At 42.7% G+C, this 121,896-nt stretch overlaps 1 protein-coding gene and 1 pseudogene across 1 annotated transcript; one reads left to right on the plus strand and one right to left on the minus strand.

Annotated features, from left to right (window-relative positions):
* Positions 1 to 54,749: 54,749 nt before the first annotated feature.
* Positions 54,750 to 102,188, plus strand: LOC124595981 (brachyurin-like). Its single transcript, XM_047134925.1, has 7 exons — positions 54,750 to 54,893; positions 58,982 to 59,078; positions 66,465 to 66,654; positions 73,859 to 74,028; positions 81,761 to 81,859; positions 96,017 to 96,156; positions 101,524 to 102,188. Exons 1-7 carry the CDS (start codon positions 54,837 to 54,839, stop codon positions 101,695 to 101,697), a joined length of 927 nt encoding a protein of 308 aa, XP_046990881.1. The 5' UTR covers positions 54,750 to 54,836; the 3' UTR covers positions 101,698 to 102,188.
* An 8,907-nt stretch (positions 102,189 to 111,095) lies between these two features.
* On the minus strand, positions 111,096 to 111,213 carry LOC124597568 (annotated as a pseudogene).
* Between the last annotated feature and the right edge of the window lie 10,683 nt (positions 111,214 to 121,896).

Raw genomic sequence — 121,896 nt, forward strand, 5'->3', positions numbered from 1 at the left:
TACGGACGTGGCGTTCTTTACTCAGCTCGCCTGAGAAAGAGTGAGCATCTCTGCAGTTTAAGACTTAGCAAACAGAACGATTGAACTTGGAGATAGGAAGTTTTGGTTCAGCTATGTACTGAGCAAGATAGCTAGGAGTGAATAGACGAGCACAGCCTTGCAGCACCACGAGGTCCGCACAACGACACCGCTCCGCCACGCTGTATTCAGTGATATTGCGCCTGCTCCGGCCAGTGATTAATTTGCTGGATCACGTCGGCAAAGTTTTCACGAGGGTTTCATGGGCTGAGTATTGTAGAATTCTTCTCGCACTTCGCATTACGCCTGGGTCAGTCGATAGGAATTACTTTTGATTTATCGCGCTTTACTCCACACAAACAAAATTTATTACCACTGCCTGTTAGGAGAGTAATGTAATGTGATGATTGAAGGTCATGAGTTAAAATAAATCTGTGCTAATCGACTGCATCTGTTTTCAATCAAGTAGTTGAAATCCCAAGCCACTTTCTCAATTAATTTTATGTTCAACATTTGCATCTAGTGTTCAATACCTGAATATAACATCAATGTGCACCCCTTTTTAATTAAAAGTGATCAATTCTGAATAAATTAATGTCAACACCGCCACCGCAGTTCAATCAGGAGTCACAAGGCCATATTACTTTTTTGCGTTATCCGATATTGCGGCAGTTTTGCACTCTCTGTTGATCTGTTAGTCAATTAGTTGGGGTGAATACACGCCAAATCTAGCTAATTGACGGGTAGGGTGCTACACAATATAAGGGTTAAGCCATTCGAGGAAGCGCGTGTCGAAGTTCTGAGGATCCCCTCGCACTTATCGCATCCGTTCACGGATATGGCATCGTGCACACAGACATACAACATGACAGCACACGTGCAACATGTAGAACCAAGTCTAGAAATAGCAACACAAATAATACAATCGGTAACCCATACACAAGCACTTAAAACATGAAATAAATAGTATTTGTTCCTAGGCAGTAGAAACATCTAATATCTTGTACCATTCTGCATTGACGAATGTTTTCTTCCGATTCGACGAATACTATGAATGTGTCTTGACTTTTATTAAATCGTGCTTCTGTTGGCATTGCGTGGATTAGAGTTTTCCGAAAGTTTTGATGTCTCTGGACTTAAGGCTTCTAGAAACCAACTTATTTACCACTTCTTGAAATGATTTTAGAAATTCCGAAGGAATGGTCCATCTGTCTTATGACTTATTTGACTTAAATTTTTCCAAAACTCTGTTAAGCTCAGACTAATAGTGGATCCCATATGTCTTCCATTTGCCCACGGATTATATGACGTAAAAACTTTTACAACGAGCTGCCATTTCCAGTGGAAACACTGGCCCCAAATGGCCTGAGCAGTGAGTCGAACTGAGCATTGACATTGCATGCTGCCTCGTGTCTATGCCAGAGTTTATTAGTCACAGTGGTTGGAGAGCCATAGCGTGCAAGTCTCTCTGAAACTCATAACCAGACCTTTTCAGAAGTTAGTGGTCTGATGAGCTTCCTGGCCTATCCCAACACCCTTGTTATCAGGCAGTATGCTGTCTTCCACTATCTTACGAAATAATTCGAAAGTAAAGTAGGATACAGCCATAGTCCTTAACACATCGGAAACGCGACAGCAGCTGCTCAGCCCAATGCCATCTCATAGCTTCACACCAAGAGTTAAGACCATTATACGATGTTGTTTTGACTCTGGGAACTTTATTGCTCCACAGAATCTCCGTAGATGGGTATGTCAATTGTGGTACTGTATGCTGAACGGGGTCTTGTCTGAGAAGACGACGGCTAGTGTAATTCCTGCGTCCGGTGTTGTGTGCACCACGGTCGGGGAACCTCTTCTATACTGTGTCAGGGGAAGCTGTATGATTAATCGCTGTGTTCACAATCAGTGGTATTCTAGGTGTCGTTGAACTGTCATTATGAACATATATCTTGATTCAAACAACCCCATTTCCTGACTCTGTATACATGGGGTGGCTGTGCGTTCATGTATGGCTGAGTGAAAAATGTTCCTATCCTCTCGGGCGCTAATCGTATGGGATCGTTGAGATCGTGCATGGCGTTGGGTATGTCCCTCCTGAAACCATTGATTCGGTAAGCCCATGACAGTCGTGGGATACCGACCAACGCCAGCAGTAACTTCATGGAACGATGAACCACGGTCTCGATAACACAAGATTCTTCCGCTGTCGATTCCTGAAATGTGCTGGTAGCTGTTTCTCCCTCTTACACGTGGCATAAGACGAAGTTATCATCTACAACCAACTCTCAGATATGATTCCGGAAAAGAAGCCTGCTGTGTAACCACTCTTCATACAGGCTGAGGTAGCTAAGATAGGTTACCTAGTAGAGAAAAATATATCGAGATATGGTTTTCTCCAAGCTATTGCGGACAATATGATGAATTTAATGAGGCTCGTAATTAATTTTTACCGTTTTTAGTCACCGAATTACAACATCGATTTTGTTTTTTTCTAATGTTACTGTATACTTGTTTCTGTGACATTTGAAAGAAACTTCTAAGAGAACTTCAACAACGTTATATATATGACACTTGATCAAATAGTACCAGGCTACCAGTACGGCGAACCACTGTCCCGTCGTTAGGACAAGAAATTCCACAAACGTTTCCCCTGTTATAGCAATTGTACAAAAACTCGTAACACACGTATGTTTCTTGCGTTTACCTTTGCACCTGAAGCCAGTCAGTATGTGCTCTGTGCTCGTAGAGCTGTTGAGAAATTCACAGTGAGTGCGACAGTCGAAAAAGTGGACATCTTTTATGGCGAATATCTCCAGTCTATTATGGCAGATGTGCGGTTGTATGCTGAAGAGTACCCAGATAGTTCGAAGCAAAGATGGAATTCAGGCATGGTTCTTGTGTTACCTGTGCACTTAAAGCCCATCAGTCTGTGCTCTATTTTTGTATTAATCGGGTAACATGCTCTTAAGGTTATTGAGACATTCACAATATAACCGACAGTAGAAAATGTTAATCTCGTTGAATCTAAATGTCACCAAACTATTAGAGCAAAGGTGCGAATGTATGCTAAAGTTTATCCAGCTCTACATCTACATCTACATGGATACTCTGCAAATCACATTTAAATGTATAGCAGAGAGTTCATCTAACCACTTCACAATTCTCTATTATTCCAATCTCGTATAGCGCGTGGAAAGAACGAACACCTATACCTTTCCGCATGACCTCTGATTTTCTTATTTTATCATGGTGATCGTTTCTCCCTTTGTAGGTCGGTGTCAACAAAATATTTTCGCATTCGGAAGAGAAAGTTGTTGATTGGAATTTCCTGAGAAGGTTCCCCCACAGCGAAAAACGCCTTTGTTTTAATGATGTCCACCCCAAATCCTGTATCATTTCAGTGACACGCTCACCCCTGTTTCGCAATAATACAAAACGTGCTGCCCTTCTCTGAACTTTTTCGATATACTCCGTCAATCATATATGGTAGAGATCTCACACCGCGCAGCAGTATTCTAAAAGAGGACGCACAAACCTAGTGTAGGCAGTCTCCTTAGTAGTACCAAGCACTCACGATCTGTCTTTGTAAACATCATATAAGAAGTTGTAGAAACAAGATGTCCGGAGAATAGAAAACGCCAGGGAAAAAGAAGAATAAGTGAAGAAAGAAATTAAACTAACATTTTAGCAACAGTAGCATATAGTGTGAATGTCACTAAGGGGCATGTCGAAAGTACGAACGAGATCAATCAAATAAGTGTTCTGCGGGCATTACGTTCCATCGCATTTCATTCCCTTTACATTTCGCTGCATCTAGAGCGTCACGACAGTGACTTCCAAATGTGGTTACAGCTCTCCGAATGTTACCGACGAAAAGTACAAAACGATGTGGCGAATCTATGCAGAATTTTGTTTAAGGAAGAAAAATCGTTTACAAACTATGGGCAAGCCAGTCTTCATAATTTGCACTAACCACCAGTTGAAAACTCACACTGACTAAAAGAAGTAGGTTAAAACAACGGTCTATCAACGTTTAGTGCATGTTTTCGAAGACTCCCATAATCGGTTCCTGCTTTATTGATGTGAATCTAAATACTTTCAATTACCTCGAGTTCCTAAGATATGCTGCTGCTGCAGAAATTGGAGAACATCCCACTGGACATAAGGCCTCAGTGTGGTACCAACAAGACGGATGTCCCTCCCTTTCCGCACATCTAAGGACAGACCCTCTCAAGACAATATTTGGAGAGCATCGTAATGTAGTTCAGAAAACGTAAAATGGTCTGCACATTCACCAAACTTGAGAGTTCTATACTTTTATCTGTGGCGAAAATTCAAACATGTGGTCTATTAGGAAAGACCGTCGACTGCCGAAGTCAAATAAATCTTATAACACGGGCCTCTGCTGCCGTTAACTTTAGATGAAACGCAAAGTGTAGTATTTTTCTTCCAGAATCATTTAATACTACGTAGAAATACTCAGGATTAACATTTTAAGTACTTGGTATGATAGCCCCGATAAGAAACACTTGAACCTACCCTGAGTTGTGTGCTTGCTTCCCTTTGGTGTAAAAGGGCGTGTGTTTGTGGAATTTATTCTCTGGTAAGTGGGACAGTGGTTTGCAGCGCTGTTATTTTGATATTATTTCATCAAGTCCCATACATGTTATGTCGTTGAACTACTCTCACAATCTTTTTTCAAATAAAACGGAAAAAATATGTAGACCCATTACAAAAAAAACGTCGGTGTCGTAATTTGGCAACTTTAAACGATAAAAATTACTTGCGAATGTCAGAAAATCCTCCATACTGTGCGCTATGTCTTGGCGAAAACGGCAACTCGATATATTTATTCATTGTGGATATATTTGGGATGGCCTGACCTAACTGCCTAGCCTTGTATAAAGCATGTTGATGACTTCGTTTCCACATATTTTTGTGTGGTAGCATTCAAATGCAAATCGTTTGTATATAAAAGCATGCTTTACACTTTACGCTAATTTGACTTTTGCTGTATGTCGCCTTCATGTCGTTTAAATCTATTAAACCGACAAGCTGAAAGTAAGAGTTTTTAGATACGTAGGTACTGATGACATTCAGGAAACGAAACCTTTATGTGAACTGATCGCTAAATGTTACTTATTACACCAGAACGAGGGAGGTAAATTACACAGGAAACATGTCAATGGTGTACAGGAAATTTCAATAAGCAGTCATCTCACCACGAACATAGTAAGAACAAATTAAGATGTAGGAAGCCATAGCCCATCGCAACACATAGGTTTTTTTGACTACTTGGTCCCATAAAATTAACAGCAGAGGGAATGAATAGTGGAGCAAGTAACAAGTTCTATAAGGCCTCACCCGTCTTCCTTCCTCTACTTCTCCACTCCTCCTTGAAACACATGCACACACACAGACACACACACACACACGCCAGCGTGAAGACAGACAGAGAGAGATTTTATCACTAATGATTAATACTCTTATGACCAGTAAGGTATGACGACGTCTTCCAGAACATGAACTGTCTCCTCAGCGTTTCGGTGTTTTTTTTTTTTTTTTTTCAATGCTGAATGACGTAAGAAACGCCATTCACTATTGTCAAAAAAATTTTTGTTAGTGGTCAATGACGTAAGAAATGGTATTCACCACTGACAAAAAAAAAAAAAAAAAAATCACCGACGGACTGATCGTGTATGTATCGCAGAAGATGAGTGTCATATTCCAGTATGAAGGCGTACAAAAAGAAACGGAAAAAAACAAACGTCGAAGTACCGTGCAGCCTCATATCGTTGTAACTTGAGGAATCATGTTCAAAATAGTAAAATCATAATTTTCTTCTTCATTTAAGCTGTGGCGTACACAACGCTGACGGTCTTGTGTACTGCTCAGGGGGATTTACAAGCTCAGGTCTTACATTCGTAAATCAAATTTTAAAATTCCTGGGATGTTCCGCATTTATTTGACAGTCAAATGTATGCGCTGTCCCTGAAATTTAACATTTTATCTTCACCTGAAGTGTCTCAAGAACTGTAGCTCATATACGCGGACAGGTCTGAAGGCAGAAACGTTCATTGTCTAAAGGATACGGACAATCAGATTCATCGCCGTTTCACTAGACACACCACAACTCACAGTAATCCTAGCCATATAACCAATTATCGTCGTACTAGGACATGATGTACATCACTAACTTCTGATTGACACTGAAGTACTTGGCAGAGGCGTCATAGACCACTTTCAGACTATATCTGTACCGCTCCGCTCCCAAATAACACTTTCAACTAAATTGTTTCCATGCCAGGTCAGATTTCTCTTATTTTATTATGATGGTCATTTCTCCGTATGCGTATGGGTACCAACAAAATATTTTCGCATTCCAAGGACAAAGTTTGTGATGAATTTTCGGGAAAAGATCTTGGCGCAACGAGAAACCCCTTTGTTTTAATGACTGCCATCGCAACTTGCATATCATATCCGTGATATTATCTTCCCTCTTTCGCAATAGTACAAAATGATCTATCCTTCTCTGACTTTCCCAGTTTAACGGATTTCTTAGATTACTCATGAGGAGGACCTCCCTCCTTAATTGTTTGGTGTCAAATGTCACTTTTCGCATCCTACAGATACCTTGTTAGAATCATTTTGCATTTCTTACTTTAATAGACATAAAAAATCTAAGAGGACTGCTCAGATTGTCTCCTTAGTCGATTATGTAGATTAGGTACAGTATATGACTTGGAACATTTGCTTGGGGGACACCCGATAACACTTCTGTTTTGTTCGATGACTTTACGTAAGTTACTACAAACTATGACATTTCTAACGGAAAATCACAAATCCAGTCACGCAGTTGCAATGTCACTCCATAGGAACTCAGTTTGATAATAACGCCCTTGTGAGGAACGGTGACAAACATCTTCGGGAAATCTAGACGTATGGAATCAATTTGAGGTCCTCTTGTCAATAGCACTCATGGTTTATCAAATGGCTCTGAGCACTACGGGACTTAACATCTAAGGTCATCAGTCCCCTAGAACTTAGAACTACTTAACCCTAACTAACCTAAGGACATCACACACATCCATGCCCGAGGCAGGATTCGAACCTGCAGCCGTAGCGGTGGCTCGGTTCCAGACTGAAGCGCCTAGAACCGCTCGGTCACACCGGCCGACATGGTTTATCCATAAAGAAATTGTAGTTCTTGATTGCTAATGTAAAGAAATCTTACTTCGCCATGTCCTTCACATCAGTTTAAACAGGTGATCCATATAAATGTTTTTCGTTTCCAATTTTATGTGATTGCCCGCTTTTATCGACGGAGTGTGCGACAGAATACAGCAGTCGTCTTATGTAACTGCATTATGTTGACTCAAAGTTATTGTGGAAAACAAAATACTGCGATATAAATTAAAGTCATATGTGGTTTCAACGCTTCCATCGAACCACCGGCTTTATAGTGTTTTGTGTAGTTTTTTGGGTCACCGTTTACTTATACATTGGGGGATAGGTATGCGACATCTTCCCCTTATTTCTGTTTCTAAGTTTAATATTGAATGTTAGTTTACACATCCTCTAATATATTAAACGATATTTTCACTCTGGTATGAAAATTATAGGATAGCCAGCAGATTTCATATTGGAATCGAAAAACTATTGCGTAACATGTTAGAAGGAAATATGGTTCTGTTTGAGCAACTAAACGTTTGTGGTTTTGCTACTCACATATAGTTCGAGAAGTTTCTTCATCTTCAGTGGCTTTTATTTATTATCTGTTGGAATTTATGCATCATAATATATAAAAAATGGTTCAAATGGCTCTAGCAGTATGGGACTTAACATCTGAGGTCATCAGTCCCCTAGAGGTTGTTGTTGTTGTTGTGGTCTTCAGTCTTGAGACTGGTTTGATGCAGCTCTCCATGCTACTCTATCCTGTGCAAGCTTTTTCATCTCCCAGTACCTGCTGCAACTTACATCCTTCTGAATCTGCTTAGTGTATTCATCTCTTGGTCTCCCTCTACGATTTTTACCCTCCACGCTGCCCTCCAATACCAAATTGGTAATCCCTTGATGCCTGAGAACATGTCCTACCAACCGATCCCTTCTTCTGGTCAAGTTGTGCCACAAACTCCTCTTCTCCCCAATCCTATTCAATACTTCCTCATTAGTTATGTGATCTACCCATCTAATCTTCAGCATTCTTCTGTAGCACCACATGTCGAATGCTTCTATTCTCTTCTTGTCCAAACTATTTATCGTCCATGTTTCACTTCCATACATGGCTACACTCCATACAAATACTTTCAGAAATGACTTCCTGACACTTAAATCTATGCTCATGTTAACAAATTTCTCTTCTTCAGAAACGCTTTCCTTGCCATTGCCAGTCTACATTTTATATCCTCTCTACTTCGACCATCATCAGTTATTTTGCTCCCCAAATAGCGAAACTCCTTTACTACTTTAAGTGTCTCATTTCCTAATCTAATTCCCTCAGCATCACTCGACTTAATTAGATTACATTCCATTATCCTTGTTTTGCTTTTGTTGATGTTCATCTTATATCCTCCTTTCAAGACACTGTCCATTCCATTCAACTGCTCTTCCAAGTCCTTTGCTGTCTCTGACAGAATTACAATGTCATCGGCGTACCTCAAATTTTTTATTTCTTCTCCATGAATTTTTATACCTACTCCAAATTTTTCTTTTGTTTCCTTTACTGCTTGCTCAATATACAGATTGAACAACATCGGGGAGAGGCTACAACCCTGTCTTACTCCCTTCCCAACCACTGCTTCCCTTTCATGTCCCTCGACTCTTATAACTGCCATCTGATTTCTGTACAAATTGTAAATAGCCTTTCGCTCCCTGTATTTTACCCCTGCCACCTTTAGAATTTGAAACAGAGTATTCCAGTCAACATTGTTAAAAGCTTTCTCTAAGTCTACAAATGCTAGAATCGTAGGTTTGCCTTTCCTTAATCTTTCTTCTAAGATTAGTCGTAAGGTGAGTATTGCCTCACGTGTTCCAGTGTTTCTACGGAATCCAAACTGATCTTCCCCGAGGTCGGCTTCTACTAGTTTTTCCAATCGTCTGTAAAGAATTCGTGTTAGTATTTTACAGCTGTGACTTATTAAACTGATAGTTCGGTAATTTTCACATCTGTCAACACCTGCTTTCTTTGGGATTGGAATTATTATATTCTTCTTGAAGTCTGAGGGTATTTCGCCTGTTTCATACATCTTGCTCACCAGATGGTAGAGTTTTGTCAGGACTGGCTCTCCCAAGACCGTCAGCAGTCCCAATGGAATGTTGTCTACTACGGGGGCCTTCTTTCGACTCAGGTCTTTCAGTGCTCTGTCAAACTCTTCACGCAGTATCATATCTCCCATTTCATCTTCATCTACATCCTCTTCCATTTCCATAATATTGTCCTCAAGTACATCGCCCTTGTATAGACCCTCTATATACTCCTTCCACCTTTCTGCTTTCCCTTCTTTGCTTAGAACTGGGTTTCCATCTGAGCTCTTGATATTCATACAAGTCGTTCTCTTATCTCCAAAGGTCTCTCTAATTTTCCTGTAGGCAGTATCTATCTTACCCCTAGTGAGATAGGCCTCTACATCCTTACATTTGTCCTCTAGCCATCCCTGTTTAGCCATTTTGCACTTCCTGTCGATCTCATTTTTGAGACGTTTGTATTCCTTTTTGCCTGCTTCATTTACTGCATTTTTATATTTTCTCCTTTCATCAATTAAATTCAATATTTCTTCTGTTACCCAAGGATTTCTTCTAGCCCTCGTCTTTTTACCTACTTGATCCTCTGCTGCCTTCACTACTTCATCCCTCAAAGCTACCCATTCTTCTTCTACTGTATTTCTTTCCTCCATTCCTGTCAGGTGTTCCCTTATGCTCTCCCTGAAACTCTGTACAACCTCTGGTTCTTTCAGTTTATCCAGGTCCCATCTCCTTAAATTCCCACCTTTTTGCAGTTTCTTCAGTTTTAATCTACAGGTCATAAGCAATAGATTGTGGTCAGAGTCCACATCTGCCCCTGGACATGTCTTACAATTTAAAACCTGGTTCCTAAATCTCTGTCTTACCATTATATAATCTATCTGATACCTTTTAGTATCTCCAGGGTTCTTCCATGTATACAACCTTCTTTCATGATTCTTAAACCAAGTGTTAGCTATGATTATGTTGTGCTCTGTGCAAAATTCTACCAGGCGGCTTCCTCTTTCATTTCTTAGCCCCAATCCATATTCACCTACTATGTTTCCTTCTCTCCCTTTTCCTAAACTCGAATTCCAGTCACCTATGACTATTAAATTTTCGTCTCCCTTCACAATCTGAATAATTTCTTTTATTTCATCATACATATCTTCAATTTCTTCGTCATCTGCAGAGCTAGTTGGCATATAAACTTGTACTACTGTATTAGGTGTGGGCTTCGTATCTATCTTGGCCACAATAATGTGTTCACTATGCTGTTTGTAGTAGCTTACCCGCATTCCTATTTTCCTATTCATTATTAAACCTACTCCTGCATTACACCTACTTGATTTAGTGTTTATAACCCTGTAGTCACCTGACCAGAAGTCTTGTTCCTCCTGCCACCGAACTTCACTAATTCCCACTATATCTAACTTCAACCTATCCATTTCCCTTTTTAAATTTTCTAACCTACCTGCCCGATTAAGGGATCTGACATTCCACGCTCCGATCCGTAGAACGCCAGTTTTCTTTCTCCTGATAACGACTTAGAACTACTTAAACCTAACTAACCTAAGGACATCACACACATCCATGCCCGAGGCAAGATTCGAACCTTAGACCGTAGCAGCAGCGCGGTTCCGGACTGAAGCGCCGAGAATCGCTCGGCCACAGCGGCCGGCTATAATATTTAACAGTTTTTGAGACTATAGTACTTACGAGGCGTGTTTTCTAAGTAAGTACCGTTTTGAAATTTAAAAAAAAGACGTGCTAAGATATCTCAAAAATTTTATTTTACAAAACAGCCACAAGTCGCACTTTGTATTTTTTATGTATCGGTTTCGCTCTTCCAAGGATCAAGAGCATCATAAGAATATACAGTTTAAAGCTGGCTAACAGCATTAAAGATGGTGTTTACATTTGGCTGACAGGTCTAAAGAGGAAACTGGTTACACTATACTGCTTAAACATACGTTGAACGTACAGTAGTAAATGGTGACTTTGACAAAGCCGATCTGTATGTACCTTTGGCGCAATCAACCACCCTCATTTCGCCAGAGATAATGTCTCCTACTACTTCATTTAATTTCAAATATGGGTTTTCTAGCCCTTTGGTGAGATGTGATATCTGTTTTTGTGAAGTACTTGCTTCAGCTTACATATGAAGATTAGCAAAATAATTTTTTCTTGGAAAATTGTGTGTGGTGTCATTTTTCTTGTGATACTTCGCTACCGGAGGCTTGACAGGGTTCCTGATTGTCTCCTGAGGTGATATTAGGTTTTTTATTTATTTATTTGTTTTTCTGAACTGAGAAAGCATCTTCTGAATGAGTAGTGTTATGTGTATTTACACCATCATTCTTTATATTTCTGTTAATTGTCACAGTTTCGGATTGTAAAATTTAATATTTTTTCGGCGAATTAAATATGCGAAGAGATTCTGGGATTACAGCCATTCGTTGTAAGTGAAGTTTACGACGACCGGTTGCAATCCCGAAATCACTTCGAATACTTTCGGATTGAGCGTTGTTTGACTTCGGTTTGATCTCTCAGGTTTTTTCGAGATGGTTAATCACTGGTATTCTTCCGGATGTTAAGCCGAGTTTGTATTTCCATTTTCGCAAAAGTCAAAAGTAATTTTTTTTGTTCGTGTCCACTAATTTCGTATTCAGAAAATACCACACGGGTAGAGTCAGTTTCTGATTCTTCGATACTCTTGTCCTGTGAGGAGTAGTTACCTCAGTGCCATTTCAACTTGTTCTAAAGTCTCTGTCCACTTTTTAGTACCTCTCCTCTCTAAGTAGAGTTGTTTTGCCATTTCTTCGTCAGATATATCAAATGAGTTGTTATTAGTTGGTCTTTTTTTCCTGGACGGGAATCGTATGAATTAACAATTTGAGAGGGGTGGATGGAGATGAGGAACTTTTGTTTCCTGCCCTGTTTGTGTATTTTGACCCCATTCTAATACTTCTTTTCGTTTGCCAACAAGATATGGGCTTGTCCGGTGCAGTAGAGCCCTTGCGTTGAACAACACCCGCTAGAAAAACCCAGAGTCTATATCTGAAAACCTCGTCTCTCTATACAGCGGCCTAGTTGTTAAAAACACAACACTTTTGGGAAAAAAACACAATTTTGCTTCGATGTCGTTCCAAGCACCGTAGAACTTGTTCTCTTGAAAAGTTACACTGCGAACTTCCTATTTTCTATACTAACGTTTGTGACAGTTGAAGGAGTCTTTGGAAGATCGCTAACCAACGAGTGCATAGTTTTGAGCTATTGCTGCTTATGTGCTTGATTAAATTCGTGAATCATAAGTCACAATTGACTTATTCCTAACTTTTTCTATGATAAGTTATGCTACTACTTTGTTAGCTACATAACCTGTCATAAGGGTTAAAATTGTTATTAAGTACTAGAAAACTGTTTACTTGCATCATTATTGCTATTATTCAGGGTGGGAGCTGCCTTCATTAGACAATGGTGTACTAGAGACGCTGTACATTAGAAAAAATTAGCTATTCCACTAATGTTCACAAAGAAACAATGTCCAAATCATATGCAAATAAAATGCACACCCACAGGAAAATTTTGATATCGGTAGCGTTTGACGCAGGTCGACTGAATTTACATGCATGTTTTTGGGGTTTTCTTTAGTTTTTCAGCAGCTAATTCTTGAAATTTTGTCCTCGGAGCTTCAGCTCTTCTCAATTGCCACCGTTTTCCTTAAAGGCCCTCTTTCTTCTCATTGATGAGATTTGACCATACTTCCTTTTCCTTTTAACAAATACAATGTCAAAACCTTTTGCGGTTAGACAGGAGGCAAGATAGTGCTAAGCCACGCTTGCGGTATTGTCAGCATGCACAAAATAATGGCCTGCTGGGGTGTTAATTTATCGGAGGAGGAGGAAAAGGAGATTGTGTTTAACGTACCGTCAACAACGAGGTCATTAGAGACGGAGCACAAGCTTGTATTAGGGAAGAAGGGAACCATCCCGGCATTTGTTCGAAGTGATTTAGGGAAAGCACGGAAAACCTCAATCAGGATGGCTGGACGGGGGTCTGAGCCATCGTTCTCCCGAATGCGAGTCCAGTTTGCCAACCACTACACCACTTCGTTCGGTTCGATTTATTCAATCATTTGAGGGGATTTTAGTTATTCTGTTTTGCAGTGGCAAATAAAATTTAATCAGTAGCAAAAAAGACGATTCTATAAGAGGCTTCCTCTACTGGATGTTAGGCTAGCGTGCACGGCTTGGAGTGCGTTTGCAATGTCGCTGCAACAGGCGACCTTGGACTCTACGAATAGCGCGGATAATTTAAAGTGATAGTTTTAGGCAGAGGTTGTACTGAACGATGGTTGGTTAGCATAACGGCAGACGTCGGGCCTGGCTACCTCTTTTACAATAATGACAACCTCACCAGGCAATTGTGCTGTAGCCGTTACCATATTTTTTTTGTACCCAGTTTTGCATTACGTGTAGTATCTTATTGGATAATATAACTAGTTTGTTTGTTAGTTAGTGCCTTTTGGAAGGAGAAATTATTATCGGTATTGACACAAAATGTTTTTGCAAGTGATGCATGTTATAAATGTTTAAATGTTGTACACTCTTTAAGATCTGAAAGTTTAATTCTTCGTCGATAACCGTGAAGGTAATTGCATGGGTTCTTGTTAGCACAATTTTGCATTAAAAGTAGGCCACAGAAATAATATCTATCTACTTCTGTGCTCAGTACTTTACATGTAGAAAGTAACTGGAGTTTAAGTCTTTAAAAGTATCCCGGTACAAATGAAAATAATTTTGTCTATCTACGCAAGAGAAACAATTCCGCGACGTTAAGCGTCTGTACCTGTGTACGCGTTAAGTATGAATTAGACACGACAAAAACAAAGTTTCAATACTGTAAAATATCCCCCATAAATCAGTAATGTCCTTAAGGTTCAAGATCCTTCACTTTTACACCAGCATAAACTTAGAATTAATTATTTTACCTTAAGCCTTGAGTCAAGCCGTTATCGATTCTGCAGCTTTTACTCACATCGGTTCTATAGCTTTTTTAGAAAAACGTTTGTGATAGACAGATCTAAGAACTCCTGTTGAATGATAATATAATTGTCTGTGCGCTTTGGGATACGCTGTTTCACAAACAATTACTGAAAATTAAAATTTCCTCGTAAAGGCGGACAACAAGAACAACAGAGACGTTACTTTCGTCTCTGCAGCAACGTGTGCTGAAAGTGCTGAAAACAAAAGACTGTGGCACATGGGACATTTCTATAAATGAAACATGTAACGACATTTACGGCTTTCTCTCTAGTCCAGAATAAAACAAATTTAACAGAATGACAGACCTGTCTACAGCAGTTCGCTGTTAGTCACATCAAATACCTCAGATAAATATCAAGAAAAAAAAACGACAAGGCAGTAGCAAGAGAGAGCAATACAAACAGAACCCCCAGCGATAATCTTATCACACGATTATAGATATTACACGATAGCAGCAGAGATTACATGTTGGCTTCTTCTATATACACATCCCTGTCGAAGTCTTTAGCAATCATAAACTAAGTGTTTACTAAATGTACATTAATTACAGATTTCATCACTGGTTCTAGTTTCAGAACAATATTTCACTTTTAGCAAAAATCCATATAGTCTGTAAATTTTATATTTAGTTGTCAAATGTACCCAAGGGGAGGCTACATACGTTGGGCTTGTTTTCTTATTTTGAAACGAGTGAGGAGACTAATCTCCTTGCATCGTGTGGTTTGAGTACGACTCCCACGACACAAGAAAGGATGGACGGCCCCAATCACTATGCGTCAGTTCTGCTTTCGTGAAATCAGATCAGAGATCCAGTCTGCCAACACTGCGAGACGTAGGAGGGGGTTGCACCCCCACAACTGTCCACACGCCCTGGTGGTCTAAGCTCTAGCTCGTTTACACACGTGGGTGACCGCTATGTTAAAGTGTTCACTGTGGTGTCACCGCCAGACACCACACTTGCTAGGTGGTAGCTTAAATCGGCAGCGGTCCATTTAGTACATGTCGGACCCGCGTGTCGCCACTGTGTGATCGCAGACCGAGCGCCACCACAAGGCAGGTCTCGAGATACGATATAGCACTCGCCCCAGTTGTACGGACGACATTGCTAGCGACCATACGGACGAAGCCTTCCTCTCATTTGCCGAGAGACAGTTAGAATAGCCTTCTGCTAAGTCCATGGCTACGACCTAGCAAGGCGCCATTAGCCTTACCTAGTTTGAGAGTTATCGTATAAGTGTCTCAAGAAGAATGTTGTAAACCAACAAAGAATAAAGTTAAGTATATTCCAAAGCTACGTATTTTCTTTATAGCAGTCATAACATACCCTGTTCCAGAATTGACGCCAGTCGGCGTGTGTGTACGCATGCCTTTCTTTCGGCTCCCTTCTCAATGTGGCGTAGCTAGCTTGTTACGCCACAACAGATTGGCGACGAGAGAAGTGTTCTTTCTGATTGCTTACATTTACTTGTGTCATGGCGTCGCCACAATCTCCAGATGTACTGTCCGAATTTTATCGCTTGCAGAATCAGCAGACGCAGGCGTTATTGGATGCCCTTGGACAGCTCGTCCAGGGTCAACGTGCACTGCAGCACGATGCGGCAGCCGCCGCTTCACCGCTACCGCAGCCACAACATGCAGTTGCACCGCAGTTTCGCCAGTTTGACCAAACCCACGAGACTTGGACGGAATGGTCCCGCCAGTTTGCATTTCATCTAGCCGCCTACAGAATTCAAGGTAATGAGCGGCAGCCATTTTTGCTTTCTTGTGTCGGTGTGTCCACCTACCGTGTGATAGTGAAATTGTTTCCCCGACGCGACGTAGCAACTCTGTCCTACGAAGAAATTTTGTCTGCTTTAGATGCCTATTTCAAAGAAACAGTTAATGTGGTTGCCAAACGGTATACGTTTTTTCGTACAAAACGTACGGCCGGTCAAACTAATAGGGAGTGGGTAGCAACATTGCAAGGACTTACTAGGGACTGTGCCTTTGACTGTGACTGTGGCATTTCTTACTCAAATACAATGGTGCGTGATGCAATTGCACAGAACATTTCTGATGTTTGCATACGGGAGCAAATTTTGAAACTAGTTAATCCCTCCCTTCAACAAGTGATAGACCTATTAGATAGACAAGACACACTTGACTGTGCTCAGGAATCTTTTGAAACTTCGCCAGCCGTGTGTCACATTAACCGGCCCGCTGGACGCGCTGCGCGGCCCGGTAACCTGCCCTCGCGCACTTCAACGCAGCTGCCGCCGCATTCTAAACCAGGTGTGCCGCGCCAGCACACAAATGCAGTGAAATCATGCCCGCTGTGTGCTACTAGACATTCGCGTGAACATTGCCCGTCACGCCAAGCTATTTGCTTTTTCTGTAATAAGAAAGGACATGTTCAAAGTGTTTGCCGGAAAAAGCTCAGATCAGACAATTACAATCATTCCAGGCCCTTTGCTTCGTGCCGGAATCGAACCAAGGACACTCAGGATCGTGGACCATCACCCATGGACATTCATGTAGTTAATTCCGCTTCGTCCAGTGCCACTTTCTCTAACAGTGACTGTGTTCGTCCCACAAAAACTGTGCGTCGACGTCGCCGGAAATCACGTCAATTGGCAAATGATTCTGTACCAGTGTCTGTTCAAATTGCCCAAAACAGTCGCTCTTGTCGTCAGCAGGACAATAAACTTTTTGTAGATTTGGACTTTAATGGCAAGGCCATACCATTCCAGCTCGATACCGGAGCTGCAGTTTCACTGCTCAATCACGACACGTACAAACAACTGGGCAAACCTCCGTTGCGTGCCGCAAATGTTCAGTTAAAAAGTTATTCAGGACAGCTCATCCCTGTGTTAGGACAGTGCACTCTTCTTGCAACATACAAGGGACAAACAAAACTTGTGTCATTTTACGTTCTTCGTTCTTGTACCGCAGTGAACTTGTTTGGTTGAGATTTATTTCAATTGTTTAACATGTCTATTGTAAATCAGGTCCTATCAGTGAATCAGACTGTGCCTGCAGACAGTGTTTCTCGCTTATGTGACGAATTTGCAGACATTTTTGCACTGGGCTTAGGTTGCGCTAAAAACTGTGAAGCACATTTGGAACTGAAAGTAAACGCGCAACCGAAATTTTTCAGAGCACGCAATGTTCCCCACGCATTGCGTGCTGAGGTCGCAAGAACATTAAACGATCTAGCATCACAAGGTGTGAGTGAATGTGCGCAATGCCTCTTTCATTTCAGCTCCGCTTCATCGCTTACGCCGTACAGGTGTTCCGTTTCTCTGGACGACGGAATGCGAACGCGCCTTTCGCCAGTTGAAATCGGCGTTGCTTTCTAATACTTGCCTCACGCCTTTCGATCCCCAGAAACCCCTTTTGTTGATGGTAGATGCATCGGATTTCGGGATCGGTGCTGTGCTTGCGCACAAAGTTGGCTCGCATGATCGCCCTATTGCCTTTGCGTCCAAATTGCTCTCGTCTGCGCAAAGAAATTATTCCCAGATAGAGAAAGAAGCTTTGGCTCTCGTGTTTGGTGTTACTAAGTTCCATGATTTCTTGTATGGTCGTCACTTTACCATCATCACAGACCACAAACCTTTGACATCGCTTTTTCATCCGACCAAGCCTGTACCTCCACGTACAGCGCAGAAATTCATTCGCTGGTCTATTTTCCTCTCACAGTACCGCTACGATATCTTGTATCAGTCCACTGCTAAGCACGGAAACGCCGATGCGTTGTCCCGTTTGCCTGTTGCTGAGGATCAAGCATTCGATTCTTCCGAACTTGCTTGCCTGTACATTGATTCGGAAACCGATGAAGTGGTCGAATCGTTTCCGATTGATTTTCGTCGTGTAGCTACAGCCACAGCTGCTGACCCTGTCCTTGCTACCGTTTTGCGTTTTGTTGCCACGCAATGGCCTTTGTCAAAGTCTCGGATCGAGGATCCGTTGGTTCGCCGATTTTTTGCTCACAAGGAGAGACTTTTTGTACGACGTGGTGTTTTGTTGTTGCGTTCTGATAATGATCAGTCCAGAGTCGTGGTCCCACGTTCGTTACAGTCCTCTGTTTTACGGCTTCTTCACCAAGGACATTGGGGTATAGTGCGAACGAAACAACTTGCTCGTCAGCACTGTACTTGGCTCGGAATCGATGCTGCGATTACGGATATGTGTTCTTCTAGCATGGCGTGTGCCGAACAACAATCCGCACCGCCGCGGAAAGTCTTTGCATGGCCAAAAGCCACTTCCCCTTGGCAACGCTTGCACATCGATTTTGCTGGTCCATTCTGGAATGCTCGATGGTTGGTTCTCGTAGATGCCTTCAGTAATTTTCCTTTCGTTGTCCGGATGTCTTCCACGACGTCCTCTGCCACGATCCAAGCGTTGTCTGCTATCTTTTGCATTGAAGGTCTTCCGCAGACTATTGTTTCCGACAATGGCCCACAATTCATGTCCGCAGAATTTCAGTCATTCTGCAAGGCCAATGGTATTCAACATCTGACATCCGCGCCGTTTTCGCCTCAGTCAAACGGTGCCGCTGAACGATTGGTCCGGACTTTTAAGTCCCAGATGTTGAAGTTGAAAGAGTCGCATTCTCGGGAGGACGCGTTGTTGCTCTTTTTGTCTTCGTATCGCTCTCAGCCCCGAGATAGTCGCTCGCCGGCTGAGTTGCTCCACGGTCGTCCTCATCGAACCTTGATGTCTTTGCTGCATCCGCCGCATCAGGTTCCTGTGCAGCGGCAGACTCCTGCTTCTGCTCCAGGCGATGTTGTATTCTATCGCAACTATCACGGTTCACGGCGCATTCTTCGCTGCCTCGGCCGCGCGATTTATTTGGTTTTGGGGGCCTCTGGTGAGGTGCGTCGGCATCTCAATCAGCTGCGCCTCTGTCGTCGCACGGGTTCTGCCGCTCCCCGTCTGCTTTCATCGACGGTGCCGTCCGGTCAGCGCCCTGGGGACCCATCTACTGGCTCCCCTCATCCCCAGGTGTTACCGACGATGCCTTCCATTTTGCCCCATGGCGACGCGCCGCCGCAGCCGCTGCAGCCGCCGCCGGTACTCCCGCCGGCGCCGCCCGCATTCGACGCTTCGCTGCAGCCGCCAAACGCCTCCCTGGGTCACCCGCCGCCGATCGCTTCCCGTGACCAGCTGTCCTCCGCCAAGGAACTCTTGCCCGCTCCGGACCACATGACGTCATCGCGCGTCGGGTACCCCGACGCAATGGAGGTCGACCCTTCGGCCCCTCCTGTCTCTTTACGGGCGCATACACCGCATGTTGACGTGCACCCTGGACTAGGTTTTCAGGCGTTTCCTAGCTCCCCTCGGACCGAATGGCCGGGTGCGGGTGGCACAGCCTCGCCTGTTGTTAGGCTCCCCACCTCGTCGCATACGTCAACATGGGGTCCTCCCCACGGCGGGTGGAAGCCTTATAACACGACCGTTCGCCGATTTGCGGGGGAGGAATGTGGTGTCACCGCCAGACACCACACTTGCTAGGTGGTAGCTTAAATCGGCCGCGGTCCATTTAGTACATGTCGGACCCGCGTGTCGCCACTGTGTGATCGCAGACCGAGCGCCACCACAAGGCAGGTCTCGAGATACGATATAGCACTCGCCCCAGTTGTACGGACGACATTGCTAGCGACAATACGGACGAAGCCTTCCTCTCATTTGCCGAGAGACAGTTAGAATAGCCTTCTGCTAAGTCAATGGCTACGACCTAGCAAGGCGCCATTAGCCTTACCTAGTTTGAGAGTTATCGTATAAATGTCTCAAGAAGAACGTTGTAAACCAACAAAGAATAAAGTTAAGGATATTCCAAAGCTACGTATTTTCTTTATAGCAGTCATAACGTATCCTGTTCCAGAATTGACGCCAGTCGGCGTGTGTGTACGCGTGCCTTTCTTTCGGCTCCCTTCCCAGTGTGGCGTAGCAAGCTTGTTACGCCACAACATTCACACTGAACTCGACTTACAGACCCATTTCTTGCTCGGCATCCTCCAGTAGATGGGCCGCAGATCTCTTGCGTGCAGCATTCAGTCTTGTTGGAAGATGGGAGTTAGCGTCATGCCACTTCCGATTCCAACAAGAAAGTCTCGTCTAATGTGCCTCCAAACTGAATGTCGCTCTTCCGCATCCACAAACTAAAATTCCAGTGTTTTGCTGTGTTGTATAGCAGTGGAGGACAGCTGCAGTGATATCTGGTGGCAGTCATCTTAATAAGGCATGGACAAGGCGGTGATGGCATCCGATGTTATCACTTGTACGAGGTTCATTCGACGTAGCTGATCTTCCTGGTCCCCTGGTCCCGTGCTCAGTATGTGAACATTACACAGTTAAGGAAACAACCAAAAATACGGAATAAAACAATCAAAGACGTCGTTCATCTAGTATGACTAAAAGGGGCGGTCGTGATTTTGTGGTTTTATATGTTGTGGAGTCAGACTGGCATCATTTCGAGTTTAGAAGCCTTCTAAGTTCTACAGTGGATCAAAATAAACAATGCATGTACAATATACAGCATTATGGTGAATACTATACGCCAAGGTAATTTCAGTAGCAAAGGTAGTTTGTGGTGGCACTCGTTTCTAAAGCCCGAATACCACACAAGTACGAGAAAAATATGGAAGCGTTACGAAAGATAGGCACGGAGATCAAACCTTCTAAGTAACAAATTGCTATTTGGAGATGCCTTTCAGTCTAGGAATGAATCTGCACGCCTTTACCGTCTAGACCCGGGAAACGAACTTCCTTCAGCAACTAGCTTCAGCAGTTATACGCAGCAGATAAAAAACGTTTTACTGTCAAAAACATTCTACAGAGTGATCAGAAACGATATCAGAAGCTTGTGAGAGTGTAGCAGGGTAGGCATTTAAGTCAGTCAGGACGTTGCAAGCGCAAATTCAAGCGGCCCGCCGGAGACGTTCTTGCCTTACGTGTACTTCGTTTGGTTTTCTAAAACCGAATAAGACAGCGATACACAAATTGGACATGTGACGGCAGTATGGATCGAACCGGAGCCAAAGGCTGAGCTTTATTTTGAACAATTATTTCTCAGCACAACCTATCCTGCAACACCATTACAAGCTTTTCAGACTGTTTCGGACCACCATGTTTATTAAAATGAAACGGAGAGACAATATCTTGGAAACTCATTATCCTGCTTACCTGGGCCCATAAAAATATTGGTTATTATACAACTCCATCTTGGCATGTCTACAATGTTTACTAAGTTTGTTAATCAAGTATAATACATGAAATAATAAGTTGCTGTTTCAGAACGTTGTTAAACAATCGGCGCTTAGAATCATTACCTTCGCTTCAGTGCCTCATCGTTAGGTCTTTAGAGGAGTTAATTTTAAGCTAGCGTATTCACTTTTCTCAGACTTGCTACTGTCCGCGGGGCAAATGAGAGATGGCCACACATTCTAAAAACGTCCTACATACTTTTCTTTGACAGAAACTCCCGTACACACTTTATGTGGACTAGTAACATTGAAAACCGAATTAAGAAATTTGAGATACGGTAGAGCTAAACAGGTGAAACTTTTAATATTATTCGGTAAGGACTACTAGTTATGTGGTTGTAGTGGGAACTAACAGCATGAGCACGGACATTGATCGCGAAAACTAATGTGGGTATCTTTGCGGGAGACCGTAACGACTAGCTGTTCGCACCATTAATTTTTGTGACGATGAGAATGAGAAACAGTGTGACAGTGCCAACAGAGAAGCCAATGGATGTGCGAGGAAATGTTGAGAAGTAGAAGTTAAGTAAGTCGACAGTGTAGAAATTACGGAAAGAGAGACACAAAACCGGGTGGAGCAGGATTAGAGTGTCTGTCCCAAAGCAGAATAAGTAAAAGACGCACAAAGGACATTTCATTGATGGTATAGATAAATGTCTGCAATGATTTCTGCGATATTTTTTTTATCTAGTGACCCTGTCACCCTCCCAAATAGTACGCATTGGCATATCACTCACAGAATTCAGGAGGTAAGTCGGCCATGCAGATTATCAACGAGGACTGGTGTATCGGCTAGCCTGGACGTGATTTTAATGATTTCCCCATCTGACTAGGTGAATACCGGGTTCGTACTCAAGTCTCGCCTCAGCTACGTTATTTGCAAACATTCTACAACGTTCTCACACTTTCACGTAGATGATACTAGATACAAACAAATGGGGTACAGAACTACCATCCTGGGGGCAGGGGGTGACGACAGAATTGGCATCCGACTACCTTCTATGAATAAAATTCCCAAATCCATATTAACTAGCCGACCCTGTGAAGATACGGGATATGGCTAGGCAAAAGAGGAAAAGATCCAGCGAGCCAGTCATTTTCTGACAAACTCTTACTTTCAGAGCATGAGAGAATGCTGTTCTGGAATGTTATACAAGCTGCGGTATCGTCTAGAGATCGCGATACTACACCAAAGTCGGCAACGTGAATCCATATGATAGACATAAGAGAGGTCTCGCTGCAATCCGCAACAAGCAATGTGCGGCACTCGAGAAGATACGCCCTCCTTCTCAGTACAGCAGCGTCCTCACGCAGAGATCAATATAGTGTCGAGCATGCGAGAGCTCTGCCCCAGTTCGAGACCACAGCTGTAGCAGTCAGCATGACAGTAGGACCAACGAGTTGTTAAAATATCACACTGTCGTAATGTGAACATTGTGCCTCAAGAGAACAGGTTGGTTATCTGTGCATCAAGTAAGACTTTCATAGTCAATGACAGATGTAAATCACCTGTCCCTCTGTGACAAGGAACTGGTTAAAGTTATCCTTTTTTTCATTTATGTAATAAAGTGGACTCATATTTCATGTATTCTAGTTTGATGTGGCACCTTACCAGAGCAATCCAAGAATCCCACAACACAAGGACATGCTGTAGGATCGACCCACGGTGGTTACCTAGGAAAAGGTGCACGATGAAACAGAGGGCTAAAGTAATGAGAAGGACCCGAATTATGTGCCTAGCTCCAGTTTACTTGAGTTCAGCAAGTCCAATCACAGTCCAACAGTTTCGTGAGACAGGCAGATTCGTCGTATACAAAAACAACAGAGGCTAATTAATAAGGCCTCGAATCCACCGAGAGAACTCCAGGAACAGATTAGACCTGGCGTCGGTAAGGCGTCTTCCTAAGCCGGCTCTGTTGCGACGCTAGCTGCGCATGCTTCAAACGGCGTGTGTTGGAGCCAACCGCCGACTGGCAGTCACATGAATTACTGCCAACTTCTCTGACGTTGTACTCATGGCATATAGCACCACAAATACTGTCTTTGTAAAAACTTCACAGCGTTTCTCGGTACGATGGGATCTTTTCACGAAATTTCGGTCACCCGCTTTCTCCTCCGATTGTGAAAATATTTTTTTCACTCCGACTTACAAAGGGAGAAACCTTCATCATAAAAACGTAAGGGGAACCAGAGCTGGTATGGAAAGATATAGGTGTTCGATTTTCCCGCGCTCTGTTCGAGAGCGGAGTAATAGAGAATTATTATGAAGGTGATTCAAAAAAATGGTTCAAATGGCTCTGAGCACTATGGAACTTAACATCTGAGGTCATCAGTCCCCTAGAACTTAGAACTACTTAAACCTAACTAATCTAAGGACATCACACACAGCCATGCCCGCGGCAGGACTCGAACCTGCGACCGTGGCAGTCGCACGATTCCAGACTGCAGCGCCTAGAACCGCTCGGCCACCGCGAAGGTGATTCAATGAAGCCTCTGCCAAGCACTTAAGTGTGATCTTCAGAGTATCCATGTAAAAGTAGGTGTCAGTTATTACCCGGAAACTTTATTCATAGTGACAGTCGCGTCATCTGGATGTTACCATAGGATCGAAGTAACAGATGGTTCATCCACACGCGACTGTGACTGTAAATAAAATTCCTATGAGGCCAAAATGATATCCTTCTTAGCTTTGACATTTTTTTTAGAAATGCGGATGATTAATAGCTACTCACATTTCTGTCTAGAAAAACTGTTCTCTTCATTCTCAAATGTTTGAAATTAATCGATGGATGATTGGCCCTCATCGATTAGAGCAGTGACCACATGACTCTCCCAGGTAAACAGGTATATAACTAACTGATCTTCACACCTGACATAAAGGAATGATATGTTAAATGAAAAATGCGCTGAAATTTTGACTAAATTTATTGGAAACAAGTATTCATTCGTCAAAAATAAACCCTGAAAACTCCCAGCACCCATCAAGTTACAAATGTTCAGTTTTCCATTCCAAGATAGATTTTTTTGATATTTAATGCTCTATAATTATTGTACTAATTAGTTCATCAGCACACCATTTTCACAATAATTTGTCGATACTAATCCATTCATTAAGTGGTAAGAGATCTATAACGACAGCAATGTATGATGAATCTCAAGCAGTATCTAAATATTTATCGAAAAATCCTCACAGAAATAATTATTTTTTGAACATAGTATGCTAAATGATATCATAAAAATTAACGTTTCCTCTTTTCCCTTAACTTTACACATAACGTTTGTGAAATATTAAAAACATACGAGAGTTAAGAAATACTACTTTCCTAAAACGTGGTTCTAGTCTTGTACTATTTTTATATTTGTTAAGAGTAATTAGGAAAAATGTTATTGTGTAGTTCTTCCAGTTTCTAAATCAAATATATTTACCTCTGAGTAAATGAATTACATATCTTGTTTATATCCTGCGTATCTGACATAAGCTTCTTCCATAACTATCTTCATCTAGTTCACTTCGTATCATCATAAAGTACGCTAAATCTCTCCTTTAGACAAATATTAATTCACACATGCACTCATTTGACAATAACAATGCTTGGGACCTCATAGCACCCACCACGTTACAACACGCTATATCGCATTTCGAGCAACGTCGCTCCATATCACTTCCATTATCTGAATCAGACATTCATATAGAATTGCAGGTGATTAAACACATCGCTATCAGTAGTATTTACTTCATTATAATGACTCATAATATCGTACATAAAAGGTAAAAACATAAAATGATGCTTGAGTTTGCTGGGCGAACAGAAAGCAGTCACTAGCGAGAAAAAGTGGTACACCATGCATTATGTGAAAAAAATGATAGTAATTCTATATTGATGAGTTGGACATTAAATAGTGGCCACATATGAAATAACTTTTCTACTATCAGACAGGAGTTTCTTTTTAATTATATTTTGCACAACGCGGTTCGGAAATGATTCAAATTTTCAAGTGTGATTTCTGGATTCTATGTCTATCCCATTTATTCATGATGTTTTCCATGTGTGAGGTGTTGGATCGTTCTGATGGTTTTAGTTCAATGTATAAAAACACTCGCAATTTTTAATTAATGGTAGATCTTTATACAAAGTTAATCGCGAAATTTGGAAATAACTACATTTCTTGTGGTCCACTTGTGCGGAAACTCAAACTAATGAAACATCATGCACTACACAAACATATAGTTACAAAGATATTATTGCATGTATTCGACAGGGAAAAGACTGTAGGACACCTGCAGAGTATGTACGGAGTGTAATAGCAAAACATAGTGTATAATAGACACTCACGACACTCGAATTCATTTTTGTTACACACAGCGATAATAGCTCTTTAATTGGACAGTAAGTATCGTTTACATAGATTTGTAATATACTTCTTAAAATTTCAAGTGTATGTAGAGTCATAAAAAGTGACAATAACTAAAAAATGACACTATGTTTGTCTTTCTTTAGGTTCCTAAGGACCGTGAAAGATATGAAACGGTAAATTACGGAAAATTCTATTTAAAATTCTCTTATAACCTACAGATATTTACTGAATAATATCGTTTTCTTTTAGGAACGAAAGAATGGCTAGTAAACAGAAAAAGATCTTATCTTGTTCAGAAAGACGTCGTACATCTACTCAACAACGTTTTGTTCACTACACTTTCAGTCAAGTCACTATATGTGGAACAAAGGAAACTTGTAAGGAATGCAGTACATTCATTATTTAACGTACCAAACAAGCCAACACACTAAAATTTTTTGTATTGTATTGTATGTGTTGTGTGTATGTGTGTGTGTGAAATGTAATGTTATATTCTGATCACACATACCGTCGTGCCAATCTTATGTAAAATCTTAAACTTTCTCATAGGTACTCGTAATGAACAGAAACAATGACATTTAGTTGAGCCTCATCTAATAAATATCCTTATATATTTTTCTTTGATGAGAGTAGTACTTTCGTACTAATGCAGTGATGATGAACATCATTTACTTAATTTAGTTCATAGTCCATCTATTCATTTGTTTTCTCTCATGCCCAATCCCCGAATAGAAGAAGCCCTAATAATCATAGTCTTAATTACTGTGAATGCCGTCACTGAGTAATGTATTTGGTTCCCACTCTCGCTATACAGTATTTGCACGCAAACACAAGGTGTAGAAATGATATATTACAACATCTGTGGCTGAAGGGAAAACCGCACAGTCGTGACAATAAAAGCAACAAAGCTCATTCACAGCACAGGAGAAACGAACTCCACAATTGTTGCTACGCCTGAGCCACAAACACCAAGAGTCTTCAAAACATTCGCTTTTGGGGTAAAACCAATTTACATTTACAAAAGCGAATGTATTAGAAGTCGAGTGAAGAATGAGAGAATCGTTACAGACGTCATAAAAATTGTCACTCAACGAAAGTGCCTATTATGATAAGAGCAGACAACAACAAGCACATGTTTCTCATGCATGAAGCCTGCCTTTATATTCACTGGTGTAAGCTGCAGTTAAACACATATTCGAAAGCATTTCTTCATGCATAAGTTGTAGCTTATGTCATTAAATCAGTGAGACTTTGAATGTTTTTTACGTTCATTTTACATTAATTTATGCATCTTGACAGTTAACAAATGCTTGAAACGTAAAAAAATAACTATTTTGTTACTTAAGTAGAATATAACTGTAAACAAATATTAATCTTACAGCTGCCTTTTTTGACGTCGGGGCGCTAATTTTGTTCCAAATGCCAGACGGTAACATCTTTCACGGCAGCGTCACAATATATATATATACTTTTTTGCAGACGGTATTTACCTTAATTATCTGGATAGTAATACTTTATATATATTTACAATTGTGCTAATTTCTATATGTCACAGTTTTGTGTAAGTACACTGTCAAAGTGTGTGAAGAAATTCACTGAGTCATGTTCCAGGTTTTAATTTATATTTAATATTTTATTTACTTATTTCCTGTAATGTGAATACGAGTATATCTCCAGTTCTTCCAGCAGATATACTTTATGACCCTTATTTAGTTAGTGGAGTACTATGACATTTTGCTCTACTTTGCTAGATGGGTGCCTTGGATTATGTACGTTTGTGTCTATTTCTGATGTGTGTCTTTTGTGTGTGTATGCTTCAATGTGTTTTGTATGCCTGGTGTTGAAATTTCGGCCTGTTTGTCCTAGTTAGAATATGGATCATTCCTGGCGTGTTATTTTGTGTTTTCCAGAGTCTGAGTCATGATTACACTTCATATTACATGTTGAGAACCTAATAATTATTTTGTGGGGTTTGAAGATTTTTACAGTTTTCGTGGTATAGTGCCAATATATGGGATGTTACAAATACAGTTGTTTTCATCATAGCCTCCTGTGGTGTGGTTTGCGTCTAGGTCTTTCTTTACTTGGCCTAGTACTGAGACAACCATGGAAGCCGTATAGCCACTGGAAACTGCAACCTTTTTCACTATGTTTATTTCCTGCTGCATGCTTTCTTGGTTCAAAGATATTTTAATTGCCTTGTGCAGCGTGACCTATACGCTGCTTGTTTATGGATGTTTGGGTGACATGAAGCTATAGGGATTGAGGTGTTCGTCATTTTAATTTTCATATAAATTTTGAATTTCTTTAAATGCTTCAACAGCATACTTAAATAAAAAAAGTGACATGTAGAAATAAGTACCATCATAAATTAGTGTAAGCAATAACGAACTATAGTATCGAGATAAATAACCTCCGTAGTTAGAACGAAAGTGTATGTACTCTGTAGATGACGTACAGCGTTATCTCAGTTTACTAGATGTAATAACATCTTTGTTCGACCATTAGTTAAATATAGCGTGTGATTTTTATATTTTGCAATGAAAACAAGAAAACAATGCAGCACCTCATACGTGCAAAACATCAGTAATAAATGGCAGAGCACACAGAAAACACACTTGAAACTGGTATTCATTTCCCAGAAAACGTCGTGAAAAATATAAAGAGGAAGAAAATAGTGCCTGCTATCAGAAAAGTTATTTAAGAAACAAACCTATTGTTTTTACTGTCACAGGCTTTCACCAATCATTTATAACGGTCAGATTAAAGTGGATATATAAATCCAAGGTTCATCACGAAATGATCTTTACAGAACGTTGAAGCACTGAGAAAAACTGTATATACTTCGAGCAGGCAGAGCTCTAGTAATTCGGCATCTGAACAACAGAAAAACGATGGAGTTTGCAAAAGACTGGTTCCATCACTTCTGAATATTTTGTAATGAAAAACTGCACAGATGAGGCAAAAAGTGACGTCCTCTGTACAGCGAAGAAAAGGAAGTTTACACTGCCGAAAATCCTAGGAAGGAGCACGTAGCACCGAAGTCTAGATGAGTTTTAAACAAACGAAGACAGTTTGTTTTTCAGCTCTGCTGCTCTTCATCAGTTACTACAAACGAGACAACTAAAGATTACTAATGGAATTTTTAAGTAACTTTTTATTTTCTTGACTAATCCGATTTTAAAATCAACTTTGTACTCATAAATTCTGTAACATATATGATACCTAAAACATCTGCCTATTCTCGATTATTCCACTAGCGATTTTGATAGTGGTCTGCTGAAAATGGGCTAGAGACCGGAACATCATATTGTGAAGAAAAAAAGGAAGTGTTAAAAGGAGAGCAAGAAATTTGTATCTGTAAAAAGTACGTGTATTCGATATTGAACTGAAATTACCAACACCATTCAGCTGCTGGAGACCAAGATCTTGCTATATCTTTGTTGAATCCTACCTTGACGACAAGTATGTGGGGCCTAGGAAATATGCCTTCTTGAATAGCTTGACATTATTGAGTTTTATTACGAAAAATAAATGACAGTACTTTTAGAAATACAGATGTGTCGCAAGCAAAGGGCGACAGACAAAACATGCAATGTCTTCAGTATAACAATTCCAAGATTGAGCTACATAGAATGTTCGAGGAAAGTAATGAGCTTTGACCCTTCTGTCCTCGTTGCTAGTCTTGACGCTGCTGTAGAAATGGGCCGCGGTCAATCGGAGGCGGCGCTTATGTTCTCTTCGCGTAGAGGCCGCTGTTGTCGTCTTGTTGTCCTGGAGAAGTGTCGATCAGCGTGCAATTGGCTCACGACTTCTTTACAGCCCTCTCTGCTCTCTTGTTCCCGACTGGCGTGCCTGTGCTTGACTATACGCCTGAACATTCCTCCTCCCCCCCCCCCCCCCCCCAAAGCGACGGACCGTGCCAACCGACTTTCGCTCTGGAGGAAACGTCCCCCGGAATACGACCAGCAGAAGCGTACGCGCCCATCTCCGGAGGCCCATAAGAGGTACTGTAGAAGGCGTCGGCTGCTGCGGCGTGGGTGGGTCCATCTCCACTGGCAGGACGAGAGGCTCCACCTCCATGGCGTCGTCGCTCTGGCGGCTGCTGTGGTCGCGCTATCCTCAGGTTCCGTGAATCTGGGGGAAGACAAACAGATGGATCACCGTGAGAGTGGCGAGTTTGATTGTGATGTCGGCGCTGCAACCCGTCTGGGCCTCAAATGAGATACACGAGTGCGCCAAATCGACGAAGGATCTCGCCTCGCTTCCACCGTTTGCTGCCGCTAAAAACCCTGAAAAACTCCGTATCATGTGGCGCGAAGCGATATTTGCGGTCCACCTTCGGCGCCTATGCTGACGGGGATGGAACAGTGTCCGATGGCGGCAGCCGTGAGGCAATTCTGCCGACGATGGTCGAATGATAGGGGCGAGCAATAGTTGCAATGCTTGATCGTTGGTGTGTATGAGGCGAAGTTTGCTCATCTGTTACTTGTAGACTCTGACAAAACATTCCGCTTCGCCGTCTGACCGTGGATGGAGCGGTGCACTAGTTAGATGCTGTATGCCACAGCGTTCACAAAATGTTTCAGATTCATTTAACGCGAAGTGAGGGCCGTTGTCCGACACTGTGAATTCTGGCAAACCTTCGAGACAAAAAATAGGTGACACCATCTGAATCGTGCTACGTGACGTTGTCGAGTTCATTGGTACAGCGAAAGGAAACTTGCTATAAGAGTCTACCACAATCAACCAACGAGTGTTCCAAAAAGGTCACACAAAGTCTTATGTGCACATGTTGCCATGGTGATTGCAGACTGATTTTTCGCACATGTGTGACATTGCGACGTCATCTGTTCTATTTGGGTGGCCATACCCTGCCAAGTACAGCGTCGCCCCGCTAACTGTCTCGGACGAACAATCCCCCAGTGTCCTTGGTGTAGTGAGGCTATGCAGACGTGCAAAGTATCGGCGCACTAAAGAGTTCTTTATACTATGCAATGAGCGAGGCCAAGATGTGCGAGTATATTTTAGCAAGACGTATAAATCTGATGCAGCTTCCGTGGTCTTTGCAATTTTCCTATAGTTCAGAGGAAAGGATTTAAACACTTCGGAATTGTAAGCATCGATGTGACAAGATGCAGCAGAAGCGTCAAAGTATGGCTAAATGGCTCTGAGCACTATGGGACTTAACTTCTGAGGTCATCAGTCCCCTAGAACTTAGAAGTACTTAAACCTAACTTACCTAGGGACATCACACACATCTATGCATCCACACTGTAGCGCCTAGAACCGCTCGGCCACCTCGGCCGGCGTCAAAGTATGTATCAGGACTAATTGGAAGACGTGAAAATGCGTCCGCATTACCAAGTTGAACTGTCGGACGATACTCAGTCTCGTACTGGTATTGAGACAACAACAAAGTCATCTTTGCAATTGTGGGGCTGTTCCTACAGGAACCGGCTTCATCGGATGAAACAAGGACTACAATGGATTGTGGTCCGTTACTAAGTAGAATTTTCTGCCACACAAATAGTTGTGGAGTTTAGTGACACCATACACAATAGCCAATGCCTCTTTCTCTATTTGTGAATAGTTGCATTGAGCTTTGGACAACGCTTTTGATGCGAAAACAATAGGCCGGTCTTCATCACCCACTCTGTGCGAAAGCACTGCACCGATTCCGTAAGATGAAGCGTCATCTTGCAACACAACTGGTTTGTCAGGATCAAAGTGAACCGAGCATCGATCACTGGGCAATGCGTCTATAAGTTTTTGAAAAGCTTCTTGGCTCTCATCGGTCAAAACAAAGGGAACGTTCTTGAAACTTAGGCGATGCAACGGAGCTGTGATTTGTACAGCAATCGGTATGAACCGAATATAATAGTTTTTCCCCAAAATTCTGTGACACTTCGAGGAACTGGCAGGTCACTTATGGCTAACAAATGTGACTGATGAGGATGTACACGTCGACTGTTTATGACATGATCAAGATACTGCAACTCAGGTTTAAAAAATTCACACTTTTCCGTCCTATACTTGAGCCCTGCATCAGATAACACACGAAACAAAGCACGCAAATTTGCAATGTGTTCTTCAGGTGTACGACCTTCTACGACAATACTGTCCAAATAGTTTAAACAGTTTGGCACTTCTGCAGTCAGCTGTTCCAAATATCACTGGAAAATGGCGGGTGCGGAAGCACTGCCAAAAGGCCAACGCAAATATTTAAACAAGCCCAAATGAGTGTTCACAACACACACTTTTTGAGATACTTTATGTAGTGCTATTTGAAGATATGAGTCGCGCAAATCAATTTTTGAAAAGTAGCGACCAGTGCCTAATCTTTGCACGAGATCCTCTGGGCGTAGCAATGCAAAGTATCAATCACAGTTTGAGATAGACATAAAGTCAACACAGAGGCAAACGCGACCTGAAGGTTTGAGGAGGAAAACCAGTGGACTTCCCCACTGACTAGCTTGTATGGGTGCAATAGCTCCACTACCTTGCAATTCTTTAAGTTCAGCAGCGACTTTGTCCCATAATACCATGGGAACAGTTCTGGTCCAGCAAATGTTTGTTTGAGCATTCTTTCATAGTAATATGTGCAAAAAATTGTTAGTGTTGCCTAAACGTTCGGAAAAGAGTTTAGGGAATTCTTTCGCAAGCTAGCTACACTATCATTGAATGTAGTCACTGACAACACATTGTCCTGAATTTGAAAGCCGAACAAATCAAATGAATAAAGGTAAAATATGTTTTCACAATCGCGTGATTGTAACACAGTGAAACATACTTGTGACTGTATTTCTGTGAGTGGGCATAAATCTTTGTCCCATTGCAAACACACGGACTGTATGTGACCTTTCTTGCCACAAGCATAACACTGTGCTTGTCGGGACAGGCAGTCTTGGCGTTTGTGCCGTGAATAGCACCGAGGGCAGGATTTCATTCCGTTCGCCTGTTTAGAGAGCTGCTTGCGTGACGTGGAGAACTGTTGATGCAGCGAGGCATGCGCCAGCTTTTGCTGATTACTGGGCCCTTTATAAGCAAGGGATGACTCGACCCGACAAATTGGTTGCTGCTCAAATTTATTGGCTGACATGGCATCTGAATCATACTGATCTCGGATTTGCACTACATGCTGGAATGATGGATCGGACTGTCTCAAAATCGGCTCTGTAAGTTTAACATCATTGACACTGACACGATCGCATCACACAATGTAACATCAGCATATAAAACACCACAAGCACATTTGAATTTGCATTTCCTCGTCATACCCTGCAAATTCGTTACCCACTCGCGATAAGTTTGTTCTGACTGTTTCTTGCAATTAAAGAACTGATATCTTGCTGCTACCACATTCACTTGTTGGTCATAATAGTGAGTTAGCGAATCTATGATCTAGTCGTAGGAAAGTACACTCGAAGTGGCTTCAAAGCCTTTGCATTACAAATAAGTGAACACGCTCTTAAGCTGCAGTCTCCTTAGCGGCTCAAGAACGTGCGGAATGGACCTGGATGCATCCACATACGTTTCTTAATAAAATCCAGCATGTAAACTAGTAAGAAACTAGCAACAGGCTGAGAGGCTGATACCGATTCCTGTATTCATCACAATGGCTGTTGTTATTTTGTGACATCCTCAGTTTCCATTACATTTCAGGTGGTTTTCTTCTCGGTTCAGTGTTCAGATCCTTGAGCATTCGACTGTATTTCCGCTATGCTGTCTCAAAGTCCAAACATGGCCTGGCCGCCGCCTCAGATGCCTAATGACTGCAGGCATAAGATGCTGTTCGAACATCAGGAGGCTTCGAATTATTATGACCGCACTATATGGCAACAGTGCTCGGTGGCTACCCACTAAATAGAATGCAGCGAGGAGAGTGCAGGTTAAGCATCTCTGTGTGACGTCCGTAAAACCACAGGTACACAGAGGTGTGTGCACAAAAGCTACCGCCTATCAATCAACAGCCATATGGCCATCATTAGCCTCGGCGTCAACACCACCACGTATCACCGACATTATTCCAGCCACCTACATCTTCACACACCGCGAATTCCATCCTTCAACTTGTGTGAGAACAAATGATTAATGCCTGCCCCTGCCCCCCCCCCTCCCCTCCAACATGTCCATTGGTCCAATGTCGCTTCCGTGTCCAGTCAAACTGCACTGAGAACTTTGCGTCCATAATTTAAATGTCATTATGCAAATTATTTTCCAAAATTATTGTTGCTTTCCACTCTTTTTTTAATTTCATTTAATTTGGAAAGTACTTTTACTACATTTTTACATTCCATTTCTACATTAATGGAGCCCAGCATGGCATGATTACATTTTTATTTGAAATCCTTCACGGTAGTGAATCATAAATTTCGTTCAACATTCTGTATTTCCTCGTAAGAATTTCACACGATATGGGTGATGTTTTAATAGAGGATCTGATTTTTCGGTAGGGTTCAAGCTGAAAACGAAATAATGCATCACAGAGAAAATGGCAATGGTTATTTTAAACTGATACGCAGTGAACTTGTGACTGTGAATTTCACATACATGATAAAGCTGCTGTAAGAGTTGAGCACGGCTTTTTGCTGTGTATCACCTGATTCCGTGTAAGTTAATGTCCATAAATAAAACACATATCCAGGCGATAAACCGCAGTGGTAATACCTTGTGAATTATGACTTTAGATAGTACTGCTTTCCACGTACTTGTACGTAGACAAGTCATAAAATTTTCCCAGCTGTCATATGGGAATTCCAAGTTAAGGCATTTGCATTTTAAAAGGGCGTATTTTATATGAAAGTGATGTAGGTCTTATTGTTCTTTCATAAAAACGATTAGTATCCTAAAAATAACTTCGACTTGCAAGGAAAAACTGCGCAGCGTCTGCATTTGTTGCCACTTGATCGCAGTACCTTTCCCATCTACGATATCGAAGGAAACTATGGGAAAAAATAACTAAAGCAAAAAAATAGTTATAGCGAATGAAATAAAGCGTCATTGACGTTTTCAGATATGAAAACTTCCAAATTTTCAGCTGTAAAGACAAAGCTCGTCGTGTTTTACATCATCTGCTGCTTGGCAGAGACCCGTGCCGGCCAGAGTGGCCGAGCGGTTAAAGGCGCTACAGTCTGGAACCGCACGACCGCTACGGTCGCAGGTTCGAATCCTGCCTCGGGCATGGATGTGTGTGATGTCCTTAGGTTAGTTAGGTTTAAGTAGTTCTAAGTTCTAGGGGTCTTATGACCACAGCAGTTGAGTCCCATAGTGCTCAGAGCCATTTGAACCATTTAGAGACCCGTGAAAAAAGCTATTGATGCTTCCTTACGACGTTCTTCTCTTCTAAACTTTTTCTGAAAGGTACGAAAACGAAGAAGCATTGAGGAAACGAGGCGAGTTAGTGTAAATAGCATACAGTTATTCGACTTCAGCCCATAACGGTAAGTGGAAAGTTTGGTTCACAAACACACTAAATGTAATTTATGTGTCTTTCAACGTATTTATGCCGTCTGGATCAAAAGAGAAGGACAGGCGGAATTAAATTTATTTGAAATGTCTTACAGCATTAAGTTAAGCAGTTTCTGCTCTGTATCTAAGATGAATCCTCCGAGGAAAACTAGTCAATAATTTATCAGATTTTGGGTATTGCTTATGAAGTAACGTATTACGAAGAATCACCCTCGAGTATAATGTTCCATTACAAAAAGGAATTTTATAAGAATGATACGTGTTGCTGCTCATTCATCATTGTTCTGTAGACTCCTGCTTAAAGAGTCAAGCTTTCTACATGATTCATAGGACATACATATCAAATATTCCATCACTTGTAAAAGGAAATAATAATCCCCATAACACCAGAACTAAACCAAAAATGAGATTCATTTGTCTTCACTAAAACACACTTCAGGTCGCAAAAGTACGTGTTATACTGAGAAACTGGTAGAGACTGTAAATAAAAATGGCGAAATTCAATCTTCTCGTCAAGTACTTCTGATTTATTATCTGATATTTGTTGATAGACTTATACTTCGTAGAATGTTAGAATTATTTTCTTATTCTAGTTAGAATAAGTTTATTTTTCGCTATTGCGCAAGATTGTAACTCTGCATAAAAAGACTAACCTCGCACAATTTTCAAACCGGCTACTTCTGTAGTGTTTCAGCACATTACGATATTTATTCATCAAAAATGCAGCTAACAGCCTAAGTAACTAGTGGTGCTGCCCTCACCTCTGTTTCATCCATTTCATTACAAGAAATCTCCACTAACTTTTATTTGCCTAATCCTAGCTTGTCGAGCAATACTTTCTTCTACCTTCCCCATATTTTATAAAAATGAAGTAAAATTTTGTAACTATCCGTGTGGGTGCGGAATTACTTAGTGTTCCTTGTCATTCGACATGTTCACATTTTTTCTGTATATCATGTAAAGCCAGCGACAGGGCGATTCTTTACAGCCAAAGCAACATTTTATTCATCAAAATGGTCATATTGTAATAAGCAGATACATACGGAACAATTTTGGGACACAGGACCGCCTCGTTCTTCGAATGAGGTGTTCTGGCAGAGAAACTGCGGGGTACTTTTCTCTGTAGATTTTAGTCCTACAGCTGGGAGTTGCAGTAAAAGACTTCAGGACGCTACATTCAACGTGTTGTCTGCCCGGTCTGTCCCATCATCTCGGATGATGAAAACTGGTCAAAAAGTAGTCACAATAAAACTTCAATTTTGCACACTAAAATGTTTCTCCTCATGACAGTATCAGTTTAAAATTAGAGTAGGCTTCATACATTAATTAATCTACTTGGAAGTTAAACATATTAAAAGCTTGATACAAAAAGTAATGGATTATAGAGTGCTGGAGACTGGGATAGATTGGCCCACTGATCTTTCTTGATTTTTCCAGTTTTATTTTAAATGTTGCCACTGATATTTTTATATGGAAACATTGCTACATTGTTTCAGCACCTTTACAACTAAGTAATTAAGGCTTATTGCTTTATGCCTGCTCATAACGTTATATTTAGTAGAGTAACGATAACCAACCTACCCCACCGACGGTGCAAAGTGGCTCAGCAGTGGGGCGAAATAGTCCATATGATTTTATCACATAATTTAGTTACAAATTTGGTTTCATAATTGAAAATGTATCGAATTTATTACGTAAAATGTATTGTAGTACAAATTCCTATAGCTTTATTACAAAATTACAATCATTAATTATGTTATCATTGTTATAATAATGGTTTGTCAGAAAGTTATGTCCAAACTTTTTATCAGTCTTCGTATGAATGACCGCTAGGATCCTAACAGTTCAATCATTCATAAAACACTTCCTGCAGCTCATTTTAAATAATGAGATGTGCCCATTGCTTCCACCTTGTGCATTGAATCCAGTCATCCAGTTATCACCTGCATGGCTGTGAGAAATCGGTTTAAGACGCCTAAAACATGGAACATCCTTATCCACATCTTTATCTTGAAGAACTTTCTTAGAAATGTGTGCTTCCTTTCTGTGCTTTGTTTGAGAAGTTTTATCATATGATTTAGATACTTTTTTTAAAAAAAGTATGTTTCTACACAGAACATGCATTTCGCTCTTTAAGATATTTACTTTTCTGTCTGTGGAGGTTTGTTGTTCGCGTTTTCGCGTTGTAAAACATCTATCACTGAAGTTTCATGGTTCTCCATGTGTTGTTAGTGACAGCAGCTGTCCCACCATTGTGGTCTTGGGCAATCGAAGGGCCACCAATTAAATCACTATATATTTCTGGGCTTAACTGTCTTTGGCACTGCAGTTTTCACAATGCACAAGAGGTCGTATATTGCCACTGATCGTTTGTTTGCTATCGGCCATGCATCGCACACCGAGTTTACGAACGTCTTAAAGGGCCAAAAACATTTCTTTCTACGGGCCGTAGTCTGTGGCGAAGTGAGCTTGAAAAACTCGACGCGTTCTGTGAATAAATAGGAAGTATGATTGTCAGTTGCTACCAAACAAGGGTGGTCTTCGGAACATCGGTCATGTGATACAAAATGTTTCGTGTATTTCCCCCATCTATCCCCAGGGATGCGCACCACCTTCACTCCCAACATGACTTTCTCTGCTGAAATGGGGCAAGAAGTTAATCCTAGGCAGTACGAAACATGGAGGACTAACAGCTATAGCAACAGATGTTATCTGTCTTGTGTGTCGTACTCTTCGAGCAACTATTCTATCATCCTTCACAATAAAGGATGGCAGCCAAAAACAGTTGCAGGATAGAATTTTTTTATTAAAATTCTTGACCAAGGTTTCGGTACATATAAATATACCTTCATCAGAAGTACATTTCCTGAATAGAAAGACACATTCATTAGAAAAGCCATATCAACGAAAGTTTTTTTTTTTTTTTTTTTTTTTTTTCTTTATTGTATTTCAATTCCCCTATCGGGGCGGGCTGGCAGCAGCATATGCGCTGCTCTTCAGCCGAAAGACATAGAACAAAACAATAGAAGACATTTAAAAACAGCAAAGGAGAGAAGAAGGCGAACATAGATATAAAAAAAGGGAGAACATCATGGAAGGCAATATACAAAAAACGGGGTGACTGTAAAATGGAGAGAAAAAACTGTTTAAAAGTAGCACACACAAAAAGCCACACACTGCGACGATTAAAAGAAACACAAGGCACAGTATGACTGGAGCATAAAGGTGTTGACGGCTGGCATAGCACACAGCGTAGCACTGACGGCGAACCTCAAGGCAGCACACAATTAAAATCACACCTCTTGACGCACACGAGAAAAGCACGAAACACAACACTGACGTGGCACACTGATGTTGATCAATACAGAGGATCTGCCAGGTTCAAGGAGATGAGGGAGACCTGAAGAAGGGAGGGAGGGGAAGAGATGGGGGAGGGGAAATGGGGGGCGCTCGGAAGAGGGCCAGGTAGGGAGGGATGTGGGAAGGAGAGAGGCAAGTATGGGGTGCAGGGTCTCAGGGGAGGGGGGGATGGAGGAAAATCCGCTCTGGGAGAAGGAGGAAAGAGGAGAAGGGGGCCCTGGGGAGGGGGGGGGGAACAAGGCCGGGTTATAGTTGGAAGGAAGGGTATATGTCACGGCGAAGTTCGTCATCCGGGAGGGGGAGGCGTTGGAAATTGCCCTGATGAAGGAGATGGAGGGTGTGGAGGTGGAGAGAGGGAGGGATACAGCGATAGAGGCGCGGCAACGGGCGGGGGGTGGAGAGGAAGGAGGAAACCAGAGGGTGGGGGGGATCAACCCTGCGAACAATGTAAAGGATGCGGAGATGTTGGAGGAACAAGAGGAGGTGGGGGAAGGGGATCAGTTCATACAGGAGCCGTGTGGGGGAAGGAAGGCGGATACGGAAGGCAAGGCGGAGCGCATGGCGTTCAAGGATTTGGAGAGCCTTGTAAAAGCGGGTGGGGGCGGAGATCCAGGCGACGCTGGCATAACAGAGGATAGGACGGATGAGGGATTTGTAGGTGTGGAGGATGGTAGAAGGATGCAATCCCCATGTCCGGCCGGACAGGAGTTTCAGCAGGCGGAGGCGGGAATGGGCTTTCTGCTGGATGGTCAGGAGATGAGGGGTCCAGGTGAGGTGTCGGTCAAGGGTGAGGCCAAGGTATTTCAGGGTGGGGGTGAGTTGGATAGGACGACCATAAAGGGTGAGGTAGAAATCTTGGAGGCGAAAGGAGCGAGTGGTACGGCCTATGATGATTGCCTGGGTTTTGGAGGGGTTGAGACGGAGGAGCCACTGGTTACACCAAGTGGTGAACTGGTTAAGGTGGGTTTGGAGGGTACGTTGAGACCTTTGAAGGGTAGGATAGAGAGCCAGGAAGGCGGTGTCATCAGCATATTGGAGAAGGTGAACTGGTGGGGGTGGCTTGGGCATATCAGCTGTATACAAGAGATAAAGGAGAGGGGAGAGGACAGAACCCTGGGGGACGCCAGCCGTGGGATAAAAGATACGGGAGTTGGTGTTGTGGAGGGCGACATAGGAAGGACGGTGCGAGAGGAAGGAAGCGACCAGACGGACAAAATTGTTAGGCAGGGCGTAGGTTTGGAGTTTAAAGAGGAGACCGGGATGCCATACACGGTCATAGGCATTTTGGAGGTCAAGGGAAACAAAAATGGCGGAGCGACGGGAGTTGAGCTGGAGGGACAGAAGGTGAACAAGGTTGAGGAGTTGGTCATCAGCAGAGAAGGAGGGTCGGAAGCCACACTGGGTAAGGGGGAGGAGGTGGTGTTGAGCAAGGTGCCGATGGATACGGTGGGAGAGGATGGATTCAAGGACCTTACTGAAGACGGAGGTGAGGCAGATGGGACGATAGGAAGAGGCGGCAGAAGGGGGTTTGTTGGGTTTGAGGAAGAGGAGGACGCGGGAGGTCTTCCACAGGTCAGGGTAGAAGCCAGTAGAGAGGATGACATTATAGAGATGGGCGAGGACAGTTAGGAAGGAATAGGGGCTTTCTCGAAGGTGACGGTAGGTGACACAGTCGTGACCAGGGGCCGTGTTGCGTTTGGACTGGAGGAGAAGTTTAATGTCTTGTGCTGTGATGGGAGTGTTGACGTCCGAGGGGGGCAACTGCCCCAAGTACTGGAGACTAGGAGCAAGTGGAGCGACTGAGGTATCAGCACGTTCCATGACGGTGGGGAAAAGAGAATAATCAAAGTGGGGATCATCGGGGATGGAGAAGACCTCGGAAAGGTGGGAAGCGAAGTGGTTGGCCTTACTGAGGTTGTCTGGAAGGGGGCGATCGTTATGGAGAAGGGGGTAGTGGGGAGCGGAAAGGGAACCAGTAAGACGATGGAAGGCAGACCAGTACTTGGAGGAGTTGATAGGGAGGGTGGCATTGAGTCGTGTGCAGGTCTGGCGCCAGTCCCGGCGTTTCGTTGCTGTAATAAGGTTCCGTACGTGTCGCTGTATTTGCCGGTGGCGTTGGAGTGTATCCCTGTCACGAGTGCGGAGGAAGGAGCGATAGAGGCGGCGGGATTCACGGAGGAGGAGGACAGCCCGCGGAGGGAGAGTGGGACGGTGTGGGTGGATGGTTTTAGTAGGAACATGGGCCTCCACGGCGTCAGTAATTACCGTCTGAAGGAAGGACGAGGCGCGGATGATGTCGTCAGGATGGCGATAGGTAAGAGGGTGGCTTTCGACCTGGGTGGAGATGGAGTCCCGGTAGGCAGCCCAGTTGGCACGGCGATAGTCATGGACGACCTTGGGAGGGGGTGCAGGTTGCGGAGCTGGAGGGGGGCGGTTTGCAGACGTTATGGTGAGAAGGACAGGGAGGTGATCGCTACCTGTGGGGTCAAGGACGGCGACAGTGATACGCCCAAGGAGGTTGGCGGAGGCAATGACAACATCGGGGGTGGTGTTACTTTCGGGTCGGGTGTGCTGGGGAATGGGAACAAGGTCACCCTGGATTGTGGAGAGGAACTGATGCCACCGCCGAAGGGCAGCAGGAGTGCGGCTATGGACGTTGAGGTCTGCGGCAATCACATAGGTGGAGAAGGTGTGATCAATGTGTGAGATGAAGTCATAAGGAAGAGGAGCAGTGGAGCGGACATAGATGGTGGCACAGGTAATGGTGAGGGAGGGGAAGAAGACGCTAAGGATAAGGTGTTCAGTGGGGTCATTGAGGAGAGGTTGTGGCCGGACGGGGATATGCTTAAGGTGGCCAATCGCGACTCCACCCTGCGCACGAGGACCAGGAGCATCAGTGCGGTGGAGGATATAGGGGGAGGAGCGGACAGAATGGTGGGGCTGGAGAAAGGTTTCATTCAGGAGGAAGGCGTCGACCTGGTGGTGGGAGAGGGTGTGCATGAGGAGGTATTTGTTGGAGCGGAAGGAGCGAATGTTCTGGAAGAGGATGCGAGAATCGTGCCGCGCCATGACGGGAAGGAGGGGGGGAAGAGAGGGAAGGGAAGAGACTTGAACTAGGGTGTCGAGGCGGGTGAAGGTGAAGTGGGCTTGGTTGTGGGAGTAAGTGGCGAAGGTGTTCAGGTGGAACACAGAGCGAGCAGCAAGGGACATTTGTTGGAAGGTGTGCGGGCGCTGAAAAGGGTGAATGTTTTGGAGTACAACGGTAATGAACCGGATGATGTCCTCGGCCGTGGGGGGTGGACGGAGGGAATTGTTAGGATGGACAGGAGGATCGACGGGACGAACTGGGACTGTAAGTTCAGGGGTGGCTGGAGGGGGTTTAGCTTTACACTTGTAGGAGTATGTGGGATGGGGGCCATTGCAGGTATTACAGGAAGGAGGAGCAGCGAGGTTGGGGCAGTTCTTGAGAAAGTGGGAGGCCTTGCAATGGGGACAGGTGGGGGGGTTTTGGCAGTTGGGAGTCAGGTGGTCATTGTACATCAGGCACCGTTGGCAACGGTAGGATTGGGGAGGGGATTTGGAGGATTCAACAGGGTGGCGACGGTGGTATATCAGGGCACCCTGGGTGAGGAGATGGTCTATGGACGGGGCGGACTCTGAGAATACCCGCATGAGGTAGGTGGGACCAGAGGCATTGTGGATACGGCGAGCAGAGCGGATGTCCAAGTCCGGGTGGGAGTTCAATTCTACCAACACTTCATCCTCTGTGATCACCGGGCTGAGCTTGGTGATCACAGCGGTGTAGGTGGGGGGGCGACGGGGAGGCTGGGGCTGACGAGGAGTGGAAGCGGAAAGGAAGGGTGTCAGAGAGGCGTGGGGGCCAAACATAACTCGTGGGAGTTTTCGCAGGAGGTCTGTGTGAAATGATGGGGATGGGGACTTGATAAGGACTGAGTCCCTGCGGGGAATGAGTTGGGAGATGGGAGCACCAGGTAAGTACTTTCGTATTTCCTTGGTGAGGGTACGAGCGTCGAGGAACTTAGGATCGGGAGTGGACAGGACAAAGGTGTGGAGGGTGGGGGCCAAGGTAGGGGTGGCAGGAGGAGGGGTGGTGTCCATGGTGACGGCAGGGGGAGGGGGAGGGGGAGGTGGCGTTGATTTTTTGTGGGAAGTGGCGGGAGCAGAGTCGGTAAGGACGCGCTTTTGGGGTTTTTTGGAGACTGGAGGCTGGGAGGAGGGGAGAGGGACGGGGAGGAGAGGGAGGTGGCGGGTGGCAGATCCCTGTGGCGTAGTGGAGGCACCGGGAGAAGCAGCTGGTTCAGTGGTGGCGATGGTGGCTCGGCGCAACGTGATGCGTGCGGGAGATGCAGAAGACGAAGCGACGGGGTCGGTGAGAGAGGGGAAGCCAACCACCTGAGGGGCGGCAGCAGAGGCGGCAACAGAGGCGTACGTGAGGGCGGGGGTAGTAGTGGGAGCTGTTGAGGGTGTGGAGGCTGGAGGAAGGGTGTAGAGGTGTGGGTATACAGCAGGGGAGGAGATAGGGGGGTGGGTGAGTGGAGGAAGGGAAGGGGAGGTGGAAGGAGGGAGGCCAGAGGCGGCACTCCAGGAAGTGACTGTGGGAGAGGGGGAGGGGGAGGTGTAGATGACGGTGGAGGTGGGAGTACTCATTGCAGACGAACGGCGACGGACAGACGGACGTGCAGCAGGCGGCGTCGGCGATGGGCAGCGGCGAACAGCAGGCGGCGTCGGCGTCGGCGTCGGCGTCGGCGTCGGCGTCGGCGTCGGCGTCGGCGTCGGCGGCGAACAGGCGGACGAACAGCAGGCGGCGGCGGCGGCGGCGGCGGCAGCAGCGGCAGCGGTTACGACGACGGCGATGGACAGCCACCAGGCGGACGGACGGACGGACGGACGAACGAACGAACGAACAGCGACAGCAGCGGGCAGACAGACAGACACACACAATCTTCGAAGACGGAGATTCCACCCTGAGAGTAGCCCAGGCTTTGCAATCTGACGCTTTCGAAGGAGGGGATCCAACCCTCTAGATATCCAACGAAAGTGAGAAACAGAAGTTTAAATAACGGTGAAATTGCTAAAGTAATACAGGCACACAATCTTTAGTACTTACTAAAATTACATCATGCACTGGAGAATAATGAAACAATTATGCCAAAAGGCGTCGTCAGTAATTAAAATATCATCTCCATTTGTACGACATATGTAATGGGTACAGGATCAAAGCGAACAATTTAACAATGTTACTTCGCCTATGAACTGTTGAGACACGAGTGTGAAGGCACTAAGGTAGATTGTTTCGCCGAGAGAGGGCACTTGCATGTGCCAGACTCGCGCATATTACAATCCATAAATACATACATAAGCGCATCAAAATTATTAAAGGTTGTGTTAATTCAAACTTTGTCTTAATAAATAAAGCGTATCACGCCAATTAAAGACATTTATGTAAACTATAAATATAGAACCAAATTTATCTGTGTCCTAGTGTCAAACGGATAAAGCTTGCGCTTGGAACATCTAACGAGAGAGGGCACTACTGTAATGCGCGAGAGTCTCGCGTAATGTAGGCAGTGAAATACATACTAGCGAAACAACCAAAATGTTATAATAAAACGAAACCATCTGTCTGTATGAATAAAACATAGTAGTCATTTAACCACACATACACATTGAAATTCATAATTAACAAACATCACAATATGTAGATCCCAACAAGATAGGAAAAGCGCATTTCACCGGCATCAACAAGCAAGAAAATAACTCCTAGTCAGCCAGACTATATTACATTAAGGCAATGAGGGGTTTGAAACTGTCTAAAAAATTTTTGTTTCGAAGCTGCACCTGTTCATTAAGAACAAAACCATCTTTTAGAGACAAATGCTTGAAAATCTCTAATTCTTCGAGCAAGTCTAGTTTGTCACCTTTATCGGCTTCATGAAGCAGCTCTACGTCGTCCAGTTCTCTTGGCGTGTCCTGTAAGAGCCATAGATGTTCAGCAAAAGTGGAATTATATACGTTTTCCCCATTTTTACCTAACTTGTGTTCTTTATACCTAACTTTAATGGGTCTACCTGTCTGCCCTATGTAATAGTTTGGGCAGTCGTTACAAGTAATTTTGTATACACCAGACTTAGTGCTGAGTTCTTCTCGTGCTCCAATATTATGAATTACTCTACGTTTGAGGCTATTATTTACGGAAAAAGCAACTCTATAACCGTATTGTTTCTGTAAAAGTCTTTTAATCTTATATGAAACGTTCCCTAAAAATGGAATAGAAATAAAGTTATTACTCTCATAGTTCTTTGCCCTGTTATCTCCTAAAGTAGAAAATTTTACAGCTGTTTTTTTCTTAGCAATTTGGTCAATTAATTTAGGGTCGTATCCATTGTTAGTGGCTATTGATTTTAATAAAAATATTTCATTTTCAAAACAATTCTGTGCTAAAGGTGTGCTCACAGCGCGATGAACTGCAGAATGAAAAAAGGCGATCTTGTGAGTTTGAGGATGACAGGAATCTGCTGGAATAATATTATCAGAAAAAGTTTCTTTACGGAAAATGTCGAAGCTAATGGTGTTACCCGATAACTTAAGTTTCAAATCAAGAAAATTGAGTTCTCTCTCGTTATTTTGTATCTCTTTTGTAAATTTCATTTTCTCGTGGAAACTGTTGAAAACATGAAACAGTTGTTGTAGATCTTGGTCACAACCTTGAAATAGTATGAGTATATCATCAACATAACGAGCATAAAAAGAAATCTTATTGCCTAACGTAGGGTTGTTTTTGAAGAAATTTTCTTCTAGTGCATTCATAAAGATGTCAGCAAAGATGCCAGCTAACGGGCAACCCATGGCTAAGCCGAATGGTTGCTCATACATTTTACCATTAAACTGAAAGTAATTGTAATCTAGTACAACCTGCAGTAGTGACATAAGTTCCGACAACTGTAGCTCACTTAAAGTTTTATGTTGTCGAATGTTACCTTCAATAATCTTAAGAGTGATATCCACTGGAACATTGGTGTATAAACTTACGACGTCAAAAGAAACCAAACGAGAGGAAGAAGTGATCTCTATTGATTTTAGCTTGTTTATTACCTCAGCACTATTTTTAACAGAGTAATTGTTTTCAAAAACAAAGGCTTCTTTAATTTTAGTGTGTAAAAATCTCGCTAATTTGTGATGTGGGCTCTTTATTCCATTAACAATGGGACGAACTGGGTGTTGACTTTTGTGTACCTTAAACTGACTTCTAAGCGTAGGTGCTCTAGGGTTCATGTTAATTAAGGTTTTCTTTTGAAACTCTTTCATAAGATGTTTACTTCTCCTTAACGTATCTCTAATTTGCTTTTGTAACGTAGGGGTATGATCTTGCTCAATTTCAAATATACCATTTTCTTCGAAAAAAGCCAAAGTTTTAGCAATGTATTCACTTTTATAGGCTACAACAAGCGAATTTCCTTTGTCTGATTTAGTGATGAGAGCCTCATTATTTTTTAATTTACGGTTAATACTAGTAATAATGTTACCACCTCTCTGTTTTAAATCACTGTTTTTTACCGACTTGACCTCTCTTTCTATAATTGCGCTACATTCATGAGCTATCCTATTTTGTTGGGATTTTTCAGTTTTTACGGAGTCAAGACCAACTTTAAGGTCAACAATAAAATTATCTATCACTTTAGGATCGTTAATATCAGGCATGAAATTGTATTTAAAACCTCTCGCTAGCATGGCGCTTTCTTGAGGGGTAAAGCTTATAGAAGTTTTGTTTAGTACTCTGTCGAAAAATTGGTGTTCGCAATTGACAGTTCTTTTTGCATGAACAACATATTGTGATGTTTGTTAATTATGAATTTCAATGTGTATGTGTGGTTAAATGACTACTATGTTTTATTCATACAGACAGATGGTTTCGTTTTATTACAACATTTTGGTTGTTTCGCTAGTATGTATTTCACTGCCTACATTACGCGAGGCTCTCGCGCATTACAGTAGTGCCCTCTCTCGTTAGATGTTCCAAGCGCAAGCTTTATCCGTTTGACACTAGGACACAGATAAATTTGGTTCTATATTTATAGTTTACATAAATGTCTTTAATTGGCGTGATACGCTTTATTTATTAAGACAAAGTTTGAATTAACACAACCTTTAATAATTTTGATGCGCTTATGTATGTATTTATGGATTGTAATATGCGCGAGTCTGGCACATGCAAGTGCCCTCTCTCGGCGAAACAATCTACCTTAGTGCCTTCACACTCGTGTCTCAACAGTTCATAGGCGAAGTAACATTGTTAAATTGTTCGCTTTGATCCTGTACCCATTACATATGTCGTACAAATGGAGATGATATTTTAATTACTGACGACGCCTTTTGGCATAATTGTTTCATTATTCTCCAGTGCATGATGTAATTTTAGTAAGTACTAAAGATTGTGTGCCTGTATTACTTTAGCAATTTCACCGTTATTTAAACTTCTGTTTCTCACTTTCGTTGATATGGCTTTTCTAATGAATGTGTCTTTCTATTCAGGAAATGTACTTCTGATGAAGGTATATTTATATGTACCGAAACCTTGGTCAAGAATTTTAATAAAAAAATTCTATCCTGCAACTGTTTTTGGCTGCCATCCTTTATTGTGAAGAATTTTAACAGTTGCTGCTGCAGCCATGTTTAAAATCTTGAAATTCTATCATCCCTTTGAACTTTAGTGATTCCAGGTTCATCTATATCGCCAGGGGTCAGTTTCAGTCTTATTTTTCAGGTTGTCAGAAAACAAGACTGTGTTGTGTTTGTTGAAGGTACTACATCGAACTAAACTAATTGTCTAAAAGCTCAAATGGAGAGTTCCGCGTGTCATTACAGAAATCCTGAAGACCAATCAGATTGCACCGTTGAAAGTCGGTCCAAGACTGGGGTATTAAACATTGACAAGCAACTGCATAGATGTAGGCAAATCGACTAACTTCTCTGGTGAAAGGTCAAAGTATATGTCACTACCATCAGTAAAATACGCTCAAAGCACATTTTCCTGGTCAGCTTCAAACATGAATCTGTCTTAGTTATGTATATTTATATTATGTTTGTGTGTTATTTATCGTGTTTGGATATTATGTCTGTACATTTTGTTCAAGGATTTCTTGAACCAATAGGGTTTCAGAAAATTATTAGCGAATTTAGACCTATATATTCCTTCCATTATATTTAGTGTTATTACTGAAAAGACGAAAGTATTAAATATAACACTTACAAAACAAACAAATATGTTATCTGAAATATACTTGCGAAGCCAAACCTATCCCAGAATTTTGTTGCGTTTCGAAAGGTTCTAAATCTTTGAATTTGTTGCTAAAACTCTCTAAAGCTTTCCTAGAAATGTTAAAATTTTTGCTCACTTCCCTAAATGATCTTTTGTGACGTTTTACATCTATTAATGCTAATCTCATAGATACTTCAGAAAAACTGGCTCTTTCAGTCTTCTTTTTATAATTTCGAACCATTCTAAGAACAAAACGGCTGATCAAGGATGAGTAAAAACGTGACTCTAGTAGAAGATCCACACAGATTTGATACTTGTCAATATATGTCCTACAATGTCCCAAAAGGAAAAATTTTAAATTTATATTACAATTGTATTAGCTGAAGTTATGGGTTTCGAAAAAAATCAGATATCACATAGATGTTACCGGTTTAAAATCAGTGAAGGACGCAATTTTCTCACGTAAAAATTGCATTGGATATGGTCTATACTTTGACTCCGTTGCACCTACTGAAGTTAATAAGAGAACTTACAAAAAGGCAGCGGGGTAAATTGGCTATGCAGAACGAAGCGCCCCTATTTAAATGGACCATTGAGCCCTATGACCACAATGGAAATATTTATTTCTTTTATGAAAACGTTTAATCATTTACGCTGCATACAATGCCAAAAATATCCGTAATATATAGACTTTAATGGTGATACTTACTTGTTTACTATCAAAGTTGTCTTAGAGTACACAACAAAATATCTTGAGCAAGCAAAAATTACTTTTAGTAACATGAAAACATAAAATACCTGCCCTTCCTCGCTTGACAATTGCTGCCATCAATCCCCTTGGTCACTGGCGTATCCTAGCGAAAGTTAAACAAAATAATACCAGTTGACCATAGTGACCCTATGGCCGCTGTGCCCTTGTCTCCCCTAATGAAATTTTGGGACACGGTGGTGAATAATTCACGTAATGCGCCACTGTCGAGTACCATTTCTCATATTGTAGTGCTCCCTCACTTTTTTAAGAAATTTTTATTGTTATCTTGAAACTAACACAATTAATTCAACATTATAAATTGGAAAAGATGTGTGACATGACAAAGCAATCATAAAAGACTTACAAGAAGTTTTTTGGTTGTCATATGCAGTCGTGATCTTGGGATTGACGGCAGGGTAGCTCAGCGTGTTCGGTCAGAGGGCCGATTGTCCTCTGTAATAAAAAAACTGAGTGAAGGAATCAACGATCAACTTGAACAGATGTCATGTGACGCCCGCCCAGCTATTCCTTATTGCTGTATGTATAGCCTTAGAGAACTTCAAGCGTATATCGTCATTCCTTAGTACTTCCGTATCCCACTTCTTTGCATGTCGATTCTTCCAGACTAATGTCTTAAACTTCAGTATACTCTTCATCACTACTATACTGTGATCTGAGTCTATATCTGCTTCTGGGTACGCCTTACAATCCAATATCTGATTTCGGAATGTCTGCCTGACCTTGATGTAACCTAACTGAAATCTTCCCGTATCACCTGGCCTTTTCCAATTATACCTACTCCTCTTGTGATTCTTGAACAGGGTATTCGGTGTTACTAGCTGAAAATTGTTACAGAATTCAATCAGCCTTTCTCTCTCATTCCTTGTCCCAAGCCCATAATCCCCTGTACCCTTTTCTTATACGCCCTCCCCTACAACTGCCTTCCAGTCCCCCATGACTGTTGGATTTTCATCCACCTTTACATACTGTATTACCCTTTCAATATCTTCATACACTATCTCTCTCTCTTCATCTTCAGCTTGCGACGTATGCATGTATACCTGAACTATCGTTGTCGGTGTTGGTTTACTGTCGATTCTGATAACAACCACCTTGTCACTGAACTGTTTACAGTAACACACTCTCTGCCCTACCTTCCTATTCATAACGAATCCTACTCCTGTTATACCATTTTCTGCTGCTGTTGATATTACCCTATACTCATCTGACCAGAAATCGTTGTCTTCTTTCCACCTCACTTCATTGACTCCTACTGTACCTAGAATGAGCCTTTGAACTTCCCTTCTCAGATTTTCTAGTTTCCCTACCACGTTCAAGTTTCTGACAGTCCACGCATCGACCTGAATAACACCCTTCCGTTGATTATTCAATCTTTTTCTCGTGGTAACCTCGTCCTTGGTAGTCCCCTCCCGGAGATCCGAATGAGAGACTATTCTGTAATCTTTTTCCAATGGAGAGATCATCATGATACTTCTTCAATTACAGACCACATGTCCAGTGGGTATACGTTACGTGTCTTTAAAGCAGTGGTTTCCATTGCCTTCTGCATTCTCATGCCGTTGATCATTGTTGATTCTTCCGCATTTAGGGGCAGTTTCCCACCCCTAGGACAGGAAAGTGCCCTGAAACTCTGTCCACTCCTCCGCCCTCTTTGACAAGGCAGTTGGCAGAATGAGGGTGACTTCTTATGCCGGAAGGCTTCGGCCGCCAGCGATGATTACACTGTTCGACATGGGTTGTATTTCTGATATTAAAGTATGTGCTTCTAGACCATTTTACCGTGGGAAATTCAAATATGTTATCAACATATCGTTGTCAGGGATACTTTTTACGTAATATGTATATATATATATATATATATATATATATATATATATATATATATATATATGTATATTCACAATTCATGGCAAACACAGAGACGTTACAGAGAAATACGGGTATGTTGCCGCATCCAGTAGTGACAGAACGTGATAACTTCTTGTGCAATAGCAGGTGGGAAGAATCAGACATCATTAGGTTATCCTCCGCCACACCTATTTCATTAAGACCACCTGAAACATGTCATTAACTCGAACGGCGACAGCCGGTCGCTGCCTCGGCAGTAAAGCTTCACGGCTCCTAGGGGCAGGTGCATCGAGTTTACAACAGTGGTGTTAGCCGCAATTTGTGTCAGTCTTAACGAGTGGGTGTTTTGGCTGACAAGTAACTGTCTGTCATATTTCCGAGCACGGGTGAATTTTTTAGTTCCTGTGTGTAAACTGATTGAGCCTGGTGCTGAAGGTAAAACGACTGCTTGTTTTTACACAGCAGCGTTCCTCTGGTTCCCTACTATCAATTTAATACAGGTGTATTACTAAAGTGGTATTTTTAAATTTGCAGAAATGCCACGTCGTCGTGGAAGTCGATATAAGCCGGACAACTTCTGCTACATCTGTGGGAAGTTCACTTTTGCCATAAATAGGAAGAAAATTTCTTCAGTCATAAAGAAAGCATACAAACATAACTTTGGAGTTGAGGTAGGAGACCAAGAGGTAGGAGACCAAGATAAAGAATGGGCACCACATTTCTGTTGTGCTACATGTTACTGCAAACTAATTCAGTGGTGGAAAGGTAAAGAGAATGTGGTCTTGTTTGCTGTTCCCATGGTGTGGAGGGAGCCTAAGGACCATGTTACTGATTGTTATTTCTGTCTAACAAAAATTCAGGGTTTTACAAACAAAAAGTCGAAGAGGCACATTGTTTACCCAGATCTGCCTTCAGCGAGAATGCCAGTGCAGCATTCCGACAACCTTCCTGTACCTTCAAGAGCTCGAGGTCAAATTCCGAGTGACAGTGAAATAAGTAGTACTGAAGAAATCACAGATGATGATTCTTTATATCACTGCACAAGTGAGTCATCGCCACATTTGTTAACACACGCAGATTTAAATGATTTAGTACGTGATGTAGGACTAAGTAAAAAAAGGCGCAGCTGCTTGGTTCAAGATTACAAGAGTATAATCTACTGCACCAAAGTACTAAAATCAGTGTGTTCAGGCACAGGGAACATGCCTTTATTTCTTATTTTTCAACTGACGAAGCACTGACATTTTGCAATGATGTCGCTGGCCTGATGAAAGTGCTGAACTGCACTTATATTTCACAGGAGTGGAGACTTTTCATAGATGCATCGAAAACAAGTCTGAAGGGTCTTTTGCTCCATAACGGAAATAAAATACCCTCTGTTGCAGTAGCTTACGCTAGTTTGACAAAAGACAATTACGAATTCGTACAAAGGATGCTAAATTCATTAAAATACAATGAACACAAATGGAAAATATGTACAGATTTCCAAGTAATTGCTATGGTACTGGGAACGCAACAAGGCTACACAAAGTATGCCTGTTTTCTTTGCGAGTGGGATAGTCGAGACCGAAATTCTCACTACGTGAAAAAGAAATGGCCTAGGCGAAGATGGAAAGTTGGCGAAAAGAATGTACAATGTGAAAGTCTGGTAGCTCCTGAATATATACTACTTCCACCGCTTCACATCAAACTTGGCCTGATGAAACAATTCGTGAAGGCCATGGATCCAACAGGCTGTGGGTTTGCATATCTAGCTACCAAATTCCCCGGTCTTTCAGCTGCAAAAATAAAGGAAGGTGTATTTGTGGACCCACAAATCAGGGAGCTGCAGAAAGATCCAAATTTTGAAGCATGTTTAACTTATAAAGAAAAAACCGCATGGGACTGTTTCAAGATGGTGATGGAAAACTTCCTCGGAAGATGAAGAGCTACTAACTACAAAGCAATGGTGAAGGATATGATCAAAGCGTATCAGGATTTGGGGTGCAATATGTCTTTGAAGATACATCTGGACTACTTCACAGAGAGTTGTAGTGACGTATCGGATGAACATGGGGAACGATTCCATAAAGACAGCTCTACCATAGAAAGGCGCTATGAAGGGAAGTGGGTACCTTCTATGTTAGCAGATTATTGCTGGAATATCATTCGAGAGAAGAAAGATTCACAATATAAGAGAAAAAAGTGATGTGCATTACAAGGCAGTGGCTCATTGTCAATTTTGTGTAACTTCTCATGTAAAATAAATGCTTCAAATTGTATACACAAAGGTTACTGTGTTAGATCCCACCCTCCATTAATGTGATGAACTTATAACATCATAAAGATGTGCATTTGTTTGTCGAATTTCACCTTACGTTTGCTGCACTGTATCAGAAACTGAAAAGAGAAATAAAATTGTGATTACTCATAAACTATCCCTGACAGAAAAAAACCAGAAACACTTTTCAATTCAGCACTCAAAACACAACTAGGATCACAACATTTTTTATCAGAAATAGAAAAAAAGTTTTTTTTTGTAGAACAGTGTTATTAATCAAAATGTCTGGTTGACCTCTGCTTAAGACAGTATCACTTCTCAAAATGGCTGAAATGGCTCTGAGCACTATGGGACTTAACTTCTGAATTTATCGGTCTCCTAGAACTTAGAACTACTTAAACCTAACTAACCTAAGGACATCACACACATCCATGCCCGAGGCAGGATTCGAACCTGCGACCGTAGCGGTCGCGCGGTTCCAGATTGTAGCGCCTAGTATATCACGACTCAGGGCACATATTGGTTGAAAGCACCGATGATGGCTGTTAATCAGTTGAAATCGATTTACAAAAGTGAATAAATAAAACATGATTTTGCGACTGGTTGCTGTATATTTGGTTATTTTATGGTTTACGGTCGCTGCACTACTTGGAAACCACATGGAGCCCGCCATTCACGCACAGTTTTACCAGGGCTTCTCGTGAGTGCGCCCTTTCCCCTCCCCGGTATACATTAATTAATTACAGGAACACTTGCTGTTGGTGGAACAGGAGCACGAGACCGAGCGTGTCGCGGTTGGCTATGTATGTGGACACTACAGGCACCAGTCAACAGCAGTTATCATAGTGATTGTACTCTTACAGCGTTTTCGTCTTATTTCTGCCACGCCATTTGCGGAGCATAGCTGTTAGAGCAAGTATACAGAACACCCCCGTTTACAGTCGTGTCGTTCGACCTGGAATCTAGTTTACTGGAGTAGAATTGTTAGTGTTGAGTCCGGCTTCGAACTGAGCCCCTACAGTTAGTGAAGACGTGTCTGGAGACGTCTCGAACAGACGTGGGATACCAGCCTGACTTTCGCTGTCATACGGCCCAACATCCAAGAGTGATCGCTTGGAGTGCCATTTCTTTTTGTAATAGGACCCCTGTGATTTCCATGTGCATCATCCTTACAGCACAGCGGAACATCGACAATATTCTAAGCCCCGTTTTGTTGCCCTTCATGGCAAGCCACCTTGGGCTTACATTTTAGTAAGATAATGCCAGACGGAGAGAGTTTCTACTGCTTGTCTTCATAGTTGCCAGCTGCTTCCCTAGCCAGTAGGGTCACGGGATCACTCCCCAGCTGAGAAAGTATGGAACATTATGGGCAGGACCTTCCAACTACACGGCAATCCAACGCGTCAATTGGACATAATATCTCTCAGGAGAGCACCAACAACTTTGCCAATCAATTCCAAGTCAAAAAACTAAGTGCTAGAGGTGGAACAACGTGTTACTGAATTGCTCAATTTGTGAAGCTCTTTCTGTAGAATAAATTACCCAGTTTTCCTGAAATTTTTTTTCTTCTTCTTAGGCTGTATTTCCATTACAGCTTGACAACTATATGCCACGTCAATCCAGTCGCATATTTAGTGTGCTTTGTCAGAGATTGAGAGACAGACTAGATTCCGTATGCGTACTGTGCACTCTGAGTTACATCTACAGCTACATCTACGTCCATTGTTCCGATGCGACGTCCATTGAAGTGGCGCAATCGTATTTTCATTCAGCAAGCGGTGATAACGCTTTTCACGCATTCCACTGGGAGATTGCGAAAGCCTTTATAAGGCCTCGTTGATATCAGCTGCCGACGACTAGCGACTGGCGCCATCAGCGGGCAGTTATCTGTCTGATCTAGATCGTCGCCAGAGTTCCCCAGCGACTGTTGTGGCGGACGCAGCTGTCAGATACCGGCACAATGAGGTTCCACTTCCTGCTGTCGGCGCTGCTCGCTTTGACTGTGACTACAAGCGCGGTGAGTCTGGAAACCATTGGTGTCGAAACAGCTATGTCACATACATCAAGCCTGTTAACAGCTTATGGGGGACACTAGTTTACAGTCAAGCAGACATCAAAATTCAGAGACACATATTTATAATGTTTCCTTTAGACATAATGTTACTGGTCCAACAAAATTAGTTGCAATACAGTGGCTTCTGAAATTTGCTGTGCACGAGGCTATGATCGACGAATTTGGAATACGTTGGAATTGGAATTTCAAATAAAATTGGCTGAAAAATAGTTGGCAGAACTCTTTATTTCACAGATACGCGATTGTGTTCTTGATTAGTCCTATTGTTGCGTAACAGTTGTTTGGTTCAATTGACGAAAGCTACTGAATGCGTTGTGTAGTGTTTAGATCTCCGTAGGAAGAGAGGACCTTGGTACAGTATGAACTCCTTCCAGACACAGACGAGGTTTACTTTACGAATATTTATTCAAAAGAGCCACTTTCGTATGTCTACATTGAACAATCTCTCAGAACGCACTGTGTCTCCTGTCTTACAGTTCAAAGATTCTCCACTCTCCCATGTAGAAATTGTATCCCCACATGTTCAATCTGCTTTTGAATAACGGTGCTTTCAACTGAGGGACGCATTTTTCTTGTTGAACATGTGTTTCGACAACGCGATAACTACTCAGATTTAGTGCAGGAGCCAAATGCTGAAAAATTCCAGGACACAGCTGTACATCATCGTAAGGCGGTTCGTTGACTTGCTGAGAAATTTCTAGAGGCTCAATGTTAGAAGCCAAACGACCTGGAAGACTCGAAGTTGTTGCCTTGGTACAAGAAAGCCTTGGCACAAGAAAGATACCTGGCTTGCAACGGCGCATAAGGTGATGAGGCAAACATCGAAGTTGATCCCGTGTAAGATGACGGCAGTGCAAGAATTGGAAGAAGCGATTCACGAAAAGGGAATACGTCTTTTATTGAGATAAATACCATCAATATTCTTGCAGTCACCTTCTATACAGACGAGGCGTGGTTCTACCACTCTGGTCATTTCGGCACACAAAACACACGATTATGGTCAAAGGACAATCCTCGTCCTGTGATGGAAATGCCACTGCATGATCAGAAAATTCGAGTGTGGGCAGCAATACGCAGATGGTGCGTAACAGGGCTTTTATATTTTGAATGCACCTTGATCAGTGAAAGATATTAATGATCCTCGAGTTCATTAAGCCAGATAAAGGAAGACAAAACCAACTGTGAGAGGTGTCAACTAGATGACACTACTGCACACATAGCTAATACTACCAAGCGTCTTCTGAAGAAGTTTCTTCGGGGTACGTTTCATCTCAAAAAAACTTGTGTCCCCTCGGTCGACGGACCGTACTCCATCAGCCGTTTTTCTTCAGGGAGCAGTAAAATCTGGTGTAAATCGCAACTGCCCAAGCACGCTTTGTAACTTAAAAGCTGAAGTGTTGCGTACGAGAGAAGCCTACAACAATCAGATTTGCATAGCCGCCCGTAGACTTCATTTCTATCATACGTTGTAACTCCACAGCAACTTTCCGAAGACGGTGTATAAAATATTCTGGAATCAACGTAATTTACGCCAGCCATCTGAATATTTGTATTCCTTCCGCGACGCAGACCTTCACATAGATGTGCACAAATACTCAGTACGCAAATATATATCTTCATTTTATTTTTTACCATGTGCACTCGGTATCGGTTCTTTTTTTAGCGCTTTACTGATGTTTTTCAAAGGAGTCGTTCTTTTTAAGGCTGTCGGTAAAAGCAGCTTTAATGGTTGTTTATTGGATCTACCACTGGCTGCTACATCGTTCGCCCTAGTCCACATCAACACAGAATATCCAAATAAGCTCATCGGACAAAAAATTACTCACCCGAAGAGAAATCATAACAATCATCATTTAATGCCGTGTAATTCCGCCCCTGGACTTGAAAGCCACTTGGATTCACCAGTTTGTGAGTCCAAAGGGTTGTGCAGGTAAGCTGCATCCAGATTCAGCCACTCGCTGAGGATTTTATCGCGCAGTTGCACCAAACTGTACGGATCCTGATGTTGGGAGTGTTAAGAAAACGAGTAACATAGTCTTGTAGCCCGATGAACTATGCAATTGTCTTCTTGTGCCTGTGTGGACAATTGCCTCATGCAAAGTGCCCGACTTCAGATGTTTGTTGGATGCAATTTCCGTCGCAATGTTCTCTTCCCAACAGGTTGGGGTGGATCATCATTCACCAGTTGCAGAAAGTGCTGTCGGGTTTGGGCAGGATCTTTTACCGATCACAGTTGTGACTTCGTGTATAGTGCCCACGTGTGTTACGCCTCTGTTTGTAGATACACTGAACACACGTCCGTGAAACACCAACAAATCGAGCAACTTCACATTCCTTGTGGCTATGGGTGCGGCCAAACACGACGGTCATGTCCATGCGTTTACCCATGTTAACGTACAGTGTCCGTTTGGAACATAAATGTCTCACTGATCGCTACTGCCTTATGCACACGTAGAGGCAGTGCAAAACCTCGAAGTTTTTATTTCGTCTCCACCACATTGAGTATCAAATGAAGTTTGTCGCTGGACTGAGAGTTTCTGGATAGGGTCGATGCAGTATCGATGCAGTATTTTATCTGAGTTGGAGAAGCATCGGCAGATGTAGAACTACGTTCATGTGCTCCCAGGGAAGTGCCCAGAGATGTGACCTTGCTTTTCATATAGAATATTAGTGACTTGGTGGATAATGTTAATGTCCACAGACTTTTATGCAGATCTGTAACAGTTGTCTATAATGAAGTAGGTCTGGAACAGTTCCGCAGATATTCAGTAAGAGATTAATATGCTTACGAAGTGTTGCAACTTGGTTTAAATGTTTAGAAATACAAAATCCCACACTGACAAATTCAAACCGTACTGTCCTATGTCTATATTCTCACTAAGTCACAACAGGAATCAGTGAACCTATATACTCGTATAAATATCTGACTGCAGAAAGTTCAATCGATATGAAATGAAATGTTAACATAGGTTCAGTCAGAGGTAGAACACACCCACATACGCCCAGTCGGAAGTAAAGGAGGTGGCAGGCTGTTTCATTGGTTGAATACTTGGAAAATGCATTTTGCATACAAAGGAGATTGCTTACAAAGCGCCCCTGTGACTCATCCTGGAAGTCCTGTGGGATGCATACTAAAGGGGATTCTGGGTGTATACAAAGAAGGACAGGCTTTCCTGTGCTGTTTACAGTGCCTGCTCTGTTTCTTCTAAATTCTAGAATATGAAGCTACCTTATATACGAATTTTCGCCGTAATGCATTGGGCTCCAGTCTTCTTAACCATGCTCCAGGACTAATGAAGTATCATATGAAGTTACTCTTAGTGGCAGTGTATGCACTACATGAAAGTAAAACTTATATGCACGATGGCTAGACTGTAGACGATCAACGAAAGAGAAACTGGACTCAAGTAAAAAGTAGGAGAAACATGGGGTCCATAGGAATTATAAGAATCATTTCTGTTGTGTACCACCAAAGGTGCCTACGAAAATTATGTGAAACATGATTGTTTAGGAAAAAATTAGTTGCAGAAGACATCAGTTTTCTGACCTTTGCAAATGAAAGACTGAACCAGCAGCTAAAGAAAGGTAACTCCAAATATTAACAACATAGCTACTTATACTGACTTCTAAAATTGTAGAGCTAAAGCTGAAATTGTAGCAATGATCACGTATCTTAACTGTCAAAGATTTCAACCTCATTGAATAGTTGCGGCATCCCACGAAACGACGCATCAGGCCTCTGGGATAGCAACCATATCATGTGATAACTATTTTCATAAGTTGTACGACCTTACAATTGGCTGGACACAATGATGTCTCCTACAACTATCACATTACTGACTGTCGCAATGATCACTATCATTTTACAGTCGCTTAGTGGGGACAACTACTGCAAGGATGAAATTTGTTCTCGTCAGTAGCTCCTGTGGTAACTGAGAGAGTAATAAGAAGGGACAAGGAAGATATTTTCTGAACGATGAACTGTGTTGAAGTTTAACTTCCATTACTTTGTTTCCCCTTTCCTGTTTCAGGATGACGAGCTACAAGTTAGGCGACTGCGGGCTGCTGTGACTAATCACCACGAGGGCGATGTGGCTGGACGCAGCAGCAACTCCCGTCTCATGCCAGGTAGTATAGCCCTTGGGATAGGGGCCATTTGTATACCAACAGGAGGATCCCACAGTACAAGGTCAAAGTAATAATATACACACTTCTTCTTGCTTAAGCAAATGGAGCAAATCGTTTCGTTCTTTTTGCATTTGAAGTGGTCTACGGTGGGCCTTAAGTGGTTTATGGAGGCACCATTAGTTTAGGGGCGTTTCCTTAGAAAACTGCAAAAAATAGTTTTTGTATCATTTTTTCTGCCAGAAACGGGCCGCGGATTCCGAAGCAGCCATGCACGGAAAATGGCTGAAATTTTTAAGATATATTCCTAAGAACCACATCTCGAACAGCTTCGAAAATTTTCTTGATATCTTCATCCATTTACGAACACAAAGATTCAAAGTTATCCTACTTCTAAACGTAAAATACGCACATAAAATCCGGTATGAGATGAAATCTGAATAATAAATAACTGCAGAAAATTGCTTAAATTTTAACGGTATGTTCTCTAGACATTTATCTAGGGGCTCCATCTTCCCGTTCTTTATTGTTAGATCATGGTCGGTTTCTTAGAAAATCGTACAAAAAGCGTTTTTTCGGTCTTTTTCGTACCAAAACAGAGCCGCGGATTCCGACACGACTATCAATAACAAACAGCTGAAATTTTTACGACATATTCCTAAGACCCTGATCTCAAACAACCTTGAATTTCTTTTACATTTTTATCTGTTTATGCAGTGGTTCAAAGTTATTAGCACGTGGACTGTTCCTTAGAGAACCCTAAAAACAGCGTTAACTTATCATTTTTGGAACCAAATCCATGCCGCTGATTCCAAAACGGCTATGTATAGCAACTTGCTGTAATTTTTAATGTGTATTCGTAAGATTCCGATGCAGAACAACCTTGAAAAATTTCTTGATATCTTTATCCGTTTCCGAGGTACAGAAGTTTAAAGTTACCTTACATGTAATAGCAAAATATGCGGTTGAATTCAGGTGAGACGAAATTTAAACAATAAAATACAGCTCTAAATAGCTCAAATTTTAAAGTTATATTTTCTATTAACTTCTCTAGACGTTCCATCTTCCAGTTTTAAAAAATCATTATAGGTTATCGATGAACACCCAAGTGCTTCCTTCACTTCTACATCTTCATGATGAGTACTCTGTGGACACTCCCGTCTTCCAAGATGACAACGGCCACATTGACAGGGATATGCCCACACGTTCCTGGTCTGAGTAATACTCAGATACCCTATCGCATCTCGCCCGGTCCACTCACCGTAACAAATTTCTGGGACTATTTGGAACAGTGGGTGAAACGCAGCAGTCAACAAACTGTGGCAACCGTTTGCTACCTCCGTGGAATCTTGTCATCAAGTAGTGGCTTCAGCTGGATATGGAATATCTTAATAAACTTGTGGGCTCTCTCCGTCGCCTATTTTAGCCCACCGTCAAGGTTAGAGGCGGCTTTACTCCGTATGACGTCATGTCTTTATTGTCCAGTGTGTTTACCTCCGCTGTCTTCTTCTTATTTCGAATGGGCCTACTTTGGATCACGATTGTTCAAATGCTGGGCTGTGATCTTTGCCCTGTATTGTCGCATCCTCTGCCGATGTAACTCCTTTCTTTCTTCTGTCCTGGAGGTACGTTTACTTCGGGGCTTCTCCTGAAATCCTCGGATTTCCTTGATGGTGCGTCTCTCAGACTGTTTGTTCTGTAGATCAGTTATTCCCAGTTCTTTAAAGTACTTTTCAGTTTCTGTCAGCCAAGAGGTGCGAACCTCCTTGCTTTGCCAGAAAGTCAACAGACGGTTGGTCAATCTGTTTGGAGGCAATCTTGCAACATTGCTATAGAAAGCTACCCTTCTTTTTATTGCACAGTCAGAGAGCCCCTCAATATGTTCGTAGAACTCCGAGGTATGTCGCCTTCTAAATTCCCCATCTTCTTCTACCGGGTCTAGGCTCTTGGTGAAGGTTCTCCTCTCTCTGACTTCCAATTTCTCCATCGGACCTCTCCGGTTCATGAAAAGACATTCCGTGGCATACAGGGCTTCTAGTCATATGACTGATGAGTAGTGCTTAAGTTTTAGGTTGCGTGTCAGACATTCTTTGTTGTAGGTGTTCATAGTCAGTCGATAGGCTAGTTCCAACTTGTTGACTCTAATGGATAATGACGTTTTTTTCTGATAAGTTAGGTTCAATCCATTTGCCGAGATCCTTTAACTTCTCAGTCCTTTTGATGTTTCCCTGGTCTAATAACATCTCTCTGTTAGCTTCTTTGACGTTGGTGTAGAACTCTGTTTCGTCCAGCGACACTTTACCACTTTCAACACTCAAACTGGTCAGTTCATTGCGTCATTCTCTCACAAACTTTTCAAGAACACAGTTGAAGAGAAACGGGGAGAGTCCATCCCCTTGTCTCACTCCAGTTTTTATCTCGAAGCTTTTTGAGATATCACCTCTAAATTGGACCTTGAAATTGATGCTGGTCAAGGTTTCTAGAATGAGTATGCAGGTTTTGTTGTCTAGTCTTAGTCCCTGGAGTACTGGCCATTAAAATTGCTACACCACGTCGATAAAGAGCTACAGACGCGAAACTTAACCGACAGGAAGAAGATGCTGTGATATGCAAATGATTAGCTTTTCAGGGCATTCACACAAGGTTGGCGCCGGTGCCGACACCTAAAACGTGCTGATACGAGGAAAGTTTCCAACCTATTTCTCATACACAAACAGCAGTTGACCGGAGTTGCCTGGTGAAACGTTGTTGTGATGCCTCGTGTGAGGAGGAGGAATGCGTAGCTTCACGTTTCCGACTTTGATAAAAGTCGGGTTGTAGCCTATCGCGCTTAGGGTTTATCGTATCACGACATTGCTGCTCGCGTTGGTCGAGATCCAATGATTGTTAGCAGAATATGGAATCGGTGGGTTCCGGAGGGTAATACGGAACGCCGTGCTGGATCCCAACGGCCTCGTATCACTAGCAGTCGAGATGGCAGGCATCTTATCCGCATGGTTGTAATAGATCGTGCAGCCACGTCTCGATCCCTGAGTCAACAGATGGGGACGTTCGCAAGACAACAACCATCTGCACGAACAGTTCGACGACGTTTGGAGCAGCATGGACTATCAGCTCGGAGACCATGGTTGCGGTTGCCCTTGACGCTGCTTCACAGACAGGTTCAGTTTACAGCATCATGATGGTCGCGTCCGTGTTTTGGTTACATTGCGTTGAACGCACATTATATTTGTCATTGCCATACTGGCGTATCACCCGGCGTGATGGTATGGTGTGCCATTGGTTACACGCGTCGGTCACCTCTTGTTCGCATTGACGGCACTTTGAACAGTGGAAGTTACATTTCAGATGTGTTACGACCCGTGGCTCTACCCTTCATTCGATCCCTGCGAAACCCTACATTTCAGCAGGATTATGCTCGACCGCATGTTGCAGGTCCTGTAGGGGCCTTTCTGGATACAGAAAATGTTCGACTGCTGCCCTGGCCAGCACATTCTCCAGATCTCTCACCAATTGAAAACGTCTGGTCAATAGTGGCTGAGCAACTGGCTCGTTACAGTACACCAGTCACTACTCTTGATGAACTGTGGTATCGTGTTGAAGCTGCATGGGCAGCTGGATCTGTACACGCCATCCAAGCTCAATGCCCAGGCGTATCAAGGCCGTTATTACGGCCAGAGGTGGTTGTTCTGGGTACTGATTTCTCAGGATCTATGGACCCAAATTGCGTGAAAATAATTTACATGTCAGTTCTAGTATAATATATTTGTCCAATGAATACTCGTTTATTATCTGCATTTCTTCTTTGTGTAATAATTTTAATGGCCAGTAGTGTATTTTGTTAAGTGTTTCTCTATTAAGGGGGTCGTAGACCTTCCTGTGATCAACAAAGGTGACAACCAGATTGCAGTTTCTCATCATGGAATATCCCAGTACAGTTTTAAGATGGAGTACCTGTTCAGCACAGGACCGAGTCTTCCTGAAGCCTTCCTGATATTCTCTCAGTTGTGTTACCTCCGCTGTGTTATATGTCTTGTTATTTTTTTATCGTGTCAGAAGCAAACTAAAAACAATATTAGATACATTACTACATACATACATACATTATGGTTTATAAATTAAACTAGTCAAGAATGAAATAAATGATTAGACACAGATTGTGTTGTCAAACATAAGATAATTTTGATCTATACAGTGGATGCCCAAAAATTTGCAACGTCCAGTGCACTTTGTGTAGCGTTTACGAGGTCCTCCATGGTGCACACAGTTGGAGGTAATGTGCATTGTAGTAGATGTGTTGATGTCTGCACGGCAGCTCCGCAGTCACACTGGAGAGAGTCCACCTGGAAGCCCCACCTCTCCAGAATACTCTTGGATCTTGTGACAGAAGAACGCAGGTGGCTGAGTGATTTCCATGTGGACCATTTCTCTGTGTGGCCTGGGGGAAGAACTTCTTGCGGGATCAGCCACTCCTCCAGATGCTGGCAACTGACCTGCCATCTCTTCTCCCGGTGTTGATGTGGAGTGTCAGCGAGTGGTTCTGTACTGTGAAGGAAGCTCTTTCTAGACACAAGTCTTTGCTGTGCCGGTTGGTGGCCATGTAGTGGGTGGGCTTCGGATGTTAATGCCTTCTTCATTTCACTCCATGCTGCTGTATCTCTTCGGATGTCCGGGGGGGGGGGGGGCTATGCCGGACAAGCAGTACAGTTTTTCCACAGGTGTGGCTCTTAGACAACCCGTAGTGATACGACATGTCTCATTCAGAGCAACATCAACTTTCTTTGTATGTGTAGATCTGCACCACACTGGGCAAGCGTACTCAGCTGCAGAGTAGCAGAGGGCTAATGCGGATGTGCGCACTGTGTCTGGCTGTGCTCCCCATGTTGTTCCAGTCAGCTTCCTAACCACATTGTTCCTGGCAGCCACTTTTTGCTTTGTTTTTAAGCAGTGTTCCTTATATGTAAGAGCACGGTCCAGAGTGACTCCGAGGTATTTTGGAGTCTTTCAGTGTTCTAAAGAGGTTCCTTCCCAATCTATCTGCAAGGTTCTACTAGCCTGTTTCGGAGGTGGAAATCACAGGTCTGGGTCTTAGAAGGATTTGGTTTCAATTGATTGTCCCTGTAATAGGCAGTTAATTCTTTCAGAGCATCAGTTAGCTTCCGCTCCACCCTCTCAAAGCTGTGATCTTGTGCTGTGATTGCTCGGTCATCTGCATATATGAAGCTTTGTGTTCCTTCTGGTAACGGCTGGTCATTAGTGTATATATTGAAGAGGGTGGGTGCCAGTACACTGCCCTGTGGCAGCCCATTTTTCTGCTGCCTCCGTCTGCTTCTTTGTCCTTGGTATTCCACAAAATATCTTCGGTTCTGCAGAAGATTTCTAATTAGACAGGTTAGTTTGTAGTCCTTGGTGAGGTCGTATAGCTTCAGCAACAAGAGTCTGTGGTTGACAGATCTACAAACACCGCTCCTGTTATCTGCCGCCTTTGGAAGCCGTCCTCTATATGCTGTGTCAAATTCAACACCTGTACTGTGCAACTCTTCCCTTGTCTAAATCCTGCCTGTTGAGGGATCAGTAATGGTTCTATCATATCTGTAATTCTTTGGAGGATCAACCTTTCCAATACCTTATACAGGTGGCATAGGAGGGAGATTGGCCTATAGCTTTTGGGGTCATCCCGGTCTTTCCCTGGTTTATGTATAGCTATAATTTTTGCTTTCCGCCAAGATTTTGGTATCTTGCCGCTCTTGACACAATTATTCATTAGCTCGAGTAGCCAGCACTTTGCGCCTGGACCAAAGTTCTTGATCTGTTCACTTCTTATGTCACCTACCCCTGCTGCTTTCCCGACTTTGCACTTATTTAGAGCTGAGTCGAGCTCATTCAAACTGAATGGTCGAGACAGAGTGTTTCCCTCTTGTTCGTGCTCCCTTTCCAGGGTTCGTCTCCCGATTTTACTGGTATGGTCAGGTTTACCATTTTTCAAAAGCTGGTGTGCGATCTGGTCTGGCTTCACATTTGTATGCGTATTGGGTTGGGAGGGATCATTGTTAAGGTGTCGTAACAATCTCCAGGCCTTTTGACTACTTCTACCTATCTCACATTCTGTCATCAGTTTAATCCACTGTTCTCTCTTCGCCTCAGATATTGAGGAGAGAGTATTTTGCGCAGCCAGATAAGTCTCCTCGCTGTAAGGGTTTTCTTCATATAGTCGATAGTATCCGTCCAGCAGGGCAGCTGTTTCAGGTGTCACACCCTGCAGATACATTATCCTACACCCTCTTGGAATTGATGCCCGGGAGCAATATTTGACAGTTTGAACAAAGCTGTCATACTCTTCAGGAATAGGTCGCACACACTTAATCTCTGTGTCCAGCATCTTAGCAAATTTTTTCCAATCAGCTTTCTTGAAATTGTATCTCCATTTGAAATTCACCTCCTGTGGCCTTATTGCTGGAAGAACTTGACACAGTAGTGGCCTGTGTTGCGTCTTTGATATGGGCGAGCACACTGATTTGGAGCAAAACTGTGTGATGTCTTCACTCACAAAGAGGAGGTCAGGGTTAAATCCACGTTGCCACCTGCCACTGTTGAAGGAAGGGGGTAGCTTGCTGTCGTGTATAAGAGACAACTGGCAGGATTCAGCCCAGGAGAGGACTGCCTCCCCATTTTCGTCATCTTCAGAGTATCCCCACAAGTGACTATGGCTGTTAAAGTCACCGATTACTACAGACGTCTTGCTGTTATGGAAGTTACTGGGTGGAGTGAAGGAAAATGCAGCCGAAGGGGGCTTATACACAGAGGTAGCCACGCAGTTACTCAGCTCCACTGAGATGACTTCGATGTTATTTTCTACGGTGCAGTGAGCACTGATTATCTGAAGACCTGGTCTTACAAATATAGCACTTCCATACTGAGAGTGCGGTGTTTCTGCAGCTGGTTTCATGCCCGGTATTTTTGGTCGTCGCTGTCGCTCATCTCTATGCGTCTCTTGTATACACACGAGGTCGCATTTTTTGTCGCGACATAGGTTGGATAACAGATGTTCTTTGGCTGATGATATGCCTTCAATATTTATAGATATGATAGTTAAAATTGGCTCTGATAAGGACCGTTTATTTACTCGCATGTTTGTTTGCTTCTGGTGTGAGAGAATCAGCCGTCTAGGTATACCTAGACGCCCAGGGGACGCCCGGATGTGTAAGGCTTAGTTGTCAGGACACACCCTTCGTGGAGGCTTCTCTCATGTCCCCCATATGTCTTGTGATTACCTATAAATGACCGGATATAGTTGGATCGTGTAGGATGTGGTTAGTTATACTGGAGTAGCTATTATAAGGTCTGGAGAGTGTGCAGAGCGTGCAGTGACCGGCTCGTGTCTGACGGCAGGTGGGGCAGGTGCGGCGTGGTCGCTTTCGCGGTCGCGCAGGCGATCCGGCGCTCGCATCATCAACGGCGCCGACGCCACGGACGGGCAGTTCCCGTGGCAGGCGGCCATCCGGCTGGACCGCTTCGGCTTCTGCGGCGGATCTCTCATCTCGGACAGCGCCGTCCTCACAGCGGCGCACTGCGTCGACGGGTGAGTCTGACAGAGGGGTTCCCAACCTCTCTGACGCCACTACCCCCGAGTGTCATCAGATATTCGCTACGAGTTCCTCTCAACCCACCATCACCGACAGTAGCAACTAACTGAACTTTAGAATAATACTGCAATGACGTCTTGAGGTGTGACGACCTGGTGCAAGTCTTTCGACTGGGCGCCACTTCGTCAACTTGCCTGTCCCTGACCTAACTCACATAGAAGTTTTTGCACTCTAAAACCGGTCAAAACTCGAAATCGCCAGGCTACTTTAAAATCCTTTCAAACGTGTTAATCTTCAAGGTCAATAAACTGTCTGTCTTTCGGCAGCCAGAACCTTCCACGAGGCGCACGCTGACTGTTACAATGTCAATCGTAAACCAGATATAGTGGGAAATACAAGTGTTACTCCGTGAGCTCTTGTTTGTTACCTTTATTTCCGCATTTTTTGTGGTTATTCTTAGATAAAAACACTTTTACTGATTATTGAAATGAAAGGTATGTACTTTATCTTATATCGTACCTTTATTATTTTATTGTTTAAATTTTACGTTCGTAGACAGTATTTCTACAGATATTTTTGTTACCTCCCAATACTTGAAATTGCCGGCTGGAGTGGCCGAGCGGTTCTAGGCGCTACAGTCTGGAACCGCGCGACCGCTACGCTCGCAGGTTCGATTCCTGCCTCGGGTATGGATGTGTGTGATGTCAGCTAGTTCTAAGTTCTAGGGGACTGATGACCTCAGAAGTTAAGTCCCATAGTGCTCAGAGCCAATTCTTGAGATTTTAATGTTTCCATTTTCGTGTCGGGTCTTGTATAGTTATATTTCTTTTACAGTCATCAAATTTAGACCGATGATTATCGTTTAACACATCTGCCATTTTGTTTTTATTAATTCAAAGTGAGATGTTAAATCAGTTAAACTATTGCAACATAGCACTTTTTCGTTGTATGTGGGAATACAGATGAGGCATCACACGCGGTAGACTTTTTTCTCTTCGCAAATCGCTGGCCTCAATGCTGATTTAGTGATGAAACAATTCAAAGTAATCTCGGAAGTGATGTCGAGTGGCAACACAATTGATACTGAGAAATTTGATGCCTTTACTCGAAAAACTGGAAAAATGTACACAAATTCGTATGGCTGGTATGCTAAGCCACCAACTCTTCATAAAGTTTTAATGCATGGTACCGAAGTCGCATCTAAAGTAATTCTACCTATAGGCCAATAATTGTCGCAGGAAGCAACTAAGGCTTGCAATTAGCACATACTGCAATAAAGGATAAATTTTGCTCGTAAATTTTCACGTGTGGCTTGTAACAGAGGAGTACTACACAGATTGTTACTAAATTCAGATCCCATCTAAGTTGTATCAGGGCAAGGTATCATTTTAAAAGCGGCCCATTTTCGGAAGAGGCAATCAATCTAATGGTCGCGAGTATACCATCTTTATCTCCAGACGAAAATGATACCGACGGAAGAACAAAGCAAGGCAAAGATGACGAAGAGGACGATAGACAACAGTTTGGCACTGAATAAAGGTATACTGCTATCAAATAGTGTCGGTAAGGCCTCTTTCATTAACTGCCTTGCTTCTTCCAATGAACATTTAGATCCTATTTTCTGTACAACATGTCAATTTTGTACATTTTGTAAATAAACAAATAATTAAGGTCAAATAATGTATTTCATTTGATTCCATTGCGAAAAAAAGCATAAAATAATTTTGAGCAGTTTTTAAGTGCAAACACTGCTACGTGCAACCGTCTGTCCCAGACAGCCATCCATCCAAATACTAACTGGACCCGACCTTGTTTCACTTCGGTGATCAGCCGACAACTAGCGCTTTCAATGTGACAAAACCACTGAAAAAGAATTTTATTTGAACACTTTTATTTTAAAATGACCAAAGATGAACGATATTTATGTTTCGTGAGTATTTTATTAAATCACGAACTAACGAGTAACTGAGACAACTGCTACTATTTATATTTAACAAACTTTTTCATAGAATGATAAGCCATTCTCAGTGCATATCGAGTACTACCTACAGTTCCTCTTCAGGAAAGAAAGCTAATTTCCACACTGAGGGTAGACATCCGCACCAGTCTTCCCCCTAGCGACACTTCTTTCACCCACACCCTGGACCCCATTTAAACTGAAACAAGTTACAATATCTGCATCATTCTTACTGTTTGTAAATTACTTCATTGTTTTCTTCCGAACTTACAGAAACTGGAAGACTACTGGCTGCCAAAGCTTTGTGTCTGACTATTATCACTAATACTAACAATAATGATAATAATAATAGTACTGTGTAGTCCCTATAGAAACGTAGTAGCCATTACATACTCACTGTTGTGTTGTCAATTAGTTCCCTTGCCTCTTGCGAAAAGAATAATGAAGCAATTTCTGATCCATTGTGTGAACTACCTACAATTCAGCGAAAGCGCTTGCATGAGGGATTTAAGCATATGTGAGGTATATGTACCACTTTTCCTGATGTAGATACATGGTTCAAAGTAAGAAGATGTGTGTATTGGATGGACTAACTGAGGAAAATGTTGATACATTCGCTTCACAAGCTATAGCCTCCACCACATTGTGTCATATGTTAACCCTAATATCGAAAGATATGTGATTATTGGTAACTGATGTAATCTTATGAATTCTTTACAGACGAATGGAAAAACTGGTGGAAGCTGACCTCGGGGAATATCAGTTTGGATTTCGTAGAAATATTAGAACACGTGAGGCAATACTGACCTAACCACTTATCTTAGAAGAAAGATTAAGGAAAGGCAAACCTACGTTTCTAGCATTTGTAGACTTAGACAAAGCTTTTGACAATGTTGACTGGAATACTCTCTTTCAAAGTCTGAAGGTGGCAGTGGTCAAATACAGGGAGCGAAAGGCTATTTACAATTTGTACAGAAACCAGATGGCAGTTATAAGAGTCGAGAGGAGTGAAAATGAAGCAGTGGTTGGGAAGGGATTGAGACAGGGTTGTAGCCTCTCCCTGATGTTATTTAATCTGTATATTAAGCAAGCAGTAAAGGAAACAAAAGAAAAATTCGTAGTAGCTATTAAAATCCATGGAGAAGAAATAAAAACTTCGAGGTTCGTCGATGACAGTGTAATTCTGTCAGAGACAGCAAAGGACTTGGAAGAGCAGTTGAACAGAATGGACAGCGTCTTGAAACGAGAATATAAGATGAACATCAACAAAAGCAAAAGGAGGATAATGGAATGTAGTCGAATTAAGTCGGGTGATGCTGAGGGAATTAGATTAGGAAATGAAACACTTAAAGTAGAAAAGGAGTTTTGCTATTTGGGGAGCAAAATAATTGATGATGGTCGAAGTAGAGAAGATATAAAATGTAGACTGGCAATGGCAAGGAAAGCGTTTCTGAAGAAGAGAAATTTGTTGACATCGAGTATAGATTTAAGTGTCTGCAACTCGTTTCTGAAAGTATTTGTATGGAGAGTAGCCATGAATGGAAGTGAAACATGGACGATAAATAGTTTGGACAAGAAGAGAATAGAAGCTTTTGAAATGTGGTGCTACAGAAGAATGCTGAAGATTGGATGGGTAGATCACATAACTAATGAGGAGGCACTGAATAGAATTGGGGAGAAGAGGAGTTTGTGGCACAACTTGACAAGAAGGGATCGGTTGGTAGGACATGTTCTGAGGCTTCAAGGGATCACAAAATTAGCATTGGAGGATAGCGTGGAGGGTAAAAATCGTAGAGGGAGACCAAGAGATGAATACAGTTAACAGATACAGAAGGATGTAAGTTGCAGTAGGTACCGGGAGTTGAAGAAGCTTGCACAGGAGAGAGTGGCATGGAGAGGTGCTTCAAACCAGTCTCTGGACTGAAGACCACAACAACATGTAATCAGCGTTACAGCCTCATGGAATAGCAATAACGATCTTTTTTAAAATCACACAATCGAAACCTTTCTTTCATTCCCCTTAGAACTTTTCTTTTCACCACTTAGGAGGTAATTCCAGGATGGGGACCACTGGTCTACCATTATTACATCCGTCGCTTAAACCCACAGCCATCGACGCGGACCTCTACACGAACGCTACTGAAAATTAGTTTCAATAGTGAACTACAATGGATCTGTCTTCGTTGCACTAATAGCTTGCTTTGTTTTAATACAACTTAGTACGTTGTAAAAATAAGAACTCTGAACAAGTGGAACAGACGTGACTTTGCGGAAGTGCATGTGGATGCTCTACCAAGCAGGTAGCCCAAAAATATGACGAATAAGGATTGATCGGAAGAACTAGAAGATAATATAATACAGTCACTGAAGCCAGTAGGAATTCAATAGTTTAATGAAGCGAGAGCCCACAGCATTCATAAATATTTCGTAAATGATATTTCCGACGAAATGAAAGCATCATATCTGAAATCTGTGATTATATTGCTTCGTTTAGCAGTTGTAATGTGCCACCTTCAAATGGCATTGAGCCCATTTTATTCACCTCTAATATTTCTAATTTGCGCTACAGCACTCAATGTATATGCTTGATTGTGGCAAACAGTGGAAACTGCAATCAGTACTAATAAACATATTAACAGCCATAAGTGCCATTTATCATGTTAAGCATGAATCGATGTGATATCTTCAGGATTCCAAAGAAGAATGGGAAGTCCATCGGCTAAGAGATTAGTGGATCTGGTATCCAAAACCTATGAAACAGAAGACGCATTACATAATTTTCAGAAACGCTTTATCTTTACGCTACTAAACACACAACTTACTGACACTAACAATCAGCATAATATGTCGAACCTTTGACTTTTTGAGTGGAAGAATATAGAAGTAATTAAACATTACAAAGGTACTGCGGAAAGATCAGTTTGGTATAAGAAGACATGAAGGTATCAGAAAAGCAATTATGAATTTCCACTTAATAATGAAATGAACAAAAAGGAGAAACCTAAAAGCTTTCATAGCACCTGTAGGCCTAGACCCTAGAGGAAACCTTAAGGCACCTCAAATTAACAACAGCCAAGGATGGGGAATGTATTGAGGATAGTGTGCTGTGTTTATATGTCTCAGATTTGACATGGAATGGTTTAAGAGTGGCAAGAGAAACGGAAATAAGAGTGGCAGCATTATATAAACAATGCTGCAGGTTCTTTACAGGAAAACTGTATCTCGGTACATGACATACAATCAAATTTGTGTTATACCATGAAGAAGATCTTAAGTACTTACACATGAGCAGCTTTGTCTAATATTACATTGTTTTAGTGTATTATTTTTTCGTAGTGCTGTTAAGTTGACCAAACTTATCATCGCAGGAAACAGCAGTTTTCCAGAAGAGAAAACTTCAACCTGTACCTGTAAACTTCATGTTTGTCACGAATAATCTTCATCTGTTATGGATGCCTAAGCAGAATATACCAATCAGTGTGCTTCAGGTAGTAATTAAAGACACGTTCACAAAATATAAATTTTTCTTTCGTCTTCACTGTATGAACGCCATTGTTTCCTATTAAAAAGTTCTCGTTATCATCACCAAATCTCAAAAGGAATAAATGTACTGCAATGTTAGTGTCAGAATACCCAGCTCGTTAAGTACACGTATGTACGAAAACTACTACCCTCTACCAAAAATGTGTCCCCCCAAAAATTGTCTTATATACAGAGTGGTCAGAAACAGTCTGTAAATCTTGTAAGGGTATTGCAGACTATGTTGTGCTGAGAAGTATTTGTGAAGAAAAAATTCAATACGTTGCGCCTTTTCTAAGATAGTTAACACTGAAGCTAGTCAGAACGTTGCACGGGCGAATTCAAGCGGCCCGCTAGAGACGGTGTCCCCACACGAGTATTTGTTTAGTTTCATAAAGCCGAACAAGAGAGTGATACAAAAACTGGACATGGGACGCTAGTAAAGATCGACCCCGAGCCACAAGTTGTTGTGTTACCTCAGGCGCTGTTGTCTTCGCAATGAGATGAACTGACACAACTGTATCTGTCAGGCCGGTTGCATTTGTATGAGCTACGCCCTGATTGGCTAACTTCAATACTAATTAACTCGGTAACAGCGCAGGGTATCGAATTTCTTTTCACAGCAATTGTTTCTCAGCACAACATTCTTACAAGCTTTTCGCTCTGTTTCTGACAACCTTGTATAAAGAATCCTTTTCTAGGTATGTAACGACTGTGGACAATATTCGTCCTGGAACTATTTGTCCACCACACATTTTTCCCAAGTGCATTCGTCCAGTAAGGTACGCAGGTGAATTTCTGTGAATTTTGAAAATTAGGAAAGCGATATTTGCAGGACTGGAGCGCTGACCACCAGCAGGTTTTAAAACAACGCACACTCCACTGCAAAATGAAACATTCACTCTGTAGTATTCTAATTGCAAAGAAAACGACTCTAATTGCAAAGAAAACGACATTCGGCTTCTTCAAGTGGTTCTGAGTGTACACCTACCTCAAATATTCGCCATTCTATCTCCATCTCATATTTCGTTAATCTTGGCACATAATAAATTTCATGTTATTGCTACCAGAATTTTTCGTAATATCCTGGACATAATAGCTTCTATAGAAATTATGAGTTAATCTATTAACCGAGAACCACGAGTTGACTGTGTCCAGAGTACAATTTGTCATGTTATTCAGTAACTGACATGAATTTCTTACGTTGTCAATCGATTCATATGGAGAAAATCTATTCATTACACCGATCGTTTTTCTTTGTTTGACACGTCATCAGCATAGGTATGGATCTACTTACCACTTGGTGATGAATTCTGAACATTGTGGAGTGAGTCTTATGCTCAGCCTTCTTCTTTGTGTCGAAAATGGCACGGAATTTACTGTTTGCTCGTTGGGTTAAAAAAAAAAAAAAAAAAAAAAAAAAAACAATAACAATATCAGTGAGATCCATGACGTAACTGTCATGGAGACTAGTTTGGCAGTGGTGCTGAAAAGCTCAGTGTCGACCTCGACAGACACACAGTAACATAACCTTTTTTATTGACTATAGCCTTTGAAAATGTATAAGTTAGCCTCTTTGAAAGAAATACTACAAACGGCTCACGCAAAGTGATGGTCCCAATCTGAACGACTAAGTTTCATATACTCGATGGACAATAAATTTGTGAAGGCGCACGAAGTTAGCCATCAGCTCTCAGTGTATATTTGGACGTGTTGTTATACAGGGTGACAACATTCGTGGTGACGCTGGGCACAGTGCTGGTGACGGGAGACGCCAAAGACGTGACGGTGACGACAACGAGCGCCGCGTGGCACCCGGACTATTGGACCGACGAGAAGACGGCCGACAACGACATCGGCGTCGTGCTCCTGGGACAGTCCGTCTCCTTCACAGGTAACAGCCGCAGGCTGGGGAGTCCTTCGTCACTGTGCACTACCTGTACACTCTCGCGTGAACACAACACCGTCGTGCCATTACGTACGGTATTAAAATATGTTACACATCTTCCGAGTAATGACGGACTATCGCTAACCACATTTCCATTATTGCAGCCGCTAAATCGGTGCTCGTCGGCAGTCACAAAGTGATGATGTTGCCAAAAGAGCTGTAGCATGACTGAGGCTTCCAATATTTATGGTCATACAATGTTATACAGGGTGGTTCATTGATAGTGACCGGGCCAAATACCTCACGAAACAAGCATCAAAAGAAACAACTACGAAGAACGAAACTCGTCTAGCTTGAAGGGGGAAACCAGATGGCGCTATGGTTGGCCCGCTAGATGGCGCTGCCATAGGTCAAACGGATATCAACTGCGTTTTTTTTAAAAAGTAGGAAACCCCATTTTTATTATTCGTGTAGTATGTAAAGAAATATGTTTTAGTTGGACCATTTTTTTTCGCTTTGTGGTAGATGACGCTGTAATAGTCACAAACATATGGCTACATCAACATCGATTGCACCCATACCATATTTCTATGCACCAGGAATTGCATGGCGACGACTTTGAACGTTGTGTACAGTTCTGCCACTGGGCACAAGAGAAATTACGGGACGATGACAGATTGTTGGCACGCGTTCTATTTAGCGACGAAGCGTCATTTATCAACAGCAGTAACGTAAACCGGCATAATATGCACTACTGGGCAACGGAAAATCCACGATGGCTGCGACAAGTGGAACAACAACGACCTTGGTGGGTTAATGTATGGTGCGGCATTATGGGAGGAAGGATAAATTTTCAATGTGTGTGAAACCTTATGGGACTTAACTGCTAAGGTCATCAGTCCCTAAGCTCACACACTACTTAACCTAAATTATCCTAAGGACAAACACACACACCCATGCCCGAGGGAGGACTGGAACCTCCGCCGGGCCCAGCCGCACAGTCTCTGACTGCAGCGCCATAGACCGCTCCGCTAATCCCGCGCGGCGGAAGGATAATTGGCCCCCATTTTAAAGATGGCAATCTAAATGATGCAGTGTATGCTGATTTCCTATGCAATGTTCTACCGATGTTACTACAAGATGTTTCATTGCACGACAGAATGGCGATGCACTTCCAACATGATGGATGTTCGGCACATAGCTCGCGTGGGAAAATGGCTCTGAGCACTATGCGACTCAACTTCTGAGGTCATAAGTCGCCTAGAACTTAGAACTAATTAAAACTAACTAACCTAAGGAAATCACACACACATCCATGCCCGAGGCAGGATTCGAACCTGCGACCGTAGCGGTCGCTCGGTTCCAGACTGTAGCGCCTAGAACCGCACGGCCACTCCGACCGGCAGCTCGCGTGCGGTTGAAGCGGTATTGAACAGCATATTTAATGACAGGTGGATTGGTCGTCGAAGCACCATACCATGGCCCGCACGTTCAGCGGATCTGACATCCCTGGATTTCTTTCTGTGAGAAAAGTTGAAGGATATTTGCTATCGTGATCCACCGACAACGCCTGACAACATGCGTCAGCGCATTGTCAATGCACGTGCGAACATTACGAAAGGCGAACTACTCGCTCTTGAGAGGAATGTTGTATTGATAAATGCACTGAGGTTGACTGACATCATTTTGAGCATTTATTGCATTAATGTGGTATTTACAGGTAATCACGCTGTAACAGCAAGCGTTCTCAGAAATGATATGTTCACAAAGGTACATGTATCACATTGGAACAACCGAAATAAAATGTTCAAATGTACCTACATTCTGTATTTTAATTTAAAAAAAACCTACCTGTTACCAACTGTTCGTCTAAAATTGTGAGCCATACGTTTGTGGCTATTACAGCGTCATCTATCACAAAGCGAAAAAAGTGGTCCAACTAAAACATTCATATTTCTTTACGTACTATACTAATATGTAATGAAAAATGGGGGTTCCTATTTAAAAAAACGCAGTTGATGTCCGTTTGACCTACGGCAGCACCATCTAGCCGGCCAACCACAGCGCCATCTGGTTTCCCCCTTGAAGCTAGACAAGTTTCGTGCTTTGTAGTTTTTTCGTCATATCAGTCATATCACCAACAGTCGACCTGAGCAGCTTTAGGACTGAATCGTCACTGATGGATTTGTTAATCAGCTGCATATACAATAATTATCCCACGTTCGAAGTCTCTGAGCCCTCCTGGCCGACCCTTCCCGCAGACAACCCCTCTACTGACAATATAATAGTCCCTGAATTATTTTATAGTCGAGGGGCTTTCTCTCGTGGCATCAAGTAGTCAGTCCGCATTACGATAAAGAAGTATTTGAATACGTTTGATCAGATAGTGTGTCTATGCTCGTGCAGTTTTCTATAGTGTTTACTGGCAATTTCCTTTTATTTTCATCCTTGTTACTATCTCAGTCTTTACTATACATTTCCCGCAAACAAAAATCGAACTTTATACGGCTGTGGAACTATTAGGTCGGTGCATAAGTTCTTAGTGTTTTTATATATGTTTAATAAACTTAACAGTTGCTTATAACACGGTCTTTAGTCATCAATTTGAAGTCATGTGGCTTTGAGGCGATAAAGTCCTCGAGCCTTTTCGGAGTGTATGTTCATCCGGAAAAGAAGTTCCTTGAAGGTTTTTCGATAAATAGCGGGAGAGGTCAAGTGAATAAGGTGAGTATGGAATGATTTACTATCCCAACTCCTGTATAGCACTTTTTGTCGGCCTAACAGAATGCGGGAGGGCGCTATTGAGGAGTAGTGTCACTACAAGCAGGTCCGCAGCTCGTGGTGTCACGGTCGCGTTCTCGCTTCCCGAGCACGGGGTCCCGGGTTCGATTCTCGGCAGTTAGGGATTTTCACCTGCCTCGTGATTACTGGGTCTTTGTGTTGTCCTCATCATTTGCCGGCACGGTAGCTCAGCGTGTTCGGTCAGAGAACAGGCTGCCCTCTGTAATAAAAAAACTGAGTGGAAGGATCAACAAACGAACTTGATCGGATGTCATGTGACGTCCGCAATGACCAAACACAACGATCAACAACAAACAGAAGGGGAAAAAAAGTGGTCAGCGTGAAGGACTGCCGTCCTACGAGCTTGGGTTCTATTCCCGGCTGCGTCGGAGATTTTCTCCGCTTAGGAACTGGGTGTTGTGTCGTCATCATCATTTCATCCTCATCCGGCGCGCAGGTCGCCCAATGTGGCGTCGCATGTAATAAGACCTGCACCGAGGCGGCCGGACCTGCCCCGCAAGGGGTCTTCCAGCCAGTGACGCCAAACGCTTATTTAATTTCATTTTCTTGGTCGTTTTTCTTGGACTGCGTCTGCAAGACGTCTCAATTCTTGACAGTAAATGTCAGCAGTGATGGTTACACCTCGGGGCAGCAATTCGTATTACACCGCACCGTCGCTGTTCCAACAGATGCATGACATTATGTTTTGTGGATGCGCGTAGGTCTTTGTACGGGGAGTTGCTGCTTTCTTTGGGCTCTTTCATTCCTTTCGTTTCCCTATGTTAGCATATGAAATGAAATGATCGCGTGGTATTGTTGACCGAGAGGCCCTATCCGCAGAAGTCGTCCGCCGGGATGCAAGTCTTATTTCAGGTGACGCCACATTGGGTGACTTGCGCGTTGGTGATGATGAGATGATGATGAGGACAACACAACACCCAATCCACGAGCGGAGATAATCACCAATCCAGCTGGGAATCGACCGGGCCCACTGCATGGTAGGCAAACACGTTACCACTCAGCTAAGGTGTCGGACGATGTTAGCATAAAGACGCCATTTCTTATTACCAGTAACGATACAGTATAGGAATGGTCAGTGTTGTTCACGAGCCAATTGATACGAGCAAACAGAGATGCACGTACGCCCAACCGCTGCCTTTCCGATTTTGACTTGGAACAAGCGGTACCTGTACACTCGATGATTCTTCAACCATGTCCGTTGCATGCAAATACCGCACGATGGTGGAATTATCACAGTTCATTTGGCAGTTCTCCAGTACACTAACGCGGATCATTGTAGGTTAATGCGTTTAAACGACATTCATCAAACGTGAAGGTCTTCCTGAACTTGGATATTCAATACTGTGAAAACGACCCTCCTTAAAACGTGGAAACTATTTTCTTTGTGTTCTGTCCGCTGCCATTATCCCTATACCGGGCGCAAATGTTTCTGCTATCACTCCTCTATTGAACTCAAACAGAAGAATACGTCTGAAATGTTCCGATCCCGATTTCTCCACTTGACTTGCCACTTTCTAGCGTCCCCAACTCCACTCACTATCCCCAAGTGACAAAATGACATTATGTAAACTGGAACACCAACAGTGAACTACAAATAAAATATAGCAATCGGTAAATAAACCCATAGAAACCGGAATGTCAACATACAAATCACAAACGTTATTAACTTATGCACCAACCTAATACATCTGTCATAAAATTGGAACTTACGTTTCCTTTTGGCAGTCCGTTATTTAAACCAGTCATGAACAGCGTATTCATCGGCCATTTGACACTCGCCACCTTCGTCATGTTCCATTATGTGAAATTTTTCAATCCCATTGACGGCTCTGTTAAATGAAAAAGTTTCTCTTCCGACGGCAGCAAGCTGAAGGCGAGTGTGTTGATTACAAGTATGACTTATGGGAAAGTACTATGGTAGACACCCTGCAGATACACTCAACTTTTCTGTTACCACCACATGACTTTCTTTTACTTACACGTTGCAATACGCGTTTGGAGAAACGATTCCCATTTTTAAGTGCGTTTTCTTCTGTGTAGTATTCCATTTTTGTAATGTTTTTGGTGTGTGAAGATCTGCAGTGTTCTGTTGACTTCTCTGCAATGTATAAAAACACTCAATTTTTAGTTGATTGTCGATCTTTATGAATAGTTAGTGGAGAAATTTGGAAGAATTTGTACTTGTAGTTTTCTTATGGCGCATTTGTGGAGAGATCGATATACATTAAACATTTCACACATTTCTCTGTGCATGACATACATAGCCAATAAAATTTTTTTTAAATTAAACAATTACATAAATGTTTTTAGATTTAGTCAACAGAGATGTTTTTATATCTCTTCTGAAGAGTACAATATCTTCTAGTACAGATGGTATTTATATTAACAGTCTGGATCATAATTTGCTTATTCCTATGCGTTACTATTTTATTTAAGTATATTGTCTAAACAGGTGAAGAAACTCGCGGATTCACTTCAAAGTTTTTCGTTTAATATTTCACCATCATATTTTCTATAATGTGAATATATCTCCAGTTCTAACAGATCCATTTTATGCCCTTTATTTCGTCGGTGGAGTACTCTGACATTTTGTTCTACTTTTCCCAATGGCTATCCTGTATTACGTATGTTTATGGCTGATGTTGATGTGTTTTTGTTGTGTGTGTAAGCTTTAATATGCTCTGTATGCTTGGCGTAAAAATCTCGGTCTATTTGTCCTAGGTAGAACATGGAGCATTCTTGGCATGTTACTTTGTATATTCCAGAATCTTAGTACAGGTCATTATTATACTGTACGTTATGTATTAGGTTTATGTTGCAGTTTTTTAGATATAGAAAACCCAATTTTTAATTTGCGATTTTTGATAATATTTGCTGTCTTCTTCGATATATTACCAATAATATTATTTTAAGTATATATATTTGTTTTTGTCTTTTTTCTGTGGTGTGGTTTGCCTTTGGGCCTTCCATCACTTTGTCTAGGACTGTGTCAAGCACAGAAGCAGTATAATCATTGGCATCTGCAGTTTGTTTCATTATGTTAATTTCCTGCTGCGTGTTTTCTTGGTTTCAAGATATTTTAGTTATCCTATGTAGTGCTGACCTGTATGCTGCCTGTTTATGGAAATTTTGGAAAGACTGTAAGTACAAGCAAGTTCTTCCGAATTTCACCTCTAACTGTGTATAGAAATCGATAATGAAATAAGAAATTACACTTTTACACACATTGCGTTAAAGTCAACAGAACACTGCAGAGCCTCACACTTCAGAAAACAGCACGAAAAAAGAAAAAAAAACCGCATTTCAAAATGAGAATTATTCCCGAAATGCGTCGTATATATATAACTAAAAGAAAATCGTGACTTGTAGCAGAAAAGATTGTTTACACACTAATTTCTTTTCCACTTTCCTAGTGGACTGCTGCATTGTACTGATCGAGAACCACCCGATAGGAAAACACATCTTAGATCAAAGCAGGGGCGATTTCCTAGCGGGAGGTAAAGTTCACTGATCGAAGCGGATTTGCTGAGGTTTAGTGGAAGGAAATAAATTTCATTTTTTCCGTGAAAGTTTGAAAATTGTGCTTTTCTGTGTGTTTTGACTTACTGATGTTGAATGGTAGTCCAGTTTTGTTGTTCCGGAGATTATCGGCGGAAATTGTTAGGAAGGAGACGGAGGAGGCCTTTTACCTGTTAGCAGTGCACGTATTCCAGTCCAGCGGTAGGAATTCGGAGTCTTCCTGGAGGTGGTGAAGTAGAAAATATTACCTCAGCTGCTGTTGAGGAATACTTTAATTTCCACTAATTGGTACGTTCACTGAACACTCTCAGGTGGCAAGAGCATGAGACTTTTCCGAGCGCTTTGGAACAAATTAAAGCACTTGAGTAACATGAGTTTTTATGGCAAACCTCGACTTTGTCAATTGTTGTGAATTCATAACATTGCACAAGACACGGTAAAAATTCAGATTCTTGTATATGGCGAAGGGTCGAAAATCCGCCATACATTGTTTGGAAACATCGTACTAAAAATCTCTAAGTCATTTTGGACCTGCTCTGCCTTCTGACGTGGTAGAAAATCTTAAGGCATTTTTCACTTTCTTATGCTTGCAGGCGTGTCTATGTGCTTTCAAAGTCTTCTGTTACCAAAGTAAACAGTAGTTTTCAGTGCTCGTACGATATTAATGACAGAGCAACATTACACCTCTTTAAGGCCTGTACTCGCATTTAACACACACGAACGAAAACAGGACGAACTACAATATTTCCTATCTGAATTTACCCACAGCCGATATCTAAATGATTCCAGGGTTCTTTCCCTTAAAAAAAACTATATCAGATATCCTTTTTGAAAGTGTTGTATTCTGATTTGTTTGATATTATTTATAGGCATAAATAATTGTTGATTCTGTGATTATGTAAAAACAGTACTGCAGTTTCTGTTTCGAATTTAAATCTCATAAGTATACAGAATGCATATCACAATGTTGCTAGTGCTGAAGTAGATTCCTCATGTTAATCAGCGCCAATGACTTTGTATTTGTGCAGATGTATCTATTAGTAATACTTCAAGCAAACAAATAATAAATAAATTGTACCAAGGAATAACAAATTAATCATCATAATTGTCAGAGGAGACTAACGTAGTATTTTATTTTGTCGTCTGTTTGAAGCGGATAAGCACAGAGCTCAAAGGCATTGTCATTTCTGATCTTCCCTGTCCATCAATTACCAGTCTCATATTAAAGTCTGCGCATATCAGGTCACAGTGAACATTGATGCAGTTAACTGCGTTAACATAAATAATACCCCCAAAAAAATCTAGAGTGAATATAAATGTTCAGGGAATTATTTAAAAAATGTTAAACACAAGACAGCTACTGCAATTTAGATTATCGTTAACTTATTTGCTCAGACAAGCACTGTTTTTGTTGCAGACTACATACAGGCTCTTCGGCTGCCTTCCTCCTCGCAAGCTGACCTCACTTATGAAGGAGAAGTCGTCACCGTCAGCGGATGGGGAATCACAAGCGATGGTAACTGCAGCTGAATCGCATTTATTGATAACTATTAGAATAGTTTTCCTTGCATTGTTAATAAGTTTGACTAATTGTACGCGAACCTCCATTCCTTTCTATACTCCATCTTACTCTAAAGTCTGAATCTCTGAGTATTTCCCTTGGCTAACAAAATTAATCTTTTCAAATGATAGTTCCTTTCTGTTTAAGTCTCTAATGTGAAATTAACGGATTGTGTATGTCATAGATAATATCACAAACCAAATCCTTCGGTTAGTAAGCTTTCCTCAGTTACTTCGTCCTGTATTCCGCGACACCATCTTCGTATTAGTCTGTCGATCTAACATTTTTAATTCTCGGATACACTCTTTTCCACATTTTTAAATTGGCGACGTTGCTTTCCAGACATCACTATTCTCTCAACTACTAATTTAGAATGTGCTACCTTAGGTACATACAACGATTCATATTAACATAAAATTTTCTTCCGCTGAAAAAAGCTTTCTTCTTGTTGTTATTTGTTTTCCATGTATCTCTAATTTTACGGTCCTACTTCTTAAATTTTTCCTACAAATTATTACCAAATATTTATTTGCTTTCCTTGTTTGATATAAAAATGTCCTATCACTTTTAATTCGACTTTAAGTTTTTGTGATAATCAGTCCTCGACTGGTTTTGATAAGACCCGCATCAGTCTACCCTGGAGAAATTATCCTATGGAAACATGATGACGACCACATCCACCTCGTCCACGATTGCATTGGCGAACTCATACCTTCGTCACTGTCAGAATATGGTACTAAATGTTGTGGTTCAAAATGTTCTTGTCTTTCTTCTGGTCCTTGTTCGTCTTCGTCTTCTTCGCTATCTGATACCTCGTCGTTGATGTGATGTTCGTCTACAGAACTTGTTCCGGTGGCTGAACCAGATGTTGATGGGCGGTCGTGATCTATAGGCAAACCACGGCGAACACGAGACATTAGCCATTGTTCATAGCATAGCGTTTCTGGCCTTCATGCATGAACTCCCAATTAGACCGTTCCCACGGTGGAATTTCATAATTCTGAAGGCAAGAAACGTTACAATTAAATAATGAAACCAAAAATATATTATACACAACAAAAATTATATTTACATACCTGTTTTTTCGGCATTTGGTTGTTTCGGGTACAAAGTTTTTCCAATACGTTGTTCAACAGGTGTCTTCAATTTCAGGCCGTATTTTCCCACAAATGAATGCCAATTTCGTGTATGACTCCAGTCAATAGCGAAATCAATTATAGCTTTTGCATCCAATTGTTGAACTCATTGTCTAAACTCTTCTTCTGTAAATGGTCGTTCTCTTGCTTCCTTTAACAGATTATCGTATCCTACGTCGTGCTCTTTAGCAATGGCATCTGCTCCACTGCGCGGTGCGTCTATATTTATAGGATTTCCCGGTCCTACGTAATCACTGCCAGGTAAAGTATATCCTTTGTTCTGTACACGTTCAACTAATTTTTTAACGCCGTAAGCAGCACCTGCGGCGGCAGCAGTTGTCGCGCCAGCCGCTATCGCTATCTGTCCTGAACTTGTAACACCAGCTGTGCTAATTACCGCCTCGTCCGTGACACTCTCAGATAACAAGGGCACTGTTTCGCTAGCGGTTGCTATATCGGAACTTTGGTGACCTCGGGCACGATGTCGTGGTCTATTTGGGCGGCGCCGTCGCACTCCAAGATTGCTTTCTTCTGGCCTTGTTTCAGGCACACGTTCAAATTCAACTGTTTCGCCACTCGTATCCAAATCGTCGTATGCTGGATTATCTCCATACCGTATACGATTAGCAGCATCCTCTCTTTGCACTGTTCGAATACCATTACTGCTACGAGAACGATTAACATTTGTTAATGGAATTCTTTCCGCCATTTCAATGTCTTCCTCAGGTCCCGGATATAAAACACCTCCGTCGTATTGTATATAACCATGGTTGCCCGTGCTTAAATACTGATTTACCCAAGACATTTTGCTGAGTACACTAAATAATTACCACCTTTTATATACATTACGTTATCAAACGGCGCGTGTCGGGCAACCTTTTGCTGGCGTGGGTGCTTGCTCAGATAATTGTCCTTAAAGGACAAATTATCTCGGCGGGACAGTGACGCCGCCATCGCGACCTTGCGGGGGCCCCTTTTTTTTATCAGTTGCTGACCCTCATGAATAGAAACATGACGCGTCGTTTCATGATTCGAGGGTCAGCAACTCTTCGTCTCACAGTACCATTTCCACCCAATGTCCTCAGTTACTCGTAGCTATTGGATATATTCCACCCTCTGTCTTCCCCTACAGTGTCTACCCTCTACAGCTCCCTCTAGCACAATGGAAGCTATTCCTTAATGTCTTAACACGTGGCCAACCGTTCTATCCCGCCAGTGTTTTCCAAGTGTTTCTTTCTTCGCCGATTCTGTTAAGAACTTCCTCATTTCTTATTTCGTCAGTCCACCTAACGTTCAGAAACTTTTATAGCATCGTATCTCGGATGCTTCGTCCCTTCCCTTCCGGTTTCATTCTCAGAAATTTCTGCCTCAAATTATATGAAGGTCGCTAGTATTTGCACTTCTTCTTTTCATAAATTCAGACTTTAACTTTTCTAGTTATTTGCACCACGTTAATGGTTTCTTTTTTAATTTCTTGGTAAACAGTTTATTACTTAAGACTGAAAAGCAAACAAATTCGATTTTGTTCCGCTGTTCTTGTCGGAGCTGAAAGGTGTGAAATGCATGCTCAAGTAACCAAGTGTGGTAGTATTTTATGTGCTAGCTATGAAGGTAAATCAAAATGTTTCTACAAATATGCTGTTATATCTGAATTAGACTGTGACCAGCACACTAACTTAATGATTTTGCCAATTGACATTATTCAGTGACCAAAATCTCCTTGCTTCAAAACAATGTTTCCATACCTCTGTCTAAAATCTGACTGAAAGACTGCTATTTCGTCACTATTCACTCTTTTTACCTTACTTTTCATGTATCGACTTATTTTTCTCCAATTTCTCCAAAACTATATTTCGTACTTTTTTCTGCCAACCTACTTCTGTCCTAGACAATTTTTCCTTCGTTACCTTCACATTATCCCCCCAGGTTTACTTTTAAGGTTGATATGCATTTTGCATTGTTTTCTTTTCCACACAGCCAGGAGCTATGACTGGTTACAGACGTTTGTGGATCTCTGCTTTCTTTTTTCCATCAATAAGGTCATAGCTCAGTGTTTAATCTTTAAAGTTATTGTTATACTGCTTAACATCTGCGAGAGTTTCGAATTCAGTCTTCCAATTTCCACATGCTGAACTGCTTTCTGCCATGCAGTTGTACTCTCTTATCATTTATGCGCTCTTATCTTGTTCAGTGTGTTTATCACCATTAGTAGTCCCTGTTTGTCTTAGTCACAAGCAAGAAGTGTTTTTGCAGCCCGTAATCCTTTCCAAATAGGCGTTGATAAAATGATAGCGAATTGATTGTTTTATTTAAATATCAGTTTTCCTTGTGCGGGTTAAAAGGCCTACTTCCTAATCATGGTCTATACGAATATATCATGCTTTATGTAGTTTTGTATCAGTGAGCAGTCTTCCCGGTTTTCTTTGATTGTATTCATTCGTTCACTAGCTTTCTACTTTATCAGTATTTGTTTCCTGTTCCCATTCATTGCAGTCCATTGCTTTCTTTTTCAATTTACTGTACTTTTAACATTCCTTCTGCTCATTCAATATGTGATGATGGATATAGCTAAGACCATACATTATGACGTTAATTAATCCAACTTAGCTTCCTTTACTTTGCTACTTTGCTGGCGTACAATGTATGGTCTGCAAAGACTTTTTTTTTAAATTTCGCTTTTATCGAATTCGTGTGTGTTACGCCCACCGGTCATATGTAAATGCACACACTATAAAAGAGCTAGTGACCATTTACTTGACTGCCAGTCTTTGCATAATTAAAATGTTTCAACGGGTTTACTTTAATTTCACACAGCCACTTAAAAAAAGAAAGAAACAAATCGGATATGTGGTTCTATAGTTATTAGCGCCAGTCTTATATCCGATACTGAAATCTACATCTACATCGACATTTATACTCCGCAAGCCACCCAACGGTGTGTGGCGGAGAGCATTTTACGTGCCACTGTCATTACCTCCCTTTCCTGTTCCAGTCGCGTATGGTTCGCGGGAAGAACGACTGTCTGAAAGCTTCCGTGCACGCTCTAATCTCTCTAATTTTACATTCGTGATCTCCTCGGGAGGTATAAGTAGGGGGAAGCAATATATTCGATACCTCATCCAGAAACGCACCCTCTCGAAACCTGGCGAGCAAGCTACACCGCGATGCAGCGCTCCTCTCTTGCAGAGTCTGCCACTTGAGTTTATTAAACATCTCCGTAACGCTATCACGGTTACCAAATAACCCTGTGACGAAACTCGCCGCTCTTCTTTGGATCTTCTCTATCTCCTCCGTCAAACCGATCTGGTACGGATCCCACACTGATGAGCAATACTCAAGTATAGGTCGAACGAGTGTTTTGTAAGCCACCTCCTTTGTTGATGGACTACATCTCTCCTCTCAGACAGACATTCCTGTACATGAAATTGCATTTGAATATGGTATCTATTGGGTCATCAGTAATTACGACAACAATAAATTTATAAACATATGTTAGACCTATTGAAAATTTATTGTATTAAAGAGCCCTTTCTTTTTCTATGCAATTCTGACGAAAACGATTTGTCGTGGTGACTGTTAAATAGCTTTCTTTGATTTAGTTCACAAACTGCAAAACCTACATATTTCAAGCTAATTAATGCCATAGAAGCACGGACCAATCCGCATTTACTTCTGGCGACAAAACGCGTCTGTTTTCACAATAAAAATTTTCAATACACTTCTCATCCTCTTTAACACCCTTAAGGGTTGAATTTGCCAAAATACAGAAACACGTATTTTTTATATCCAGCCGAGAAGCAAAACACAAATTTTCGTGGATTTAGCTTCAAAAATGCTCTCCTAATGAAATATTCTCATAATACTACTCATCCCCTATTTCACCCCTTTAGGGATAGAATTTCGATAAATCAGTTCTTAAACGATGCCCACGTTATAAGGTCAACACCCTCCTCAAAATTCAAGTTTCTAACCTTAGCCGTTTGGGCTGAGCGATGATGTGTCAGTGAATCAGTGGGGATATCTTCTTTTATATCTAGAGATAGAGTACATTTATTTATCGCGCGATGAAATCATTTGGTAGTTGCTGTTATTTTAATAAATGAAGGGATTAGTTGTGCCAATTGCATGAAATGTAAATAGAGTACATTATAATCTTTTTATTTACATAAACTGTTCTGCTTTGATACACTGACAGCTAATTTCTTCTTATCTTTCCACAACTCCATTTACAAAACAGTTAATATACAGGGTGTCCGTAACTAAATTTCCAGTGTCAAAAATCTATAGAAGTAAAACCATTGCTCAGAATCACGACAAACTCGTACCACATCGAACGGAAAAAAATGATTTTTTAGTGTCCTGAGGCCAAAAACCGCATAAAAAAACAAAATGATATCGGCTTTCAATTGCCCTTAGGACAAAAACCTCATAAGAAGTAAAACTACATCAGTGTCTGTCGTGAGACTGGTGCGGGAGATGTTCAATACGTTGCCACAAGTTGAAATCGAAAACTAGCATGCTCCACAACAGCTCGGAGTGTCTGGGGGTATTAACATGTTCTCGGAGAGGGAAATGGGCTTCTTCCGCCCACAGCATGTTCGATGGCCAATTATTGTCAACTTCCATGCGAGCAAGAGATTCCAGTGCGAACGTTTATCTTGCTAGCAGGGCAGCTGGAAGCAACTCCTGAACATGGGTGATTTTGCGTGCTTAGCAACTGTCGCTCAGAATCACGTCAAATTTGAGCAGCATTTTATTGACGCAAGGGAAAACATCATGGAACAAAACAAAAAGACGCAGTACGACGGGTATGGCTTGTGTTGCACATTGCACCATCTGTACTGTTCAGTGTGCACGACCGCACAATTTTTCGTAGTATTTTACGCACCGTGCTCACAGGTATGTCTAACGTTCGGGAAATTTCCCCCTACACTGCATGCCACAGCACAGAGCGCCGACACCTTTTACCCGCACTGCACTTCAAAAGTACCTGTATTTTCGAATTTGATAATCATTTTCGCCAGACCGCTAGCAGACATCGAACTAATGCCTTTCTTCATACCCTTGATTCGTCAATAACATGATGTTCAAATTGACTTTATTCTGAGGAGTGATTCTCATTCTACAACGTTTTGAAACTGGAACTGTAATTATGGACACCGTGCGTTTTCATCAGTGTGATCGAAATTAAAAATAATAATATGTCCATTGTATTAATGAAAACTTTCAGGGTCGTATTTGCCAGACTTTCAGTTACTGTTACTAGATTACAAATGGAACATTGGCAGGTGAGCTATAACAGGAAAGCTCAACTGCGCATCGTTACTAGGCGACGATGCTGATATTGCACTCAGGAAACAGTAGGTTAGACTATCGGGGTGGCAGTAGGTCAGGGTGTCTTGTGGCTGCTCCCAGACGTCTCAAGAGCAGACGGCTACCGTCTATGATTCAATGAACATCATTGCACTAGGAACCGAAGTACTGAGTAATCTATGAGGTGCAGCTGATGAGATTCACATCAGGCTTCACGCTGATGTGTTTCTCATGAAGGCTACTGTCAGTCTTCCACAATGACAGAATTTATTCCGTAGCATTCTCGATATTTTCCGTGCTGTTTCATGTCGCCCATCGAATTATTTAGCAACAACTATCGTACATGCCCCGTAAGACCTACATTTCACTCACAATGAATGTTGGTCTTAGCTTTCCACCCGTATTTTTAGATGGTTTTGTTTTTGCCGTACCAACACACTCTGTGTCTAGTCGAAGTGACGACTTGTCCATTGTTTACGGTAATCGCTTTTGTTCTGGAAACGTCTGCATCACTGTAACGGGAGAAAAGAGGGGCTGTGGGTGCATCCACCCCATCCAGTGAGACAATGATGTTTGGGAGGCCTCATATAGAAATTTCGTCTCTTGTTCCAGACTCCAGGAAACTGGAGACAACTCCTGCGTGTCAAGGCAGTTAGATGTCCAATCTGGGCCTTTCGTGTCCTGTCTCCTCAAACCGTTACAAGTAATAGAATTCTTCGTCTTCTTTCTTCGCTCTTCTCTCTACAAAATCCTCAACATCGTTTTTATGATCTCACTTCTTCCCAGAACGCTTTTACGCTATCATTTCTCATTGGAATATGCATAATCCCATTGTTTCTTTTTCTTTTTAATGTTACCAGTAATTGCCTGTCTTATCTTACTCTTCATAGAACTTTTCCAATTCGCAGCGCATCATCCATTTTACCTTTTCCTTTCTTCGCTATATCATTTTTTGAATAACCTTGTCCTGTCCTCTTTCCGTAGTGGTCAGATTTCTATACTCCTTAACCAAATTTTTCGTACAAAATACCTTATTAGACGGAGATCGACATGTTCTACTCGGTAGATAATGGAATCATTATAATATTCTAGTTTTTCTGCATTCAGCAGTATTTTTAGATTTCGTTCCATGCGCTAAGCTTCCCCAGTAGACTGAACTGTTTCTACAATTTACTGCAACTCTTTTTCATTTTTTGAGTAGAGAACTATATCGTCTACAAATATCAAATACCATAACGTCTCACTCTTTGTCATGTCCTTTGTTCTTATGGTCAAGAGAAAGTGAAATGGGAAGCATGACTTTATTCCTCTCCCCTTCCCCAGGATTCTTGTGGCGTTCATGCACTAACACGTTTATGTATCCCATTATCAACATTGAATTTTCTATTCCAAGTAAATAAACAAATTTTTCTCTTAAGATTTATTAAAATAGCTATCACAGCTTTAACTCGCTGTTCCATGTGCATTGCGCTGTAAACAGCCTTACTTCACCACTTATTGGTTTCTGTGAAATGTTTACTGCTTACATTGCATGCCATAACTCTAAACCTATAAACAGTGCCAAACCATTTGCACCTATTTACGCTGTATCTCATCAAACTTCATCCATTCGACTAATCAGATTTTCTATTTGAAGACTACGGACATTTGCATTTTCCTTCAAATCGAGGCATGGACATCGTGAGCGGGAATCTCACCTTGGCGGAAAAATCCATTTCTATGTTTAGAGGCTATGAAGACCCAACGATACCGACCGGACGCCGTGTTGCGGCGCGGCTGGGCTTTTGAGTATTGCTGTGTGCAGACTGCAAATTAGAATTCACCTACCTCAGAACGACGTCTGCTCGAAGCCCCTCCAATTGGCAACGTAGATACTTACAAGATGATGTAAAAACACCATTGATAAAAAAAACACCATCTAATACGTACAATTACTGAGGCCGCGCAACTCTCTAGTAATGAAGTAAAGTCCTGTAGAAAAACTGACATTAAAAAATTTATCGGGCGGTAAGGAAATGGATCGGCTTCTGGAAAATAATGTCCGAAATTTCCAAACAAGAAAGTTTGTTTTGCCATCTAGACAAATAAACGATACTATTCAGTCCACATTTAAACTATTGGCTATTTTCTTCATATTCACAATTCGTACACTCATTTCACATGCACAGCAGCCAGAGATATGTACAAACCCCACCCGAAGTAAACAACGTTCTCACAGTCATTAATTTCACTACTAACACGAGTTATTACATTCGGTCCTTCTTGTGGATTTCTCACAAAAGAAACTGCTCGCCAAAAAACGCTCAGTGCTTTAATACTGCAACATTGCCACGTCGATACTATGAAGGCCAAAATTTCACACGCGAATATCATTCCAACAATATAGTTCCGAAACTTCCAAACTTCACAAAACCGTCCATAAATACATCAGCATTAGTCGCGCCACGTATCAAACGCGAGGAACTCAATATTCCTTCATTTCACACATTACGAAAGTAACATGACCGACCGCATTCAAAGCTAGCGAGCGAATCCCTTCTTGTGTACTCACTCCCAGTATAACTATCAGGTAACGAGCAGGAACCATCTCAATTCTGATTGGCTAACCATACTCGCTGCCAATCAGAATTCTCGCTCATGATCATACTCGCGTCAGAAATGGCCTGCACCAAACCTTACATGCAGACGCATCTACGTCATTCTGATATACAAATATTAAAGTAATGTTTAATAAACGAAAACGAAAAAGCAATAAATCTGGAAATATCCTTTAGATACAGATAATACTCCAGCTGACTTTCTGGCTGCTCTGTTATAATAGCAATCACACCTAGACGTACGTCATCAGTAAAATGGGTAAATTCCCTATGAACATTTTCCCACAACAGGTTTGCGTAACTCTTGCAGATTACTTAAGACGATCTGTAAAGCAACATTAAAATTTGATGACTGTCCTACGTACACACTCTCATTCACTCACATTTACTCCCACAACAGTATTAGACACAAATAATAATTTTGTCTGATGTCTGATTTTTGTATTATGACAACATAAATAATTAAAGTTTTAATATAAAAATCTCATTTAATTAATTCTGCACACTGAGAGCTCTGGTTATGTTTTTAGATAATACCAAAGGACAACCTTTTATATTTCCTAACTGAATTTAGTTTCCTAATTGTCGGTTGTTGACTTTTTTAGCAATTTTTTTCTATCTCTGAAACTATGATAGTTATAAAGCTGTAATTTGGATAGAATCTTCTCCTGAATGTCAAAAGGTAGTGTACCGCTTTTGAAAATGATTGAATAATATTTAATACCATTTATTTAGGTCCTTATACGTGGTGAATGTACGGTCGCTAATAAGTGATACAGAATCCATTCTGACGCAACCGTAGTAGCAGGTGTACATGACTCATTGGCTAAGACACAAATGGTGATTTCTTTCACAGCCTCCGGCTCCAATACTGCGGGCTGTATAGCAACGAATGTTGTCGCGCATTAATTCGCGACGTTACAGTGTCATCCTCAGCTCATAGGCGTCACTGGATGCGGATATGGAGGGGGATGTGGTCAGCACTCCGCCCTCCCGGCCGTTCTCAATCAAGTAGCTCCTACGTTTGCTGAGCGCACTCCGCTAGCCAACAGCGCTCGGCAGACTGGATGGTCACCCGTCCAAGTGCTTAGCCCAGCACGACAGCGCTTAACTTCGGTGATGTGAGGGGAACCGCTGCGGCAAAACCGTTGCCCTCTGTCTGCTGCTGCACTTAAATATAATCCATTTTGGATGGGATATGTGGACAAGTATTTACTGAGCAGAATCTACTGGTAAAGCTGCTTCGACGTGGAACAGACATTACAAACTCATTTTCTGTCCTGATGTGGTGGGCATTTAAGACCTTACTATCGGACGTCAGTCTCAAAATGTCTGTACTATCTATACCAAATTTCGAATGCATGTGCTACACGTCAGCTGTCTTGTAAATATGATTACAAATACACTCCTGGAAATTGAAATAAGAACACCGTGAATTCATTGTCCCAGGAAGGGAAAACTTTATTGACACATTCCTGGGGTCAGATACATCACATGATCACACTGACAGAACCACAGGCACATAGACACAGGCAACAGAGCATGCACAATGTCGGCACTAGTACAGTGTATATCCACCTTTCGCAGCAATGTAGGCTGCTATTCTCCCATGGAGACGATCGTAGAGATGCTGGATGTAGTCTTGTGGAACGGCTTGCCATGCCATTTCCACCTGGCGCCTCAGTTGGACCAGCGTTCGTGCTGGACGTGCAGACCGCGTGAGACGACGCTTCATCCAGTCCCAAACATGCTCAATGGGGGACAGATCCGGAGATCTTGCTGGCCAGGGTAGTTAACTTACATCTTCTAGAGCACGTTGGGTGGCACGGGATACATGCGGACGTGCATTGTCCTGTTGGAACAGCAAGTTCCCTTGCCGGTCTAGGAATGGTAGAACGATGGGTTCGATGACGGTTTGGATGTACCGTGCACTATTCAGTGTCCCCTCGACGATCACCAGTGGTGTACGGCCAGTGTAGGAGATCGCTCCCCACACCATGATGCCGGGTGTTGGCCCTGTGTGCCTCGGTCGTATGCAGTCCTGATTGTGGCGCTCACCTGCACGGCGCCAAACACGCATACGACCATCATTGGCACCAAGGCAGAAGCGACTCTCATCGCTGAAGACGACACGTCTCCATTCGTCCCTCCATTCACGCCTGTCGCGACACCACTGGAGGCGGGCTGCACGATGTTGGGGCGTGAGCGGAAGACGGCCTAACGGTGTGCGGGACCGTAGCCCAGCTTCATGGAGACGGTTGCGAATGGTCCTCGCCGATACCCCAGGAGCAACAGTGTCCCTAATTTGCTGGGAAGTGGCGGTGCGGTCCCCTACGGCACTGCGTAGGATCCTACAGTCTTGGCGTGCATCCGTGCGTCGCTGCGGTCCGACCACTGGCGACAACATCGATGTACTGTGGAGACCTCGCGCCTCACGTGTTGCGCAATTCGGCGGTACGTCCACCCAGCCTCCCGCATGCCCACTATACGCCCTCGCTCAAAGTCCGTCAACTGCACATACGGTTCACGTCCACGCTGTCGCGGCATGCTACCAGTGTTAAAGACTGCGATGGAGCTCCGTATGCCACGGCAAACTGGCTGACACTGACGGCGGCGGTGCACAAATGCTGCGCAGCTAGCGCCATTCGACGGCCAACACCGCGGTTCCTGGTGTGTCCGCTGTGCCGTGCGTGTGATCATTGCTTGTACAGCCCTCTCGCAGTGTCCGGAGCAAGTATGGTGGGTCTGACACACCGGTGTCAATGTGTTCTTTTTTCCATTTCCAGGAGTGTATTTATGATGTTGCAGTACTACTCCGAATCTATTCCTGACTGCACATAGGTCACAACTGGTCCTACTCTAAATTTTTGAATTTAGTATTCCATTCTCTAGCACTTGCAGTTGAGACTTAACTACACATAAAACAGTTCGCATGGGTAGTTGCCCAGAACTGTTGTTCGCATCATTTTTTACCTTCCACTGTTACAGTAGGACATAAATCAAATATGGAAACAGCTTTTAGTCATGGAAGAAGAGCCCTACTGCACAAATACCGGCAACACTGGAGAATACAATGCAGCCCAGATGATAATCTTGGAAAGTATTAAAGGGGGCTAGCAACAGGAAGGCTGCAGGTATAGATGGAATAAATCTGGAACTTATAAAATATGCCACTATTGTGCAGTTGCTGTGTGATATTTAATGCTTGGAGAAAATTCCAGAGGCATGGAAGTTAGCAGGAACCATACATATACGCTAGAAATGAGATAAAATTCTACTCAAATTATAAGGGTATATCCATTTTAAATGCTGCTTATAAAATCTATTAGTCTATCATTAGTAAGAAACTCCAGCCAACAACAAAAACATTTTTAAGATTGAAGCAATACGCTTTTGGTAAAAGTAGCTCCTCTGCAGAAGCAACATTTATCCAAAACAAGTAACAGAAAAAGAGGAGAGTTCAATAAGGCACTCAAAAAGAGATTTGTGCAGTTGCTATATGATATTTAGTGCTTGCACTTCCTTGACTATGGTAAGGCCTGAGATAAGGTCAAAAGGATGAAATTTTGGGAAATACTTACTGGCTAGTACTTACCTGCAAATTTGGAGAACAGGAAAAAATTTATTGTCACAATTTTATTTGCAGACAACAAGTTCTCTAATTTGACAGTGAAAGCGCTTCATAAGACAATGTAACTGAACCATATAACATTTTACAAACTTATCGAACGAGTAGATAGGTAAACAAAACGAAAGGAATGGCAGTGGAAGATATACTCCTAACAAAAGCAAAAATAGTGATAAACAAGAAGATAATAGAGCAGGTAAATTCGTTTAAATGGCTCGAGACAGTTATATCAATAAACAAAACTAATTGACATGTTGTTCAAAACATACACAAATACAGAGTGTACCATAATTAACGGCGAAAACACATACAGTTGAAAGTACACGATATTAGAAGCAAATTAGTATGGTAAACATGGGCTCTAAAATTCATATCTGAAGAGATATGGGCACTACGTCATTTTCGATACTGTGAAACAAACCTCTTCTACTGCAAACTCTTTTTCCTTCCATATTTCGGGAGATGTTAGTATGGACCAAAACAAGAAAAAATTGTCTAGTAAACTGAGACTCTAAAATGCACACCTTCGGAGCTATGTGCGCTTGTTCAGCAGAAGAGATTTGCTTGACAGTATGAAGAATTGTCCATAGCTCTACAGGTATGCGTCTTAGAGTCCATGTTTAGTAGAGCTATTTGGTTCTAATACCGTGTATGTTCAACTCTGTGCATTTACTCCATTAGGTGTGATAACCCCTGTGTAATGCTATAAATGGTTGTATAAGGAGCCACCTTCGCAGAGCTATACGGAGAGAGGAAACGCTAAGACATCACAACGTGATGACTAAGCCTGTTCTTATGTACTGTATTGTAGTAAAAATTGCATTCTAAAAGAAGGGAAGGAATAAAGAATTGAAGTGTCCGAGATCACTTTTTGGATTAATATAGAGAGACCGATTGCGAAGTGAAGATACGGGACAGACTAAACGTGTAAACAACAATGACCGAAGACATTAGACACTACCAAGAAAATCAGACGACGGTATTAAAAGGATGCCGCTTGAGCGACTGGTATGCCAAGTATTACATTATAACTAAACCGGAAGACGAAGTATACACTGGCCAATGAAGAGATTCAGACAGCAGTTCTGTTATTTTCCTTTGGTTTAAAAACGAACTAACACCCACACGTTGAAAAGGGCAAAGAAGGAAGGAAGAAAGGGAGGAAGGAAATTATGGGTTTGTTAAGTATAGCGTCGATACTTTAGGAAAATACTTGTTTACAGTACACAAAATAAAAGTTTAGTGTCATCTCGAGGAGCTTCGAATTCAACTTAGAGCATTTCTACTCTGTACTTCTCGTGTGATAATGTAAGAATTCTTTTCATTCAACATAGTGTCCTTAACACAGTTCAAATATTTTTTAAAGACGGTAACGAGGCGTTTCGCGACAAGAAGACTTCCTTTCAGTGAATGAGCAAAATATACATTTCTGTTTCAGATTCATCGACAGTAAGTACAACACTGAAATATGTCGACATGGTCGTCATATCCAACAGCGAGTGCTCTGAATTATATCCTGGCGCTATCGACGATGACGTCATTTGTGCTCTCGGTAATCCTGATGGCAGTCCCTGCAGTGTAAGTAACAAAGTTGGGTTTCTACTGGTCTGAACATCTATTTCTGTATCATAAAAATATTGTCACAGATACCGTTTACAGTCAGTGGACGTATATTTGCAGTTGCAACAAAGGCAATACACAAAAAATCATATCTATTTTATTTTACTTGCGTTCCAGTTAAAAATCACGTAACGAAAAACTGAGTATTCATAATTTTTTCCACAAATGTTTCTATAGCTGAAGCGAACAGTTTTTAATCATATATGTTTCTAATAATTAATATAATATTACGTGGAGGTCGAATGGATTTCACCTTAATTACTAGTGTTTCCTCCCCATCTGTGGAGGACATCTTCAAGAGGGATCGTGGCTATAGCGAAAAATATAAACGAAACAGGACACAGTGTTTCAATAGACAATGACCTAAAAGTACTGCAAAACTTAGAAAAGAGCTGGAAAATGGAAATATTCATCCACGGCCACATGGGGAATAACGGGATCCTGAATGAAATGACAGACTTCAAAAATTCACATTTCTTTTCCAATTTCGCTACAGCACTCCTAGAATAAAAGATACGTAACATGACAGTCGTTTGAATCTAGGCCCAGCAATAGCTTAGAAATATGTAAATTAAATTAGTTTATATCATGATGTTTTCAATAATATTGTAACAGGTGCTCAATTTGTAATGTATTTCGTCAACCTACATCTGTAATACGATAACAAGACGTGCAGAAGGCAGGTAAATATCTGACACCACGTAGATCAACAAATCGATAGTCAAATCGAAAGAAGCAGTATTTCGACCGCCATATTGTCCACTGCACTACATATACACTCCTGGAAATTGAAATAAGAACACCGTGAATTCATTGTCCCAGGAAGGGGAAACTTTATTGACACATTCCTGGGGTCAGATACATCACATGATCACACTGACAGAACCACAGGCACATAGACACAGGCACAGAGCATGCACAATGTCGGCACTAGTACAGTGTATATCCACCTTTCGCAGCAATGCAGGCTGCTATTCTCCCATGGAGACGATCGTAGAGATGCTGGATGTAGTCCTGTGGAACGGCTTGCCATGCCATTTCCACCTGGCGCCTCAGTTGGACCAGCGTTCGTGCTGGACGTGCAGACCGCGTGAGACGACGTTTCATCCAGTCCCAAACATGCTCGATGGGGGACAGATCCGGAGATCTTGCTGGCCAGGGTAGTTGACTTACACCTTCTAGAGCACGTTGGGTGGCACGGGATACATGCGGACGTGCATTGTCCTGTAGGAACAGCAAGTTCCCTTGCCGGTCTAGGAATGGTAGAACGATGGGTTCGATGACGGTTTGGATGTACCGTGCACTATTCAGTGTCCCCTCGACGATCACCAGTGGTGTACGGCCAGTGTAGGAGATCGCTCCCCACACCATGATGCCGGGTGTTGGCCCTGTGTGCCTCGGTCGTATGCAGTCCTGATTGTGGCGCTCACCTGCACGGCGCCAAACACGCATACGACCATCATTGGCACCAAGGCAGAAGTTACTCTCATCGCTGAAGACGACACGTCTCCATTCGTCCCTCCATTCACGCCTGTCGCGACGCCACTGGAGGCGGGCTGCACGATGTTGGGGCGTGAGCGGAAGACGGCCTAACGGTGTGCGGGACCGTAGCCCAGCTTCATGGAGACGGTTGCGATTGGTCCTCGCCGATACCCCAGGAGCAACAGTGTCCCTAATTTGCTGGGAAGTGGCGGTGCGGTCCCCTACGGCACTGCGTAGGATCCTACGGTCTTGGCGTGCATCCGTGCGTCGCTGCGGTCCGGTCCCAGGTCGACGGGCACGTGCACCTTCCGCCGACCACTGGCGACAACATCGATGTACTGTGGAGACCTCACGCCCCACGTGTTGAGCAATTCGGCGGTGCGTCAACCCGGCCTCCCGCATGCCCACTATACGCCCTCGCTCAAAGTCCGTCAGCTGCACATACGGTTCACGTCCACGCTGTCGCGGCATGCTACCAGTGTTAAAGACTGCGATGGAGCTCCGTATGCCACGGCAAACTGGCTGACACTGACGGCGGCGGTGCACAAATGCTGCGCAGCTAGCGCCATTCGACGGCCAACACCGCGGTTCCTGGTGTGTCCGCTGTGCCGTGCGTGTGATCATTGCTTGTACAGCCCTCTCGCATTGTCCGGAGCAAGTATGGTGGGTCTGACACACCGGTGTCAATGTGTTCTTTTTTCCATTTCCAGGAGTGTATGTTTGTGATCCTGTTTCCAAGTGACTGCTGCGTTAGTGACATAGTCGTTTGGCTCTAGCCCCAGCAATAGCTTGGAAATACGTGAAATAAATAGTTTATATTATGATGTGTTCACTAATATTGTAACAGGTGCTCAATTTGTAGTGTATTTCGTCAACCTACATCTGTAATACGATAACAAGACGTGTAGAAGACAGGTAAAACATCTGACACCATATAGATCGACAATTCGATAGTCAAATTGAAACCAGCTGTATTTCGACCGCCATCTTGTCCATTGCACTACACAACTGTTTGTGATCGTGTTTCCAAGTTACTGTTATGTTAGTGACAATTTGTGAACAGTGACCAGGAGAGGCACGGAAATGGAGACACCCGAGCGCATCACTACGACTCTGCCACACCAGAAGAAAAAAGTGAGTGACCGTTACAAATGTTCAAATGTGTGTGAAATCTTATGGGACTTAACTGCTAAGGTCATCAGTCCCCTAAGCTTACACACTACTTAATCTAAATCATCCTAAGCACAAACACACACACCCATACCGGAGGGAGGACTCGAACCTCCGCCGGGACCAGCCGCACAGTCCATGACTGCAGCGCTTCAGACCGCTCGGCTAATCCCACGCGGCTGAGTGACCGTTATAAAATATTTTCGTGCAAACATCAGTCCAGCTTCCAAAATGACATCACCTCTTACTAAGTTTTCTCTTCTTCCACAGGATGACCACAGCATTCACCAAAAGACTATGTAACATCTGTATGGCCTTATTTTAAAGTTGTTTTTGTAATGCCATTTAGCCTTAAGATGAGGTTTACCTCGCAACATGTCACTAAATAATTAAGTAATGCAATAGTTGACGAAGTTTGTGACTGGTAGCGGTAATTCAAAAAACGTTTACATATGAAACTACTTACCATGTAGCTGTGATGCTTAAGCTGTGCCTACAAAAATGACATTAAAGTGTAAAATATTAAGAAAAAATCAACTGTGAGCATAGGCCACTAAAATGGCAGAAGAACAAGGATTTCACCTAGTTTCCGCATCTGCAGCACTGTTCAGGGAGCAAATATCCACTTATCCGGAACTAGCCTCCCATCCGAAAATAGCGCACCTTCCCCTACCATATAACATTTTTGGAGAACAGCGATCGGTCTAGATGCGGTAAAACACGTCAGTGTCATAGCAACACGAGACAATACAACGGATGACTGCCTGGGTGAAGAAAAATGGGATGAACACCAGGACACTTACATTTTGTGCTGCGACTCCGAGCGCGGCAATGCAGAGTACAAGACAGTGTACCAACAGCCAGCGCAAAGCACTGAGTAACGTACACGAAGGAGCAAATAAACTGGTAAGCGAGATTACCAATAGTACTACCATCTGTTGACCGGAAGAATAATGCGAGACTAATTAGCCCCGTCCACACCTTGAATTAGGGATTCACGTCCAAAAGGGGAAAAAACGTTACAAAGAAGTTGCATGGAAAGCGTTAAGAGAACATTATGAGTGGTAAAAGATCATATTGAAACACGGGCATTATAGATTGTAGTAAAACTTCTAACTGAGAGTCGGCGACTTAAAGCTTATGCACAAAACGGTTTTACGGTTTTATGCAAAAAGCACGTCTTAAGAAGCGATGTAATTTCCATTCTTCGTCGACCAGACGAAGATATCCTGTTTGAGTGCACCACTGCCACTGTGAAGCGTCTCACCATTGTCATGGTGTGGGGATGCATGGCAAGATATGGCATCGGGATTCTGCAAGCGGTACAGGGCAACATTAACGACAAACAGTACCACGAAGTCTCATTGCTGAAATTTTTTGCCCTCTGTTTGTGATTTGTCTGAAGATAACAAGGAACAGTGCATCTTTCAGCAAGACAGTACGCCTTATCACAATGCTGGAATGAATAAAATATGGTTCGCTGACCATTGCATTATTATGCCGACTTGAACTGCAACAGTCCCAGCCTCAACCCGATTGACAACTTGTGGTCAATGCTGAAAACTGGACTTGTGGTCAAAAAAATGGTTCAAATGGCTCTGAGCACTATGGGACTTAACTTCTGAGGTTATCAGTCCCCTAGATCTTAGAACTACTTAAACCTAACTAACCTAACGACATCACACACATCCATGCCCTTGGCAGGATTCGAACCTGCGACCGTAGCGGTCGCGCGGTTCCATACTGTAGCGCCTAGAACCGCTCGGCCACCCCAGCCGGCGCTTGTGGTCAAGGATGAAAATTATGGTTTCACGTTGGTCATTTTTCCCTTTAGTAATGTAGATGTATACATCACTGTTCTCCTCAAACTATGATGGATTCTTTATGGCGAATCTCATCAGCCAAAATATCTACTTTGACGGTACAGTGAAAATGCCTAGCACCTTGAAGAGGTACCCATTTGACGTCCTTGGGTAAACATCACATACTAACTGCTCGCTTTTGAGCAATCAATACTTTCTTTCTAAGTGGTGAGTAACCCCAGAAAATTAATCCGTGCGACATTATTAAGTGAAAATATGCAAAATTTTTGAGAAGTCTGCTACGTTTGTTTCCAAGATTATCAATTATATAAAGAGCAAAGTAGCTGAACTTAATTGTTTGAGAAGCTCAATAACATGCTTCTTCCTGTTCAATTTCTCATTAATATGCATCTAAAAATTTGGAGCATTCTAACCTACTTGCTGACTCCTGATCATGTGCGACGTCAGTTGTTGGTATGACTGTTCTACAGAACTGAATCTACTGTGTTCTTTCAACATTTAGGAGGAGTCCATTTTCAGAGAACCACTTACTAATTCTTTGTAAAATATCATTTGCGAACTTTCTGTTGTTTTCTCCCTAATGGTATTTATTATAATACTAATATCATCTGCAAAAAGTATCAGTTTTGCTTCTTGAATGTTAATTGAAAGGTCATTCCCATATAAAACGAATATGAATGGACCCAAAATTGAATCCTATGCGACTCTCTTTGTGATTTTACTCCCTTTATTAAAATTTTCTACCTTTCCGGCAGTGTCTGCTCTTTTCATTGTCTTTGGTTCATTACAAGTAATGTCGTTAGGTCTGCAGCTCCACATCTGAATCACAACTTGCTGTTAATGGTTGCAGGGCGACAGTGGTGGCGCGCTGGTGTACAAGGCGTCAGACGGCGTCTGGACGCAAGTGGGTATCGTGTCCTTCGGCTCGGACACGGGCTGCGAGAACAGCTACCCGGAGGTCTTCACCAAGGTCTCCCACTACCTCGACTGGATCTCCCAGAACGCCGGCGTCACCGTCTCCTAGAACGTAGCCGCTGTCGAGGCGGTGCTTAGCGTAACTAACTTCATCAATACAACCACGTCTTTCCGTTGTCCCCTTATTCGAATTTCAGGCGACTAGAAACAAAGTTAATGGTAATCTGTCTTTACAGTTAACCACACAACGTATCAGTCGTCAGACAGTATTCACATACATTGTAACCAATAGCAACGAAACGGTCACTGTTTAAAAGTACGTCTTATTCAGTACACTCCATACAGACATTGATACTCCTCTGTTTATCTGCTACCATCTTTTAAATTCACAGACGTAGGTAATCATACGCCTCCGACGTTTAAATGATTTACGTTTGCTTGCTTGAACAGTAACACAAGTGTGATGATCGTCACCTCTCAGAGTAAGTTAAAAGATTATGAATCAAGCAACTAAATTTCCTTAACCAATCCCTGATCATTATGTATGTTACAATGTCCTTTCTATCTAGATCACGAAATAAATTTTTTACTGCTGATTAATTAGATGATCACTCCCGTTATGTTCTGTTGTAAACATTTCAACTCGAAACCTACGATTTGATGTAAATTGTGTTTTAATAAGAAAGGTAAGTGTCCCCTGAAATGAAGATAATCGTGTATCGAACATTTGTTTCTCAAACTAATTATGTTCAATAACAGTAATATGCGGTTATAAATGCAATTATTCAAATATTTTTACAGTCACGTATTCTTTATTTACGACTTGCGTCTCGACAGCTTCAGAATAGAAACATTCTTCACATGACAGCTTTCATCGTGTCAGATATTATTTAAGAAACTGCCACCGCTTTTTTAACGATTACCTTCATAAAACCTTTTAAAGTTACTTAACAAGTTTGCATCTAGCACATTCACATGAAGATTGTTAGAAAACTTTAGGCCTTCTGTTTACATCGTGGTTTCTTATAATTATTAATTAGTATCACGCTTACTTCTGGAGATCCACATCTTGATAATTTTGTAATAATAAGTCCGTTTGGCGAAACAATTATTTCAACGCTCCAATTCAACTTCAGTCAGAGTTGCGAGGGCTGTTTAGTAAATAAGTGTTTCCTGAAAGTGGGTTGGTTTCATTCAGGATTCCAATACACCATATTACTTCACACTTTTTTGGTTTCAAAACCATATTTTTCAAGACAATCTCCGTTCGGTGCAACAGCCTTATGATTTCTTACTGGGAGGGCCTGTATGAGAGCGTGGTAACCACTCCACTGGTCGACGATGGAGTCATCGTCTTGCTGCATCGACAACCTCCCCATCATCCAAGTACTACCTTCTGCGGAGTGTGTACTTCATTGGTCCAAAAACATGGAAATCGGAACGTGCGAGATCCGGACTGTTGGGTGGACGAGGAATGGTTCAATGAAGTTTTGTGAGCTCCTCTCGGATGAGCAGAATTACGTGAGGCCTTGCGTTATCGAGGAGAAGTTCGTTTGCAATTTTGAGGTGCGAACGAAGTTGTTTCTTCAATTTTATGAGGGTAGCACAATACATTTCAGAGTTGATCGCTACAACATGAAGGAGGCAGTCAGACAGAATAACCCCTTCAGAATCCTAGAAGACCGTCGCCATCACTTTACCGGCTGAGGGTGCGTCTTTGAACTTTTTCCTTGGAGGACAGATAGTGTTGTGTCATAACGTGGATTGAACCCATGTTTCAGCCCTTGTGCCGATTTTCGACAAAAAATTGTCGCGACCAGCCTCGTTACAAGTAAGCAATTCCTCTCACATTGTCCTTCGCTGCTCTTTACGGTCTTCTGTTAGGATACGTTGGACCCAGACGGCAAACACCTTTCAGTACCTCAACTGGCGGACGAGTGTGTCCGCACTACATCCAGAGACGTCCAGTCGTGCAGCGAGGCGTTTGACTGTGATTCATCGATCACCTCAAATGAGTGTGTCCGCACGCTCCGGCATTGAAGAAGTCACAGGTATGTATGTCGGCTGGCACGTGGGTGGTAGGACAGATCTGCGTTATGCTTCAAATGGCTCTGAGCACTATGGGACTTAACATCTATGGTCATCAGTCCCCTAGAACTTAGAACTACTTAAACCTAACTAACCTAAGGACAGCACACAACACCCAGCCATCACGAGGCAGAGAAAATCCCTGACCCCGCCGGGAATCGAACCCGGGAACCCGGGCGTGGGAAGCAAGAACGCTACCGCACGACCACGAGATGCGGGCAGATCTGCGTTATCTGGTTGCGCTGATGACAGATGTTGTGTCTAGACAAGACAGCCTAGACACAATGAGAGGAAGCCGAAAGACACGCGCGAAGCTAAAGCAGGATGGCGTGAGGTCTGAAACAGGATACGTAATGAATGCTATAAAGAAAAGTACGTAGCTTCTGGAATACTTAACTTTAATCCATCCTTTTGGTACATCTGGAGATTGTGGCGATACAAGTGAGACTTTAGATACATGCAATGTTACTAATGGCGCCTTGCTAGGTCGTAGCCATTGACTTAGCTGAAGGCTATTCTAACTATCTGCTCTGCAAATGAGCGAGGCTTCGTCAGTGTGCATCGCTAGCTACGTCGTCCGTACAACTGGGCGAGTGCTAGTCCGTATCTCGAGACCTGCCTTGTGGTGGCGCTCGGTCTGCGATCACACAGTGGCGACACGCGGGTCCGACATGTGCTAATGGACCGCGGCCGATTTAAAACTACCACCTAGCAAGTGTGGTGTCTGGCGGTGACACCACATTCCTCCCCCGCAAATCGGCGAACGGTCGTGTTATAAGGCTTCCGCCCGCCGTGGGGAGGACCCCATGTTGACGTATGCGATGAGGTGGGGAGCCTAACAACAGGCGAGGCTGTGCCACCCGCACCCGGCCATTCGGTCCGAGGGGAGCTAGAAAACGCCTGAAAACCTAGTCAAGGGTGCACATCAACATGCGGTGTATGCGCCCGTAAAGAGACAGGGGGGGCCGAAGGGTCGACCTCCATTGCGTCGGGGTACCCAACGCGCAATGACGTCATGTGGTCCGGAGCGGGCAAGAGTTCCATGGCGGAGGACGGCCGGTCACGGGAAGCGATCGGCGGCGCGTGACCCTGGGAGGCGGCTGCAGCGAAGCGTCCACTGCGGGCGGGGCCGGCTGGAGGACAGGGGGCGGCGGCGGAGGCGGCAGCGGGGCGTCGCCATGGGGCAAAATGGAAGGCATCGTCGGGAACACCTGGGGATGAGGCGAGCCAGTAGATGGGTCCCCAGGGCGCTGACCGGACGGCACCGTCGCTGAAAGCAGACGGGGAGCGGCAGAACCCGAGCGACGACAGAGGCGCAGCTGATTGAGATGCCAACGCACCTCACCAGAGGCCCCCAAAATCAAATACATCGCGCGGCCGAGGCAGCGAAGAATGCGCCCTGCAAGCCAACGCCGTGAACCTCGATAGTTGCGATAGAATACAACGTCGCCTGGAGCAAAAGCAGAAGTCTGCCGCTGCACAGGAACCTGATGCGGCGGGTGCAGCAAAGACATCAAGGTTCGATGAGGACGACCGTGGAGCAACTCAGCCGGCGAGCGACCATCTCGGGGCTGAGAGCGATACGATGACAAAAAGAGCAACAACGCGTCCTCCCGAGAATGCGACTCTTTCAACTTCAACATCTGTGACTTGAAAGTCCGGACCAATCGTTCAGCGGCACCGTTTGACTGAGGCGAAAACGGCGCGGATGTCAGATGTTGAATACCATTGGCCTGGCAGAATGCCTGAAATTCTGCGGACATGAATTGTGGGCCATTGTCGGAAACAATAGTCTGCGGAAGACCTTCAATGCAAAAGATAGCAGACAACGCTTGGATGGTGACAGATGACGTCGTGGAAGACATCCGGACAACAAAAGGAAAATTACTGAAGGCATCTACCACAACCAACCATCTAGCATTCCAGAATGGACCAGCAAAATCGATGTGCAAGCTTGCCAAGGGGAAGTGGCTTTTGGCCATGCAAAGACTTTCCGCGGTGGTGCGGATTGTTGTTCGGTACACGCCATGCAAGAAGAACACATATTCGTAATCGCAGCATCGATTCCGAACCAAGTACAGTGCTGACGAGCAAGTTGTTTCGTTCGCACTATACCCCAATGTCCTTGGTGAAGAAGCCGTAAAACAGAGGACTGTAACGAACGTGGGACCACAACTCGGGACTGATCATTATCAGAACGCAACAACAAAACACCACGTCGAACAAAAAGTCGCTCCTTGTGAGCAAAAAATCGGCGAACCAACGGATCCTCGATCCGAGCCTTTGACAAAGGCCATTGCGTAGCAACAAAACGCAAAACGGTAGCAAGGACAGGGTCAGCAGCTGTGGCTGTAGCTACACGACGAAAATCAATCGGAAACGATTCGACCACGTCATCAGTTTCCGCATCAATGAACATGCAAGCAAGTTCGGAAGAATCGAATACTCTATCCTCAGCAATGGGCAAACTGGACAACGCATCAGCGTTTCCATGCTTAGCAGTGGACCGATACAAGATATCGTAGCGGTACTGCGAGAGGAAAATAGACCAGCGAATGAATTTCTGCGCTGTACGCGGAGGTACAGGCTTGTTCGGATGAAAAAGCGACGTCAAAGGTTTTTGGTCTGTGATGATGGTAAAGTGACGACCATACAAGAAATCATGGAACTTAGTAACACCAAACACGAGAGCCAAAGCTTCTTTCTCTATCTGTGAATAATTTCTTTGCGCAGACGAGAGCAATTTGGACGCAAAGGCAATAGGGCGATCATGCAACCCATCTCTGTGCGCAAGCACAGCACCAATCCCGAAATCCGATGCATCTACCATCAACAAAAGGGGTTTCTGGGGATCGAATGGCGTAAGGCAAGTATTTGAAAGCAACGCCGATTTCATCTGGCGAAAGGCGCGTTTGCATTCCGTCGTCCAGACGAACGAAACACCTTTACGGCGTAAGCTATGAAGCGGAGCTGAAATGGAAGAGGCATTGCGCACATTCACTCACACCTTGTGATTCTAAATCGTGTAATGTTCTTGTGACCTCATCACGCAATGCGTGAGGAACTTGCGCGCTCTGAAAAATTTCGGTTGCTCGTTTACTTTCAGTTCCAAATGTGCTTCGTAGTTCTTAGCGCAACCAACGCCCGGTGCAAAAATGTCTGCAAATTCTTCACATAGACGAGAAACACTGGCGGAAGGCACAGTCTGGTTCACTGATAGGACCTGATTGACTATTGACAAGTTAAACAACTGAAATAAATCTGAACCAAACAAGTTCACTGCAGTAGAAGAACGAAAAATGACACAAGTTTTGTTTGTCCCTTATATGTTACAAGAAGTGTGCACTGTCCTAACACAGGGATATGCTGTCCTGAATAACTAGTGAGCTGAACATTTGCGGCACGCAACGGAGGTTTGCCCAGTTGTTTGTACGTGTCGCGATCGATCAATGAAACTGCAGCTCCGGTATTGAGCTGGAATGGTATGACCTTGCCATTAAAGTCCAAATCTACAAAAAGTTTATTGTCCTGCTGACGACAAGAGCGACTGTCTCGTGCAATTTGAACTGATACAGGTACAGCATCACTTGCTAATTGACGTGATTTCCGGCGACGTCGACGCACACTTTGTGTGGGACGAACACAGTCACTGTTAGAGACAGTGGCACTGGACGAAGTGGAATTAACTACATGAATGTCCACGGTTGAAGGTCCACGAGCCTGAGTGTCCTTGGTTCGATTCCAGCGCGAAGCAAAGGGCCTGGAATGAGTAAGAGTGTCCGATCTGAGCTTTTTCTGGCAAACACTTTGAACATGTCCTTTCGTATTACAGTAAAAACAAATAGCTTGGCGTGACGGCCAATTGTCACGCGAATGTCTAGTTGCACACTGCGGGCATGATTTCACTGCATTTGTATGCTGTCGTGGCACACGTGGTTTAGAGCGTGGCGGCAGCTGCGCGGACGTGTGCGAGGGCAGTTTATCGGTCCGTGCAGCGTGCCTGGCGGGCCGGTTAATGTGACACACGGCTGGCGAAGTTGCAAATGATTCCTGAGCAAAGTCAAGCGTGTCTTGTCTATCCAATATGTCTATCACTTGTCGAAGGGAGGGATTGACGAGTTTCAAAATCTGTTCCCGTATGCGAACATCAGAAACGTTCTGTGCTATTGCATCACGTACCATAGTATCTGAATAAGGGAGTCCACATTCACACTCAAAAGCACAATCCCGAGTAAGGCCTTGCAATGTTGCAACCCACTCCCTATTAGTCTGACCGGCCGTACGTTTTGTACGAAAGAAAGTATACCTCTTTGCAACTACATTAACTGTTTCCTTGAAATAGGCGTCCAATGCCGACAAAATTTCTTCGTAGGACAGAGTTGCTACGTCGCGTCGGGGAAACAATTTCACTATCACACTGTACGTTTGCACGCCTACACACGACAATAAATGAGGCTGCCGCTCGTTACCTTGAATTCTGTAGGCGGCGAGATGAAATCCAAACTGGCGTGACCACTCCATCCATGTTTCCTTAGCTGGTTCGTAGGGACAAAATGGAGGTGCAACTGCATGTTGTGGCTGCGATAGCGGTGAAGCGGCGGCTGCCGCATCGTTTTGCAGTGCACGTTGACCCTGGACGAGCAGTCCAAGGGCATCCAATAACGCCTGCGTCTGCTGATTCTGCAAGCGATAAAATTTGGACAGTACATCTGGCGAAGCCATGACACAATTAAATTAGAGCAATACGAACGCGAAATCCTCTTTTAAGCCTGGTCGCCAAAAATGTTGTGTCTAGACAAGACAGCTTAGACACAATGAGAGGAAGCCGAAAGGCACGCGCGAAGCTAAAGCAGGATGGCGTGTGGTCTGAAACAGGATACGTAATGAATGCTATAAAGAAAAGTACGTAGCTTCTGGAATACTTAACTTTAATCTATCCTTTTGGTACATCTGGAGATTGTGGCGATACAAGTGAAACTCTTAGATACATGCAATGTTACTAATGGCGCCTTGCTAGGTCGTAGCCATTGACTTAGCTGAAGGCTATTCTAACTATCTGCTCTGCAAATGAGCGAGGCTTCGTCAGTGTGCATCGCTAGCTACGTCGTCCGTACAACTGGGCGAGTGCTAGTCCGTATCTCGAGACCTGCCTTGTGGTGGCGCTCGGTCTGCGATCACACAGTGGCGACACGCGGGTCCGACATGTACTAATGGACCGCGGCCGATTTAAAACTATCACCTAGCAAGTGTGGTGTCTGGCGGTGACACCACAACAGATGCTTCGCCCAAAGACTCACCGTGCGTTTGCTCACTGCCAAGTCTCCGTAGACACTCTGCAAGCACCTATGAATATCTGCGATACTTTGTTTTTCCGCCAAAGTAAACTCAATGACAGCTCTCTGCTTGAAACTCAGACGCCATATTGAAGGCTACGTGTAGCGCCGTTGCATATCGGAACTTCATGAAACTATAGAGGCTGAAACGAGAATATTCCACGATGTCCCACAACAAATTCTGCATTTTTCAACCGATATTCGCCCCTCATATAAACGAACTGTTCTAATTTGAGTAGTAGGCACTGTTAATACTGCATACAACCTTGAAGGTGCAGCAACGATAGTCATGAGTGCTCATCTTGGGCATTAATAACAGCTTCAGCTGTATGCAGGCCTTTATTATTTGATCAGTAGCGGTTTCGTGGCACTAGTAGCCACATCTTCCCGTGAACGAATGACTAAATCATTAGAGCGGAAAAGCTCGGAATATTTTTACCCAATATTCGTTGTCCGTCAAAACAAAACACCACTAAACTATGGTATGCCATAGAATAAAAATAGCCACATTCCAATACAGCGCATGGGTCCGCCATTCTGAGTATCTCAGAGCACGCGGCCACGCCCCCTGTACGCGGTTCCGTAGCGGACCTATCCGCTATATTAGAATGTGGCTACTTTTATTCTATGACATACCGTCTTTTAGCGGTGTTTTGTTTTGACGGACACCGAATGCTGGGTAAAAAAATTGCACGCTAAAACAGTCTAATGTTTCAGTTATATGTTCACCTGAAGGACTACATATAGCTGAAGCGGTTATTATTATCAAGATGAACACATTTAATTTGTGTTAATAGGTCTCTTGAAAAGTGCTCTTCAACGCACTCGTCATCCCAAGACATTAATTTTCACTCTTTTTCTGCTCATAGGAAGAACTTACAGAAATTTTAGGTTACAAATGCAATATCGTAAACCATGCATCACAAAGACGATGCTGGAAACATTCAGTTCACTGCGATCTCTTGAGTCCTGAGCAACATACATGAACGTTTACGTAGAACACAATTGTAAAATACCTACATTTTACATAAAATTGAAGACTTATTGGAAGATTTTAGGGACAAATAGAATAACCATTCATACGTTGCTGTATAACTGGGCAAGAAGAACAATTATGTTTATTGTAGCGCAACTTCTACAAGACGTTGGCATGCCACACGAGCGAGGCGGTACCTCCTGCAAACGCAGAAGTTATATGGTCCCGTAGATATCAGGCAAATTATTTCTGAACTCTAGCACGAAGCTTAATATCGCAGATGTATTCAGTAGTGCAGATATGTCGACAACGTAATGTGCTGAAATTGGCCGGCCGGAGTGGCCGAGCAGTTCTAGGCGCTTCAGTCTGGAACCGCGCCACCGCTACGGTCGCAGGTTCGAATCCTGCCTCGCGCATGGTTGTGTGTGATGTCCTTACGTTAGTTAGGTTTAAGTAGTTCTAAGTTCTAGGGGACTGATGACCCTAAATGTTAAGTCCCATAGTGCTCAGAGTCATTTGAACCATTTTTTGTGCTGAAGTTAATAACGTGGCTCCAAAATAACAGCAGTGCGATTGCCGGCACGTGGTGTGGACGAGTATCAATCGGAAAATATGACAGTTTTAGTTCACTTATTGTTTTGGTTTAGTTTTATTCATTTTTGATCTTCCTGTCAATGACGTATACCTCTTTCTGCCAGTCAATGGGGTGACGAAATCGGAATCAGACAGTAAAATAACAATCTGAAATGGATATAAATATTGGAATGAAAACACACAATAAGTAATATGAAATCTGCGTAGGCGCACAATAATAATCTGCTGATATATTATGCATTGGATATAAGTGGCATATTTATTGGGGTTACAATAAATTTGCATTACTAAATTTACTAACTAACTAACTCCTCCCGAACAGGCCATGAAGGCCCAATGGTACCGACCGGCCGCCGTGTCGTCCTCAGTTCATAGGCGTCACTGGATGCGGATATGGAGGAGCATGTGGTCAGCACACCGCTCTCCCGGCCGTATGTCAGTTTCCGAGACCGGCGCCGCTACTTCTCAATCAAGTAGCTCCTCAGTTTGCCTCACAAGGGCTGAATGCACCCCTCTTGCCAATAGCGCTCGGCAGACCGTATGGTCACCCATCCAAGTGCTAGCCCAGCCCGGCAGCGCTTAACTTCGGTGATCTGACGGGAACCGGTGTTGCCACTGCGGCAAGGCCGTTGGCACTAAATTTACTAGCTTCTGAAATAATGATTTTGAATACCGATACTAGGCGTTATCCAGGATTATTTGACATAAATGTGCCACAGCGCCGGCCGAAGTGGCCGTGCGGTTAAAGGCGCTACAGTCTGGAACCGCAAGACCGCTACGGTCGCAGGTTCGAATCCTGCCTCGGGCATGGATGTTTGTGATGTCCTTAGGTTAGTTAGGTTTAACTAGTTCTAAGTTCTAGGGGACTAATGACCTCAGCAGTTGAGTCCCATAGTGCTCAGAGCCATTTGAACCATTTTTTTTGTGCCACAGCCACACTGAGTCATCAGTCTTCTCAGTCTTGTGAGTGGTTTGGTGCGGCCCGCCACAATCCCTCTCCTGTGCCTACCTCTTCATCACAGAGTAGCAAGCTACGTCCTGAGTTATCTGCTGGGCAGGACGAGTGGCCGAGCGGTTCTAGGCGCTACAGTCTGGAACCGCGCGACCGCTACAGTCGCAGCTTCGAATCTTGCCTCGGGCATGGATGTGTGTGATGTCCTTAGGTTAGTTAGGTTTAAGTAGTTCTAAGTTCTAGGGAACCGATGACCACAGCAGTTAAGTCCCATAGTGCTCAGAGCCATTTGAACCATTACTTATCGGCTGGATGTATTTCAATCTCTGTCTTCCTCTACCGTTTTTATCCTCTGCAACTCCCTCTAACACCATGAAACTTATACTGTGATGCCTTAACAGTCCTATCTCTTCTTCTTGTCAGTATTTTCCATATATTCCTTTACTCGCCGATTCTGCGGAGAATCTCCTCATCCCTAACCTTACCAGTCCACCTCATTTTCAACATTCTTCTGTAGAACAACGTCTCAAATGCTTCGAGTCTCTTCTGTTCCGGTTTTCCCACAGTCCATGTTGCAATACCATATAATACTGTGATCCAAATCTACATTCTCAGAGAGTTTTTCCTCAAATTAAGGCTTGTGTTTGATACTAGTTTCTCTTAGCCAGGAATTCCCCTTTTGTCTGTGCTAGTCTGCTTTTTACGTCCACCTTGCTCCGGCCGTCACGGTTTATTTTGCTGCCTAGCTAGTAGAGTTCTCTAACTTCATCTACTTCGCGACCAATCCTGGTGTTAAGTTTCCCTCTGTTCTCATTTCTGTTACTTCTCATTACTTTCATCTTTCTTCGATCTACCCTCAATCAATTTTCTGTACCCGTTCGACGGTTCACTCCATACAATACATCCTGTAATTCTTCTCCACTTTCACTCAGTATAGCAGTGTCATTAGAGTCTTATCATTGACATGGTTTCATCTTGAATTTTCACTCCAACCTTGATCCTCTCTTTTACTTCCGTCATTTCTTCATCAACGTATAGATTGAACAGTAGGAGCGAAAGACTACATCCCTGTCTTAAACTCTTTTTCATCCGAATACTTGGTTCTTGCCGGCCGAAGCGGCCGTGCGGTTCTAGGTGCTACAGTCTGGAGCCGAGCGACCGCTACGGTCGCAGGTTCGAATCCTGCCTCGGGCATGGATGTGTGTGATGTCATTAGGTTAGTTAGGTTTAATAAGTTCTAGGCGACTGATGACCTCAGAAGTTAAGTCGCATAGTGCTCAGAGCCATTTGAACCATTTTTGAACTTCGTTCTTGGTCATCCACTCTTATTGTTTCCTCTTGGTTTCTGTACACGGTGTGTATTGCCTGTCTTTCCCTATACATTATCAATATTCATCTGTGAATTTCGAACTTCTTGCACCATTTGACATAGTCGAACTTTTTTCTAAGTCGACAGATCCTGTGGACGTGTCTTGATTTTTCTTTAATCTTCCTTCCATTATCAACCGCAACTTCCGAACAGCTTCTCTGGTGCCTTTTCCTCTCCTGTAGCCAAACTGGTCATCATCTAAGTTACACTCAATTTTCTTCTCCATTCTTCATTATATTATTCTTGTCGGCAAACTGAATGCATGAGCCGTTAAGCCGATTATCCGATAATTCTCGTACTTGTCACCTCTTGCAATCTTTGGAATTATGTGGATGATGTTTTACCGAAAGTTAGGTGGCGTATCACAAGACTGATATATTTAGCACACCGGTGTGAATAGTTGTTTTGTTGACATTTCCCCGAATGATTTTAAAAATTTTGATGGAGTGTTATCTATCCCTTCAGCTTTATTCAATATTAAGTCCTCCAAAGCACTTTTAATTTATAATACTAATGCTACATGCCGTGTCTCTTCTGTATACTCTCCTATTTCTTCTTCTATCACATCATCATACAAGTCTTCCCCATCATAGAGGCCTTTAGTGTACTCTTTCCATCTATCAGCTCTCTTCTCTGCATTTAAGAGTGAAATTCCCATTTCACTCTTAATAGTACCACTCTTGCTTTTAATTCCACCGAAAGTTGTTTTGACTTTTCTATATGCTGAGCAATAATATCTTCTTCACATTTTTATGCAGCCATTTTATCTTAGCTTCCCTGCACTTCCTGTTTATTTCATTCCTCAGTGACTTGTGTTTCGGTGGTCCTGAACTTCCCTGAAAATTTTTGTACCTCCTTTTTTTGTCGAGCAGCTGAAGTTTTTCTTCTGTTACCATGTTTCCTTCGGATTTAACTTCTTTGTACCTATGTTTTTCTTTACAACTTGCGGTCTTTAGAGATGCCAATTTCTCTTCAGCTGAATTGCCTACTGAACTATTCCTTATCGCAGCATCTATACGCATGGACAACTTCAAACGTATCTCTTCATTTCTTAGTACTTCCGTTTCGCACTTTGTTGCGCATTGATTCTGTCTGACTAGTCTCTTAAACTTCAGCTTGCTCTTCATCATCACCAAATTTGATCTGAGTCTATATCTGTTCCTGGGTGCGCCTTACAATCGGGTATCTGATTTCCGAAACTCTGACTGACCATGTTGTAATGTAAAAGAAATATTCCAGTATTGTCCAGCCTTTTCCTCCACCTCTTCTGATTCTTGAGCAGAGTATTAGCTATCACTATGTGAAATTTATGGCAGAGCTCAAATAGTCTTCCTCTTCTTTCATTCCCTGTCCCAAGACCATATTCTCCTGCTCCTTCCTCATACAACAACATTCCAGTCCCCGATGACTATTAGATTTTCATCTTCTTTTATGTAATGAATTACCCGCTCAGTATCCCGATATACTTCCTCTATCTCTTCATCTTCTGTTTGCGATGTCGGTGTGTGTATCCGAACTATCGTTATCGGATTGGTTTGCTGTTGTTTCTGACGAGAAAAAAACCTATCAGTGAACTATACACAGTAACACACTCTTTGTCCTACCTTCCTATTCATAACGAACCGTACTCCCGTTACACCATTTTCTGCTGCTGTTGATATCACTTTATACTGACCTGACCAGAAATCTTTGTTTTCTTTCCATTTTTATTAACTGACATCACTGATCCCCACTATATCTAGACTGAGCCTTAGCATTTCCCTTCTCAGGGTTTCTAACTTTCCTACCACATTCAAACTTATAACATTCCACGCCCCGACTCGTTGGAGGTTATATTTTCCTCATGGTCACCTCCACCTTGGCAGTCCCGTCGAGGAGAGGTCATCATGACACTTTTCCAATTACAGGACACCTGTCCTGTGGATACATGTTATATGGCTTTAATGCAATGGTTTCCATAGCCTTTTGCATTCTCGTGCCGTTGTTCATTGCTGATTCTCCTGCCTTTAGCCCTCGCAGAAGTGATATGTAAGTTGCTTACCTTACTGTGTGCGTTAAGTTTTGCATGTAACGGGTGTCGTGTAACACAAAGCCATGACTGAACACGTTTATCTATTATATATCGTAGATGTGCACACAGGAAAATTAAAATGTCAGCTGCTGTGAGTACATTCAAAATGACTGGAATGATTGCTAATATATTCTTAACCTGTAACACAAATGGAACAATGAAAAAAATAAATTGAAAAGCTGTGTGAACACGGAACACAGTGGATGGGATTCAGGGGGCTATTAAACTATATTTATATACATCCACGTCCTTTGTGAGCTGCAAGGCATTATATGGTATTGGTTCTCTTATTAACTAAAACCATATAAGAAGTGAAAATTACCTTGCCTTTGATTGGAAAAGATGATATTCTATTTCTTCAGTTATTGTGTTCTTTACATCGATAAAACAAAACAAAAAAGTCATAGCAAACGACAAAATGTACGACGATGAACTAATGAACACTACACAAATTATAACAATGTATGACACATCGAAATCATGTGCCCTTATTAGCATGGATGACTTATTGTTTTTACCTCAGAGATTACCAGCATAAGCAGTAATGTCCTTACTCCTGGCCATTTGCAGAATGCCAGGAGTAAGAGTATTACTGCTTATCTGTTTTGTGCAGTTAGTAAAATAAAAATTATTTATAAAAACACGCTCTAGTATTTAAAGAAAACAAACATTAACGCTCAAATGTGGGCGCAGTACTGACATCATTAACACTAACAGTGGGTGAAGCTCTTCCACACTAAACAAGAAATAGCATATCAGTAATTTATATTGTAGAAATTTTAAACAAACACAAAAAGGGAACAACTAAAAACTGCATTAACCAGTACGTTATGAGGCAACTATTACTCTGGATGTCTACTAAAATGTCAATTTCTTGGGTATCCCACGACAGAAAGCACATCCTCTAACTGAGGGTCTTGAACATCCTGATCGACGTGGTGCAGCATTCGCCGATGCTGTCCTTTTGACCTGACACTGTACGGTTGAGAAAATTTCGGAATTGCTTTCGCTCGGCGCCGGATGGTCTGCAACTAACCGCGGAGACTGCCACAGTGAAGTCTTTTCTCGTTTGCCCTCCTCTATCTTCCTCTTATCTTCCGTTGCTTTAGTGATGTTCTATTGGTAGATCTCCAGCTCCGTTCTGGTTGGAGGTTTGCAGTTTTCCTTGTCAGCGACCTCACTGGCTTCGCACACCGCAAATCTATCGGTCGGTCCACCCTGCTGCAGCATTCCGTCTCATTAAAAGTTTGTTTCTACTTCCGAGAGACTGCTGACACCCACAGCTGGTGCATACATCTTACGAGGATTCAATACAAAGTACAGCTTGAATAGAAGTTAACTGAGTTGCATTTAGTCTCTAAACCCACCTCCTACAGCCACGTTTTGCTGTGTGTAATTTTTACAAGAAGACCACAAATTTAAACAAAATTTTCTTTTTGTCGTTAATTTGCTTTGGATCCATTCTGAAAGGATGGCCAGCAATGACTGGGCGTACAACAGGAGCATAGGGTGTTGGGATGTGAGTATTTTTTTTATCCTTCATAATTACAGCCTACTATCTGAAGAGCTAAAATAGGCCATACAGGTTACACTTCCCTGGATAGTAATAAATAATGTATTAATTATGTATTTCTGATACTTTATTTAAAAAGATCAAAAAACACAACTACTTCTACTCCTACGAAACGAATAGAGGTACTCGTGGCTATAAGCGATTGTCCAGCTTTTGATTTGTCCAAGCTCATCTGGCCACTATGCTACACACGATATTTGTCGCCAGACGTGGCCAAACTGCCAGGGTGACCCTGAAATCAAAACAATCGGCTCCTCTAGTCATGATACCAAACGACAAATAAGGTATTTTATTCTACCTCGGGTTACTCGCTCCTACTATAACTCTACCGATTCCGTTCCTGATCACCGCGCCACCTCTTTGGTCATTTGATATTCTAGACTTGATGTCCGGTTTTTATCGAAGTTCAGAGGAAATGATCAACAGTGTAGCTCGGAATCTTAGACCTGTAATAAAATTTTGAGTTGCAATAAAGGTACTGAAAGCGAGGCTTGGAAAACTGAGGAATTCCAGTTACGTATGCAAATGATGGTCACGTAAATACGTTATAGTACAAGAAGAGAGCAGGAGTGACACTAAGAGAACAGGAATATAAGGGAAGAAGGAAAAAAGAAGAAAATGAGCGGAATAAGGACGGGCGAATAATATAGTATTTAAGACACGAAACGGAAAGTTGCGTGGCCAGACACGTCTATGTTAGAAGCGAACAGGGAGCACATAAGAAGTTAGACCACCTTCTGCAAGCGCTTTATTTTAACTTTCTTAGCAACAGTCGAATAATGATACTGATGTATCATTTGTGTGAATCAAGAACGTTGGGTGCTGTTTTCGGTGGGCCATAGGTATCTTTGTTTTTGCGTATAAAAGGTTTATCGTTACCAACAGCTGTGACAAAAATGAAATTTAAAGGCCTGAAGCACTCATATTTGTTCGCCATATGTACAGATAGTGACAGCGCTCATGAAAACAGTCGTGGAACTGCACACGTATCGTTTCAAATTAACAGACTCATAGGAACGAGACTGGGCACATGTTTGGCCTCTACATGGCCAAAACTTGACCTGCACAAGAAATAGACCACTGCCTTTGACCAGTCACACAGAACATGGACAATGTTTAGCAGAATACTCTCCAGTCATGGCAGAAGCACACTCTCTCTTCGTAGGTTGGATAAGGTTCCATCTCCAAATTGCGAGTGTGGAGCAGCCAGGTAAACCGTTCATCACATAGTTACAAAATGACTCAACAGGTCCTGTCGTGGTACTTTTGACAATTTCCTGATAGCAACAAATTACGCAATTGATTATGTATTGATGGAAATAAAAATCGCAATACCAAAGATAGGTAATGTATAATAATGAAATTTCGGGAAAACATTTGTCTAGGTAACATATTTAAGTGATTACCATTGCAAGATCACAGGTTAACTTCATCACGAGGTGACCTATTGCGTGAAATAGGCGGTATTACCGCCAGAATGCTGAATGCAAGCATACAAACGTGCATGCATTGTATTGTACGGGATCCGGTTGCCAGTTTGTTGGATGGACGTCCATGCCTGTTACATTTCCTCGCTCAGTACAGTATAATGCTGTAACATTTGGTCGGTCAGTACAGTTTAATGCTGTTCGTGTCTGATGGTAGAGTTGTCTTCCGATGATGTCACATTATGTGGTTAAATGGAGACAGATTTGGCGATCAAGGGGGCCAAGACAACATGACGACACTCTGTAGAGCATGTTAGGTTACAATAGTACATTGTGAGCGAGCGTTATCGTGTTGCAAAACACACCTTGGAAGGCTGTTCATGGAGGGCACCACAACAGCTCGAATCACCAGACTGACGTACAAAATTTTCAGCCAGGATGCTTGGGATAACGACGAGAGTGTTCCTGCTGTCATACGAAATCGATTGCACCTCAGACGATAACTTCAGGTGTAGGTCCAGTGTGTTTAGCACGCAGACATGTTGGTTGCAAGCCCTCAAATTGGCTGCTTCTAACCAGCGCACGGCCATCTCTGATACCAAGACGAAACCAGCTTTCCTCAGAAAAACAACAGGTCTCCACCCTACCCTCCAATGAGCTCTCTTGCCACCACTGAAGTCGCAAATGCTTTTAGGTCACTGGAATGCACGCTACAGGGCTTCTAGCTCGAAGCTGTCCTTGAAGTTACCGATTTGAAACAGCACGTTATGTCACAGTGATGCCAACTCCTGCTCGTATTGCTGTTGCAGATGCAGTACGATGCACCAAAGCCATACACTGAACATGATGGCCTTCCCTGTCTTGGTAGTGCCACTTGGTCGTCTGGAGCCTTGCCTTCTCGCAATCGTACATTTTCGTGACTACTGCTGCCAGCAAACATATGCAGTGGCTACATTCCTGCCAAGTCTTTCTACAGAATCGCAGAAGGAACATCTAGCTTCTCGCAGTCTTATTACACGACGTCGTCCAAACTAAGTGAGGCATTGATAATGACGTCTTTGCCGCCTTAAATGCATTCTTGATTAATATCGACTCACTACGTCCAACCTCAAAGGTAAATAACGCTCACGACCGTTACAGCATGTACTGGAAACAAAACTGATTTGCATCTTCATAGTGACGCTACCATTGGCGCGAATCTGGAATGGACATCATATTTCAGATGTAGAAATAAGCTTACCAACTTTCGTTTTTGTCGCACAAATCCTTCTTGTTGTTGCGACTTTTTTTCCGGCGGTGTATTAAAGATTTAGATGTCTGTTTGTAAATTACAGTGCTATTGTCTTAATTATATTAAACATTGTGCTTAAAAACTATACGACAAATAAATATAAATATATCATGGGGCCTGTTTCCAGCAGCGTCTGCAACTGAACAAAATGAAGTGATGTAACTGTTCTATCACCCAGCAAGGTTATTTATCTGTGATACTCTGTATTTATGTGCACGCGATGTTTGAAGGTTGACGAAACTGGAAGTGACATTAGCACAAGCTGCTGAAGAAGCAATACCGTGTAATAGACAATTATGACCAGCAGATTCACAAGACACATAAATCGTGTATTAACTGGCAAAGAGCTAAGCATACGCATGAATAAATGTAAGTTAACATATGCAACAACAAAGTTAGGAAACTACTGCGAAAGCAAAGAGAGCATCGCTGCAAGTTAAAACGCAGCCAAAACCTCTCAGACAAACAGAAGCTAAACGGTGTCAAAGTTAGCGTAAGGAGGGCTATGCGTGAAGCGTTCAGTGAATTCGAAAGTAAAATTCTATGTACCGACTTGACAGAAATCCCTAGGAAGTTCTGGTCTTACGTTAAATCAGTAAGTGGCTCGAAACAGCATACCCAGACACTCTGGGATGATGATGGCATTGAAGCAGAGGATGACATGCGTAAAGCTAAAATACTAAACAACTTTTTCCAAAGCTGTTACACAGAGGAAGACCGCACTGCAGCTCCTTCTCTAAATCCTTGCACAAACGAAAAAATGGCTGACACCGAAATAAGTGTCCAAGGAATAGAAAAGCAACTGAAATCACTCAACAGAGGAAAGTCCACTGGACCTGACGGGATACCAAATCGATTCTACACAGAGTACGTGAAAGAACTTGCCCTCCTTCTAACAGTCGTGCACCGCAAGTCTCTAGAGAAACGGAAGGTTCCAAATGATTGGAAAAGAGCACAAGTAGTTCCAGTCTTCAAGAAGGACCGTCGATCTGTTGTAGAATTTTAGAACATGTTTTTGCTCGCGTGTCATGTCATTTCTGGAAACCCTGAATTTACTCTGTAGGAATCAACATGGATTCAGGAAACAGCGATCGTGTGAGACCCAACTCGCTTTATTTGTTCATGAGACCCAGAAAATATTAGATACAGGCTCCCAGGTAGATGCCATTTTCCTTGACTTCAGGAAGGCGTTCCATACGTTTCCGCACTGTCGCCTGACAAACAAAGTAAGAGCCTACGGAATATCAGACCAGCCGTGTGGCTGGATTGAAGATTTGGCAAACAGAATACAGCATGTTGTTCTCAATGTCTATAGACGTTAAAGTAACCTCTGGCGTACCACAGGGGAGTGTTATGGGACCATTGCTTTTCACAATATATATAAATGACCTAGTAGATAGTGTTGGAAGTTCCATGCGGCTTTTCGCGGATGATGCTGTCGTATATAGAGAAGTTGCAGCATTAGAAAATTGCAGCGAAATGCAGGAAGATCTGCAGCGGATAGGCACTTGGTGCAGGGAGTGGCAACTGACCCTTAACATAGACAAATGTAATGTATTGCGAATACATAGAAAGAAGGATCCTTTATTGAATGATTATATGATAGCGGAACAAACTCTGGTAGCAGTTACTTCTGTAAAATATTTGGGCGTATGCGTGCGGAACGATTTGAAGTGGAATGATCATATAAAATTAATTGTTGATATGGCGGGTGCCAGGTTGAGATTCATTGGGAGTGTCCTTAGAAAATGTAGTCCATCAACAAAGGAGGTGACTTACAAAGCACTCGTTCGACCTATACTTGAGTATTGCTCATCAGTGTGGGATCCGTACCAGGTCGGAGTGACAGAGGAGATAGAGAAGATCCAAAGAAGAGCGGCGCGTTTCGTCACAGGGTTATTTGGTAACCGTGATAGCGTTGCGGATATGTTTAGCAAACTCAAGTGGCAGACTCTCCAGGAGAGGCGCTCTGCATCGCGGTGTAATTTGCTGTCCAGGTTTCGAGAGGGTGCGTTTCTGGATGAGGTATCGAATATATTGCTTTCCCCTACTTATACCTCCCGAGGAGATCACGAATGTAAAATTAGAGAGATTCGAACGCGCACGGAGGCTTTCCGGCAGCCGTTCTTCCCGCGAACCATACGCGACTGGAACAGGAAAGGGAGGTAATGACAGTGGCACGTAAAGTGCCCTCCGCCACTCACTGTTGGGTGGCTTGCGGGGTATAAATGTAGATATAGATGTAGATGTACTTATGAAGTCATATTTAAAAAGATGCAACTTGCTGTGCTGCCATCTTCAAAACACAAATGAGGATTTCCGTGAAGTAAATATGATATAGTGGACTGTATGAAATGTCGGTTGACCATTTGACCTTCCCCTAAGGTACCATAAATCCAAAGCCCGCTGACCTACAGGGCAGGAAAACTGCCAGCAAAATCCTGCAAATTTAAGAGAAACGATGTGACACAATGGATAACGTCTTGTTGAATGAAGACTTCTAGGGGTTGTCCAGTTAAGCATTAAAGTACAGGTAGCATCTTACATTAATGAAGGGCTTTATCTAACCTCCAAAGGAAACTACGATCACTATAGCGATTTGACCTGTTATCACAAGACATCAAAGAAAATTAT

Source organism: Schistocerca americana, chromosome 2, assembly GCF_021461395.2.
Source record: "Schistocerca americana isolate TAMUIC-IGC-003095 chromosome 2, iqSchAmer2.1, whole genome shotgun sequence".
Classification (NCBI taxonomy): Eukaryota; Metazoa; Arthropoda; class Insecta; order Orthoptera; family Acrididae; genus Schistocerca; species Schistocerca americana.

Bases quoted from the DNA above. Each gene is read 5' to 3' on its own strand.
- LOC124595981 (XM_047134925.1), top strand. From the start codon at position 54,837: ATGAGGTTCCACTTCCTGCTGTCGGCGCTGCTCGCTTTGACTGTGACT. The intron at 66,655-73,858 runs GTGAGTCTGACA...GTTGTTATACAG, and splicing joins GCGGCGCACTGCGTCGACGG to GGTGACAACATTCGTGGTGA. The intron at 96,157-101,523 runs GTAAGTAACAAA...TAATGGTTGCAG, and splicing joins CTGATGGCAGTCCCTGCAGT to GGCGACAGTGGTGGCGCGCT.